Below are 144,179 nucleotides of genomic sequence, written 5' to 3' on the forward strand. Positions count from 1 at the left end.
CCTCTGGGATATACCAGAGTCTTCTCCAAGCCCTCGGCAACAAGAATGGTGGTGGTTGGCCGACAGGGTCGACTCAAGGTCTCTAGCTATGACCAACGAGGCAGAGAAGGTGAAGATTAAATCTGTTATCTATGGCGAGGCGGATCCGATCACGATCGTTGATCGGACATCTCTACAATTCATGTTGCAGACTATTGCCCCTGAGTCTTTCCCTGCTATTCAATTCTCCTATTCTCTTCCTTTTTGGCTCTGATATTTTTCATTTTCTTGAATTTAGATTTCATGTGTTGATTTGGACAGATACAAAATTGATAATGATAGAGATGTTCAAGCTTTTAGATTGATTCCATAAAATATCAAGGGAAAAAATAAAATGGATGGTGTTGGAACTCTTATCAATGGCAATAAGAGGCCATCAAAGAAATGAAATATTGGAAAATACAAGGGCTGGTAGTTAATGGGTATATGTGCGTACTTTTTTTCTTCTTTTTTTTCTTTGTTACCGGTATTTTTTTACAATCAGTTTTTAGAAAATATAAAACTAAAACAAAAAACAGTTTTTAGTTTATTAAAAACTGAAAACAAAATATAGAAAATGATGCCGAACAAGCCCTTAAATTTGGAGATGAATTTTACCGTGGATATATTATGATGTTACTTTTTTCTTCTCAAATTTTAACTTAATCCTCATAATATCTATCAAATGTACTGTCACGTTAATTTAATACAGTAAAATTACTTATTATGTACGGAGTAAGAACCTTTGGCCGTGAGTTTGGTCTTTGTTGGCTATCGTGAAAGACTCGAAGGATAACTTTTTATGGTAATTTTGTTTTAATTGGCTGGAAAATACCAAAAATATCTTTGATGCAACTAGTCAACTACGATAATGCACAATGTAGCATTTCTTACAAAGGTTTTGGACGTATATGTGACTACAATATATGAGTGTGACACTAAGAATCTAAGATAAACATCAATCGTACAAATTCAAGCTAGTGGAGAAAATCCACATATGTAATGTTGGGTAAACATTTGTATATTCAATATAGTGATATACCTAGATAAAATAGACAATACACAAGTTTAACTAAAGCTATATCCTAAATAGACGACCATCAAAAGGTATTATCAAAAATTTACGGATGTCATATTAACTTGATTATGTGAGCTAGATCGATCTTTAGACGGGTTAGTGGGTGTTAGTTGGATGTGATTACCTATAAGTAGACAATGGAAAAAGAGAGTGTTAAGATCTGACCCATGAAACATCACGTGTGAGAGTCTCACATTGATAAAAGAGAAGAGAGTTAAACACTTGCCAAGGGGCTACTCTTCTTATAATTGGCATATGGTTTTAAGGTGGAACCTCATTTGGACTTGTTAAGTGGGCTCTCTCTCTTGATGACGGGTGCGGCCCAGACCCGTATTTAACAGAGAGATAAATTTTGTACCTATTATGAGCAGGGGCGGATCTTCCCTATAGTGGGGGTGGGCCTGATCCTCCCGGCCAAAATATTTCGTACTGTAATTTTTGTTTCGGATCCCTTAAACTTTGAATATAATTATATATATTCTATGTTACATTACTTAAAAAAATTTATGGGTCCTCCTGCAAAAACGATTTAAGATCCACCACTGGTTATAAGGTGATGGGAGGACAAAAGAGTGAAAATTTTAGATTGATAGATCATTGAAAGTACCAACCACTGTTTCCAACCAGCCTATTGAACTCTTGTACAGTTATACACATACATTTGGAATTACCCAAACTTGTGACATGCACCATGATATGAGTTTTTTTTTTTTTTTTTTTTGAGGGGTGTACCATTATAAGAGACAGTGACTATACAAAATACAAACAATCTCAAACCAATTGACAAATTGAATTCTTCTACTATATTTTTGCCACAGTTGAAAAGCCACAACTTAAGTTATTTATATGGGGCACCTCCCTCCTTATTTATCATTCCATTTCCCTAGACACTTGAAATGTGTATAAATACCTGAAAACTTTATTTTGGACCAAAATTATGAATTATTTTCACAAAATTAAAATAGCCGGGTATAATATTTGAACACGCATCAATGTCCGACATTGGTGCTCGAGTCTGAGTAACATAGCGGCCTACATGATTAAGACTCTTAGTGAGACCAATTTTTGCCCACTTGACAAGCCACGAGATATTATTTATATGGGGCACTTCCCTTGATATTTTCCATCCCATTTTAACAACCTTAGCTTAAAAAAGTAAGAAAGATGAGCAAAGGAAAACACTATAACTTTCTCTTATTGCTATCCCTCTATCTTTGCCTTGTTTGTAACATACTAATACTGACTCCAACTAATGCTAGTGATCAAGTAACAAACTTGTACAAATTGCTAAAGTCTAAGAGATCAAAAAACCCTTCTCTTGCTGCCTCTTGGGTGACATTGCCAGCTCAAATTAAGGAAAGTAGAGTTCATATTCAACCTCAAGATGGGCTCATGGAGGCTGATAAGATCACCTCCTTGCCCGGTCAGCCTGACGGGGTGGATTTCGATCATTATTCCGGTTACGTGACCGTTGATCCAGCCGTCGAGAAGGCACTGTTCTATTACTTTGCTGAATCTCCTACCAACTCTTCTTCTAAACCTTTGGTTTTATGGCTTAATGGAGGTACATATTTCTACTATGCTCCAAATTCTTATTTAGTCTAACTATGTGTTCTACAAAGTGGATATTTCTTGTGTCAACTAACCTAAGTGTATTTTGGAACTTCGTTTAAGTCCACATGGGTTTGGACCCACAATTATTACAATTATTTTCATCATCATATAATCCATAAAATTTGTTCATTCTAATCTACGTAGTAACTTATACTATGGATTTTTTGTCGTACCGCTTTGATTAGTCGTCTACCTTTAAAATCTGTTCACCAATTATTTCAAGAAGGGTGTTGTAGTGTCTCTAAGATGATCATTTTTTAGTCTCCTTCGGAATCTGACATATATAGTTTCCAATTTAATATTTAAACGTAGATATCCCTAAATACATATTATAAATAAATATAAAAAAGTTAATATTGTGAAACTCTACATTGAGACAAATAAAATAAAAACTCACATAACTATGTTTTGAAATACTACGTACTTCCTCCGTTTCTGAAAGTTGTTTACGCTTTGGAATATGTGTCCAAATTATGAAACATTTGAACGTAAATTCTCATTATTATATACTACCTCCGTTTCAAAAAGTTCTTTACGCTTAGAAAAATATGTCCAAAGTATAAAAACTTTGACCGTAAATTCTCACCATTATATACATCAAAACGTTACATGTAAGATCTTGTTAGATTGGTCTCGGGATGTATTTTCAGAATATCAAATTTTTATAATTTTTTTACATACGAAATTGGATATATTAGTAGTTAAATATTGCATTGAAGTTCGTGCAAATAGTAACTGTAAAGATTTTTTTGAAACGGAGGTAGTACATCAAAACGTTACATGTAAGATCTTTTTAGATTGGTACGTCTCGGTATGTATTTTTCGAATATCAACTTTTTATAATTTTTCCACGTACGAAATTGGATATATTAGTAGTTAAATATTGCATTAAAATTCGTGCAAATAGTAACTGTAAAAAACTTTCTGAAACGGAGGTAGTATATGTTAATCGACAAAGTATGTGCCATATTTAATTTTTAAAATGTGCAAAGGTTTTAAATGAGACTAATAAAAAATGGAGGGAGGGTTTATTTTAGGTGGTAAATTTCTAATAATCTATGATACACCCGAATATTCATAATTTCATAGGCCTTTAAATTTTATTGGGCAGTGCATAATGTGCGTATACCTCAATGACCATGCACTCATGCATGTTAGAATTAGTCATTCATGCTTAGCCTTACTCGTTTAATAGTTAACTAGTTTCTGGGCCCGGGCGATGCCCCGGATTACTACATTAATGCATTCACATTTACTTATATTTTTTTTTTTGCAATGATAACATGAACCCATGTAATAGCTTAGTGGTAAAGGCTTTGTTGTTTAAACTCAAAGTCAATGGTTCAAACCTTATGCAAATCACTTTCTTTCGACTAAATTGAGATAAAGGGAGTTATCACACCACTAGTAAATAATTATGGGTTTGAAATTAGCACAAAGTGAAATGACAGAGAAAAATGTTATCTTTAGCCCCTCCCAATATATAAAATAAAAGTGTCTTTAATTTGGCTATGCTTTATCATAATTGGATAATAACTTTTATGTTCTCTTGGTCCCTCTAGTAAAAATACTACGTTACACCTTGTAAAGTAATTTGCAAAAAAAATAATTAATTAAACGGACCACCAAATAATCATCATTAAGCTAAGGTATCTTTGTCAATTTCAATCATCATCCCTTTTGTTTAAAACATGCTTCAGTTCTTAATTAATTGCAAATTATAGGGTGATATACCTGAAGAACACGAGCGTTCGGGTAAAAGAACATTACTCGTGTTATAAAAAAACATCATTATATTTTTTACGGTTTTTTCATGAAATACCCTTGGATTTTAAGGAAATTCACCGAATGTTCTCAGGTTTCAAGAATACATAAAAAAATATCCCTATTTTAAACTTAATACACCAAATACCCATATAACGGCATTCTCCCTATAATCAAGCAATTAACATCTAATTAACCCACCTAATCCTTAATTAACTCCCATAATAAACCCACTCATAAACAAACCTAATCTAACCCACCCATTTCTTTTCTCTCTCCCCTCCCTTCTTTCATTGACCCACCACCACCCTGCAACCACTTACAGCCACCACCCTCACCGTCGGCTAACCACCATTAACTTTCCTGCCGCTACCTTGAAAGAAATTTGAGGACGCACACGTAAGTTTTGATGGGCCACAATTATATAACAAAATTGCATTTTTATCATTGATTACATTAATTAGAATTGTGCAACAATATTTGCGAGAGCCCGTGTCTCTCACTTATATCTTTGGTAGAACTCTTGTTTCTACCCCTCACTCATATTTTTTGTGGGAGCTCTCTTGATTGGCTCACATCTCAACTTATGCACATACAACATATTTATAGTGGTTGTATACTAGTGCCTAGATTTTTCTATACTTGTCATTTATCTAGATTCTTCTTAACTAGAAATTCTTAAGTAAATTCTAGACATTATTTTAGCTAGATTTTTCTACACACTTTACTTTCAACAAGTAAGACTAGTTTGTCTTGAATGATCTAGAAATCAATCAACTTTCAAAAGTCCATCAAAATAGAGCTTTAGAATGTTAACTTGTTGATATGGTCTAAGCAATAATGCCAAAGGTTTGTGGAACTCAAATCAAGAGATTGATTTGAACCTAGTAAAATTCTTATTGTTAAAGAGTTGTTTGTTTTAATCAAGCATATTGACTCAACCCGTAAATGTCCATTTCATTCAAATAAATAAACAAACATTGTTTTTGTTTTTCTTGAATGTGAGTCTTTCTGTGTTTGAAAACAGAAATTTAGGTATGTTGATTATGGAACAAAATAGTCATTAAGTTCCAGCCTTTGAAATGACTTAAAACAAACCAGATGACCCTACAACTAATGTAGCATTGCCATGCTTCATTTCCCACTTGTAGGTCATTAGTGTAGCCTAGCTTCCATTGTTTGAGTTATTACCGAAGTAAGAACCTCAAGCGCTATATGATACCAAAGAATTTTGATTGCTAGGTCACTTCTCTTTAAACATAAACTTATAGGTAGAAGCGGAATCGTAAATTCCTTTCACTTGTTCTTTGTTTTCCTATTTCTTGTACCCGTTCTTATAGTCTTAAGAATTGAATTATTTAGTGTTGACTTTTATACTTTGTTAGACATGTCCAATGTCACTCCAACAAAGTTCTTACCATTTTATCTACGTTGAATATTCTGTTTCAACTAGATGATCTTACCAGAAGCTTCTAATTTAAAGTTCTCTAAGCATTGATCTATTCGAATGTCTAGGGACTAGACTCATTCGAGAATCAAATGGACAAAGATATTAGGTTGTTAACCATTGGTAAAGCTGAGTGTTTAAACTCAATGCCTTATGATCTCAAAACTACATTGTATTTTGAATCCACAAGCACCAGTTGGTTTGTCATTCGACTTTGATACTCGAAAACAACCATAAAAGTCGCTAAAAGAAACGTACATTTCAAATTGCTCACTTTCTCTCATTTATGTGAATCGTTCTTGGATTCACTACCAATCGAGGAAATTTACTGTTACCTTTCCAAAAGGATTTACTACAGTGCAAGGTATTTAATTGTAAACAATAGTTAAAACATACATTGAAGCATGCAAAGTCTAAACATTTATCATGAGTAATAACTTGAAAATTAAAGCAATCATGCAATTTAAACAAGTCATTGGCATTTTATTCGAATTTATTGTTCCGACAGGTGTGAATAAAATGAATCCAAGATCCTTAAATCATTGAAGAATTAAGCACATTATGTATTTAGGCTCAATTCTAAAATATTTTAGTTAAGCAAATCCTTTGCTAATAGTCTAGAAACTATTCTTGATTGATAGGTACGTCTAATAACTTGTTAGGTAAACCTATCTCATTTGCCACGACATAAAAGGACTCCTTACTTATATCGTTGAGTTTCACCAAAACTAACATGCACTCACAATTATTTGTGTACCTTACCCCTTTAGGATCAACAAGTAACACCTCGCTATGGCGGAAAACTATTACTTAGATTGATGTAAAGGTTATCCAAGTAAGTGTTATTTTAGCATTGCACCTTTTAACTCAATTTTTAAAGTTTGGAACTTAAGGCTCTTACTATGTTGGTTAGATTTTAAGTGAACTAAAATCCTTAATCATGCAACATAATCAAGCCATAATCTCATGCATAATTAAGACATATTTAAAGCAATAAATAACTTAAAGCATGCACAAGATTTAAATGTGATCTAGTATGGTCCGACTTCATCTTGAAGCTTCAACTTCAAACTCCGTCTTTGAAAATGGATTGGAAACTCCGTCTTGAATTTCACCATGGGAGGCGCCATTTTCTTCAAATAGGATATGCTATAATTAAAACTAATTACAACTATTTGATAGTACGCAGACCATATTTAAAATAAAAACTTTGGTGCATTAGACCAATTTTACATTCAAGTTAATGGTACGCAGACCATATAATTACTATCCTATTTGGGCCATACTAGTCACTTTCCATAACCTGCAAAACAGTACATTTACAATATACCATTCACCCATTCATTTATCAATGAATGGCCCACATAGCAAGTTAGTAGAAAAAATCATGCATCACATAAACATTTGCTGCAACTAATCAAAGGTTCCAACAATCCACAAATTATTCAACCTTATTAGTTCTAATCGAGTTGTTTTAACCTTAAAGGAATGTAGACCTCATCAAGAGTTTAATGACTAAAAGCTCCCACTAAAACCAAGAAATTTACATGCTTTACAAATTTTAAACATAAAAGTGTATTTCCTAGTCCAATTGGAAACTTACAAATTTAATTAAACTTTAAAGCTCATATAAAGTAATATTAAATCCCTTAATTTTATTTCAGTTGATTAAAATTAATTAATTTAAATTTTATCAAGGTTTTAATTTTAGTAAAATAATTAGTATAAAATAATTTATAATAATTAAATTAATCAAAATCAAATTCCGAGAAAAAATTAAATTACGAAATAAAATTGAATTAAAATCGTTTTTAACCGAAACATAAACAAAACGGCCCAACGTGCCAAGGCAAGGCCATAGGCCGAAGCCCATGCCTCGCCCAAGCACCAACGTTGCAGCGCCCATGGGCCGTGTGCACAAGGCAACGCCCAGGGCCTGCACTGTTGTTGGCCAAGTGATGCACCACAACAGCGCACCAGCCTCGTGATGTGCCTGCTGCCTGCTGGTTGCGCGCTGGGCAGGGGCTTGCGCAGCGGCATGCGAGCTCCCTTGCTCGTTTGCTGCTGCCTTGCCTCGTGCCTTGCGCTACGATGCATCGTCGCCCATTTTTGTCGACCACCCGCACAACACACACGACACAGGGCCTAGCCTGCCGCGCATGCCTTGCTTGCTCATTGCTTCGTACCGCATGGGCGACGAGCTCCCTTGCTCATCATCGCATGCCCCCACTATGGAACACCTCTTAAGGGTAAAACTTAGCTTCCATTGCTTCGTGTGTGCACGATTGGTGATCGATTTTATAAAAATTAATAAAATTTTTATATTTTAAATTTAACGACAAATTAATAAATCATATTAATTTCACTCAATTTATGCGAAAAATCGAAAATTTATTATTCAAATTAATTTCCGATTACATTTATTTTTAGGGATTAAAATCTAGGTCATCAAATTTTAAAACTTTACAATTTTAACAAATTTTATGGTGGTTTTTTAATCATAGCTTCCTAATTAAATTGTCAATTAATTATGAAATTCAAAACAAATTCTAAATTATTTGAAATTCAACAAATTAATTACAATTACAAATTAGGTTGTATAATTAACAAGATTAGGCTTTAAAATTGTTAAACATATACAGTAGGTTAATCATAGATTCAAGATTTACATACAAGATTCGCAAATGTTTAATTTAACATCATAAAAGTTGCAAATTTTGCTTTCGAAAAACTAAAACCTCCGAAAAGTCATAGTTAGGCTTCGAATTTGGGAAATCTGGGTTCGGCGTCAAATCTTTGATTTTTGTCAAAATTTTAAAACGTCGTTTACATGCGAAATTCACTATAAAAACATAAGATTCCGACCATTATTGACAAAACTGCCAAAAAATCCTGCGAACATATAATCAAATAATCGCATGAATTTGCAATTAATTACATACACGAAATTAATCACCCCTTTAATTCATTGCAAATTTATAAAATTTAATCCATGTTAACTATAATTGATTATGGAATTAATTAGAGACTCGTGATACCACTGTAGGGTTATGAATAATATAAACAATAATTCATGCGGAAAAACCATAAAGCCAGGAATTCAAATTAATTGCCACATAGTCAATTAGCATGATTAGTATACATACAATGTGATGCGTGCCTTCCCTAGCTGGTCCCGAACCGAACAAGAACAAGTATAGGACTCCAAATGTCGCCCCTCCGTAGATAGTCCACAACACGTTCTGATTCGCCTTAGATATAACCAACTAGAATATTCTCTAAGGTTTTATTATGTGCACTCGGGAAACTCACAATAATATTAGGCAAGTATTAAATTCTCTCTTGAATCTAATATGTTAGAATAGTATATTGAATTGCATTATAAATTGTGATCATGAACCACATATTTATAGGGTGGAAATATAGGAGTTTCAATTCTACTAGAAATCGATTAACTAAATCCATTATGATTCTAATTAATTAATATCATTAGAATTCTAGGTTTAATCAAAGACTAAATATTTCAAATTTACCTAAAACATCTAATTTCAGTAGAATTAGAAAAACACGATTACTTGACTCGCAAGCAACCTAGCCGGGCAAGGCATTGCACGTGTGGCCTTGAGCCCACGTTGCTTGGTCGTACAGCACGCAGCACGCAGCCCGCAGCCCACGAATGGGCGTTGCTACTTTGCTCGGCCCATGCGCGCTGGGCGTTGGCAGCAAGTAGCACGCGGCCCACTCGTTGGGCGCTGCTGCTCGGCCCCTTGCCTCGCTGCTCCGTGCGCGGGCTTGCTTGGCGCAGGGCCTGGCGCTTGCGCTGGGCCTTGCGTCTCGCAAGCTCGTTCGTCGAGCGTTCGCACGTCGCGCTTCCGATTCGTTTTCCGATTCCGGAATTCATTTCCGATTCGAACAAATATTTAGTATTTCCATTCCGGAATTTATTTCCGATTTGAACAAATATTTAATATTTCCGATTCCGGAATTTATTTCCGATTCCGACGATATTTCCGATTCCGGCAATATTTCTATTTCCGATAATATTTTCCGATACGAACCATGTTTCTGTTTTCGGCAACATCTACGACTTGGATAATATTTATATTTCCGGAGCATTCTATATTTTGCCTTTTGACGATTTCAGCTCCCACTGGAACCGAGATCCGTCGTTTTCGAATGTTCATAAATGGAGTATTTAATGAATATATATTCACTTAAATACTTGATCCGTTCACGTACTATTTGTGTGACCCTACGGGTTCAGTCAAGAGTAAGTTGTGGATTAATATTATTAACTCCACTTGAATTGAAGCGGCCTCTAGCTTGGCATTCAGCTCATTTGATCTCACTGAATTATTAACTTGTTTAATTAATACTGAACCGCATTTATTAGACTTAGCATTGAATGCATACTTGGACCAAGTGCATTATTTCCTTCAATTTTCTCCATTGGCTTTTGTTTCTCCAATTTTTTCTTTTGCTGTGGTGCTCATGTCACCACCCATCACTGCTAATGCTCATGTCATTAGCAAACTCCAAAATTCTCTTTGTGAATTTTTTTTTTTCACCAACCTACTTGCTAATGTCCTTGTCATTAGCATCCTTTAAATATTTTTTTCTTCAAAAACATATTTTCATCTTCAATTTTTTTATTCCTTCCTTATTTTTATCACCAACTTTTATTTTTCTCCATTTTCTTCCATAAATTTCTTCTTCTAGTTTAATTTCCCCACCTTTGTTATAGCACTTACTTCTTGTTGTCTTGCTATGTCCCACGCTTTCTTCAAATCTTGTAACTCTTCATGGGTCTCCGGTCTTCAATTTTTTCGTAATCACTTTCTGGCTCTGATACCATGATAGAAATTTGAGGACGCACGCGGAAATTTTGACGGGCCACAATTATATAACAAAATTGCATGTTTAACATTGATTACATTAATAAGAATTGTACAACAATATTTGCAAGAGCACATGTCTCTCACTTATATCTTTGGTAGAACTCTTTTTCTACACACTTTACTACTAGATTTTTGTATAGTACTTTCTAGATTTAGATTTTTCTAGATTAACATTTTAACCCGATGACCTCTCTCCTTGCCTCAATTTATCAGTTGCCCTTTTCTTCACTAGCCTGTTCTTCACAATTGAATAGCAAAATACAAGTGACTCAAAAACAAAAGGGCGTCCAAGTACGAGTGACTCAAATACGAGTGACTAAAAAACTAGCATGCCTTTCTGCAGCTCCACCTTGTACTCCAAAACCTCGAACATCAGAAACAGTGACACCACGAATACCCATCTTGAGCAAAGCCTTCAATTCAGCCAACAACCCCAATCCCAGAAAATAAAGAAGCTAGAATTGAAGCATGTTACACACAAAAATTATCAAATTTTCAAAATCACCATTAATTTATCAAATTTTTGAAATCAAATTAAAAGAGGAGATAGAAAAAGGGTCGATTTATCAAATTAATGTCGGGTCGTCATTAATTTTTTGGGCAAAAATCCCTAGCCCTAATTTGTTTCTCAATTTGAAATTGAAATTGGAATTTAGAAATGTGGATTAGAGGTGAAGAGGGAAGCTCTAAAATAAATTCATGATAAATCAAAACGAAAATCCTGAATTCCTAAAATTGTGATCTCAATTTCTCTTTTTTCCAAAATTAATCGGAAATTCCTTCTTCCATAGAGGAGAGAGAAAATTGATTTTAGCAATTTGAGATTGGAAAGGGGTTTGCATCAATTTCTAGGTAATGAGAAGCTTCCACATATCACCGATATTGTGGAGGAGAAGGAAATAATGATGAAAAGTAATCATGGAAGGATTGAATTGAGGAGCAGTAAAGGGGATGATGTCGAATTCTCCAGAGTTGCACTGCCTTATCCCCTCGCTCCAGAAACTGCCGGTGAGACGGTGGTTGCGGAGGAAAGGTCAGGGAATAAGGTATGGAGAGAGCCGTAGAGGGGAAAGAAAAACTAAAATGAAAAAGTAAAAAAGGGTTAATTAGGAAAAATTGGGTTAATTGGTGGGTTAATTAGATGTTAATTGAATTAATTAGGATTGATGACGTCATGAAGGGTATTTGGTGTATTAAATTTTGGAATAGGGTATTTTAATGTATTATTGAAACTTGAGGACATTTGGTGAAATTCCTTAAAACTCATGGGCATTTCATGAAAAACCCATATTTTTTATGTATAACTTTAATAAGAAATAAGAATAAAAGAATGCATCTCATGCTATTTTACTATTAGTTGGTTACAGCTACTTATTGTACGCCATAGTCCATAGCTCAAGAATCGGAGGACAGAATATTGCATTGCTTGATAAGCGTCAAGATTTGTGTAAGATTTGTTTGATATAGAGTTAAGAATTTGTAACACAAAATACTAATGGAAATTTCAGGACCCGGATGCTCCTCATTTGGCAATGGAGGACTACTAGAATTAGGACCATTCAGGGTCAAGAGCGACGGGAAAACACTTATCAGAAATCCTTACGCTTGGAATAACGGTACAAAAACATGAATCTCTTTGGTGACATAAAAGTTGTCAAAAGTTAAAAACTAAGAAATATAAAAAATGTGTACTATTCATGGCAGTGGCAAATGTGATGTTCTTGGAATCACCAGCTGGAGTGGGATTCTCGTATGGAAATGTAACAATCATTGATAAACAAACAGGGGATATAAGCACAGCTAAAGATGCATATACATTCCTAGCCAATTGGTTTGAGAGGTTCCCTCATTATAAACACCGCGATTTCTACTTAACAGGAGAGAGTTATGCTGGTCATTATGTGCCTCAACTTGCTTACACAATCATGCATAATAACAACAACACAAACCACACTTTTATCAACCTCAAAGGCATAGCGGTACGTACGTATCTCAACTAGCTTATATTAATATATACTTAATAATATATGATAAATTTGGTTGCATATATGCAGATAGGCAATGCTTGGATAGATGATGCTACAAATACACAAGGGTTGTATGATTATTTATGGAACCATGCTACACATTCAGATGAAACACATGCCAAAATCAATAAGTTCTGCAATTTTTCCGAGACAATTCCTTCCAAAGAATGCGATCAGTATTGTAACAAAGCTTGGGAAGAAGCAGGGAACATTGACATTTACAACATCTATGCACCAGTCTGCCTTAAATCTGGAAATTCCAAAGCTCACATCCTTCATTCAGTATGTCCATCTCTTTACTCTTCTACCTTAAATAGTCAAACATCAGAATCCATGACATTATATTTTGTATATATATTTTCAGGTCGAGGTTTTTGATCCTTGTTCTTCTACCTATGTGGATACTTATCTAAATACTAAACAAGTGCAACAAGCTCTCCATGTCAAACCCACAAAATGGATATCCTGCAGGTATATATATATATATATTTTTTTTAATGAAAATGATTTGTACATAGAATCTTACATTAGTAATTCTTTAAAATGAATGAATATTATTTTGCAGTGGATTTGCTTGGCAAGATACTCCATCAACTGTTTTACCAGTTATTCAGAAGCTCATGGAAAGCAACATTAGTGTGTGGCTTTACAGGTAATTACATTAATTAGATGAATTGAATGGACACTCTTCATTATAACTATATAATACGAAGTAATATTTGTTGTATTTAATATTGCAGTGGAGATGTTGATGGACGTGTGCCAGTAACATCAACAAAGTACTCCTTAAACACCCTCAAGCTTCCAATTAAAACCGATTGGCGTCCATGGTACGACACAGACAATCAGGTATGCCGTTAATTAATTAACTCTATATATATCTCTACTAATTAACAAGATTATTAGAGAATGAATTAAGTATTTGGCTGGAATATAATTATAATTAACATAAATTTGTTACGCGTATAGGTTGGAGGGTACGTAGTGGGTTACGAAGGGCTGGTGTTTGTGACAGTAAGAGGGGCTGGGCATCTAGTTCCAAGTTATCAACCTCAAAGAGCTTTAACCATCATCTCATCGTTTCTCCAGGGAACTCTGCCTCCTCCTAAGTCATCTTAGACTTCTTCTTTTTCTGACATTATACCCAAATTTGTACTCTATTATTAACGTGCCAAATTGTATGTCAAGAACATTAAGGAATATGCTCTCATGCAAACGTCCCTTTATAAGATTAATTCCATCTCTTTTTCGCGGTCATCAACAAACTCATTAGGATAGGATGATCTATAAAATTTGAATTATGGGTGTGTTATATTCATCTCATTTTCACTTATCTTATATTCAAACTTATTTAAACATTTTTTAGTTAAATTGCATTTGATCAACCCTCGTTTTTCCTGAAATTATTTTAGCTTAACATGACTTTATGCATATTTTATTATATTCACCCACCTTTTTACGCGCTTTCTCTATTTTGTCTTAATAATTATGCAAATAGTGACCATAAATATAATTTTGAAAGGAATGTTGTAATACTTATCTTGGCCTAGCTAGTCCCTTCCTCAGGTTGAAAAAAGCCAGCAAAAGCTTGTGTCTCCTTCCCTATGTATTTAAGTTACCCTAAAAGATTTGATTGAATGAGTCATCGTTGGTTATTTTGAAACAAATCCAATGTTGAGCCAAGCCTTTGAAGCTGGTAGTAGCCAAAGACGAAGGCAATAGCTTATGAGCCAAACGCCTAAGAGGGACGCTACGGTTGTGTTCACAATTTATCTTTCTATTTTTAGATAATAATGTAGCTAGTAAGTTTTGGGTAGTTGTGAATACAACCACAAAAATAAAATGATTACGTAGTATAGCAATCACTTTATCTTATAATATAGTTTAACATTCAACTGTTAATTTACTTTAAATAGCTTATTTAGAACTAATAAGCTAACAAACTTGATTAAGCATGGGGTTACCTCATCTAATAAATACCTCCTTTCTCTTAACAATTATTCAGCGCCCAACATAATAAACAAAACACCCTTCCCATACTGGTTCTTACCCAAACAAACATGGCTAGTAAAATGGTTTATATAGCCATTTTCTCAATTTTACTAGCCATGGGACCAGAGTCTTGTTTGGGTAAGAGACCAGGACGGGCAGCATTTAATTCCATAGACGGTTGTTGGCGAAGGAACCCTAATTGGTTGAACAACAGGGAAGATATTGCAAAATGCTCAGCAGGCTTTGCAGGTAAGATGACCAACAACATTGGGGAAGACGTGAAGAAATATGTGGTCACTGATCCTACTGATAACCCCACAAGTCCTAAGCTGGGAACTCTTAGATATGGAGTGACCATGATACCTGGGAAAGTATGGATCTCGTTCCAGAAAGACATGTTCATTAAACTTGAAAGGACTCTTCTTGTTGGAAACTATACAACTATTGATGGCCGAGGTGCTGTTGTTCATATTACCAATGGATGCCTATTGCTCTACCAGGTTACTAATGTGATAATCCACGGGTTGCGAATTCACCATTGTCGAACCCAACCAGCAGGCCCAGTTATGGGACCTGGCGCAAAGTTGATGCCAATTAGTCAAATGGACGGGGATGCAATTAGGTTGCTAGGCTCAACAAAGGTGTGGATAGACCATAACACCCTTTACCGGAGTGAGGATGGTCTAATTGATGTAACCCTTGGCTCCACCAACATTACCATCTCCAACAACTGGTTCCGCGACCATGACAAGGTCATGCTCCTAGGCCACGATGATGATTACAATGACGACAAGAACATGAAGGTCACTGTTGTCTACAACCGTTTTGGTCCCAACTGCAACCAACGCATGCCAAGGTCTTTCATATTCTTTTCTTTTCTTTCCTTCTATTAATATCTTGGGATGCAATTTTTAATATAATGTGACTTATTATGGTTTTGCAGAGTTCGTCATGGTTATGCTCATGTGGCTAACAACTTATACCTAGGATGGGAAATTTACGCTATAGGAGGAAGCATGAACCCTAGCGTAAAGAGCCAGTCCAACCTCTTTGTTGCGCCAAAAACTGGATCTAAAGAGGTAATCCCTTTTACTTTTCTTGTTAGGTCATGCTCCAGCCTCCAGTTCTAATTCTTAGAACTAATATACTTATTCACATATAAACCGTATCAAGTATTGTGGTTCTCTTTCTAAAATCAACAAAGTTTTATGCCTAAGCATTCTTTAGCAATTTACACTATCATTTTGTCCCTCATCCTTTTTGTGTCAATGACAGATTATAATGAGCATCATCGACAAGAAAACCGGAAAAGGATTATCGAATTTTAAATCGGTGGGTGATGTCTTGGAAAATGGAGCTTCTTTCAAAGAAACAGGATCAGGTTATGTGAAGCCAAACTATAACAAAGAAGAAAAATTTCCTGTTGAAAGTGGTAACTCTGTAAGGAAGCTCACAAGATCGGCAGGGGCACTACGTTGCAGAGGAAGAGGATCAATATGCTAAAAAGATTCACATAACTCTGTAAAAATTTTGTTATATGATCATGAGGATTATCCAAGTATTAAGAGAGTGTTTGTTTAATCAATATGTGCTATATGGGTGTTCAATCACATGTATGAGATAGAGTATTATTTCAATAAACAAATTAATCCGAAGATCCTGTCTTTTATGATAGAGAAATCACAACGTTGAAGGTTTTGCAGCAAAATATAAAAATCACATTTAAACCAGAGAAAGTGTTTAGAACACTTTTAGATGAAGAAAACATGTCATGATGAAACAATAAATGTTGTTGCTTTTTAAGATAAAAATAGATGAGGTCTAGTTTACATGCCTGTTCATTAACTTAGTGTGAACACGAACAGCCAGGCTCCTTTCCAATACTGGCAGTGGCTGTTCTGTAGCTCTGATCCCATGTATCGACAGGCAGAGCCTGAGCATGCGGCACATGACCAGGGTGTTTCTCTCTCTTGTCTCCTTTTATTTGCTTCAAACCATGTTTGAGCGCAGGCAACAACGCTTCCATGCATTCAGCCACAGCATTTGGATTACCAGGCATGTTGATGATCTGTATCAGTGAAAATTCAGGAAGACATGAAATTGTGAAAACTGTGCAGTGATCATTCAAAGAATCAACAACAGGAAAAATCTAAGCCTACCCCGGTGATGGTTAGATAACCCATCTGATGTGGCAGATATTTATAGGCAAATTTTCATGACAAAAGTAAATATTGGGGCATTCCAATCTTCAAGTCAGCAAAGGAAATTAGTTTTTTAAATGTCTATTTCATATGGATAGGTTACCTATTGCCTAAATGTAGGAATCTCTAACATAATAATTATTGTACTAGACGTTTATGAAACTAGACTGGTTTTACTTTACGCTGATAGACAAGGAACATTGTTACACAAACAGTAAAATATGTGAACAATGGAGAAGGTGGGAGAACAGAGCCTTAGTCAGGAAAAATCATCAGATAATTACTTTAGTCCACTTTGTTACATTGCACGTACTTCTTTCCTTAGGACTGCAAAATTAAGTATTGACATACCAGTGTAGATCCTCTTATTCCTGCGGCTGAACGTGACAGCACAGCAAATGGCGTGACCTGTTTAGAAGAGGAAAACAGGAAAACAGAATAAAGTACCTCTTTAAGACTCAGGAAAAGGACAATAGAAGCACGACAGAAACAAAAACCAAGATACTACCATTCTCTGCCAAAGGTTCTTCGTCTAAATTGTATTGAAGTATCAAAGGTATAACGAATACACTAATAACATACTTCCTCTGTTTCTTATTAGATGACACAATTGGGTTTTTGACACTATTCACACAAGCTCCTTTGACTTACTTTTGTGATTTATACTTAACAAAAATAACATAGTCGTGTGGGGTCTTATTAGATTCGTCTCAATAAATATTTTCTGAATATCAACTTTTTATAACTTTTTCGTATTCATAATTGAAGAAATTAATGTTTGAAATCGTGCATTGGCAAACGTGCATAAATAATTGTGTCATTTAAAAAAGAACGGAGGAAGTAATATTAACATAACATCCAACCAAAAAAAATAAAAAGACAAGACAGCTGATATTTTGAATTTCCTGTCCATTTCCAGTAATTGATACTTTCAATTTTTATGTTGAGCAGGAATTAAAATTGACCTGCGAGTGTAAATAATTTGTTGATAGTACTGGCTAACCATTGTAGACATCCCAAGACATAATTGATACACAAAAAATACCAATGAAAGCCCCAGTACATCATGTAGGTAGATTATAAACATAAATGACAAGGGAAACATTAGTACCTTTAGACTCTCTTGCATCATGACATATAAAAGACCTGGAGTTTCTTTCTCGATTACTTCTTTTGTTGCTTCTGGAGTAACATCTCTTGGAGTGAAACCAGTCCCACCTAGCACCACAATTCAACTCAAGAAATTACCAATTTGCAAATACAAAAAGGTTGGAACAAAAGACACCTAAAGATTTAATTTCTAAGAACAAAATCGTCTATCCCAGAGAGTAAAAATCTTTTCAAAAACATTGTTCCTGACCTGTGTTTTATTTTAGTAGTTAGTTGAAGACAAAATCATTATTCCACTCACCCCTAGTGCAGAACTTCACTAAACTGTAATTGTTAGTTATCATTGGTGGAGCCAGAAAAACAATACATTTTTCATCCCATTCAAGTCAAGAAGCTTAACTCTACTGCACCATTCATATTGGCAAAGGTCTAACATTCATATTGGCAAAGGTAACAGAAATAAAGCTACGTCACGTAGGTCTGCTACAATGCTTATCTGATACCAACTTGTAAGCAGCACAGCCCCTACTTCCCAGCAGCCCCCCAGGTAGACTTTGCATTCGTAAATTTGTTAGAGAAAACAGAGCAAGAGACCTCCATTCGTTTACCTAGTGTGATGATTAGATCCACTTTATCTACATCACTCCATCTGCGTAAAACGTCCTTAATTTTTGGTACATCATCTGGAACGACAGCTGTTGTAACTACCTTAGCTCCTCCTAGCCTCTCTGAAGAAGAATTGATCACGGAAATAGCCCTTGGTCCACTGTAAGTACAAGACAAAAGAACATTAATACTTCGTATAAAAGAACAAGAAACTCAACCATATTTGAAATAAATCAAAAATGATACAACAGCACTACAGGGAGTAATGTATTTCTCCACAACATCACCATTACCCCATTCCCCTAAGAGGCTCTCGTCCAAAACAGGGTTAGGAGGGTTTGGATACAAACAGCCTTGCCCTTAATCCAAAATGTAAGGATGAAATAACCATTTGCTTCTTCATGATAAATAAAATCGCACTTGGTTTCATCAGTCATTTTTATTAGTCCACTATAATTAAAAGTTAAAGTAAAGTGAACATTTGGCTTCAATACATGTGGAAGGAAGGTAAAGCACGTCCCCACTTTTCATCTTCCTCGTACTCAAGTACCTAATCCACAAAGTAACTGAAAAAAAAACTAGCAGTGTAGCAGAGCAGGTGTACTTACATGTCCAACTTAGACAAGGAGCAAATGAACAACCTGTGTTTTGCATGTTTTCTGTAGCATCAATGCTGTGACCTATTTTGAAATGATGATTCAAGAAGGCGTATCCAGATGCAATAGTAACAACTTTATTTATATTCAACTAACACTACCATTCAATGGTTTCTATGAGCTTCAAACATTAAGCAAGGCCTAAAAAAGAAGTCTTTCACTTTTTTCCACAACATCGACAACAACATTACCCCTAATGCCCGTAAGAGGCTCCCACCTAGGCAGGGTAAGAAGAAATTTGATATTACTGGAAACTCTTGGCCTTGCCCATGATCCAAAATTTAGGCGGTTATCCGCTTCCTCATGATAAATAAAAAGCGCACATGGTTTCAACAATCATATAGATTAGTTTATTATAATTTGAAGTTAAATAAAAGTGAGCATTTTGCTTCATTACATGTGGACCAAAGGTAAAACTGTAAAAGTATCCCCACTTTTATCTTTACCATACTAGAATGCCTTGATTAGCCACAGGCACACAATTACAAGAAAAACCTAGCATTGTAGCAAAGCAGGTGTACTACAATGTCCTACTCAGACAAGGAGCAACATCATTTTTGCTTGTTTTCTGTAGCATCAATGACGTGACCTATTTTGAAATGACGATTCAAGATGGCGTATCCAGATGCAACAGCGACAATTATATATATTATAACTGGCAAGGGCTTCAAATGTTAATCAAGACCTGTAAAACAAGTTGTTTCCCTTTTTTTCTTACTTCCATGTTCATTGGCATGGTTTTGTGGGTCATAATCATCGTTCCAAATTCATGAAAATTGTCAAATGATAGTGTTAAACTGTTAATTATATAAATAGTCTTGTAAGATAATTGTGAAAAAAACGGTTTTTTCATGAAATGGGAAAAAAAACGGTTTTTTCATGAAATGACCCTGAGGTTTGCCTTAATGCACTAAATACCCCTAAACTTTCCAAAATGCATCAAATACCCCCGAGGTTTTAAAAAATAACACAAAATTCCCTTAATGAGCATTTTCCGTCCATTCTGTTAAATCTCCGTTAACATTAATTTTTTATTTTTTTTTCTTATTCTTTCTCTTTTCCTTTCTTTTTTCTTTCTCTTTCTTGTTCCTTCGTTCTGTCTCCTTCTCCTTCCCAGGGAGTATGCAAATCAATCTTTTTTCCTTGTTTTTTCCTTGTTTTTTTCTTTCCCTTTCCTTTTCCTTTATTCTTTTATTCTGCTTCCTTCTCTTTCTTTCCTTCTCTCCTCCTCCATGTTTGCGAATTTTCTGCTAATTAGGAGTGTTTTTTGTTGTGAATTATCAGCAAATTAAGGGGTGTTTCTCTTCGGTTTTTGTAGATGATATTTCTGGATTTTGGGTGATTTTTTGGGTTGATTTCTTCTAGGTTGATTTTTTGGGTTTGTGGAAGAAAATAAGAAAAGAAGAGGAAGAGTTCGTTGTGAGCAGTCATGGCGGTCGTACCTTTGGATGAAGCAACCAGAGAGAGAAAGGAACAGGCAGATGGTTGTGAGTTTTGTGACGCTTTGTGCAGTCCAGATCACCCCCCATCACATCGCAGGCTCCACCACCGTCGTCGCCCGTATAGGACTTCTTCTGTTCCTACCATCAACATCCTTTGATTCTCTCTCCTCCAAATTCAATTTGTTTGACGTTGGAGATTTGTAATTTCGCACCACTATAAAATTAAACAAAACCGTTCTAGCTCACCTCTTAAAATCTGAAGAGTTTGTTGGTGGTGGATGAATCTGCCATGTTCATGATTTTTGGTTGGCAGGTGGGCATTGCGTAAAATCACCACAAAATTAAGCACAATAACATTCTTTTTAGAGTTGGTGAAAGAGAGAGATTGTAGAGATGATGATGGTGGAAGAAGAAGAAGATGATGATGATGATGATGATGGTGGATGGCATGAAGTGAAGCGAAGAAGAAGAGCCGTATAAGTGAAAGAAAGCCCAAACAAAAGTTTTGAGTTTTTTTAGATAATTGTTAATTAATCTTTTAGGGGTTTAATTAATTTAATTAAGTGTTAATATTAGAATTAGTAGAGAAAATGGTTGAGTAAGGGCAAAAAAGTAAATTCACGCTAACGGAGACTTAATGGAAAGGACGAAAAAATGCTCATTAAGGGCATTTCGTGTTATTTTTTAGAATCTCAAGGGTATTTGGTGCATTCTGGAAAGTTTAGGGGTATTTGGTGCAATAAGGCAAAGATCAGGGTCATTTCATGAAAAATCCGAAAAAAAATAGTAAGGTAACTGTTGGTGGAAAAAGAAAGGGAAGATAAAATATAGTTCCTCCACAATTTTTCCAAAAGCTAATTCATGAAAATGTTTATCATAAAGATATTTTCCTCAACTCATATAGCAATCCACCTTGGAAACAAAAATGATCATTTCAAGGAAATGAATTATTCCACCCAGGCAAGCAATTTGGTTTTGAGATGGAATTCCATTCTGTTTACATGTGCTCTATACCTCTATCGTAGGGCCAGGATAAATCAGCAGGTTCATCATGGATCGACCGTCACAATTAAGAGTGCACTACTAAGGCATGGATGAGCAAGCCCCACATGGAAGGTTTAGATGAAATTGTGACCTACACTACGGGGCGGCCGGGGGGTGGAGATGCAAAATGTAACCAGGAGACTTCCACGTGGAAGGTTTAGATGACCATGCATGCATATTAACTGTGAACTACGCTACCCAATCCAATTGGTCAAATGAAAGTTTTTGAATGTTTCTTCGATTTGTTGGTTACCCACATATTTTGCTTCTCTTTTCAAGAAATAATCCTCTTGAAACACCTTTGTACATGAAAGTTGAATCAGAGCCTTAATGTTGCTTACCTACGATCAGGCCCAGCCCCTGATGCAACTGTGTCGCTAACTGTCAGAATAGCAACTTGAACTGCATCCTGAAAGTTGCTCACTGCAGTTTCTCTAGGTGAACTCCGCACTAATAAATCCTTTTTCATAGGAGAACTGATTAGATCCGAAATAACAATGGCAGCCACAGACGTCCCAGCAGGAAGCAAGGTACCTCCAACTGGAAGCTCCAACAATGCATTTGCTGACTTCATACTCAATAGACGACTGCTCATCTGCTGACCAGTGCTATCAGCAACAAAACTGAAATTTAAGGAAAAATTAATAACATTTAAGCAATTCTATAAACAGACTTCCATTTACAAGGATCAAAATGGGGACCAGGAGATAACTCAGGGACAAAGGATGAAGGGGGTCGACGAAGGGGGAAAACTTTAAAGAAAAAACAGAAGAAAATTGGAAAGAGGAATCATCTGAAATGGAGAAACCAAATATTACCCAGGATTCCCTGATCCGTCGTTTTCTTTCCAAGTAACAATCGCACGGTGAAATTCAGGTCGTCCAGGATCTGTTTTGATGGGCTTCTCAAGGCGGGCATGAATCCTACACATGAAAACAAAGCATGCAGATGGCTTGAGGTGTATTGGATTCATCCCAGAAAAATATCAACAAGAAAAAAACAGAACAATCAGAATGAAGACAGGCAAGATCAACTTTAGAAGCAAAGAATATTAGTAACCTCAGAACATCAGAGTTTGCCCGTCCAGAAAGAAAACGAATGGTAGGCACCACAAAGAGATGGAAACACACTAAACAGCTCACGGGATTTCCAGGTAAACCAAAGGCCAAAACTTTGTTAACATTTACGTTCTGAGTTGGCTTCATATTGATCTCCGCAAATGTTAAAGGCTTTCCTGGTTTCATAAGAACCTAAAGCATCCAAAGCTATACAGCAAAATTAGTATGAACAAAACAAAAATAGTTAAGAAAAGCTAGCATAATACATGATCTATTCATGGAATAAGTGCAAAAGGATCAAATGCAATAATTCACACAGGTTGTTTTAACATGTAACCATGGGTCTTAAATCACCTTAATAAAATAAGATTCAAAGGCAGCCATAGGTACCTTGCTGAAATGGACTGTTCCTCTCTTCTCAAGTAATGGTTTCACATAATCTCGGTCTCCCATAGAAACACCACCAGACGTTAAAATTATGTCAACTCCAGCAGAAAAGGCCTTGTCCATGATTTTCTCAAGCTCTGTTTCATCATCACGAGCAATGCCAAGGTCCACAACACTGCAACCCTGTTGAACTGCAGCTGCTAGTAGCATAGCGCGGTTGGAGTCCCTGATCTACACATTAATAAACAACAAAGCTCTGAATCAAGAGAGTAAACAGTTGTTTACTATCATGGGAAAATTAGCAACAATATACTACTTTAGTGGCCAAGTCATTAGATCTGGAGACTATGAAAAAAGGATAGCTCTCAGCCTCTCGGAGCCCTTTATGTAACTGAACACATTATACCCCGCCTATTCTTATGCTCAAAACACAATTACCTTTCCTCCAAAACCATCCTAATTTCCTCCCTCCTGTTCCTAGTAAAAAGGAGAACATAAGCTTTTTTTTTTTGACGAAAGAAAAAACACAAGCTTAACTGTATGAGAAAAGACAAGGAAGGGACAAGGAAAACGTGCAAAGAGAGTTATTCTTTACATTCAGTTAATGCGTGAAGATGTCAAGGAGAAACCATCTACCTAGAAAAATTAAGGAATTATTATGATTTACAACTTAGACTTCTTAGGTAAAATTCACATCTTGAATAGGCAGCATTGTCAAATCATGATAATTACCAGTATATTTTTTCAAGCATCTCCTGTAATAAACTGACTTTCCATTTCAGGCCCTCAACTCCAAACCTCCAATAAAGTCTAATGGTTAACGGATACAAAAGAAGTTTAGAAAAAAAGGAAAGAATTATACATTAACCAAGAGGAAGGTGAAGAAAAAAAGAAATAGGTAACTATTACAGACAATAGCAAGCGACTTATGATCAATTGGAACAGTAAAGATTGCAGTACCAAAGTAAACCTAACCATCCTTATGAAGTACCTGACCACACCCTAGATTTCTGGTTGTAGGCTCAACAAGTTCATCTCCAGTAGAGAGCACGCCAACTGTTGGAGTACGATAAACCTGCAAAGAAGAGCACATATTTTTCCTTTTACAACTAAAAAAAAGGTAGCTAATAAAGTAATAAACAATAGGATGTAAACAAGGTGCACTCTATAACATACCTTCACCATTGTCACGCCAACGGTGGCAAGCAATCCGATTTCAGAGGCACCGACAAGATGACCAGATTTCAACACCACGTCATCTTTCTCAATGTCACAGCCCTATAAGGAGAATCATTAGAAGTAGCACTAGAATAAAGCTAAGTTCTTTATAAATTACTAAGCGAAGGAGTATCTGGTAACCCAAGCAATAAACTAATCACAGTCAAGTGAGCGGACCTCTATATAATGCTATTTTAACAGAAGTCAATGAGGGATATATAAAGATGTCTACACAGGAAAGTGTAACCTGGGTGAAGAAAAACTTACCACCGGACGAATATCAAAACCTGGCCTAGTTTGTGCCAATATTCTTACTCGTTTAGGGTGACTAGGATCAGTTTCAATTCTTTCAGTGTCTTCCACCTGAACAACCGCATCAGCTCCATCAGGGACAGGCCCTGAATGAAAATAAATGCTTGACGTCAGAAGAAATAATCAGCAAATATCTGCTAACATTCCAACAATGATTGAGAAACACGATGTTTAATGTTTTTCTTTTACTAAACGAGCAACTAAGAAGTGCAAAATGACCAAAAGAGTGGTCTAACTACTATGTACAATTCGTATAAATTTCCATGGAAGCCTATGCCACGACATGGAATTCCAGTATAACACTACAGTAACACTAAACCATTACCATTACTTTTCTGAATTTACTTAACCTATGCTACGACATGAAATGCAAACAATAAATTGACGACGAACTTTCCTCTCATCCTCTTTCGAACACTGAATACAACTCTAAACAAACAAATTCAATACACTGAAGCACATTCAAGTTACCTCCAGTAGTCACATATGCAACAGTTCCAGAAGTGACAACCACACCAACAGCATCATTTCCAGCCCGAGACTCGGTAATCACCGGATACTCCCCAGGACCATCCGAAGCAACCACTGCATAGCCATCCTGTCGACATTACAATACCAACAAATTTGACACTATCAATTAAATCATCTCAAAAACAATAATAGTTAAATACATCCGGTATAACACTAAAACAACCGGTTTAAACCCTAATTTAAGATTAAATTGATGGATTAACACCAAAATTGCTAAATTAAACTGCTTGTGCCCTAATTTAACTTTTTAGAATGATAAAATAGATTATTCAATCAATATTAAAAAGGTCACTTTAGAAATGAAACTTTGAAAACGGACCTTGATGGAGGCAGGGTAAGGAGGAAGAGGATCGGGAGCTTGAATATCTTGGGCCAAGATTTTTCCGTGAGCTTCGTGAAGTGGAACGGTTACTGGTTCGAGACGCTGAGCAACACTGAGTACGGTTTTCAGAGCTTCTTCAACTGTTATCATCGTGGATTTTGCGACTCAAACTAGTCTTCTCTTCTTGTTTTGTTTCTAACGGGAGACTGAGGTTTTATGGTGGGGATGAACTACTAGTGGACTCGACAAACGGAACGGAGAAATTCCCAGTTAATCTCACTGACTTTCGTAAATAATTTTCTTGAAATTCCGAGTTAACGTTAGGTGTTGACTGTATATTTGTATTATTGACTGCATACTCGGTGTTGATTTGTATATCACTTATCGTTGACTGTATGACTGCTAATGGATTACTAAAATGCAATCACAAATTCTTGTTTACAATGGGTGTACAATAAATATCGTACACTAGAGTAAAAGTTGACCCAAAATGCTTAAAAGTTACATTTATATGTGTAAAAGTTATCTATTTTTTAATGATCAATTATTTCATTTGAATAAATATTATTTCTTCAAAATCACTAATAATGTATAAATTAATCATTTAACCCTTTAAAATGTTTATCTATCAACTTTTTTATTTTATAATATAAAAGTTACAGAAAAATAGGTTAAAGTTACGAAAAACTGCATAAAAGTTATTTTGGTGTACAATAAATTTATTGTACACCTTGTACGCGCAAGACCTTTTGAAATGCAATATTGCTTATTGGTAAGTGATTGACTTTATATTTATAGTGGTGGATTGTTTCCTACCCCTTTAAAAAGCAAGAAGTCCCTTCTTAACTCTCCTTAAGAATAGTGGAATTACCTCCACGTCCTTAAATTCTTTCATTATTTACGCTCCTGCCATTCCTGCACCAGCTGTCAGTTTTTCATTAACAAATGATCCAGGTGTTCCCCCTTCCATGTCTTCGTCCTCCTGCGTCCTTCTACTTCCCCCTCTGCAATGACGTTACTTCATCTTTCTCGATTTTTCCTCTCCATCTTCCATTTGTCTTCGTCAAATTTTATCATTTCCTCTATCTTCTCTCTCCTTCGCCTATTTCCTATCAATACTCTCAATTACAGCAAACCCTAAATCCCTAATTTTGGGATTTCAATGAACCAGAAGAATCATAAGATTCCAAGCAATGCCTTAAGGTGTCCACCCCTCTTTCTTTTGCTTCGTGCGGCTGTTTTCCTTTCCTTGATATGCCGTTTGTGCCTCCACCCTCCTCTTCATCGCGGTGGCCCCTCCGCCATCTTCTCTCCTACCTTTCTTCTTCGATCTGCTGGTAAATGCGAGTATCCAACTTCATTTTAATCCGATCTGTAGCTCTCCATAGCCGTCTCTGGCAAGGTCTTCAAATAACACCTTCGAGGATTCCAATGCAAAGCACAGATTCAGAAAATTAGTTGCCCTTGGAATCTTCCAAGGTGTTATTGGAAATCTTGTTGAAAGATGCAACAATAGCGTTATTTGTTGAGAAATAACAATGGTGTTATTTGTTGAGAAATAGGTAATATTCTAGTTTAATTTGTTGATTGCTACCTTCTAGCTAGGTAAGTTAAGCATCTAATTAAGTAATTTGCTTTGTGGGGTTATTTTGCGAGCAATTTTGATTGTGTTTAATTAATTTATTTTTATTCATTTGAATTCTCTGAAACCTTTCCTCAACCGAAGATGCCATGGCGGAAGCAATGGAGTTGCCAAGTCGGCTCGAAATCCTCGCTTTCAGGAACAAAGTGTTGTTGCCTGGTGCTATTATTCATATTCGCTGCACTTCTCCTAGCATGTTAATTACTATTTTAGTTTTGATTGGCTGCTGAATTGTTCATAGCTTTCTGAAATTTTGCTAATTCTTGATTTTAACTTTGTGTAATAGTTGGTTGTTATCTGCCGTTTAATTGGAGTCAGCAATAATTTTGCTGTGATTTTACAGGAACTTAGTTTAGTTACCGGTGATGTACTTACCAACAATTGTGAATTCGATCATCCGATTGGAATATCATTTCATTATAAAAGCACAATGTTTGGAGTATTGTTGGCATGTAGAATGAAATTATGAATTACTCGAATCTGGAGGATTTTGCTTGGAGATTTTTGTTTGGAGAATGAAATTTGAGACGTCCTGATGGCGTATGATAAATATAGCTGCGTAAAAACTTTAAGATACCACAATAGAGAAATCTTAATTCTTAGTTTAGTTACTGATGATATACTTAGCTAAGGTTGCAGATGCGATCAATCGACTGGAACAAAATTTCATTATGAAAATCGCAATGTTAGAATTTAGAGTTTGTTTGGCATGTAGAATGAACTTATGAGTTACTTGAATCTGGAGGCTCTCGAATGAGCTTTGGAAAATGAAAATCGGATTTATAGGTGGGTTATGATAATTTCTTTATCAACTGAATGAAAGGAAGAGAATCTGATATGAAGTACAAATTTTCGATATCCTGCTAACCTTATTGCTTAAGCGCTTTTATATGCAATACTAAGCTACAAGATGAACTTAAGTGATGGTGCGGAACTGTTGATACAAAGAGATTGTTTAGGGGAAAGGACAGAAAAATGATCCTAAAGTAAACCCTGAAGCTTAGATGAATTGATTTTAAAATTGATTTCATGAATGTGCAGTGTGTACCATGTTGTGTGATCCTCCATGTCAGATTGTATCAGAGTTCTCTCCTTGCTACTGGCTAATTGGGGGAACTTATTGATATACCATTTTCCTTTTATTAGGTGGTAGTTGATATTGGGGTATATTTTAAATATAGTTAGTGAGAAATGTGTCAAATAAAGGGGTGGTGTGGGGTGGGGAGGATTTCGAATTTTTTTAATGCTTTTAAAAAAGTAGGAATAGAAGTGGGTCCATGATTAAGTGAGGGAAATGATATAATATTAGTAAAAGTATGCCATTTACAGAAACGGGGCGAGTATTAAGGGACGACTTTATAAGGAAAGCGGGGCAAGTACAAAGGGACGGAGGGAGTACCTTTGAATGTGAGGTCATAAATTATGATGTTACGTTGTCTGTCTAATATGTACTCGTATCTGTTTGTTTCTTTTCTCTTGTTAAAGTCATATTAATCCTCATATAGTTATTATTTATTTAAACAGTTCGAGGCTTTGAGCTTCTTGTTTACTGTATACAAAGTTTGTTGGTATGATCAGCTAACATCAGCATAAAAAACTTTGTTTTGTCAATGTACATGAAGCATTGAAATCATCTTGATTTGTGAATATAGTATCAATGATTCAATTGTCTTAGTCTTGTTTTTTGTTCCAAGTTTACCAATTAAGTAGTTTCAACATTTGAGAAAATAAGCAAACCTTATATTTTTTTTTTAGTCAATCATGTGTTTTGGTACTTTCGATATTCATGTGTTGCTGTGTAAATGTGAGCTCAAGAGTGGATGTCTTTCATGTCTCAAGTTGCTGGGAATCAACTCATCGTGTCATTCGTGTGAGTATATGGTATGGTTTCAAGCCTCTTTCTAGCTAACCAATTCTTCTTATTTATTGGCTTTGATGAACAATAATTATCTGATGTAATTATCTGGTATTTTCAGATGTTAAACTTCTAAAATATAATCTGTTGTGGGACCTTTTACGGTGCTGGCATGGCACGCGTTCCTCGGAGGTATCAAGTATGACCTGGCACGAACTTCTGGTAACCTGCAAAACAAGAATATTCCCGTAGGAATATTCCCTCCGATGCTTAAATAAGTATAAGCTAGAGAGATAAGTAATTTGTAGAGAGAAGGCAGAGCAAAGATAGTTTTTGGTTGGTGGGAATGAATTGATTACCTTTACCTTGGGATCTGAGCTATTTATAGGGCTAGGGTTTCTTGGGAACTGATCCCTCAACCCTAGCTGTGGGGTGCGTGCCCCTTGGGGATTTAGGACACGTGTCATTTGCCAACAATGATGAGCCTTTTACAAATTGGACCTGGCTTCTCAGAGAAGATGGGCTTTCCAAAATGAGGCTGTGCTCTTATTTCGTTTAGGTACCAAGGTTTGGGCCTACTTCCTAGGCTTGGGCCCAGCTGGCCTGTATTGGTCATTGTAGCTTCTTTGGGCCTTATGGTGGAGATATTCAAGCCCACATCATTTGCCCCTCATGAGGAGTGAAAACAGACGTTAGTTTTCACTACTCTTGGAGTGTTCAATGGGATGACGACGCGTGGCAGGGATAACCATTTCTTACCCCTCTATAAATAAGTGGCCATTTTGAGTGACTTTCCCCCTCATTTCTAGCGATTATTTGAGAGCTATAAGAGGAGGCTATTTCCGGCGCCTTACATCCACCGAAGTTCACTGTAGCGCCGCCACAATCTTCAAAGCCTTGTTCTTGCAGTTCTTCATCAAAGTTCTTCACAAATTCTCTTTGATCTATCAGGTAATGCTTTCTTTTGGGAAAATTTGTTTGTTGATTTTGATCCTTCCCACTTCTCTTTTCTTAACTATGCAAGGGGTACGTCAAACTGAGGGCGTCAACCTGTCCTTTTGACGCCTTCTCTTTTCAAGTAATGCCCCGTGTCTTGAGCCAAGTCTTCAGCCTGTGCAGGATTTCATGGCGCGAATAGAGGACGAAGAGCAATTCGAAGGGGAATCTTCTTCTCCCATGGAGGAGGACGTCCCCGAGCACGCCGATGTCGCGCCGGCGAGCACGTCAGGTGGGGAGGAAGGTCACCTTCACCCCAGCGCAATCTTCCCACTTTAGCCATGGCTGAACTTCCTCACCCTCAAGGGGAAGGACTATGGGAGGTCTCTGAATCTAGGCTCGGAATATAAGTTTCGTATGCCGGCTGGTATGGACTGCACCAGCTTTGGACTGGTGGAAGGGGAATTCGCCGTGTACGGCTCTTTTCTGAAACTTGGTATGAGATTCCCCCCTCACCCCTTTGTGGTGGAATTGCTGGACGACTTCAACATTGGCCTGAACCAAATGTCCCCCAACTCTTGGGCTGGTGTGTTCGGCTATATCGCTCGTTGTGATCTCGAAGGTATCACTCCCTCCTTCCCGGCGTTCATAAGGATCGCCTCCATGTCCCAAGTTTCAAAAGCTGCCGCGAGTTGGCTAATTCTTACGTACAAGGGAGCTTATCGGACGGTGATGGGCAAGGCGTCCAAATGGCATCACTGGAGGAAAAAGTGGGTGGTTATTAAAACCACAAATTTGGAGATGTGCGAGCGGATGAGACGTTGGAACGTCAAGCCCAACTTGGTTGGAAAGGGCAGCTCTTTCCCTCCGGTCTCCGCCGCTCTCTGGGAACGGATCTCGTCTTTGTTCAAGGCCAAGTCGCTCATAGTTAAGGACAAGACGACCTACATACCCGAGGGGTGATTGCCTCATCTGGATCAACTGGGCGATCCCGTTTTCCTCTCGGTTGTGGGCTTGTGTCCGTATATGCCGAGAGGTAATGTATCTATACTTCAAATCTTTCACTATTTCATCAAAACTATACTAATGTCTTTATTTGTTTTTTCAGACGAGGCCATGTATAAGCTAGACGATGCCTCCAAAGGCTAAGTGGATATGCCGTCCTGGCTGGCAAAGGTACTTGACGCCAGCACCTTTAAGGCTTGGCAGCGTCAGCAGGCGGCCGAGCAAGCCGTACCAGAGCAGATGGCTCCCCCTCCTGCTGAGGAGAAGGTATTGATCAGGCCTTCCTATGTAATTCCCTTCATTGTTTGCAACTTATATGTTCTCATTTCTTCAGAAGGCGAGGAAGACGGCCACGGACGCGGCACCTTCTTCTAAGCGCAAGGCTGGCGGCACAGGGAAACCCGTCTTCAAGTCAACGGCTTCGAAGGCTCCTAAGGTGTTTGCCGTCCCCAAGGCTGCATCCGCTTCTCCTAGCTTTCGGAAAGCTGGAGCGGCGGTCGATTCTCTTGCGGGGATTGCTGAAGCCGTCCGCCGGAATATTCCTCTGAAGGCGGCGAAAAGAGCTAGGAATTCTGGGGGTAAGTTTTACTCCAACATCGTAACCACCTGTCGTTCCTCGTCTAGCAGTTCTATAGTCTCTCCCAAGGATTCTAAGGCCGTTGTTTTTCCCATAGAAATTCCTGACCCTCAGAAAGACATTGATGCTGAATTGGATCAGATCCCTTCTTCAGGCGGGTTCAACTCTCATGACCGCAGGAGGATAATGACGTTGATGCGCAATGCCATTCCTCCCAAGTATGACGAGACTCTTCCCGAGGCGGCCGAGAATATGCTTGCCGCTATGCAGTCCTCGGCACTGGATGTGAGTTTCATTATGCCTTTATTATTTACATATTCTTGTTTCTCTTGTGTTTTACTCCTGCTGTTTTTGTGTAGATGTTCATTCTGTTGGACTCGTTGAAGAAGTGGCGCACTGCTTTGGTGCACGAAGAGGCTCGACACCGTCTTCTGGCACTGGTCAGTGTGGCGATCAGCATTTTGCTGAGTTGGAGAAACTTCATTTTGAAAGGCGGGAGGAGATTGACGTTGTGACCAACGCCCTGGCTTCCCAAAATGCTGAGAACGCGGCTCGTCTCTTGCAAATTGATCAGAACTTTTCTCAAATGGAGGAACTTTCTAAGAAAATCAAGGAGAAGGAAGCTGAGTTTTCTCGTCTTGAGACTCATTTTAAGGAGTTGGAGGTCCAGCTAGAGGCGGCTCGCAAGGAGGTTGCTTCGTCAAAGAGTGTTCTCGACCAGTCGGCCATGATAGGTGAGAAATCAACCCGAAGAGGCATGGAGCTTGCATGGAATGCCGAATTTGGCAGTGAACGTCCCTTCAGCTGGTTCGAGAAGTTCCTCACCTATCAGATTGAGGTGGAGAAGGCTCAGAAGGAAGGACGCACTCCTCTTGAGTTTGTTCCCAGCTAGGATGAGGAATGAGAGCTCCTAGGCGTCTTGTATTTATTTTTGTGCTTGTTTTCGTGACGCCTTGCTTAGTGGCACTTATGTGCATAATTTTTGTAATTATGACTAATTTTTTGGAATAACATGGCGTCTTTTGAACGTTCTATTGCTTTTTAGCTTTTGTCATCTGTTTGTGATTGATTCTACGATTATATCTGACGCTTCTGAATTGAGACGTCAGATGCCTGCCCTGGTCTTGTTGCCGAGGTCTTTAGCTACTTTTGTTGAGTAATATAGTGTTTTGATGATTATGAACAAATGATGATTATCTAACTAATGTGTGTATTGTTTAGATGTGCATGAACAAGTAATGACGGTTAATACAGATCATTTAGTTGGAAGATTATGAAGATATATACAAGAAGAAGTGAAGTTCCTGAAAGGAACTCAAGAAGTGAAGGGAACTTCAGAAGAGAAGTCTAATTATATAAGTATACCATTAGACTTAGAGTTTGTGTCCTTAACTACTGCATACTTGTTTATTAGTTTAGTTTTCTTCATCTTGCTTGTATTGGTTGTCATCACTGACTTTATGGTTTTGATGACAACTAGCAAACGACTAACCTATGTTTGAGTTCCAATATGTATACGAAACAAATATAGGTTTGATGAAGAAACAAACATGAAGAGTTCAAGTCAATAAATCAAGTATCCAAGCTGCAACAAAGTTCTTCAAAGGAACACAAACAGATCAGTTCCTCAGCAGATCCTACGAGGAACAACGAGTATAAAGTTCCTGAGTAGGAACAAGCATGGAGAAGTTCCAGAGGCGGAACTATCAACATGAGGCTCTTGAGTTGGAGCATCATGAAGCATGAAGAAGAAAATAAGAGTTTATTTTCTATGATTCATGTAAGTATGTAGAAACTTGAATAATTGAGGAACACGGTGCCAAAAGGAACTTGTCGGAACTTATGAGAAATAACGTCAGTTTATCTTCCTAGAATACTCCTAGTTTTAAGGTAATTTTAAGTGTCAATAACGTGGCTTTTAACACTCCTAGTTGTTAGGGATTTACCTTTGACTTTGAGTATTTATCTCCTAGTAAAACTCTATTTATTTATGTTTTTAAAATAAAAGATAATTTTTATAAAATCTTATTTTAATTAGGATTCTGATTTTTATATCATATATTTATTTATTTATTATTTAAAATTCGTTTTTAATAATGTCCTATTCATTCTAGGATTTGTTTTGAATATCTTTTGTAGTTTAATGTGTTTAAAATTTTATTTTTAATAAATAAAAAATAATTAATCTTTTTGTAAAATAAAATCTGATTGTTAGTTATTTTATTTTAATAAAATTTATTTTTCTATTTTATTAAAATCAGATTTAAAAGGTTTTGTTTTAGAAAATTAAAATCATTGTTTTACGTTGTTTTGGAAAAACTACATTAGTGGAGAAATAATAGGAGATCATGGAAAACCTGATTATGCTTAGCCCTAACTCCATGATTTTCTCTACTGACTAAAGTCATGGGATCATGCCTAAATTGAAGGGCTTAGTGGTTGTTAGTGGAGAAGATTATGGAGAAAGTGGTTGAGGTTTCTTCCTCTATAAAAGGAGAGCTTTCTCATTCATTCAAGTGTGTCTGACTTCTCGGTCATTCCACAGAGTCTGGTTTACGTGGAAGGTAATTAAAGAAGATATATTTGTTCCACGTTTTTTAGTCAGTTCCTGCAGTTCCGAGTTCTTGTCAGTTCCGAGTTCCTTTACAGTTATTCACTCTCTACATATTAGAGTTTAATCAATTATCAAATGTCAATATTTTAAGAGTTGTTCAAGGGTTGAGTGAGCTCTTGTAATGGGTAATTTGTCAAGGGTTTGAGTGAATTCTTGTATAAGTTTTGGGCAGGAACTTGAGTGAGTTCCTGATGTGTATGGGGTAGGAACTTGAGTGAGTTCCTGCTGTATTTGGGGAGGCTTTGAGTGAAGTCTATGAGAGAGAAGCTGATAGGCTTTGAGTGAAGCAAAAGAGTCAAGAGAGACTTCTAGGGAAGTCAGTGAGAGCGTAGTTGTTTGAGGAACAACTATTGGGAACTTGAGTTCGTAGAGGAACTCAAGTAATGCCCGAGTTCCTTATAGGTTTGTAACTGAGTTGTTGCCCTATAGTGAAAAGAGTTTAAGTTGAAATCCCTAGTGGGTCGAGGTTTTCTTTCTAGTTGGGCGTAGAAAGTTTCCTCGTAAAATCTCTCTTGCATTGTTTCTCTACTTGCTTAAAGTTTCTTTATAATTCCGCAAAATTGGCTAGAAAGTTCCATACTACAATTCACCCCCCCTCTTGTAGTGTTCCATCCGAATAACAATTGGTATCAGAGCCGGAACTCGCTGATAAGCAGGCAACCCTGCTGAGTTAAGTTCCTGGAAGGAGGAACAATTACAAGAAACTTGATGAAAGGAACTCGATCCTACCCATTCAAAGGAACAAGGCAGATCTGACTTTTATTGTTGAATAAAAGTCAGCCAAAGTGTAACAGGCTATCTTCTAAGGTAAATATCTATTCCTTTAGACCTTCTTTGTGTGCATACATTAATTTATTGCGTGTTCCTTGCATTGTTTCTAATGGAACTTCTGTTTTGTTTTGATTTAAAATTAAATTTGAAAAATCTAAAATCTATATTTAATAAATGATTCTTCAATTTATTTTTTTTCAAACTTCAGTACATTAAAATTATGTCAAGGAAACGTATTTTGAAAAATGCATATCTGTGGAACTCGGAGTTTTTATTTTTTAGGCAACAAAATATCCTACTTATTTTTTCTCTGCCTAAAAACTATTATTTTATATGCTTCATGAATATATTGAATATCATTTATATGAAGGCATATTGTATCTTGGTAGTAGTTGTTGTGTTGATTATTTTCTTAACAGTTACTACTAACAAGAAGGGACCCAAATCTGTTGGGTTCCCTCGACAAAGAAATTGGTACAGGAACAAACAAAGGTGCACATTAATATGTCAGAGTTCCTGTGAATTTAAGTTCTACATTGAGGAACTCGCTGGATCATTGTTGACCCACGAGTTATACTTAGGAACTCACGAAGGTGCGACATTATAAAAATACATTACATCAGCTCCCCACATCGGAACAAGGATCAAAATCCGAAGAGGAACTTTCGAATAAAGGAACTCATTTAAGCACCATTCCAAGGAACAGATAAAGGCTGCAACGAAAAGATCCTTAATGATACAGTTAAGGTAAACATTAAATTTTTGAGATCTTTATATGCATACGCTATTTATTTAAATCAAGTTCCTAACAACGTTTTATGAAAATTGTTCAAATATATTTTAAAATTTGTTTAATCGATTTTGGATTGTCTCAAACATGTTTTTGTGAGACAAATTTCAGATTCTAAAACTGATTTTGCATTCATGCATTATTTGAATGGTTCAAGGAACAAGACAAAGGAACAATGCATATAGCCACTCTTGGAACTTGGTTTCCCTGCAAAGAGAACTTTATTCTTTGGGCTGCATAATTTAATGTTATATCATTTATTGTCCAAAGAACGATTTTTCCATGTATTATGAGTATATTGAATATTTATTATATGTATGCATGTTAAATCTTAGATCTAGCAGTTTAAAATAATCATTTTCTAAGATGCTACTACTAAAAAGAAAGGAACTGAAATTAAGTCAGGTTCCCAAGACCATGAATTGTTTACAGGTCTGTTAGTATACAATTTTTGTATACTTTAATCTTCTAAATTATGCTACCTAAATATATTTATTACTAATGCATGATTTTGGAAAGTAGTAGAAGAGAAATGATTTTTACAGGTTTATAACTCATGATTGAGTGTGTGTATGAAGTAAAGGAACAACATCAGAATTACACCAAGGAAAAATGAGTTGGAAATCCATTAGATTCGTTGGAATAGTGAAGAGGAACTCAGGCTCGGAACTTGGAACTTCAGATGTAAACTAGTTCCAGTTCCACCAGCATGTAAGTTCCTTCCAAATATGATGGGTCATATCAACGAATCAACTCACATGCACTATATAATTGGAAGTCACTTTGAACATCTCAAAGGAACTCAATCATGTGAAATGCTAGTAAGGTTGTTCCCTCATTTTACTTGTGTTAATTAATGTTGAATATTTTTTTGATAACCTGTTTCCCTTAAATTGTTGTGCAAACTAACCTTATTTGTGTCATAGGTTTTATTTTGAAATTTAATATTTATAAAATGCATAATAATAAGTTCCATTGATCAAAGGAACTCTTCCTAAGATCTGGTGGAACAATCAACGAACTCAAGGTTACAGTAACTTGATAAATGGTACATAAACTATTTGACATTAAATTTATGGTGTCAAAGTTTTTCATGTACAAGTTCTTGATTCTTGTTAACCTAAGTTCCATGGAACAAAATATATGTTTCATGTTTCTTTCGTGAAGTAAATTTTCCAGGAACATTATATGTTGTTATTATGTTTGAGTATATATTTATTTAGACTAACTTGCTAATCATAAATTTGCACAAAAGTATTACACTTGAGTTTTATTTTTTTTCCAAATTACTCATATTAAAATAGCTCAAGATGGACAATTTTCATGAATACCATAGGAACATGTTCTAGCTTACTTGAAACATGAAAAATGAGGTGGCTCCAACTAAGGGGGAACACCTCGTTATATCTCGACAACGATTGTTCTATGAGAGAAAATTCACTATATTGTTTGGTTCTACCTACAATGGTTGTAACTTTGGACAACTAAAAAGATCAACTCGATCAATCAATATCATGCAACAAGTTCCACTACTTCTCTAGTAGTAGAGAAATTGCCAATTTCAGTCATCGAGTTCCTATGTGCACTACAACTTTCATTTAATCAATTTATCAATGACATCGGCAAAGGAACTCGGAGAAGGTTGGTTCTTGAAAGGAACAACCAGTAAAAAAAGGTATTGATTTTTAGGAGACTCTCACTCCATTAGCTTGCTTATAAGGTAATTATGTATAATTTTATGTTGTTGCACATATGGGACGTAGGTTGTTCCAAACAGAAGATGACTTCTTTTTTTTCTTATAAAGAACAATGTCAAGTCCCTTCTTGAAAACTGATTTTAAAATTAACATATTTTGTTTTCAAGAGAAACTGATTTATTAGTGATATATATACATAAATGTTGAACCTAACGAATTGTTTTATAAGGTTTCATTATCATAAGTGTTTATATGAACATGATGAAAGAACACAACAACCACTCTCTTAATTTCTATAAAAATTAAATAGAGAGTGATATTTGAGATGATCAAATGACAAAAGCATGTCAAGGAACTTCTGAAGAATGATTGACAATATTCGATTACACATGAATGTTTCCATAAGATGTGAGGGCATCAAGATGATGGAACTAGCACTCAAGGAACTCGAACATAAATTCATCAAAATTAGTCCAGCACCTCAAAGTAATCATACACATGGTGAAAAATTATATAAGGTACATTTTTTTTGTTATATTGTTTACTTATTAATTTAATTGTACACGTCTTGAAATGCATTATGTGATTATGCTTTCCTTATGATTTCATCTATTCATGGACTGTTTAAAGGATCAATACTTAATGAAGCAATGGCATGAGCATAACATAGTCTTTTCCATGAGTTTTGTTGATTTGGAACTCCTACACATATTTAGATAAGGCAATTATGTATGCTTAAAGTAAATGTGTCACACTTATATTTTGTGCTGTAAAAGGCATACTCACTTGCCCAAAGAGTATTAGATGTCTCATAATAGAACTATATGGATGCTATCAAACAAGAAAATCCTAAGTTGCCAAAGAAACAATGGAAGAAACATTGATGGAACTAGACAAGTAGATTCCCATAAAAATATTTCTTTATCTTGCTTAATATTGTCAGAGGGAACAAACCTATATTTTAACCAACTTCCACTTATCCACACCATATGTATTTGAAGAACAACATCTTTCCACAAGACTGGTTTGTGTGTTCGTGATTGGGTTGAGCATTATACTACATTCGCAAAGAGTGTTCTATTGTGCCGAGCCATTAGCATTATTCTACAACCTTTGGGTTGTGTGTCCGTGCTAAGTACAATCATACTCTACAATCCAGTATTGTATCTCTACGTTGTATTCTTTATTCCTATCATTAACATTTCATAACTTCGAAGATCCTTATTTCCAAAATTATCATTCCACTCATATCCCGACACTTCAAATATACTACTTCCCACGAGCTCTAAGTTAATATTCATCGATTTGTATGGTTTGATGATACATAAAGAGTTATAAATGGATGGATACATTTTGAGGGGGAAGTTTGTGGAAGAAGTGAGAAGCAAGTTTATTATACTTTATCAATTGATATTTCGAGGGAAATCATTAGATGGAGCTACACTTACAAGCTCCAAAATGAAGAGAGGAATGGTAAGGAACTCTGGGGGAATAAGGAAGGAACAAATGTAAATGATTCATATTTGGTGGTGGAACTCAAGTATGTATGAATATATTTTCTCTTTACTGTTGTACTTAAAAACTCTAGGAAAGTGCCACAACGTGTAATGACACCCTTGTTTTTAAAAAAAAAAAAAAAAAAAAATGTATGATGAAAAAAAAAAAAAAAAATGAAAAAAAAAAAAAAAATGAAAAAAATAAAAATAAACAAGGGTGATCAAATCTTTATTATTTCCTAGATGACATATGATTCTGAAGACGTTTACTCATGGAATCAGTTGAAAGGGGAACATAAGCAAAAATTGAAAGAACTTGATGAAATATGTTCAAGTTCCTTTTATCAGTGTGTTTCTCAAGGAAAGTTGGTGGTTGAAGAGAAGTGAACTTGATTGGTACATATCATGGTTATGTTTAGAAGAAATTTCAAGATTGTGAGGTAAAGTGATAAACTCTAATGATTGTTGAGAACCTCACTTTGAAAACCTAACTATAGAGCACACTATCTATTTCAAAGTTCCCTCTATTCAAATTGCTCCATAAATTTCTTTCATACTTCTTTGAGCCCGATATTACAATATCATACTCTCTTAATCCATTTTTGACTTTCAAATTTGATCTATGCTTGACTTTAATTTATTATTTGTCAAGTTCCTTCAGTAATTTTAAAGTTGGATCTTTGGATTGTGAATTGGAAATTCGTGTAGCATATGCATCCTAAGTTTGAAAATTGAGCATCTTGAGACTTTTAGGACTAACAAGTGTTTAACCTTTATGGTGGTAATTGTGGCATATAGCAATATGTATATATGATTTACCTAAAGCAAATATGTGTAAAATTGTCCTTTTCGATAATGACAAAAGGGGGAAGATTATGTATAATGCTTATTGTCTAATATAGTCAAGTCTAAATCCTCTTATGCATGACTTGTTCAATAGTTTCCAGTCTGTATTATTAAGGGGGAATTAATGTACATCTTTAATGTTTAATTTGCGATAAGCATCATTTGTTTGTCATCATCAAAAAGGGGGAATATTGTTGAGTAATATAGTGTTTTGATGATTATGAACAAATGATGATTATCTAACTAATGTGTGTATTGTTTAGATGTGCATGAACAAGTAATGACGGTTAATACAGATCATTTAGTTGGAAGATTATGAAGATATATACAAGAAGAAGTGAAGTTCCTGAAAGGAACTCAAGAAGTGAAGGGAACTTCAGAAGAGAAGTCTAATTATATAAGTATACCATTAGACTTAGAGTTTGTGTCCTTAACTACTGCATACTTGTTTATTAGTTTAGTTTTCTTCATCTTGCTTGTATTGGTTGTCATCACTGACTTTATGGTTTTGATGACAACTAGCAAACGACTAACCTATGTTTGAGTTCCAATATGTATACGAAACAAATATAGGTTTGATGAAGAAACAAACATGAAGAGTTCAAGTCAATAAATCAAGTATCCAAGCTGCAACAAAGTTCTTCAAAGGAACACAAACAGATCAGTTCCTCAGCAGATCCTACGAGGAACAACGAGTATAAAGTTCCTGAGTAGGAACAAGCATGGAGAAGTTCCAGAGGCGGAACTATCAACATGAGGCTCTTGAGTTGGAGCATCATGAAGCATGAAGAAGAAAATAAGAGTTTATTTTCTATGATTCATGTAAGTATGTAGAAACTTGAATAATTGAGGAACACGGTGCCAAAAGGAACTTGTCGGAACTTATGAGAAATAACGTCAGTTTATCTTCCTAGAATACTCCTAGTTTTAAGGTAATTTTAAGTGTCAATAACGTGGCTTTTAACACTCCTAGTTGTTAGGGATTTACCTTTGACTTTGAGTATTTATCTCCTAGTAAAACTCTATTTATTTATGTTTTTAAAATAAAAGATAATTTTTATAAAATCTTATTTTAATTAGGATTCTGATTTTTATATCATATATTTATTTATTTATTATTTAAAATTCGTTTTTAATAATGTCCTATTCATTCTAGGATTTGTTTTGAATATCTTTTGTAGTTTAATGTGTTTAAAATTTTATTTTTAATAAATAAAAAATAATTAATCTTTTTGTAAAATAAAATCTGATTGTTAGTTATTTTATTTTAATAAAATTTATTTTTCTATTTTATTAAAATCAGATTTAAAAGGTTTTGTTTTAGAAAATTAAAATCATTGTTTTACGTTGTTTTGGAAAAACTACATTAGTGGAGAAATAATAGGAGATCATGGAAAACCTGATTATGCTTAGCCCTAACTCCATGATTTTCTCTACTGACTAAAGTCATGGGATCATGCCTAAATTGAAGGGCTTAGTGGTTGTTAGTGGAGAAGATTATGGAGAAAGTGGTTGAGGTTTCTTCCTCTATAAAAGGAGAGCTTTCTCATTCATTCAAGTGTGTCTGACTTCTCGGTCATTCCACAGAGTCTGGTTTACGTGGAAGGTAATTAAAGAAGATATATTTGTTCCACGTTTTTTAGTCAGTTCCTGCAGTTCCGAGTTCTTGTCAGTTCCGAGTTCCTTTACAGTTATTCACTCTCTACATATTAGAGTTTAATCAATTATCAAATGTCAATATTTTAAGAGTTGTTCAAGGGTTGAGTGAGCTCTTGTAATGGGTAATTTGTCAAGGGTTTGAGTGAATTCTTGTATAAGTTTTGGGCAGGAACTTGAGTGAGTTCCTGATGTGTATGGGGTAGGAACTTGAGTGAGTTCCTGCTGTATTTGGGGAGGCTTTGAGTGAAGTCTATGAGAGAGAAGCTGATAGGCTTTGAGTGAAGCAAAAGAGTCAAGAGAGACTTCTAGGGAAGTCAGTGAGAGCGTAGTTGTTTGAGGAACAACTATTGGGAACTTGAGTTCGTAGAGGAACTCAAGTAATGCCCGAGTTCCTTATAGGTTTGTAACTGAGTTGTTGCCCTATAGTGAAAAGAGTTTAAGTTGAAATCCCTAGTGGGTCGAGGTTTTCTTTCTAGTTGGGCGTAGAAAGTTTCCTCGTAAAATCTCTCTTGCATTGTTTCTCTACTTGCTTAAAGTTTCTTTATAATTCCGCAAAATTGGCTAGAAAGTTCCATACTACAATTCACCCCCCCTCTTGTAGTGTTCCATCCGAATAACAACTTTATATAGCTATTTTAGAGATGTGTGACCCCTGTGTTCTAGGTGATCAGCCTAGTGAGGGTGCTAATCTGGGCCACTTCTTAGGCATTTAAACGACTAGTCTTTATTTCTTGGGAGAACGTTAGTTTGCATTTCTCCAAGGAATTTGGTAACAGATTTGTCATAAAGATTTCCTAGCAAGGCCGGCTTGCGGGGAATTTTTCATTTAATGTTTAAAGCATGCTACATGGTGCGTCCAGGTTCTGGACGTCTTTACAAAACATATAATCAAGATAACATAAGTGTTAATCTAGAAAAAGTACTTCTTGAGGTTATCCGCATTCCATGTACGCAAGATCGGACGTCCCTGCATGTCTTGGATCCGGTATGTTCCGTCTCGAACCTCCTCGTAAATCTCATATGGACCTTCCCAAGTAGGAGTGAGTTTCCCTTGTTCATTGGCGCGTCCGACGGCTTCCATTTTCCTAAGCACAAAATCTCCGACTTTTAGTATTCTTCTAGAAACCCTTTTGTTGTACTCCCTCGTCATTCGGAGTTTGTATAGCTGCTGTCGTAGAGCCGCGTTTCCTCTTGTTTCTAGTAAGAAATCCAAGGCCGCCTTCATCATTTCCCAATTGGCATCTTCATTAAACAACATGACGCGCAGAGTTGGCTCACACATTTCAATGGGTAGGACGGCTTCAGCCCCATAAGCTAACAAGAATGGTGTTTCTCCTGTGGAATTTTTTGCCGTGGTCCGTATAGACCATAAAACATTGGGTAACTCGTCGGCCCATAAGCCTTTTGCCTCATCAAGCTTCTTTTTCATTCCTTCAGAGATGATTTTGTTGAATGCTTCTACTTGTCCGTTAGCTTGGGGGCGTCCTATTGATGCAAAACATGCTGTGATACCATGGTCAATCAACTAATCTTCCAATTTGGGCGTCTTAAATTGTGGCCCGTTGTCGAAGACAATAGACTGAGGCACGCCAAATCTTGTGATGATGTTTTTCCAGATGAATGCTCTCACATCTTGTGCCTTAGTGTTTTTTAAAGCTTCAGCTTCTACCCATTTAGTGAAATAGTCGACGGCAACTATTACATAACGCAATCCTCCTGGTGTCGTCGTATAGGGACCTAATAAGTCCATCCCCCATTTGGCAAATGGTATAGGGCTGGTGATTGGCGTCAGTTTCTGCGCCTGCCGTCGAATTAGGTGAGCAAATCGTTGGCATTTATCACACCGCTTGACCAAGTTGAGAGCGTCTTCTTTGAGAGTGGGCCAATAGTATCCGGTTCTTAGGGCTTTTTCTTCCAGGGCCCTCCCTCCTATGTGAGAGCTGCATAATCCCTGATGAAGATCTTCCAGTACTTCATGCCCCTTCTCGGGGGTTACCCAGCGAAGAAGAGGCCGTGAGAAGGCTTTCTTGTATAGAGTCCCGTTCCATATCTCGAACCAGGTGCATTTCTTTTGTAATCTTTCTGCCTGCTTGGGATCATCAGGGAGTACTCCATTCATTTTGAAGTTGACAATATCATCCATCCAGGTGGATGTTCGGTCTAAGATGTCTGTTCTCGAGGCGTCAATGCTTTTGAACTGTTTTACCTCCCAGAATACATGACGTGGCGTGCCGCAGGATGCAGAGCTTGCCAGCTTGGATAAAGCGTATGCCTTGTTGTTTTCAGACCGGGGTATATGTTGTATTTCAAAGTTAGACAACTGCTGAACTTCTTGACGGACCTTTTCCAGATATTTTATCATGGCGTCATCCTTGGCCTCATATTCTCCTTTTACTTGACTGACGATTAACTGTGAGTCAGATAAAACCAGGACGTCTGCCGCCCCTGCTGCTTTGCTCATCTGAATTCCACATATCAGGGCTTCGTATTCAGCTTCGTTGTTTTATGCCTGAAAGTTAAAACGCATTGCATATTCATAGATATCCCCTTCTGGTGATTCGCAGATAATGCCGGCTCCCGGCCCATTTTGGGTGGCAGAGTCGTCCACATGAACTACCCACTGGGTTTTCTCATTCCTCAAATAGGGTGGCCTGGTTAGTTCCGCAATGAAATCAGCAAATGCCTGTCCCTTTATTGCCTTTCACGGCTCATACGAAATATCAAATGCGTTAAGCTCAATTGCCCAGTTGAGCATTCTTCCGGACGCTTCTAGATTGGTGAACGGCCGTTTTAGCAGTTGATCCGTGTAGACTATCAGTCGATGAGCCAGGAAATATGGACGAAGCTTCTTACTAGCCAAGAACATAGCGAAGCCAAACTTTTCAACTGTTGGATATTTGAGTTCGGCATTCTGCATCATGTGGCTGACAAAGTAGACAGGTAGTTGCGTCCCATCCTATTCTGTAAGCAAGACGGCACTTAGTGCGTACTCTGAGATGGCAAGGTACAGATACAAGACTTCTCCTGAGAGAGGGCTGACCAGTCGTGGCAAAGTATGCAGGTGTTCTTTTAGACGAAGGAAGGCGGCCTCTGCCTGCGACGTCCACTCAAACTGGGTGCCCTTTTTTATGGTACTGAAAAAGTAATGACACTTATCTCCAGCTCTAGATAAAAATTGCCCCAAGGCGGCAAGACATCCAGTTAGGCGTTGCACATCTTTGACCGTCCTTGGCGACGTCATATTGATGACCGCCTGCACTTTGTCCGGATTTGCTTCAATCCCCTTTCGTCAATCAAGAAGCCAAGGAACTTGCCAGAGGATACCCCGAATATGCACTTCTTGGGATTGAGCCTCATTTGGTATGTCCTGAGGGTCTCAAAGGTTTCTCGCAAATCGTCGAGGTGATCCATCTGTTGTTTGCTTTTTACAATCATATCGTCGATATAGGCTTCTATATTCCTTCCCAACTGCTTCGCGAAAACCGTGTTCACCAATCGTTGGAAGGTGGCTAGAGCATTTTTTAAACCGAACGGCATTACTTTGTAGCAGTACAATCCTTGTTCCGTGACAAATGACGTCTTCTCTTGATCTTCGGGCCACAATGGGATCTGGTGAAATCCGGAGTAAGCGTCCATGAAGCTCATCATGGCATGTCCGGTCGTTGAGTCGACGAGTCGGTCTATCTTTGGCAGTGGGAAACTGTCCTTGGGGCAAGCTTTGTTGAGATCGGTGTAATCAACACACATCCTCCATGCCCCATTGGGCTTGGGTACCAGTACTACATTAGCCACCCAGTCGGGGTACTGACACGGACGTATGAAGCCTGCATCCATTAGTTTTTTAACCTCAGCAGCAGCGGCCAAATTTCTTGCTTCTCCATGATTCCTCTTCTTCTGGCGTACTGGCTTCATAGCGCTATCTACATTTAGCTTATCACTACAACAAAAACATACAAATTTAGACGGAATAACATCGACGGTTCATGAAAGGGTCGCAGCAATTATTTGGGCACGGATATTAGTTTGCAAATATCGACAAACTAAATCGTCGAAACATATTAGGACGTTGTTGTGAGTCGCTATGTGCAAATAAAATACACGTGTCCCCCACGTATCAGCTAATCCCGCTAAACTAAAACTTTTTGCTTAAAATTTTAACCAACTCCCCACTAATCCCGCTTAATTCTCCCATACCTGCTCCCAAAAGACTTTTGAAATATTTTCAAAGCCGCTTAATTTTCTCACTCATGAAACCCTCAACTCATCTCTCTCATCTCAACTGACTCACCCCCGCGCCTTCACCACTTTCAACAAAATCCCAGATTGGTCTCAACAGATCGATCTACTCCACCCAATTAAGTATGTGTTTCGCAAATTAATGTGATTGTAATTTTTGCAGATTTATTTGATTTTCGTAATTGCAATACCTTCATTTCTCTCGCCTTTTTCTTCATATTGTCTAGGGTTACCTTGGTTGAGCTCGAAAGTTCAACTTCAATGGGTAGAGGAAAGAGACGATGGCATGATGTTGGAACTGTACACTCTATTGGCAGATTCAAGAAGAAAAGGTTTGTTCTTATTTTTATCTTTCTTTTTAAACTCAGTATATTTGCTGAATATTTTGTCTAATTTTTTTTGCTTGGGTCTGAACTTAGAGGCAAGAATTAATTTTGTTTGCAGTAGATCTTCCTTTTTTTCCCTTTTTTTTGTTTTCTTGCAAATTAGGGTTTATCGAAATGATTAGGATTTTAATCTCAAAATTTGCGATTTCAATGTTAATCCGATTCTCCGTACGAAATTACGATTTTATTACTCCCTCCGTCCCTTAATACTCGCACCGGTTTGACCGGTGCGGAGTTTAAGACACTTGAATTGACTTATTAAATTAATGGGTGTTAGTTGATAGTGGGGTATTTTTTTAATATAGTTAGTGGAAATGTGCAAGAGGTGGGGAATGGTGAGTGAGGAGTGTGAATTTTAAAATGATTTTTTGTAGGGAGTAGGGGTGTAGGTGGGGTAGTAAGTAAGTGTGAGAAATATTATAATATTGGTAAAAATTTCCATTTATAGAAGCGGTGCAAGTATTAAGGAACGTCCCGAAAAGAAAAGTGGTGCGAGTATTAAGGGACGGAGGGAGTACTTTTTATGTGTTAACTGCAATCTTTCTCTTAATCATGCTACTGAAAAGCTGGTTTTGTCTCTAAGACTCTGATAAGAAAAATATTCAGAGTAAACAAAAAAGACCTGTAGAATTGTGCTTGATGCTTGCTGCTGTCTCTTCTCTTGCTGAGTAGATTCGTTGTTTCTTAACATGTTTTTTAGATCCTTAGTCAACCATCTCAATTGTTACAGTCTTTCTTTAGATAGGACATAGAAATGGTGGTTTCACCAAGAGTGATCTCCTTAAAACTTTTCTTTCTGTCAGAGGAGCTGCTTTGCTGGTGGAAGCTGCTAAAATAGGATATTTATTCGTATTATTCTATCTGATTTAATTGTATGCTATACCAGGGTGCTAAGGAGAATTTTGAGTTGGCTTTAGAAGTTGACAATTCAAATACCAATGCACGCTACTGGTTGTCCAAGCTACACCTTAAATACCATGTCCCGGGGGCATGCAAAGCAATGTGAGTTACATTCTAGACGTGATTACTTTTTATGTGTTAACTGCAATATTTCTCTTAATCATGCTACTGAAAAGCTGGTTTTATCTCTAGGACTCTGATAAGAAAAATATTGAGAGTAAACAAAAAAGACCTGTAGAATTGTGCTTGATGCTTGCTGCTGTCTCTTCTCTTGCTGAGTAGATTCATTGTTTCTTAACATGTTTTTAAGATCCTTAGTCAGCCATCTCAATTGTTACAGTCTTTCTTTAAATAGGACATAGAAATGGTGGTTTCACCAAGTTCACTATTTTTCGGTTGAGCTTTGAGTTTCTTTAGTATGACATGTGAAGCCTTGAAGGGGTTCAAATTTGTTAGTTTTTTTTTATTTTTTTTTTTATTTGTGATGAATTGAATTATTATTGCTTATAAGTTCGTGTGAAATCTTCAAAATGTTTTTCTATAATAGACTATACGAAGTATTTGTTTAAAATTTGACTTTAATCATTCTTGTTCTTAATGCCTTGCCAATAGTTTTATGATGTATGAAATCGAGAACGCTTTTATTCTTTGTGTAAAATCAGCTAGGTGTTTCGTCAGCCTTCAATGTGCTAATTAATTTGGGTGGATTTGGTTAAATGACACTGCTTTCTATTGTACTGAGGTAATTGGTTTTCGATCACAAAGTTGATGACTTGATTGGGTTTGCATATCGTAGACAGGTAGGCCGGACTCTGGAACACTATCTTGTTCTTGTGACACCTTTTTTTTGTCTTCCAAGTGTTTCCAATCATTTGCGTGGTTTCTTCTTGCGTTGGGTTGGGGTGATGGAATGATTTTTTTTTCAGTTAAGCTAGAGCAAATTCTGCCATGGGTTGGCAGTGGAAGAAAGTTTAACTACTTTGGAATTACAAACATGAAAGATGCATTTGTAATAGTTACCATTAATCTTATACGGAGTAATTTTCTTTACTTACTCTAATATTTGAATTCTCATGTATTACGTGCCCTTGAGATATATACAACTTCTATTATCCCTAATAATGTCATCTGTTAAAAGGTTGGAGTTGTTTCTTGTGAGTTTAATGTGGGTAACATATAATGTTTTATAAACGTGTCTTGCTTATTTTCTTGCATAGAGCCTATAGGTTATTGGTTTATCTTTGTTATTTATTGATCTGACCAGTGTATACAGTAGTCACTTGATTGGGAGTTAGCAGTTTAATTTTCAGTCACACAACATGGAAAATTAGGATATTTCCATTTTGTTGTTTTGCCTGCATTTTATGAGTAGTGACTCTAGTGAGTGCTTAAGCTTTTCTTTGTCACTCTCTATATCAGGAGGCACTTGGACACACATTATTTACTTGTTATCAAGCAGAATTGTAGATTCTTGTGCATTTTTCCTACTTAATCTGAATACTAGTGTGGTGTTTTATAGTTGTGAGTTTTGGTTTCCCAATATAACATTGAAGATACTGAAATAAAGATGGGAGATTTTGGAGCATGAAATTAGATGGTTAGTTCATTTAAATCTATGGAATTTTGTGTGATAATGGCAGGCATGTTCGGAAACTAATTGAACTTCAATCAAAGCTTCTAAAAGTATTATAAGCAAAAATTGACACAATTGCACCCTGATACCCTGATACTTGGAGAATAAATTGTGTTATTTTTTAAGCAAATTCTTTAAAATCAGGGTCATTTGTGAACCTAATATGTTTAACAAGTTTGTTTCTTTACTTTGACAGGTTATTAAGAAGGATTTAACAAATGGTACTGAGTCTCTACTGTAACAAGTAAGATTGACTACTTTGTAACATTTTTATGATAATTGGTGTATCCATGAAAAATTTAGAAGTTTGACTGTGTAGCATAAGTATGGAATACGGAGGTCTCCATTTGAGCACGGTCATAGAAAACATTGTTATACCAGTGATATTTTTTTTTTCATATAGGTTCTGTAACCTGGAGAAAGAATTGATGGGGATATTTGGACGTGGGGAGGCCAAAGGGGGTATAGATGGGATGATGGAGTCTATTCAGGTGTAAGGTAAGTAGTGATCTCTTCTAATTCAGGTGGAGTCCATTGCATCCAGTTTGAGTACGATAACAATGGCCATGCTATTTTGTCTGACAAGCATGGTGGCAACTCTGGTACCAGGACTTCTGTCAAATCTACTATAGAGTTTTTCACCTTGCAAGAGTACCTTGTGGTTATTTTGACATAATTGCAAGCTGCTTAATGAGTTAGTTTTTGCTTGGATAAACTCTTATCCTGTGGCTGAAACATGTTGATTTCGCCACTTATGACTACCTTAAGACTAGGCACAATAATACCTTCTTTCGGAATATACCTGTCTGTTGAAGAAAGGGGAATATAGATGTGTAAGATACTAACATGGGTGAATATTTACACAATTTTTGTCTGCAGGAGTATCAATTTATGTATTCCTGCTTAATTTCTAGCTTAGAATGTTAAAATAGAGAGTTAGGCCGATGGTAATCAACTTCATGGAATCCATATCTCTAGCTGTGATACCTAGACTTTTTTATTCTATGTTTCATTTTCTACGGAGATACCTGGGCCTTTTTTTAATAATGTTCATGTATGATTGAATTTGTTGAACTATAAGTTATCTCATCATTCAAAGATCGCATATTGAATAAGTGTTTGCTTGATCTACCTTGAAAAATATAATTTGAGTTATTCAAATGATATTGTTAATTTTCCTTTGATTTTAAAATGTGTTCATCATGCTTTGTATATATATATTTGACGTATTAAATTTTCTTTGCAGATTATTGATGATTCAAGTGGTAATGGTATATGTAGATCAAGATCAACAAGTTATCTTGAAGCTAAGCTAGCATAGCAATAGGTTTACTTGGTGATTAGTTTGTACGTAGTCAAGAAGTAGTTTTTATTTAGTTTTGGACTATCTTGTAGACAAAATGATGTTAGGAAGTTGTTTTTGTTTTAACTTATTCCTTTTATTTCGGTTAACTAGACTCTGGAAATTAATTTAATGTATGGATGATTTATATTGTTATATATCACTTTTTCTAAATTAATCAAAACACGACGTTACAATGTTTTATGATAACGTAGTAGAGTATTCGATTACTATCATCTAAGGTCAATATATATTTTTATAAATAATTTGTGATTTTAGATTAATTGATATATATATATATATATATATATATATATATATATATATATATATATATATATATATATATATATATATATATATATATATATATATATATATATATATATATATATATATATATAATATGATGCAAATTGTGACGCTCCAAAGGGTCTAAATTATTTTGGAGGGAATGAGAACTCGCACGAAAGTAAACATATAGGGACTCTAATAAGAGTCTATATATTTCGGGTGTCTAAAGCGTCTCTATATGGTTTATAGTGGCGGAGAAATGTGTCTATAAGCGTGCAAATAGTGACGCTTTTTGCAGTCTAAATATTGCGACTATCTATAGAGTCCCTATATCCCAAATAGCGGCGGCGAAATACATCAATATTTTGCAAATTGTGACGCTCTAAAGCGTCGGTAAATAGCGGCAATGAAAATAGCGACCCTCTCCCAAAGCGTCGCTATGTGAAATAGCGACACTCTTTAGCGTCGCAATTTGTCTCAAAAAGCGTCACAATGTGCCGCGTTTTTTTGTAGTGTATGTACGGCTACCGCCGGATCAATGCCTGACATCTCCTCTACCGTGAAGGCAAATATTTCCTTGTATTCTCGGAGTAGTTGCACTAATGCTGCTGACATGGGATCGTCAGGGTGAATCCCAATTGGAACCGTTCGAGACGGGTCTGCTAGGTCCAGGATTATAGCATAGTGTGCTCCCACTGGTTCAGGTCGTCTTTCTGCATTGTGCTCTGTTGGTGTCTCCCGGGGTTTACGACGGGTTGCCAGAGGTTTAGCTTGCTCTTTTCCCTTTGAAGAGGCTCCTCAGGCCGTTGGCTCCAATGTCGATAAGTAACAATCCCTGGCCAACTGTTGATTTCCATAGAGAGACCCAACGCGTCCGTTACTTCCAACAAATTTGACCAGTAGTAAATGAGGAACGATCACAGCTCTTAGGTCGTTGAGTGTTGGACGGCCGAGTATGATGTTGAATGTGGTGAGGTTTGCTACAATTATAAACTGGATGACACCTTCTTTGGTCACTGGGGGAATTCCAATAGAGGTCGGGAGTAAGATGGAGTCAATTGGACGAACGATGCTCCCTCCGAATCCTACCAAGGGCCCGTACACTTTTTATATGGCTTCAGGATTGTGTTTTAATTTCCGCAGACATTGCAGACTGATTATGTCGGACGAGCTCCCCGTGTCCACCAGTACTCTCTTCACCTTGAGGTTAGCCACCTTAATCTCTATAACCAGAGGGTCATCATCATATGGTGCTGCCGTCCTTCTGTAATCGTCTTTGGAAATTTCTACAGAGGGTAGATTCATCTGTGCTGGGCGAAGATAAGATGGGCCTTTTTGCCGTCCTTCCTTACATGGTTCTCCTGCAGCTATTCCCCCTGATATTACCATAACTCTTTCGTCTGAATACTTCTTAAAGGTGGGGCTCATTTCTTTGTCCGCGTCCTTTAAATGGATGTACTGGCGGAGGTGTCCTTCAGCCGCGTGGTCACTTAATATCTTCCTCAACATCCGACAATTTTGGGTGTCATGTCCTTCGTTGTTGTGGAAAGCACAGAAAGGGGCCTGTTGGCTGGAGGTGGTCAGTCGTCGGGGGGACGGTTCTATTCCCAGACTTGGTCCCTCAGCACAGGGCCGGCTCGGGCCATTTGGTGGCCCTGTGCTAAGTTTATAAATGAAGTTCATACGAGGCCCCCCAAAAAAATTCAGAGCACAGCCGCAATTATTTTCTACTCCTTATACACATTACTATTATATATACGAAGTAGAATTTTAACATAAAATATCAAGACAATATTACATAATACATAGTATAATTTTTGTTTCCGAGTTTTAAAAATCAAAATTAAAGATAATTACAATATCCCAACATTTGAAAAATCAAACAATAATTAATTACATAAAAGTACAGCAATAAAATCAGTAAGACTAAGAAAGATACAACCTAGATCTTGATTGAACGCTCCTCAAACGAAAAAACAGAACTTGAGACCTTCGGTGCTTCCAATAACAATTTTCTTACAGCACAACTGAAGCACTCAGTCTATCGACCTATCAATTTAGATCTGACCGATAGACTGAGTGCCGCAGACTCAAATGCTTCACCGTTCGGATCTACAGCACAACTGCATAGATACAACCTACAATTGAAGTGCCGCATACTGAGTGCTTCCAATAATAATTCCCCCCTCTTTAAGTTGAAACGGTTCAAAATTGTGGATACATGAGAGATTATCTGTTGAACACCTTAATTTTAGGTAGATTTTTTGAGAAATGAATTGAATGGATTGATAGATAGATGGATAGGAAAATAAAAGTTGAATTGTATTTTTTTTCATAATTGCAGAAAAGGTAGGAGAACGATTCAATAAATTAAGGGAATTAAAATCATTAATGACTTTGGGAATCAAATAATGGGAAGGAGAGAGAATTTGAAGAGTTTGAATGTTTCATTGTTTGCAGACTTCCAAAAGTCACGCGTTAGAAGGGAAGAACTTAATAAATGGTGTTTTTTTTGATTTTTTTTTTATCCAGCAGTTTTTAAAACAAATTGGGCCCCCAAAATTTGGGGCCCTGTGCTGTAGATCCGACCGGACCTCCTAATAGCCGGGCCTGCCTCAGCAAGGAGGATGTTTTCAAGAGCCGTGTTGAATATAAAGGAGCCCCTAGAGGACGACCTCCTTCGCCTTCTTTTCTCCTCAGTGCCGCGACCATTCTTTCTCAGGATGACGCTCTCATGCTGTCTTCTAGGAGTCTTTAGAGAGTGATGGCCCTGGGCCTCATTATTCTTCTGTGAAGTTCGTCTCGTCCATCTTCCTGGACGTTCATCTTTTACATGCCGACTCTCTTTCTCCAGGGTGCGTCCTTTAATAGGTGAGTCGGGATCTTCTGACAAAGACTCTACCATCCTGCCATTATCGTGCTTAGGATTGACTTCGTGAGCGCCATTCCACAAGTGCTGCACAGAACTCGCTGCAGCAGGCCGGCTAGCTGTCGCGTCACAATGAGTGTTGGACCCATCTTTAGACACCCCTCCTCTGACTGGGAGTCCCGTTTTGTCCTCGGATTTTCCGCACGCAGATTGAAGTTCAGCCATGACACTGTACCTCCCCACAGACGGCGCCAAATGTTGTGGGATCTTTTACGGTGCTGATGTGGCACGCGTTCCTCGGAGGTATCAAGTATGACCTGGCACGAACTTCTGGTAACCTGCAAAACAAGAATATTCCCGTAGGAATATTCCCTCCGATGCTTAAGTAAGTATAAGTTAGAGAGATAAGTAATTTGTAGAGAGAAGGCAGAGCAAAGATAGTTTTTGGTTGGTGGGAATGAATTGATTACCTTTACCTTGGGATCTGAGCTATTTATAGGGCTAGGGTTTCTTGGGAACTGATCCCTCAACCCTAGCTGTGGGGTGCGTGCCCCTTGGGGATTTAGGACACGTGTCATTTGGCCAACAATGATGAGCCTTTTACAAATTGGACCTGGCTTCTCAGAGAAGATGGGCTTTCCAAAATGAGGTTGTGCTCTTATTTCGTTTAGGTACCAAGGTTTGGGCCTACTTCCTAGGCTTGGGCCCAGCTGGCCTGTATTGGTCATTGTAGCTTCTTTGGGCCTTATGGTGGAGATATTCAAGCACACATCATAATCCTTCGTATGAAACATTATATAGTGCTTATCAACGTAAGATAGGTCACCCCAACTATCATTTCACCTCAATACCTTGTCCCGTTGGACTCATAATGACCTAATGAAATACATATGTTTTGTTAACTATATTTCTTTTACCTACATATTGTACATTTATCATTAAACTTGTGATGACTTATGCAAGTTGCGTACTCATAGCATGGTTGGAAAACAAGCTTACCAAAACTTTGTTTTGAGAGCACAAAAAATGGCCATGTCGCATGGATAGGAGATTATTTACTGGTAGTTTGTTTGCCTTTTTGCAACATAATCATGCATTCCTATTTGACTCATAAGTCCATCACTCAAAATCTTAAAGTAGATTACCTTTTTTAGCATGTAAAAACTTTAAAAGGGAGGAAACATTTAACAATTTTGGTGATGAACTGGACCAAAGGACTGTGATCCATAATTGGTAAGTTTCTAAGACCTTTCCATACACATCTTGTCTACATAAAAGTGACTATTTTCTCTCAAACAACAATTTTTAGCCCCTTCTTTTTTATGTTGTCGTAGGTTGATCAACACTCGAGCTGCTTACCTTTCTTTTTTTTTACTCTGACTCCCTCATTCTCTGTGATTTTTTGCTCATTGTTATAGGCTAGGGGGTGGTGTCGCTAAAAAGGTGACTGCAGCTGGGTTAAGGTGCATCGTAAGCATCCAGAAAAGTTGGTATTTGGACCATGTAGACACCACATGGGATCGGCTCTCTATGAATGAACCTTTAACTAATATCACAAGCAGCAAAGATTAGTCATTGGAGGTGAAGTTTACATTTGGGGTGAGCACATTGATGCATCTGACATTGAACAAACCATATAGCCTTGTGCTGCTGCTTATGCTGCTGTTGCAGGTAATCGTAATTGAACTACTAGCACCGTAGTATGTCATACTGGGATTTCATATTCTGATATCTTACCTTACCTTTTCAAATAATATAGTAACCAATAGTTTTGCGCTCACTGTGATTTCATTTTCTGATATCTTACCTTTACCTTTTCAAATAATATAGTAACCAACAGTTTTGCGCTCACTGCACTGTGTTGTGCCTTAAGCTTACATGCGCTTTGTTCTTTTCACCTAAATTCCCTTTTTGAACTTATACCAACTTGTTATATGAACTTATTTTAGTTGTAGATTGAACTTGTATAGCCCTTATCTAAACTTATTTTCCCTTCAAAACTTTTGGTTAAGATGAAAAGAAAGAAGACAAAGTCACCCCAAACCCAAATTGTACGCTTAGAAATATATGAAAATGTCATGTATCAGATTATTGATTTAACTTTGAACCATTCAGAAAAAAGAGGCTGTGAAGAGATAAACATTACTGGACTACATGTGAACTGTTTGATTTGTCTTTCGTTCTCATTCTTTTCTTCTTGTACTTTCTATCCCCCCCGTACAACAGTTATGGACGTTGTATGACAATCTAGCTAGGAATCCAAGATAAGTAGCTAGAAGGCTAGCCTATTTCAGGTGTGTACTTTATCAAAAAGTAGTTGCAGGCTTGCAGCTGCTCCATTGGTTGCTCCATTGGTTGGCCCTGGTGGATTGCTCCCGAGGATCAATGATAAAACTAACAACACATTGTCAAAGTATTGTAAAAGTACACAAAAATAAATCAGTTTAGTTTTCTTGTGCATAATTTATCTATCAAAATATACATTTTTGTTATATTTTGGTTCATCAAGTTGAGTCTGTGAACTGTGAAGGTATGGAATGTTGCAGATGAAGAGGCAATGCATGTGATCGTACATTGTAAACATATTCACGATTTCACTGCATATTGTCCATGACATGAAAATTACACATTAGCATCTTCCATCAATTTATAAATGTTCGTCTTTTACTTAACATTTTTACAAAATCAATTTGTATAACTTGGGGGACCGTGCGCGCTAGCGCACGGTCCAACAACTAGTATTAGTAAAATCTTATTGTATATTGCGAGTTGTTGACTGTATAACACAACTATTTCCCAATACAACAGAGACAAAGAGCTGCAGCTTTCTATTCTGATCATGGGGTTGAGAAAACCATCTACTCCTTCCCTGCACAATATTTCCATTGTCACAAACTCAAGCAAGTCAAGGATAATACACAATATCAAGCCAAGCATTGCAGGATCTTGCAATGGCTAGAAGATTGGAAAGAAGACCATGAGGTAAGATATTATTGATATTAAAGTATTCATTACATTAGTGCAGATCATTACATTACTTACCTACCTACTTAAATTAAAATAAACCAAATAAATAAAAACAGAACCACTAGGATTACAACCCACACTTCACATTTCACACTAGTAGGTCTTTTCATCTTGCTCATCACATAATATGACTCCCTCTTCCTTGCATATTTGTTACCTTCACTATGTATAATCCTAAAACTATCTCTTTTTTTTTTTACATAAGCTAACTAAACAAAATTACGGAAAATTAGAAAAACAAATTAAATCTCGTGAAGCTTCAGTTGCAAGATCATGAGCTCGATCCACCCTCTCTAGCTCCACCTTGAGAATGCTGCACCAAGAGAAAACCTTACCAAGGGTCTTGATTTCTGCTAGGGTCCAACGAATCTGCATGTCATGAGAATCCTCCTCCACAAGCATTTGCACCAACTGCTGGGAATTCGTAAATATTGTAACATTCTCCATATTTGCCTGTCGAGCCAATTTCATACCATAGAGGCAGACCAAAGCTTCAGCTTGTAAAGAAGTGTATGTAATTTATGAGGAAGCTCCACCCGTTACTAAACCATCAGTCCTTAGGCTATTCTCCCAAACCCAACCCATACCTGCATTGTGGTTGTTCTTATGTCAAGAACCATCCACCTGAATCTTCTTTGTTGAACCCTCGATGCCAGTAGGGTTAAAAATAGCTCTAAAGAAACCCGGTGGAATTTGTGGCTCATTTTCTGGTGGATGAAGAAACTGCCGTGAAGTATCGCAGTTGCTAATAAATACCTCATGCTTGTCCAGACCGTCCTTGATCAAAGAAAACATAGAATCCTAAAACTATCAAATTCAGCAGCAAGGCTTGTTTATCTTGCATTAACCATAACATGGCATTTGTTTGCGAAGTTGTGGGTTCTTGTTCATCAATCCATTTAAAAAAATATGCAACCCCTTCTGTTTAGTTCAACATAATAATCCGGACAAGCAATAAACCTCCTTCCCTTGAATGGACACTGTCAATCCACAGTAGCACCTCTTAGGGTGTGAATTATCACCACTGGCGAACAAAGACATAGCCCTGTTCATCATACTGTAAATAAATTACTGTTTTAATTATTTATCCCTAAATATGTTTAAGTATTGTTAAACTAAGCTAACTAAAGATTTACAAAAAATGACAGAAAATACCTTTTTTTCTTGAGAAGAGTCAGCTATGGTGAAGCAACAGAGATGAACACAGAGATTATGATGGAGAAGAAGGATTTTTTTTGAAGTGTTTAATTGTTGTTGTGTACATGAAATGTTAAATACTCTTTTTTTTGAGAGCTCCAACGGCTAGTTTTTAGAAGAAAGCTAACTTAAATGGGTTTCCCTTTATTTAAGGGAGTTTTTTGGAGAGCAATGAGAGCGTCCACCTAGGATTTCCATGTCACAAAATTAAATGATAAAATAAAAATAATTTCAGATAAGTGTTAAAAGTTTCTGTAAAAAAATATTGGATAAAATATATTCACATTAAATTTAAGATAAAATTTAAAATATATGTGAAAAAAGATAAATACTGTAACATTTTTATATAATTGTAAGCTAATTTCATAGGTTAAAGATTTTATTTACGCTCATGAATCTACCTAACAACCCCAAATCCTACCCCCTTCCCCTAACGTTTACTGCCTTGCTTCCCTCATTGGCTTATTGTAGTTGTATTATTTGAGTTGATGTAAATTAGCTTATGTTTGTGTGATGAGGATCGAAATTTTTTTACGTTGACATGGTAGTTTATACTGATAAGATTAAGAAAGAATTTCCTTTGTAATTAAGCAGCATCCTTTAAGTGAGTTGGGGGGCACTAATTGATGTGTGGCTTTTGAAGGTTTCAATTGGTGATTTTGATCAAATGTGCAGAGAAAGCTCGAACTTTAGTTACTAAGCTTCCAGGTATTACATTATGTTGTATTCTAAGATGAATAAACAACATGAATCCAGGAACATTATGTCACAAATAAGGTTTGTTTTCTTTTGAAGCCATTCTTCCTTTATGAATGAAGCCATTCTTCCTTTATGAATAAAAAAGAACAAAAAATTTTACTTTTTTAGTTTATACCCACTCTCCTTCTATTGATAGCATTGTTTTCAATGCATGATTCACAACAATGAACCATAATAAAGGTTAGAGGGCTGAAAGGAGTCCCCAATCTTAATGGTGGGACTATGAAATCATTTTGCTGTATCACTAATATGTACTTCCTCCGTTTTTTAATACTCGCAACGTTTGGACTTTTGCCACTATTCATATAATCTACTTTGACTATTCGTAGTGTTTTTTATATAAGATAAAACATAGTCATGTGGGATCTTGTTAGATTCGTCTCAATGTGTATTTTCAAAATATTAACTTTTTATAATTTTTGCATAAAGAGAATTTAAGATATAAATGATCAAAGTTGTGCACTGGCATGCGTGAAACTAACAAACGTTGCGAGTATTAAAAAACAAAGGAAATATATTTTAAGAATAATATTTATAAATGTTCTAAAAATAAAATGAACCGGATAGGCTAACATATATTAGATTAACCAGCTTAAACACTGGCTGGCATCGTAATAATTAGGGATGTACGTAATAGTTGAGATATGATATGAGGTTAGCCAGTTTAAGTTCTGGTTGATCAACATGATATTTAGGGATGTAGTTGATATATGATTTTGTAACTGTTCAAAAGTTCCAAGTTTAAGGTTTTCAACTGTTAATTGTGTGTAGTGTGTTAACAAGCAATTTTGTATGATTTTGATTGTGTTTGATTCCATATAGGGATGGTGGAGGCTCTGACTGCAAAAGAAAAACTCGAAATGTGGAGGAAGAAAGAGGTCTCGAGTTCCTATATGATTGGTGTAAGTATATATAGCTATGTAGAGGAGTCTTAATTGTATTAAATATCGACCAATTATGTTGGTTTAAGCGACATAGTCGATATTGAACAAGTGAACAACTACTGAGTAAAATATGTTTATTATGTGTAATCTTTCAATTTTATTATATCGATGTATTGAACATAATCGATAATGAACAAGTGAACAACTACTGAGTAAAACTCCAAAAAAGATTAATTGCCGCATGAGTAAGAAATAAAGTTTGGTAGAACGCTCGCTAATATGCACGGTTTTACCCCATAAAGTAACAAATTATTAATTTCCTCTTTTACTATATAGTTTCCCTTTAATTCTAATGCTTTTAAACGAACGTTAGTAATAGAAGACAAAAAACAACAGATTCCATCCAAACGCAGGGACTAAACTGCTCATTTTTCAACTAAAAGGATTAACTGCGTTTTTTTACAAAGTTGAGGGACCTCTCCTTTTGCAACTAAAAGGATTAACTGCGTTTTTTTTTTTTACAAAGTTGAGGGACCTTCAATCATATTAGCTCAATTATAATTATTAATAATTTAAACATGCAATAGAAAGTTTGAAGTTTAGAAAAACCGATGTTGAACATTAATGGTAAAGAGCAAGATAGGTGTAAAAATCAAGCGTTCTGAAAGAGCACGTGATTTTTTTTTTTTAAATGGATACTACTTTATCAAATCTTTACTGCTATACTTCATTATTTGTACTGTTGAAAACATTAACGTTTTGTTTTTATTTATTTATCGCAAAAATATCAATGTTAATCTTCATTACCATAAAGTTAGGACTACACAGTCGTCATCAACGTCAAAAAGACTCCCCCCATTTCCCAGAAAAAAATCATCAATTCATCGACTATTCGTCTCCCATTTATCCCCAAACTAAACCCTAATCTCATTTTCTCTCTCCTAAAAAATCCCCCCCAATTTCTCCATGAATTCCACGAATTAACTCCCAAATTCCCCTTCTAAAATCCCAATTCTACAACCATGTCGGAACCTTCGACGGCGGTGATTTCTCCGACGAGCTCGCGAGTGGTGACGGAAACCGTAAATGGGTCCCACAAGTTCGTGATCCAAGGGTATTCGCTGGCGAAAGGGATGGGAGTAGGAAAGCACATTGCCAGCGATAATTTCAGCGTGGGAGGGTATCAATGGGCGATTTACTTCTATCCAGACGGCAAAAATCCCGAAGATAATTCAGCTTATGTCTCCGTCTTCATTGCCTTAGCGAGCGAGGGTACCGATGTTAGGGCTTTGTTTGAGCTTACTCTTGTTGATCAAGGTGATCAGCCGAAGCATAAGGTTCATAGCCATTTTGATCGTTCCTTAGAGAGCGGGCCCTATACTTTGAAATATAGGGGCAGTATGTGGTATGTTTTATGGATTTAATTTGTATTCATCATGTTCGTTTTTAGTGGCGTTTTATTCATTGATTAATTCTGCGTTGGTAAATTTTGGTAACCGGGGAAGAAGGTGGATTGGTTGCTGGGTTTATGGTTGCTATTAGAATTTACAAACTTGTACTAATGCCATTTTATAGCCAAATTCTTCACATGTGTGATTAAACGATTCTATACTTTGAATTTGAAGAAGAATTAGTGGATAGTTACTAATTAGGAAAGTTAGGGAGGTAGATTGCTGGACAATGAAGCTGCTAGTTGTACTTTCTGGTGCATGTTTTGTAATATTTGCGATAAGCCGATAACATACATGCATAATACTTATTTATATGGGTGCAAGTTTATTTTATTTGTATGTGCTTTCATTTGGTTTTGTTGGTTGGCCAGACAACACTTATTGGATCACTTAAGGCTGAAGAGTTTAATATGAAAATCGAAAGGGATGTTGATTCTTTTTTATTTTTTCAGAGAACACTTTGAGTTTGTAGCTGCGCGGAAAGATTATATATGGTTTTAGAATTTTCTTATTCAGTTGTAGTTTTGGGGCTTTTCTTTCCTGTAGCGTGGTTGTGATGTTATTATGCTTATATGGTTTTGATTTGAGCTGTTTAGTGTGGTGTCATTGAATTGAGATTTGGAGTCATTTCGTGCTGGATGCCTGGATTGTGCAGTTATCTAGTTGGACCCCTTGAAGGGCTAGAGAACATATATATGAATGGACTCGACTTGAATTAGGTAAGGTGTTAGAAAAAAGCAACACCATTTGCAAGAGAAAAAGACAAACATCATATGGTATTACTCGGGAAATAAGCAGATAACATCTGAGAGTTTCTGAAGTTTTACAGGCTTCCAAGGGTAGATAAATGAGAAAATGCAGGTGCTGCAGATATGAGAATTGACATTTTTCTCGGTATTTTTACCTTAGTAAAAATATTTTCGTTTTTTTCCTGAATCAACTTGATAAGATACACGTGATATCTGTTATGGTGGTTTTGAGAAAGTTATACAAAGATTACATTTTTCTCTTTCATAGTGCGCACCTATTATTTTGTACTCATTTATTATATAGGAAGACTTTTGGTGCTCCGAGGTATTGACAACATAATTTATTTGGCACTTGGGAGTCTGGACAATCATCCCAAGTTGCATACTCAATATGACATCCAAATTGAGGTGAATCTTACTTAGTCTTCATTAAAAATACCATGTTCCAAACATTGAAGGCAATAAAAGAGCTATCTGGATTGCACCGGTAATTCGTCTTTAAGAAAATTCGATCAAAATAAACTTATTCTACACTTTAGTAAGAAAAGACAAGCTTACATCCAAATTGTCAGACAATACATTCAGGGGTCCTTTTTCCTTAAGAAGGAAAGGGAAGGAACAGAAACAAAGAAAAGGTTACAAGGGGAAAAGAAAGAAAATACCCCAAATCTTTGGTGATGTTTGTTTGAATATAAGAAAGAGAAAAGGAAAGAAATCATCACCACCCATCTTCTAGTTTATTATGTGTCTCTCAGATCTGGTTTTGTGGGTGGCAGGTAGTGTATAAAAAAGCGCAAAGCGCACTAAAGCGATATGAGTTCTAGAGCCTAAGCGCAAGGCCCAAGCTTCATCGAAGTGAAAGCGCACTTTTTAAGAATTAAAGTTTTTTTTTTTACTATTATGCATGTACGAAGTATATCTTACTAAAATAACCACAAAAGTATATAAGCATCAGATTTGCTTACAAAATATAGTACTCTTCGTTTTAACAAAAATAAACCATATAGCATAATGTTTATCAGAAGCTAGGACTGACTGGTGTGACTGTTGTCTTCTTCTTTTCTTCTTTTTCCTTTTCTTTTGGACTCTTGGCCCACTTTCTATTATTAAGGATTAATAGGGTATGGTCTAAAACACAATAACAACATATAGAAAAAGCTGTAAATAAAAAAATGAAAAAAAGAATTTCATTGAAGCTCCAAGCTTCGCGCTTAAGCACTCTTTAAGCGCGCTTTTTTAAACACTGGTGGCAGTGGCAGGGTGGTGGATTCACTTTGGCGGTTTTTGGTGTGGGTGGGGTGGTTATCCAGGGTGGTTGGCTGGGTTTTTCAGGGCTAGTGGGGTAGCCTTTCGGAGGTTTATGTGGGGCAGCAGGGTATTTCGGTGGGTTGGTGCTGGTGAGTTGGCAGTGTGGTGTAATGGGATGATCAATGTTGGTTAAGGTGGTGGTCAAAGTTCGTAGGTGTAGAGGAGTTTGGGGTTAGTAATTTAGGATAATTCTAATTCCCTTTGGGGAATCGTGGACCTCGTGGTCGAGCAACGTAGGGAAAACCTAAGGGTAAAGGGAATAATTAAAAAGATCTAGCAAACAGCAAAAAAGGGAATCAGGGATGTTGATTACCTTTCCCTCTCTCGAACTCCGAAAACCAATGCCCTTATAGTCTTGGTGAGATGATTATGTTGAGTGAAGCACATGAACTAGATAAACTATCCTTAAAATAAGAAAGCTTAAAAAGCAATACTCCCTTAGTTGGATGATCCCAATAATGGATGGAGGGATCTGATTCATATTTTCGTGCTGATTAAGTGAACTATGGCAGCAATAGTTGGTTGATACTTTGATTCATATTTATTTTTTATTTTTATTTTTTATGGCTTAGTCAGTCAGTTTGGAGCAGCTATGATGACGGGCAGCAAAGGCTTCGCTGCGCAAGAAGAATTAGATCTTGTCCTCTCTTTTTTCTTGTTGTATACCCCTGTTTCGAATCATACTATTGTTATTCTGTGTGCTTCTTACAGCCTACGCCGTACAATATTCATTAATAGCTACAGACTTAATGAAGTTAGAAAGATTTTTGACATCAACCCCCTAGAGTCAGCTTTCCCTTACGAGCCTTTATCAAGCGAGTACAATAGCAGCACATCCATAAACTTAATGCAGCAGCAATTCTAATGATCATTTACATTTTCTTCTCAGATGCCCCTGTTCTAATTCAACCCTGCTGCTTCCTCCCTTTCCATTATATCATGAAAACAAAAAAAATTATCATTTTTTTTGGAATTTTTTGTTAAAAAGGTCACAGTATTTTGTGGATTTCCTGAAAATTAGTAGGCAATCTACCTCAAATATTAGTTGGAACTTAGAAGGCTGACAATCAAGGCATTCCAACAGAATGACAGACTTAGACCTAGTAACTGATATATACACCCCTAGCTTGACCAGGTCACTCTATGTCGCTCGTAGTTGATTCATTAGCTTAATCAAGAGGTAGATAGCCAGGATAGGAAGATTTGTGTGTGTATGGGGGGGGGGGGGGGGGGTTAGAAGTTAGGCTAAGGAAACTTTGGAAACTTGTAGAATAGATATGCTGCAGACACCAACTACTCACTTGTCCCGCTGAAAATCTATCATGGACTTTTTTAGTTCGTTTTTGCACTTCTCCTGGAGTACACTAGTATAGCACTGAAAATTAAATTCTAATACTTCCTGTGCTGTGGTTATGGAAGGGCTAGGAACCTCGTCAGCAGTGTATGAAAAAGTGCGCTTAATTTGTCCTAGGCAAAGCGTTTTGGAAGAAGCGCATTTTAAAGCGCTCTTTTCTGCACTTCATCGAAATTCTTTTTTTTCTGTTTTAATTTTTATTTTATGCAGGAATCTTTTTTTTATTTTTTTTATTTTTTATGTTGTTACTGTGTTCTGAGCTACTCCCTAATGCCCTATTAATCCTTAACAATAGAAAGTGGGCCAAGAATCCTAAAGAAAAGGAAAAAGAAGAAGACAGCAGCCGGAGATGTTTATAGTATATTTGTTCCTAGTGGATAGTGCATGATAAACACTATATTATATGCTTTCTTTTTGTTAAAAGAAAGAGTAATAGAGAAGCAAATCTGATGTTCATATATTTTTGTGGTTTAAATACTTTATTTTAGTCAGATATATATACATATAGTAAAGAAACCTTTTTTTTTTTTAAAAGAAAAAGTGCGCTTCACTTCGATGAGGCTTGCGCCTTGCGCTTAGGCTTTAGGGTTCTTATCGCTTTAGTGCTCTTTTACACTGCGGCCTGTCGCTAAAATTCAGCTGTTGGGTGATTGAGTCTTTAAGTATGGATGTTTCTATTTAACCAGGTTTACAATCATTAAAATCTCTTGTTGGTTCTTCTGCTATGCTGTTATAGCATGTCTAGTTTCTTTTCTTCTTTCTTTATGCACTGTAATTGGTGCGTTGTATTTCTGTGGTAACATTACAGTCTCTGTGGCTGTCTTGAATTTTGAGATTTCTGATTTGTCTCTCTTTTTTCGGAAAGTATTTGATTTGGCGCTTTGGTAACTACTCCGTATATAATAATTGTTGGTTATCCGTTTTAATTGCTGAGAAACCCAATATATGTGACAAGGGCAGTGCTTCTGTTAAGTGTTCCTTATGGTTGTCCGTTTATACATGCAGGGGATACAAGCGCTTCTTCAAGAGGAGTATGCTTGAACAATCTACTTATCTTAAGGATGACTGTCTGAAAATTAATTGTACTGTCGGTGTTGTAGTGTCATCGGTAGAATGTCCTAGATTGCACCCGATCCGGGTCCCTGAGTCTGACATGGGAATGCATTTTGGCATGTTGTTAGAAAACACAGAAGGTTCAGATATTGTTTTTGATGTGGCTGGAGAGAAGTTCCCAGCACATAGATTGGTCTTGGCTGCTCGGTCACCTATATTTCGATCTGAATTTTTGGACAAGTTAGAGGAAGGAAAAGAAGATATTGTCGTGACTGACGTGGAGCCTAAAGTATTCAAGGTGACATGCTTATTCTATTACAGTTTTCTTATGGTTCCAGACCTTTAGTCTGTCATCTAGTTTTGTAAATGATATATTATCTGTTCCCATGATGCAGACAGATTATATTTGACTGGTGGACTATTCTTTTTTTAAGTTGTTCTTCTTGCTCCTTCTCTATCCCTGTGTTTCACTTGCAGTAAGGATACCAGGGAAAATGGATTTGATTGCTATATCTTGAACGTTTTGCATGCTTTTCAGGCTATGTTGCACTTTATATACAAAGACGCTCTTGTAGAAGAGGCGGACCTTGCTTCATTAAGTTCCTCTTGTGAGTCCCATATAGCTGACTTGTTAATAGGTAAGCTATTGGCAGCAGCTGACAAATATGGACTTGGAAGGCTCAGGCAGTTGTGTGAAACTTCTTTGTGCAAGGGTATATCTGTCAGTACTGTCGGCGAGATTCTAGCATTGGCTGATTGCCACAACGCCACTGAACTGAAGGCTGTCTGTTTAAGATTTGCGGCTGAAAATCTTGCAGGTTACATTTTTTGTTTTTTTCTGCTTCTCCTACATGTTCTCTTGATTTGTTCCCTTTCTTCATCGTTATGCATGCCACTATGCCAGTGTGTGTCTTGGGGTAGGTTGTTGGACACTTGGACAGCCTATCTTATGAGATACGGAGTAAAATGGAACTGTAAAAGTTGGAATTTTTTTTTATAGAAAATATAATGTTTCCATTTGTAGTTGAGAGTTTGGTTACTTTTCGATCTGATGGTTACAACGATGGCCCTTTTCTGTAACTCAGTAAATGTAATACCTCGGTTGGTTTATTTGCAACCTCTGTTAAGACACTGTGCTATTTGTTTGGACAATTTCTGATATTTTGTTTTTTCATTGGTATGTAGCTGTTATGCGCTCTGATGGCTTTGAGTATCTTAAAGAGCACTGCCCTTCATTGCAGTCAGAGCTCTTGAAAACAGTTGCTGGTTGTGAGGATGATTGCAGTAGCGCAGGTGGAAAGTCACGTAGTGTGTGGGCCCAACTCTCTGATGGTGGTGATACTAATGAAAGAAGGGTTAGGCCAAGGACTTGATACTATTACTTATTGTATTGTACCAGTACTTCCTGCAATGAAGTACATATCAGAAGAAAGGGCGGTCAGGCAATAGAGAGAGGACAGTAACTTAACACCGCCATTGTTGTGCTGGTGTAATTGTTGTGAAGTGTGTTAACCTATGTACAAGTGGTTTAGCCTTCAAGTTGTTCAATTAACGCTTAGGGTGTTTTTGGCACCCAAGTTTGTTGATCAGTATGAAGTGCAAAATGTTCATGCAGAATGTCCATGTAAATCACTTCATTTTTCCTTAAAATTGCAATATTTGTCCAAGGGCTCCCTCTCACAAACACCCCCATATGAAGGGAATAAAAAATTATCATTAGTAAATCTCCTTACTGACATTAGTAAGGATTATTATTATTAACCCTACATAACATATTCTAATCTACATCTCTAATTCAGACAGTCCTCTTAAGTGTCTCCTCACATGTTATGAAATGTTTAAAGCTTGTTGATTGTACATAAAGTTGATTATCTTTTTGGTAGGTTTTGGTGGGCTAATTCTGGTGAAAGGGGTATCCATTGGGTAAAGAAGGATACTATCAATTGTCGAAAGTCATTGGGGAGGCTACACCCTCGTTTGGTTCATCTTCTCAATGATGCTCTTTTATTCAAATAGGCTATGCGGCTTCATCATAAGCATGATATTTGGGTTTCTAAATTCATCTTTAGTCCTCATGAGTCATGGCTTTTGTATTTGTAAGAATATGGGTAGAAACATTGCTATCAAGTTTCAAAGGTTTTGCTTGGAAGATTGAAAAAGGGACGAACATTCTGGCTACTAGTATGGCGTGGGTTAATGGAAATATTCCAGAGGTCAAGTCTAACCAAATTTTAGCAGACTCTGGAGGGTCATAAGTTAAAGATTTGATCGAGACCAATGGTATTCACTGCAACTTAGATATAACTAGTATTGATGCCCGTGCTATGCACGAATTTGTCAATTTCCGTACATCTTTGTCTTATTATGTCATCGTATATAAGTAGGTGTTTTATAAATTATACGTATAATAGAAAATTAAATAGGTCCCTTTTCAAGTTGGAATATAAATGTGTTCTTAATATTTAAAATGTTTATGCATAAGGCACCATAGACTTTGCATATACATATACTTTGTATAAGTATAGACTCCCTTTGTTCTTATTTTTTTTCTATTCTATTTAGTCCATCCTTTAAAGATTGCTTCATTTTCGTATATTTTTTATTAAATTTACCCAATTGACCCATTTACTTTGCTTTCAGTTTCCTTTAATATAAAAGGAACTATTAATGTAATAATTAATTAATTCTATTCATTACAACTAAAATACATTTTCTCTCTCCATCTATTTCTCTCTTGTTGGGTTCTCTTTGTAAAAGTTTGACATGGTATACTACGAAGTATATATCAATTTGACTATTCTATCATTTTTTTTGTTTGACTATTTTATGCACTCCCTATGGTATTATGGTATTTTGTATTTGAGAAAATTCACTATGTGTAATTCTATCTTATTATTTTAAAGGGGATAATTGTATCTTAAATTTATCTGTTATTATCCCTGGTCGAGTACTTATTAAATTTATCTTTTTTTATTTTAAATATCTGAAATATATTATTTACATATTTGATGACGTGAAAATATATTAGTTAATCGTACTATTAGAAATTAATAAATTAAGTATTACTCCGTAGTAGTAAATAACACGAAAGTATCTTTCATAAATGACCCTCAATTTACCTACTTTTGTTGCCCTAATAAAGGTAAATTAAGTTCCCTATTTATTTGATCTTCAATATAAATTTTTAACTATAATTAAAAATAATATTTGTAAAACTATAGGGTAATATTTAATTATTTATTGAAAAAAGTCTAATAAAATAAATAAAATTAAAATTACCAATTTGGAAAACAAAAAATAACTTGAAGAAGGACGAATGTCTGGCTAAGTAACGGCATCCTTGACGATGATGTTACAATTACAAAAAAAAAAAAAAAAAAGTGAAACCAATTACTAATTCATCGTTATTATCAATTGCTTAATTTCTCCATCTTACTTTGATTCATGTCTTTGATTACATTGCCGCGGGATGATCTATCCTCCATCTCAGAATGTTGGCTATTTTTATTATGAAATGTCGATTGTATTATGTTTTATCTTGTAATATTTTTTTTATCATATTGTTCAATTTTACTGTTTTAATAGTATGCTTTAACACAAATTCTTATTTACAATGGTTGTACAATAAATATTGTACACCAAAGTAAAAGTTAACTCAAAATGTCTAAAAGTTAAACTTATATATGTAAAAGTTATCCAATTTTTATTGATAAATTTTTTCATTTTAATAAAAATTGTTTCTTCAAAATCACTAATAATTTATAAAATTAATCATTTAACTCTTTAAAATGTTTATCTATCTACATTTTTTTACTAATATAAAAGTTAATCAAAACTAGGTTAAAGTTACAAAAAAATAGGTAAAAGTTATCTTGGTGTACAATAAATTTATTGTACACCTAGTGCGCGCAAGACCTTTTGATGCTTTAATTATTGTTGGTTTCAGAGAATGTTGGATGGATTATTGAGAAAATTGTTTGGCAATCTGGGCAGAATTGAGTTATTTTTTGTGGGTTAGGTTTTCAATATTGCATCGTTGACTTGACAATCTGAAATTAGGGCTTTTACATACATAGCACCCTTTAGATGATGTGCATGTTAGAGTTGTTTCTGATTTAGCTCGATGCATGTGTCGATTATGGCCTGTTGCATGGGTGGGTTTCAGAGGGCAAGCTTTATCTTAGAGATTTCACAGAAATTGGAGGTTTATGAATAAGATAAAATAAATTGAGGCGAACCATGGGAGCATAGCACTTGAATTCATACTTAATTGTCAGTTCCCGTCAAAAAAAAAAAATTTGTCAGTTATTAAGAGCACTTGTAACCTTAAAGTCCTTACCATTTATTTTGAAGTAGGAAAACCATTTGAATTCAAGAACAAATTCCTCTTTTACTTTAGTCAAACACTTTCTCATGCTTTCTTTTCCTTTAATAGCTGATTTTGGAACATGTTTCAGGGGCATGTGGTTGGCAACTATAAGCTGGAAATCAATTCGATTCCCAATCCTATAATGTGTTATTATGTACTCCCTCCGTCCCTTAATATTCGCACCGGTTTGACCGGTGCGGAGTTTAAGACATTTGAATTAACTTATTAATTTAATGGGTGTTAGTTGATAGTGGGGTATTTTTTAATATAGTTATGGAAAATGTGTAAGAGGTGGGGAGTGGTGAGTGGGGGTGTGAATTTTTAAATGATTTTTTGTAGGGAATAGGGGTGTAGGTGGGGTTAGTAAGTAAGTGTGAGAAATAAAATAATATTAATATAATTTCCATTTATAGAAACGGTGCAAGTATTAAGGGACGACCCGAAAAGGAAAGCGGTGCAAGTATTAAGGGACGGAGGGAGTATGTGTTATTATGTATGTTGGGATTTTTGTGCGTGAGTTTTTGTGTATTCCATCAAAAGCTTATATACGAAGTATATAAAAAAAAAGTAGAAGAGAAGTAGGATAAATTTTAGTTGGAATCTATCTTTATCATATCTCCAATGAATATTTAATCATGGCAAGACTCTAATATTATTTATTTAATTAATTAGTAAGTTCACTATAAGTGATGACGTGGAAATCCTACGTGGCGCTCCGAAAATTCTTGAAAAAACTCCCCTTTATATATATATATATTATATTCGACAAGGATTTGAGTGTAAGGATGCTAATGAGATCTCACAAATCTCTATTACATAAGTGAAGAGGGGAGGAGCATTTCGGTAATCACACGTCTGGTGTCCCTCTTGAAATAGTCCATTATACCCTTGGTAAATGAAAAACAATTTTTTAGGGTAAAATTGCTAAAAGGGACCTTTTATAGTCCAAATTTTGCGAAAAATGACCTTAATTTTTTATTTTATTTTTGTAAAAACACACCTAAATGAAAAAATTATTTGCGAAAGACAAAAAAAAAGAATATTCAGGCATTGACTCTCCAAAACCTGCGTTGACTCTCACGTGCTCCCTGTTTTCTCTAAATGCACCCCTTTTTCCCTCCAAAAGTGTGAGTATATAACCCACTTTCAAAACCTAAAAAAAAAAAAATCTGGCAAAACCCTTCACCTCCTGCAGCGCCATCAATGAAGCTTCCATCAATGAAGCGTCATCAATGAAGGACGAAAAAATAGACCAATAAGCACAGTAAGTCATCATCAATGGTCCAACTACTTATATTCAATGTTTTTTTTTTCTCATTTTTGGCAAAAAATTATGACTCTTTTTTCCCTTTTTGGCGAAATATTATGTACCTTCTGCTAATCTTTGCTCCTGCTGTACTTCTATGGCTAATAATGAAAAGGGAAAGGCGTCATCATCAAGGAAAAGGAAGAGGAAGGAGACAAGAGTCAACAACTACCTAAATTACAGAGTAATACACAAAGATAGGTAAATTACCATTTTTAAACCTTGATTTTACTGTAAAAATTAGGGCTTAGTTTACTAATTAATTGGGATTAGTGAAACACGTGTATTTGTTAAATTCTGGCAATATTACTTAGTGTTCCTAAAAAATCGATTATAATACTGATTAGGGTTTATTGTTGATAATTGAATAAATTGATGCTTTATGTGGTTGTTTATGTGTGGTTATTACGGATGATTAATTACGAATAGATATGTAATGGTGGGAAATTTGGTCTTAATTAATATGGTTGCTTAATTTGGATATTTTGACACATTTTGCCAAATTGTTGAATTTGTAATGTTGAATTATTTGTTGTTGGCATATCTGTGATGAAATTGAAAATTGAATGTAGTGTGTCGTTGTATGTGCATCAAGTTTAACGGTAGGATTAACGTAGAACAAAGTTGGTATAAATTGATGGAGCCCGTCACTATTAGGTTGTTCCATGGGGGTCAGTTTATATCTAGAAATAACAAAACTACGTATGAGAGGGGGGAAATCCTAAGGTTGGTATGTCACTCAAAACAAATGTGGAGGAAATTTGCTACTTTGAATTTGTAGATTGGATTAGGAGGGAATTGAGATACGAAGAAGTAGGTCAGATATGGTTTAAGAAGCGAGGGTGTAGTTTACATGGGAATGGAAGGAAAGCGATCAAGAGTGATGTTGAGATTCCCGAGTTTTTGAGTGCACCCGAGAAGGATGGGTCGTACCAATTGTATGTGACACATGTTGAGAAGGAGTATGATGATCGTAGTCGTTTTCCCACATATGTGAAGTGGTATAGTGATAGTGGAACCCAATCAAGTGGTGGAGGGAGAAATTATGTGAGTGGTGACACATCAAGGGGGGGCCCACACATTAATCTAGTCAGCAGTACAGTCAGCAGCTCAAGTCAAAACCCTAATTCTGGTCAACACTCTACACATAGCCACACTATAAATAACTTTCCTCCACACACAAATCAGTCCAAAATACTCCCACCTTTCATTCTGCCCCCCCCCCCCCACTGTCCTGCTTCCATCCACACTACTCAAATTTCCCCCACTGTTAGAGAAAGCAGTGAGACAAAAAATCCGAACAGTGTCCCTTTTTAAGAGAACACTTACTGAAAAGGAGGCATTGCTGAAACACAAATCAGCTGGGGGTGAGGGAAGAGCTGCTGTGGGTGAGGAAAGAGTTGCTGAGGGTGATCAGATTTCAACTAGGGGTGAGGGAGCCAAGGAGATATCTATTGATAATGAGCTGATAGCTGAAACAGGTGAGCAGAGATCCAGAACAGCTGAGTGTGAGGGGAGAGCCGCAGGAACTGAGGGGAGAGCTGCTGAGGGTGAAACATGTGAAGAGAATTATTGAGGGTGAATCTGAAAATGACAGTGATGTCTTGCTGAGTGAGGGTGATCGACTATGAAGATGAGAGTGATGATGATTTGTTCCATAGATATGTGGACCATGAGATAACTGAGGGGGTTGAAAGGAGTTTAGTAGGTCTGCATCAAGCATCATCAGGTGAAGATAGGGAAGAAAAGGAAGGAAGGGAAGAAGATGAAGATTGTATTGAGGGTGAGTTAGACATTGGGGATGATGATGAACTTAATGACACTGATAATGAGGTTGTTAGTATAGTAGGATCAGATGACGAAGGACCTGATTACCCTTGTTTCAATCCCAGTGTTGATTTCAAAAGTCCAATTGAGTTGTTTAAGGGGTTGAAGTTTCCATCAAACACTGTTTTGAGGAAGGCAATTAGGCACAATGCCATCCAGAAAGGCTATAACTACTATTATTTGCACAACAAGAAGAATAGAGTGTCTGTGTATTGTGCAAACAGATGTGGGTGTCCTGTGAAGGGAGGTAGGTCAGTGGAGTGTGTGTGTAAAAAGAAGAGGAAGTGCATATTTGAAATACATAGCAGAAAACTAAAGGGAGAGGAAAGTTGGCAAATAAAGAGTATTAGGCCAACACATATTTGTGGGTGGCAGTTTGACAACCCAAAGGTTACCTCAAAGTACCTAGCCGAGAGATACTTAGAGGATTGGAGGGATGAACCTAACACAAAAATAAAGGCATTCATAAGACGAGCAAGGGGGGAAGTGAAATATGAAATTGGGTATTACAAAGCTTACTATAGCAGATCTTTAGCTATGAAAATGATCTTTGGGGATGCTAGTTTAGAGTACAAAAGGGTATGGGACTATGCAACATCTATTAGGAAGTACAACCCGCGAAGTACAGTTGTGGTAAAGGTACAAGGCATAGAAAACCCACCTCCACTATTTCAGAGGTTGTATGTGTGTTTGCAGGCTTGCAAAGAGGGGTTTATGGCTGGCTGCAGGCCATTAATAGGGGTTGATGGGGCACATTTGAGGGGAGCATACCCAGGTATATTGCTAACTGCAGTTGGGAAGGATGGTTACAACAACATCTTCCCTGTGGCATGGGCTGTAGTGGAGACTGAAAATGCTGAAACATGGAGCTGATTCTTGGAGCTTTTGAGAGCTGACATCATCTCTGTGGCTGACTCTGTTACTTGGGTTCATGAGAAGGAAGATGTGACCTACATGTCTGACTGACAGAAGGTACTATCCTCCCCCTAAGCTTTCCATTACTTATTGTTTCAAATTGTTTTATGTTATGTTATTGTGTAGTTATTTGGACATATTTGTTATTTTTTTAACTTGATCGTGTCCGATCTCAAACCCGAGTATATAATTCTCAAAATTGGACATATTTGTCATTTTTTAACTTGATCGTGTCCGATATCAAACCCGAGTATATAATTCTCAAAATTGGACCTATTTGTTATTTTTTAACTTGATCGTGTCCGATCTCAAGCCCGAGTATATAATTCTCAAACATGGACATATTTGTCATTTTTTAACTTGATCATGTCCGATCTCAAACCCGAGTATATAATTCTCAAATTTGGACCTATTTGTTATTTTTTAACTTGATCGTGTCCGATCTCAAACCCGAGTATATAATTTTCAAACATGGACATCTTTGTAATTTTTTAACTTGATCTTTGTGATCTCCGTATCTGACTATCCAATGCATTCATGGTTGTCTGGTGTGCAGGGTTTGCTTGATGCTTTCAGAGCAGTCATGCCAAATGCAGAGACCAGATACTGTTGTAGGCATATCTGGACTAACTTCAAAGGCAAGTTTCCTGGTGTAGTGTACAAAGAACATTTCTGAAAGGCAGCTAGAGCTTCCACAAAGGTATTCTTACTCTATACTTGCTTTCCTGATGTAATGTGGTCTGTCTGTCTGTATACAGCTTGATCTAACACATACATATATTGTTGCCAGCATCATTTCAACACTCACATGGCAGCTACAAAAGAATTGAATGTTGATGCATTTAAGTACTTGGCTGACATCAACACAACTCACTGGTCTAGACATGGGTGTAGCACTGCTTCTAAGTCAGGAATGCTATTAAACAATTGTTGTGAGAGTTTTAATAATGTGTTGAGGGAGGCAAGGGAAAAACCAATACTACAACTGATGGAGTGGGTTAGGAGGTATGTCATGGAGAGATTCAATTCAAAAAGGGAGGGACTGAAGGGATTTAAGGGTGTTATTATGCCGTCTGTTGTTAAGATGGTTCAATAGGGTCTTAAGCAAGTGCATAACATGAGAATCCGACAAGCTGACTTACATGAGTTCTAGGTGGACCATGACCAGGACACATTTGTTGTCAACTTAGAAACTAAAGTATGTGGATGCTACAGATGGAGTCTAATGGGAATTCCTTGCTGGCATGCATTGGCATGTATTCAAACAAAGAGGCTCAACTACGAAGACTTCATCTACCCTGCCTATCATGTTCAAACTTATGCCAAGTCTTATGCCCCACCATTCAAATGTATGCCTGGTCAGAACCAATGGGATCAAACACCTTACCCAGGTCCATTGCCTCCACCTTACAGAAAAATGCCAGGCAGGCCAAGCAAACACAAGAGGCATAAGGCAACTGGAGAGGATGAAGACAAGCAGCCTGTTAAGAGAGCAAAGAGGCAAAAAAAGTGCAGCAGGTGTGGTGGACTTGGACACTACAAACCTAAGTGTCATATGCCTGCACCACCTGGTGAAACAGTGGCAGCTTCAACCCCTGCTGGTCATACTGTTGGTGGTCAGACTGCAGCTCAAGAAGCTTCTGTGGTTCAATCCTCCCAAGGTGCTTCTCAACTTAACCCAAGTCAACAAAAAGAATAGATTAGGTTGTTAGTCAGTTGGAATACTGGTTTTTGATAGTTTGTAAGTTAAATGAATACAATTGCTGCTTGCTTGTCTCTTGCTCTTATTTTGGTCATGAAACTGAAGTCAACTTTGATATGCTAAAGTCAACATTAGTCATTTTGACTACTTTTGTAAAATTATGTCAATTTCACCTCTTATATAAGTGTGTTTCTCTCCAATTTGTCATCTTAGATAAGTCCGTTTCATTTTGGTCACGAAACAAAGTACCTTAAACACGACACAATATATTCAAATCGACGGCTGCCAAAATAAACATCACCTTAACTAAAGCATCAACAAAATACGGGAAGATTCATACCAACAAAACAAATTAGTTTTAAATTTTTACGAGTCCGATTAATTTTGGCAAAATAAACGAGGCAAACTTTCCATTCATTCTTAACCACAATGGTTTGATTACAACAACAAATGCGTTAAACCTAAAGGCATTACAATGAAGAATTAAACCAAGCCTAGATTCTTAATTGCCTAACATATCGATAATAAGTTCATCCTACCATCTACCCAAATAGCTTGATTACAGTAAAACTAAAAATCACAGACACAATTACACACACACAAATCATCCCCATTAGCTTATTCAATTCTGACCCAAGACAGGCTTGTCAGACCCCAAAACACCCATCATCATGCCCTTGTTCTTCTTCAATCTGTCAACCTCTTCGACTAGCCTAATCTTCTCTTGTTCAATGCAAGCAAACCGGTTCCTCAAAATTGCAAGATCAGTGGACAACCTATGTTTTTCAGCAACTAGCACATTAGTAACATCCCTTTGCCATTCAACAATATCTTCATCAAGCCAATCAAATTTGTTGCACCCCCTTTTCCCAGTTTCAGGATTGTAGAATTTGCAAGCAATGAACTTTCTCCCGGGGTTTTCATGAGTCCAAGCAGTCCTCTTTGCTACAGGAAACCCACACCCACATTTCACTTCCTTCCATCCAGCCATAATTACTGCAACAAGTAATCAACAACATCTGATTCAGTTGATTTACAAAATTTGGGAAAAAACCCTAAATTTTCGATAATTCAAATTCCACAAAATTAGAAGGAATTCTTACCAGATAATTCGTGCCCAGACTCGAATTTTGATGGAGATGCTTGCAATGATTCGTTATTCAACTTAATTTGAAGAGAGGTTGGAATTTTTTTCGAGTGTGGGGTGGGGGGGATGAAGAAGAACAGAGGAGGGAGATATGATGAACGAATATTTTTTTTAGGTTGAGTGGTATATAGGTTGATTTTTTGGAGGGAAAAAGGGGTGCATTTAGAGAAAACAGGGAGCACGTGAGAGTCAACGCCGGATTTGAAGACTCAATGCCAGAATATTATTTTTTTTTTGTCTTTTGCAAATAATTTTTTCATTTAGGTGTGTTTTTACAATTTTTTTTTAAAAGGTCCTTTCCCTTTTAGCAATTTTGCCTAATAAAAGTACTCATTTTCCTATTTCTTTAATGTTTTCTCTCTCCTTACTTTATTCTTTAAATATATTTACTCTTACACACAATCATTACTCAAATCCCAATACAAACCAAGATTCTATTTTTCTTAAAACCATCATATTTCCCAAAAGTAACCAACATTAAGGAACAGAGAAAGTATTGTGTTTCTCCATTAGGGACTGATAGTACAATAGCCAGTTAATTATACATTACAACGAGCCATGAATAAACAAGCAACACAATTGACATAAAAAAAATTAGAACCGTGAGCTATTGACCTATTTTGACTTTTTGAGCTTTGTTTGTCATCAATCGTAGGTATACTTAGGGGTGAGCACAACAGGGTACCCTGTTGAAATTCCAGGAATCGGAACCGGAACCTGTTGGTACCCTGTAATTTTGAAAATTTAAGTAAAATATTTATATTTTATTGAAAAACTATCTACTTTATGGTTTGGGCTTTGATTGTTTTATAGTTTGGGCTTAAGTTGCAATTCTATATTTATATTTTCTAAAAATTAGCTTGGATTGTTTTATATTTTGGGCACATAAAGCATTTTCATATGGCCCAGTTCCTTATTTTGGGTACTCCACGTTAAAATTAGTGTGTACAGGGTACCCAACAGGGTACCCGTTCTAAAAATTTGTTACCCGGAACCGGAACCTGTTGCAACAGGTTCCCAAATTTGTTACCCGGAACCAAACATGCACAACAGATTTCGGTTCCGGAACCGCAGGTTTCTAACCGATTCCGATTCCGATTCAGAGTACCCTGATTTTTTGCTCACCCCTAGTCCGTATACTCATCATGTCCCCTCTTTAATTTGTTTTGAATATATGGAGTAGAACATTATATTCTCATAACCGTACATCGCACATGATAAAATACTACGAAGTATACGGGCTAAAAACAACTTCTAGTTTTTTCGATTCATTTCTAGCCCGTATACTTCGTAGTATTTTATCATGTGTGATGTACGGTTATGAGAATATAATGTTCTACTCCACATATTCAAAGCTTGTGCGATGTACGGTTATGAGAATATAATGTTCTACTCCATATATTCAAAGCAAATTAAAGAGGGGACATGATGAGTATACGAACTAGGGGTGAGCAAAAAATCAGGGTACTCTGAATCGGAATCGGAATCTGTTAGGAACCTGCGGTTCCGGAACCGGAATCTGTTGTGCAGGTTTCGGTTCCGAGTACCAAATTTGGGAACCTGCTGCAACAGGTTCCGGTTCCGGGTAACAAATTTTTAGAACGGGTACCCTGTTGGGTTTTTTGAGGTTTTTCGACCTTGGTCGGCTACTTGCACTATTTCAATGGATTATAGATTATCTAACTTTGGCCATGATCATTTGTGGATTCTTGACTGCCATTATGTAAAGTTCTGGTGTTGGCACTCGTCTAAGGATTTTTTATCCTTATCAGAATCAGATATATACCTTCATTTCTTACCTTCCACACTCCTGCTTCGACATCAACATACATGGTAAATGCAAGAATAGAAGTTGCTCTTTACCTCAATATTTTAAATATTTATGTAATTTGATTTGCTTTCCTTGTTGGCTATGTAATCAACTGGACTGGACCTTGTCACGATACAAGAATTTTATTCTTTTTTGGAACCGGGTCTTAAGATCCGCATTGAAACTGTCTAAGGACTTATGTCCTTCTTGGAATCGGATTTTTATATCCGCATATGAATTGCCTAAGGATTTCATTCCTTATCAGAATCGGAATTTTAAATCCGAATTGTGCATATATCTTTTTATCACAGTTTCCATATGAAAGTCTGCTCGTGGAATATTCAAGGTGGTAAACGTGACCAAGCTATAGCTGAACTTGTAAATTTAAAGCTTCAATTTAAACCAGACATTTGCTTCATTCTAGAAACTATGACCAGCAATACAAATAGTAAAACAATTGTAAAAGCACTCAATTTCCAAAAGCATCTTATAATCGATCCTTCCAATCATTGTGGTGGAATGTGGATCCTTTGGAATGAAGATAATATTAAGATAACTAGCAACACGCTTACTGATAGATGTGCGCATCTAACGGTCTTTCACAAACCAACTAGAAACACTTTCTTAGTCACGGGCACCTATTGTCTAGCAAAAGAAATAGATAAAGATGTTTTTTGGGATGTACTTAAAGTTTTTTACGACAATATGCCACTCCCTTGGCTTTTAATAGGGGACTTTAATGAACTCCTCTCACCCGAGGATAAATTCGGTGGAAATCCAATTTCCTCACAACAATGTCATCGACTTCCTATCTTCCTGTCCAACCACAATGCATGTGATGTACCATGTCTACAAAGAGCATACTCTTGGAAATCCAACAGAGATGAATATCTCCTAGAACGTGTAGATAGAGAAATCATTGACCACCAGTTTTCAAGCTTATTTCCTGATAGTTTTGTCACATATGGCATCTTTTCAATATCAGACCACGCCCCAGTTTTCTTCGACACCAAAACTCCCTCCAACCATCAAAATCGGCTTTATAGATTCCTGAATCTATGGACCCTTGATAGTGATTCTCATGCAATCGTTAAGAAATTTTGGAATACTAGAAGAACCGGCTCTCGCTTCTTTAGAATTAAAGAAAAGCTTTCCATTATTAAAACAAAACTCCGTGAATGGGCTCGAATGGAAACAACTTTCTTAAATTACAGAATAATATGACTTCAGACAAAACTTCTCAATCAACCTTATAACCCAATTCTTCGTGACCATTTACTCCGTATGGTGAAACAAAGAGAAAAATTACTTTTATTTGGTCAAAGTACTTGGAAGAAATTCTACAAAAAACAATGGCTCACCCAAGGAGATAGAAATACACATTTTTTCCACCAAAGAGTCAAAAATCAATGTGCGAGAAACACAATCTATAGGCTTCAAAATGACTTAGGTCAATGGGACACTAATCCAACTACATTGTCTAATTCATTACTCGACGCTTTCAAAAATCAATTCACTTCTTCGTCACCCCAGGGAGGATTTTTTTATTTGTCTTTCCTCCCTACCTTCGTGTCTCAACAAGATCAAGAAAATTTACTCCTTCCCTTCACTGACGAAGAAATTAAAGACGCCTTCTTTGATATGAACCCACTCAAATCCCCAGGTTCTAATGGGTTCGGACCCAAAATTTTCCAAGCCTATTGGCCCATAGTTGGTCAAGAAGTTACCACAGCAGTTAAAAGTTTCTTCTACCATGGAAAACTTCCGCATGCTCTTAACCACACTATCATTGCTTTAATTCCGAAAAATGATAATCCGGAAAATCCAAACCATTTCAGACCAATTAGTCTTTGGAACACCCTTTATAAGGCCATATCCAAACTCTTGGTTAATAGATTACGCCCTATTCTCCAAGAACATATTAGCCCCTTTCAAAATGCTTTCACTCCCGAACGTTCCATACACGACAATCTACTAATAGTACAAGAAATTCTAAATACCTTCCAAAAATCCAAATCTAAAATTGGTTGGTGTGCCCTTAAATTAGACATGGAAAAGGCTTATGGTAGGATAGAATGAGATTTTTTGTGGTCAACCCTTACCGCCTTTGGTTTTCCAAACCAATGGATCCAGTGGGTAAAGGCATGTGTCACTACAGTCTCCTACTCGCTCAAAATAAACGGATCAACTACAGAACATTTTACCCCTTCACTAGTAGAAAAAACCCTTGTTGCAGCGGGCTTTTAGACCCCTGTTGCAGCGTACATTGTATGCTGCAACTGGGGGGCCTGCAACAAGTATTGACTTGTTGCAGCGTACAATGTACGCTGCGAAAAGTACTTTTTTGCAGCGTACATTTGCATGTACGCTGCAACAAGTGTGTAAAATTAGGCAAAAATCAAGACTTGTTGCAGCGTACAAAATGATGTACGCTGCAACAGACTGGTTTGTTGCAGCGGGCTTTTATTTGTACGCTGCAACAAACCAGTCTGTTGCAGCGTACAAATAAAAGCCCGCTGCAACAAACCAGTCTGTTGCAGCGTACAAATAAAAGCCCGCTGCAACAAACCAGTCTGTTGCAGCGTACATCATTTTGTACGCTGCAACAAGTCTTGATTTTTGCCTAATTTTACACACTTGTTGCAGCGAACAAGTATATGCCCCCTGCAACAAAGCTGTGCTTTTGGCGGGAAAATTTTAGTTTTATTTATCTATACCTAGGGTGTCTTACACCAAATATAGGAACCTGTCAACAACAATAAATAAAATATCGCAACCTGTAGATCAACAAATATAAAAAATAATAACTGGTGTTTTGTATACATATATATATATCCCAAAACCAAAGTGCACGTACTACATTCAAATATACGTTCCAATTTCAATGTACGCATACATTTTAATGTAAACGATTGTTCTATAACAACTAAACCACCTCGATCAAGCGCGCTCAAGCCAATAGTAAATACTTGCGGGTAAAACACTTATCCCGTTGCTCACGAACCACATCAATTTCCTCACTAGTATAGGCGCATTCCTCGGAGTGTAGACCTTTACAAAAACAGAAATTTCAACTAAGCATTAGATTAAATTCAAATTAAATATCACACTTTAACATTCAAGCAACTAATAACAATGTCCTAATAGCTATTACAAATAGTGCTTTGAAGTGGTATAGTTAAGAAGAAAAACCTTTATTTAGCAGTGCGTCATTTCAGAAACATAGATGATTTGTTCAACTCCGAAATAAAGCAGTACTTGAGCAGCATCACAAACAAGCTTCTCCTTGCCCCTCTTAAAATCATCAAAACATCAGTTCTTCTCCAGGCACAGGAAAAGTGCTAGGCACAGAAACGAATGCTTGCCTTCCATGCTGCATAGAAGTTAATACATTTGGTGATCTACATACATGGAGCGAATATGTTATTCAAACAACCATTAAGAGGGTGATCCCTCTCTTCCTGTCACTTCTTAGGTATAAGGGATATTCATATATGTGGATCTCAACAGCTTCACAAAACATTTGATAGCAAACCTGTTTATAAGATTGAAATTTGGGTCCTATTTTCTGAACAAAATAAGTTACAGACTTACAGGTTGTTATAACTCTTTATAAATACTTAATTCTTGAATTGTCATGTTCCCACAACTCCACCCTAACTAGTGATAAATCCAAACTAATGAGCCACAGAAAACATATACAGATACCTATCACCTATACCCAAGCTAGTTAACATTGTTAAAAACTACTATAAAGTACACAATGTCTATCGAAGCTTCTAATCCTCGCAACGATCACTTGTCAACTAATGATGCAATGTTGGGAAATCAAAAGCTTTGTGGAAGAAGTGACTCAAATAAAGCAAATAGAAGTGGTTCGAGTAAGAATTGGATGATGAGTTGGACCAAATCTACATGTGTGTGTGTGTGTGTGGGAGTGGGGGGGGTGGGGTGGGCGGGGAGGGGGGGGGGGGTGAGACCCTGATGGCATTATGACTGGGGTGTAGTTTTCTGGGTCAGTTTTCCCTGCCCAGCAAGAGCATACAAGTTTAGTTTACTGATACAAAACCCTTTCTTCAAACAAAATAAACATACAATGGAATACCTTTACGAAAAGTGCTTGCCTACCATACCTCTATAAAACAATTGCCTAGCTCCTAGTATTTAAAAGTGAATCCAAAAGCACAAAATAACCAAGGCCTGAAGTAAACTCAACCAAGTCCAAACCTTTCAGTAGTATCCAATTTGGATCTTAAATCAGCTATTTCAGCCTCAGCAACAGAGAGACGCCGTTGGCAAGCCGCCTCAGCTTCATTAGCAGCTTTTATCCTCAGCTTCAACTAGTTTAGTGATTTGATTCTAGAAGAGGTAGACTGTGGACAGATACAAGAAGATAGAATAGATCACATAGTAAGTAGAGGCACGGGAAGATATGTCAGACTACATTTACACAAACAAAGAGTTGGAGAAGTGAATTTATCACAACAGAACTAGAGTACAGAGGAATATCAAATCAACAGTTGTCTGATTTTTTTTAACTTTAACAGGAAAAAAAACAGTGGAACGGTTTTATCCATGAAATTCCTTTTAACATAAAAGTTTGTGGCATGAGCCTTAGATGTGCGTAAATAGATTGAAATTAGTATGTCCACCCTCCTCTCATCTCAAACAAAACCCATAAAGGCAAGAGTCCGCAAGACAAATTCTGGGCTTGGCTTGTAACTGAGTCCCTGGCCATCACTCTGGTTCTTCTCTAACTTACACTGAACACCAATTATACTTTTTCCAAAAAAGACTTGCTCCATCATCTGCATCTCTTACATAGTCAAGCGCATTTTTCAATCTCAAAACTGGACTCATTTCAGCTTTTAGTTACAGGGGATGAGGGTCTAAAACTCAAGTCTCTCAAAGGAAAAAACCCGTCAATTTATCAGAGAATATAGGAGACAGCAGCACAAGTATCTAAACCAAAAAGAAAGTGATTGCTAGATACCAGGAAACGTTGTATTCATCTGGGTCTCTACGGTACGCACAATACCAAGCTGCTCAACGTAGTTTCCTAGGACTATCAATGCTCTAGTGGAAGCAATTATAATTTTATAATTCCGGTCACCAATACACCATTGTAACATACTACTAGAAAGACCTATCCTAGAGGTAGCTTCTCGGCATATATTGCATAAGTACTACATAGGAGAGTTGGAAGTGTGGAACCACTGATCAGAGAGTGATTTGAACCCCTCTCGAACATGAAACTGCAGTTCATCTAATACAGTATATAAATAATCAATATCCAGTTTGCAGTGAATCAGTGATCACTACAAGACCTTGAAAAACTGAAAATAATAATACTAGCCAGACTATGGGACTAGTATTATGAAAGCTGAAACTTTGGAAAGGCATAAATACGACAATACCTCAAACGCTAAATCAAAGTGCAGCTAGCTGAAAGGTGGTTCAGATGTTTATGCTAAGACATGTGTTTGGGACGGATAAAAATTAGGAATTGAAAAGACTTTTCGCTCAATCAACAACCCTCGATGTTGTCAGTTACGCTTAAGTTAGGAATGCATATTCACTCAAAGTTAAGAATAAAAGTTGCGTTGGATTGCTTGGCCACTATTTTCAAGCTTCGGTCTACCCCTTAACAACAATATGCTAACATCCACATCTATAACCCACTGCACGAAATCATTTGTATTCATATAATTACTTGAAAGTGGAATAGAACTATTAGATGACCATAAAGAATTCTGCAAGGAATAAAAAATGACAGATAATAGTAAGCCTGGCCTAGCTGAAACATATCAATTTTTGTTTTAACGTATCAAAGTATGGCTGATTTCAAAATATAAACTTGATCAATTGAATTCCCCCGAAGTAAAGCAGAATCCTAACATTTACCCTTATCCTTATATCAGTCAGTCCATGAACAATAACATATACTAGTATTAAAGAACACTTCAATGTGCAGGACCAAGAAGAAAATAAATGCAAACTAAAGATAACAAAGTTTTATCAAAAACTACCTTAAATTTGGCAGGTTCAACTAGTTGAAAAACAACAGTATCTCCTTCCAATTTCAGAACTATGGCAAACCTTTTCCACCCACCACTGAGTCCACGATATTGAGGCAGATAATTGTCTTCGTATTGTTCTCCAGTATCTGTCTCGAGTATTATAACAGTACGGTTTTTTACTGGTATATGCGCCCTTCAAAAGGGTGGAGGAAGTCTCTGTGACTCCACCAAATGAACCAAGTAAGAAAACACCTCAAAATAAGCATATTAATTTCATCAGAATAATATATAGTTTGTCACATTTGGCTAATGAAAAGGCCTAAAACATGAAACATGAAATTACTTAAATTGGATTGCTTTAGATTCAAAAAAGGACTGACATTCAAGAATGGAGGGAGTAGTTTTTCACATTTGCCTAATGAAAGAGCCTAAAACATGATTTGAGGTACTAACCAAGATGAAACCACCAGAAACATTCGATTTTACATCACTTTTACGGTAGTCGGATGTTCAACATTTATCTTTGAGTGAATTTTTCTAGCATGAACAGAATTATATTTCCTTAATCAGGGATTATTACAATATTTTTCTCATCAAGAAAATCAAATTAATTGATATATCTCTGTTTAAATTACATACGAAGATCAAGATTCAAGAATTTGCAAAATTTCATCATTTAAAACAAAAGAAATCATAACCCACCCGAGATAAACGTATGTATTTTCTCCTAATCTTGTCAGCCAACAATTTCTTTGGCTTTCTCTGCAAAAATGAAAAATGAACAAACCCTAATTTTGAAAACGAAAATAAAAAGGGACAGGGGAGAAAGTTACTTGCCGCAGCGAGGATTGACGGAGAACAGGGTTCGCGAACCGGCCGAGCAAAGAAGCTTAGTTTTCCGAGCAGGGAATCACTTCGCCGGTTGTTTTTTCGAGCAGGGAATACCTTTTGCGGGGGTTTTTCGAGCAGGGAACCACCGGTGAGAGGTGAGGAAATTAAATAGACTCTTGCTAGAGTACCACCGGCGACGGGCGAGACCACGCGGCGACGACCACTGGTGAGAACCACCGGCGAGACGCAGGGTAAGCCGAGAGAAGAAGAAGGGAGTAATGAGAGTGGGATATTCGCTGCGAAATTGGTCATGAGGTTTGAGGTAGAAATGTTTGGTCTGAGTTAAAGTTGCAGCGAAAAAAATTACAAATATGTTATTGCAGGGGGCTTTTACCATGTACGCTGCAAAATAAAAGGTCTATTGCAGGGGGCTTTTACTGTGTACGCTGCAAAAATCTCTTTTGCAGGGGGCAATTAATTTGTACGCTGCAACAACCCTTTAAAGGGTTTGACCCGCGTTGACCGACTGGTTGTTGAAGCGTATTAATACTTGTACGCTGCAACAAGGGGGTTGCAACAGGGGTTTTTTCTACTAGTGCTTCCAGAGGTATTCGTCAAGGAGATCCGTTATCTCCCTACCTATTCATTTTATGCATGGAAGTTTTTATAATCATGTTAACTAATAATAGTACAAACCCAAAGAAAGGTATAGGCATCTGCTTAGCCCCCCACGCTCAAAAAGTTATGTGTCTACTTTTTGCAGATGATAGCTTAATATTCGTTAAAGCTACATCCTCTTCCTGTAACCTACTCAAAACAATTATCAACGAATTTTGCTCATCTCAGGGCAATTAGTCAATTTTCATAAATCCGCAATTGTTTTCTCCAAACAGATTCAAACCCATAGAAGAGATAGTATAGCTAGCTCTTTTGCTATGACCAAATCTATGTCTCTAGGTAGATATTTAGGTGCATACTTCTCTTGGTATAAACCAACAAAAGCTGATTACAACAACATAATGCTTAAGAATGAAACTAGAATTAACTCATGGCATGCAAATTACCTCTCCAAAGCAGGAAGAGCCATCCTCATCCAAAGTAATCTCGAGGCTTTACCAGCATATGTATGTTCTTCCTTTCTCCTCCCACAAAAAAATATGTACTCAACTTGATGCGGTTCATAGACATTTCTTTTGGAAATTAACAAACAGCAAATTCTTCTTACACACCTGCCTGGAATAAAATTTGTCAACCCAAAAGTCAAGGGGGTTTGGGCCTGCGTAGAACCAGGCCTCTAAACCGTTCTTTTCTTGCTAAACTAGGTTGGAAAATCCTTCGAAAATAGCCTTTGGGTCTCTATTATTAAAAAAAATATCTTCAGAACACTTCCTTCTTTCTTTATAAGCCTAAGCAAAAAGACTCGCTAATTTGGCATAGTATTTTAAATCAAAGAGAAATCTTGAGAAAAGGGATTCGTTGGAAAATTGGCAACAGTAAGTCTATTAATTTCTGGCTTGACAATTGGGCCATTCAGGATAATCTCATGAATTATTGTGATCGTACCATAGAAACTATTGATTGCAATCTACTAGTCTCAGATTTCATTCTCCCATCCAGTGAATGGAATTTGCCTAAACTATCAACCACCTTACCTCCAAAGATGGTTCTAAAAATTCAAGGTCTTCCAATACCCTTAAATGATATGGAGGACACCCCGATATGGGGTGCTACTTCTTCAGGAAACTTCTCAGTCAAATCAGCAACTTGGATTGCCCATGATATCCAAGAAAACTCTCAGAAATGGGAATTTCATTTGATTTGGAAACTTGATATCCCTCCAAAGCTTGCAATATTTTCGTAGCAAATTTGTCACAAAAGCATCCCGGTTAGAGATATTTTACATAAGAGAAATATTCTTCCTTTTAACGTTTGCCCACTTAGTGAAACTTACATAGAAACAGTTAACCATCTTTTCCTTCAATGCCCATCTTCTAAGAAAATTTGGGATCTCAATCTCACTAAAAGTTGGTTGAATTTTGCCATCACTCAACACGTTTTCTTTGATACTATTCAGTATCTAAGAAAATTTTGGTCTCTGGAAGGAAAGAAATGATTGCATTTTCAATAGTGCAATTTTCAATTATTACCGAGTGTTTTTTAAGGCTAACTCGACTTTTCATGAATGGCAATTTAGATTGCAAATTGATCATCAGCTACTCAAGGGTACCCCTCTCACTTCACACACTCACACAACTACACTTCCTCCTCCTCCGGTGATGGTTCATTGGTATCCCCCTCCATTGGATACCTTCAAACTTAACTTTGATGGTTCTTGTAAATCTTCTTCAGCAGCAGCAGGAATCATTATCAGAGACAACATTGGTCAAACTATTATGGCCAATACCTACAATCTTGGTCATTTTCAAGCCTTTATGGCCTTAGCTAGTGCTCTTCACAAAGGTATCCAAGAAGCCAAGCGACTCAATATCAGAAGACTATACATTGAAGGTGACAACCTTTTCATCATCAACTCAGTTAAAGGAATATGGTCAACTCCATGGAAGCTTCACAACATCATGACATAAAAAGTCTCCTCCTCACTTTCGACATATGGGAAATCAAGCATATTTTCAGAGAAGCAAATAGATCAGCCGACTGAATTGCAAATGTTGGACATCTTATTAGTGACAAAATATTTATAGACTCTTGTAATAGCCCGCAATTACTTTATATTATTAGCAGTGATTACTATTCTTACCTTTTAATTTTTTTTTTTTTTTTTTTTTTTTATGATACTCCGTACTTCATGGATAATGCCATTGATTGCTCTTTCACTTACAATTGCTCTTTCTACTTGCCCAAACAAAATAAAAAAAATCAGCAGTAAGTAAGAGCATCAAGCATCTCTATTCCAAAAATACCACACAAAAGAATCAAATTTATGGCACACAGTGGTGCAAATAAATCCTTTTTCAATCTCACTCCTCCAAAATGGTTTCCAAATAAGGGTTTTTGAGATGCAGCATGCAAAAATTATGATCCATAAAAGCTTCTATGAACAAGACGCCAGTCAATCGACATGAAATTCAGTTCAAATGATCTGCAGGTAAACCTCTGATATATAACCTACTCGAACCACATAAACCCTTTTTAGGGTTCATGTTCATGTGATTAACCTGCAATTTCCTGCTTTTACACAGGGATTTTTTTTTTTGTCCTTTCAACCAAGATCTGCCCATTTTTCTGAGGTAATTTCATCTGATCATCACCTCTTCATCTAATTCTTTTTTGTAGATATGAATTTCATACCAATTGCAATTCAATCTGTAAAAACTTGAATGATTCCGACCTCATATTTGGGATAGGCTCAAAATATTATCCAAACTAGAAATTCATGCTATTAATTCCCAGAAAACATGAAAAACAACATAATTAAAGCAGAGATTGTGTGTTTATGTTGCCCAGACTGCGATAATTGTTTGTGTTTCTTTTTCGTCGGAGGTTTATGAATCTCGAGGACATAAACTTGAAAAGAGCTCTTAATCATATAAACGCAGGCATCTTGTTGTATTTGGTAGTTTAAGAGCTTGGAGCTTCTTCCTTTTTAATGATTGCTCAGATAGCAGCGGTGGTGCTGGTCTCACCCTTATGAACCATTGCTTCCTTAGATTCACCTACAAGTTTGAGAAAATTTTAGTTTTAATAAGATGTTGTAGGTTAAAGTAAACACAACTTCACAAAGAGAATCACATTGTGAAAAGGAACATTTTCTGAAAGAACTTGAACAATCTAAGGCTCCGCCCCTCCATTGTGGTTTGACGGAAAACATTTTCCACCGAAATGGCTTTCTGTGATGTATTAAAATTAATTTTCCTTTGTTTGGTTCCTTGATAAAATAGTTATTGAGAAAAAGAAATGGGGTAATGGAAGGGAGGAGGGAGTTTGTGTGTGTGTTGGATGGTAGGAATAGAGAGGAAAATGTGGCATTTGACTCCTGAAATCACTGTTTTCCATTATTTTACAAACCAAACTAAGTTATTTTAACTAAACACACTCTTAATATTTCAACTCAAAGGATTGTTGGAACTAATGAGACATTTTTTTTAAAAAAAGTGATCATTTTGCCAAATTGATTGAGTGAGAGCAAACAAAATGGCAAGTTATTAGAAATTTAATAATGGGGGAAATTGTTAACTTTTTTTTCTTCTTCTCGAAGTCGGATACCCATGTCAAGCAAGGGTATGTGAGAAAGTCTCAGAAGTTACCTATTTAATGAGAGGATTCCTTATTTTGGTCCTAAACAAAGGTGAGTATTTACACTCATGCTTGTTGTCGAGGACCTAACAAGGTTATTTTAAGTGAAATGAAGAGTTCAAGCGACATAGACTGGCAGTGTTTGATATTTACAGAGGTATTTTGGTGAAAGAATTAAATGATAATTCATCTTTAAAATATTGCCAGGCTGTACACGTGAATTATGAGCGTATTTTGCAAAAGTTACTAGATATGATACAAGATCATGTTTTCCTATCCGAAGCATATTATGACACAAGGGTGAACTAGCATTTCTTTGAGTAGAAAATAACATGATCCTCATCTACATGTGGCCTATGGCTACGTGACAATCCAATTGCCCATAAACAGCGGGAGTTGCTGCTCTTCACAAATTCTAGCGGTTGATTTCTTATAGAAAACACATAATTGTAAGCAATGTTAGCTACTGATGTATAGTTACAATGGTAGGACTGAAAACATTTTCAACTGAAACCATGGAAAATGCATGGAAGATTAATCTTCCTTTGTTTGGTTCCTTAATAGAGAAGAGGAAAAATGGGAATGGAAGGGAGGAGATAAAAGGGAGGAGAGACTAGAGAGAGTTAAGGTAAGGAATAGAGACGAAAATATGGCATTCCACTGTTTTACAAACCAAATGAAACCATTTTGTTAGACAAGATTTCCTCCATACCGAACACACTCTAAATATATGGGTTCACAACTAAAAGGGTATGGAACGAGACAATTATCATCAATTCATCATGCCAAACCCATTGATTGAGATCAAGCAGAATGCTTTTTTAGAAATTTAACAACGGGGAATATTGTTAACCGTTTTGTTACTCATGTGCCAAGTTAGGGTCTGTGTGCAAGTATAAAAAATTACTTGTTTTATGAAAAAATCCTTATTGTGATCCAAAACAGCAATGAAGTATTTATACCCATGCTAGCATAGCATGTCGAGGATCTATTGTGGTTATTTGAAGTGAAACGAAGAGTTCTAGTAGCATAGACTGGCAATGTGAGATTCTCTATTAAAGGTATCTTTGCGAAAGGATTAAATTATGCTTCATCTTTATTTTATCGTTGGAGTCAATTGTTTTTTAGAAGACGTTACGTGAATTACAAGCATATTTTGCAAAAGGTCTTAGATATGATACAAGATCATGTTTTCCTATTTGTAGTATTGAAGTTAAATTAATGGTGAACTAACATTTCCCTCAGCAGATAAAAATCTCTGCACTCCTCTTTACTTACAAGTGAAATATGCAAATTATTTACGTAGACCAACGTATTGGTCTGTTTTCCTGTATGCACTACTGACGTAGAATGATGGACAAAAGGTTTTCTCAATAGCCAGAAGACAAGTGTTTCTATACTTTAACTTAGGCATGCAAGCGACATGGGTTATGCATAAAAGTCTGGGTAATAAATGGTAACAAGAGAAATCAAGTACGAAGTATTTTGGAAGCCGTTCCATGTAAATTCCAGAGCAGACTTACCGATGTCTTTCCTCCTTTTTGCTGGACGTTCATCTGTGTTTTCGTTTATTTGTTCATCTTTCTCTTCTTGCTCACTGTTTTGTTCATCGTTCTTTGCCATCCTTGGAGAATCCCCGCCATCTGCAAAAATATGTTTTTTCACCACATTATACATATACTCGACATAGATGGGAAGATAGAAACTCTCTTTGTTCCTTAATAAATCTTACATCTTCCGATTTTAGATCCAGACCACTCACCCACCCACTTTTCCTGATCTCCTTAAATTTCTGGGTAAAAAGGATATGTTAACTTTGTTTTGGGGCGGAGGTCAAATGATGAAATAAACATTTAAGTATATAACATATAACACTTATTTTCTCAATTTCTCTTTTCTTTTTTTTCCGTTCTAGTTTTCATTTTCATCTCAGTAAACAGTGAGTTGTTGCTCTGATGTGCACAAAATAAAAAAACTGAATCATATAGCATATGCCTAAACATCACTTAATCTGTACTACGTCTATGCTCTTCCGGACTAAACATATCAATTATAATGTAGAAAATGTACAGTTTTAAGAGATGTATGGATTCTTCTATGGATGTTATAAAAATCAAATGTTAATAATCTTTTCAGTTGTCTAAATTTAAAGTTTGGACTAAAATCTAGTGAGAGAGAACCATCTCCAGTTAGATAGATCTAATTAAGCATACCTAACAGAACTTCAGGTGTAACAATGAAGTGTAGTTTTTGATTCATCCATCCAAATCTCATCTCCTGACCTTCCCTGAGTTCCCTTGTCTGACGGACATGACCCCAACTAATGATTGAATAGCGATGGTCACGATCAACCATTGTCAGAAAATGCTCCAAGCAGTTTTCATCATCGACAACCCATATGTGTGCTCTCCCGTCTCCTTCTCTCAGCCTTTGTTTCAAGTTTTCTGGCATGTTCGGAACAATAAATTGCTGTGTCGCGTGCCTTGGCAAAACTAGTTGGGATGTGCTCATATCCGACTTTGTGAGAACTTTGATAACTGGATAGTGATCGAGCGGTGCACAATTCAAATCAAAAGCATTTGGCATGGTGAGCAGGCTTGGAAAAGCAGGAAGAGAGATTTATGAACGATTAATTTACGGTTTTATATTTGGCTATTCAACTAGACAGAAAACATTTACCATACAGCTGCATTATTGTTGTGCCTTGGTATTTATTAAAACTTTCAATATTTTCCATATCTCATTGTTTGGCATGAAATGTGCTCTTGATTTGGTCTAATTTGTTACCTTTTTGGAATATTTACCTCACCAACAATCATCTTTGTGTTAAAAAAAACATTTTTCTATTCCGTGCAAAATTAAGTTTTTCTTGGTGTGGAGCGTCAAAAAGTAGTGAATGTTTGACATGTATCATGTTAATAATTTCAGTTTTTAAGTTTCTTGAAAAATATTCCAGTGCATTCTAATATTTTTTGCTTTTCACTTGAGTGTACCGAGAAAAAAAACTTAACTCGAAAATAAGTAGGAGAACTGCTTCTAGATCTCATGAAGTAATGAAAATCATAAGAGTTGGACTGTCTCAAGTCTTTTATCCGTGCTCTAGTGGCCAAAGTTTATGTACTAACGGTAACATTAGTTCTTTTGAAAATGGGGGTACTGTGAGTCAAGCGGACTTCTATGGTCAATCTTTACGTAGAGGGGTAACTTTCTAAGGAATATTTGGGATGACCATATGATAAATGAGGTAACTTTGAGTCGTTAACTGTTTTACTGTGTAACTGTCTTCCCTAGCATTCACAGTTTTCTAAATATAACTTGATACAGAGTATTTATGAATATATGTTAGAACTCAAACGGATGAAGTGTTATTTTGATGATTGAATGATTGAAACAAAGTAATAATTGTGAACTGCAGGGCTATAATATCTAGTGAAGGTACGGTGCATGGAAGTTGTTTTTCGCTGCAGAAGACATGAGAAGGCTCATCTTATGCTGACTAATGTTTGTAAGAATTCTCAGCTGATCGGATTCAGTTGGCACGTATCAAACTCCTATAAGTTAAAACTAGCTGTTGCGTACTAAAAGCATATGATATACTTGTACCAGGCTATGATAATGTACCATCTACTTTGCTCCTGTCTCTAGGATTACTACATCTGAAACTTCTGATATTCTGCAATCTCAGACTTCAGGGAGAAAGTTCTTATCCCTTCTTTTTCCCTCAATCTTTGCTACTTTGATTTATAAGTTGTAATGTTCATGTATTGTACTCCCTAGCTTTTATCTTTACATAATAAATTGTGAAGATTATGTTAATTTATTACAGGGAATAGAGTTCTTGACAGTGCTGGAGACTTGGATAAATCAGAGTTAGCTAAGTGCACTCGATTTGTTGTATCTTCCATTATTAAGCAGTTGTAATAGGGAAACCGAGGGACACAAGTGTTCTTTTGTAGTGACAAAAGTGTACCACGAATTATATGTACGTTGTCGTTCAGTTTACTTAAATTCTTGAATATGTTTCAGGGTCTGGTAATTTGATAAAATAGATTTTGGTTTCAGACTCGGTTGTAAAGAAGTAAAAACAGGTGCATTTTGTTTGACTGTGGTAATTTTTTTTGGGATGACAAGGTTCTATCCAAAGAGTGTTCTGAGCTTGTGACTCAGCACTCCTCCAGATCAGAAAGATATTCAGAATCTGTTTTCCTATTTTGTGTGATTGTGTTTCCTTAATTGTTAATCCTATAGAATTTTTGGTTCTGAAATGTGAAAATGAACTAAATCTGTTTGATCTTATTATCCATCCGATATCTTACCGTGGGAAAGAGTTGAAGGAAATTTTGTTGAAAAACATAATAATTTTTAAATGGAACTGGTCCACACTAAATTTATGCCAATTCACACGACGCATTATTATTAACTGGAGGGACAAATTAGAAAGTGTTAATCTATTGAAAGATTTGGTTAGTTGATTGCACTTCAGTGAACATCAAAGATTGACTTATTATTAGACATCAACTTCATTTAACGTCAGCCAATTTACTAATTAATGTTTTTGAGTCGGATTTTTAAAATATTCAAGGTTGAAATCATAAATTCTCACAGCGAGTTGGGGATGGTTATGCTCAGCAAGTCAGCCGTTAGCGTTACTTCTGTTTTATAGTTTTAGTACAAATACAAGTAATATAAGAGGTTTCTGATTTATCATCAGGCCCCTATAGCTCAGTGGTAGAGCGTCAGTCTTGTAAACTGAAGGTCTGTAGTTCGATCCTGCATGGGGGCATTTTTCCAACCTATTTTTGGTGTAATGTACCTAAAGTTCCTAATTTTTTTTTTTTTGGTATTAGCACCCGGTTTTCCTTAGGGCTAATCCGAATTCGGGTCGAGTTTTGGGTGGATATGTTCCAGTCCCTTCCCAATTGTTGTTACGGGGGATCAAATACGGGTCATCCCTACTAAGTTCAGCCTCAATCACCACTGAACCAACAACCAATTGATAAGTTCCTAATCTTTTATCATTTACCAAACTTCCTTCCTTCATCGTTTCATGTCTTTCGAAAGAAAGATGGAAATTTTCGGTCTTAATAGTCACTCAATAACATACTTCCCCCGTTCCACAATAGATGCATCATTTCTCATTTGCGGACTATTTATCAATAAACTTTGAAACCTTTCTTTCACTGTTGTGTAAGAAAAAACATAGGCATGTGAGATCTTTTTAAATTCGTATTAATGCAAGGATTCCAAATATCAATTTTTTATAATTTTTACTTATACGCATTTAGAGATATTAATGTTCAAATAAGCGCGTTGTATACGTGCAATGAGAAATGATGCATCTATTGTGGATCAGAGGAAGTAATACATTACCACGTAATACGGAGTATTCTACTACTCTACTACGCACTTCAATCTAGGAACCAATACAAAATAACTATGGAGTAGTTATTGTTAAATACTCTCTGAGTCCCTTCGTCTCTTTTTGTTCTTTACGCTTTTCTTTTTGGGTATCCCAAAATATTTTTTATATTTCCATTTATATTATTACATAAATGCCTTAATATTCTATCAAAATTTGTGTCACACTGTCACGTGATTATTTTAACCAATTAAATTCATCGGGTCATTTAATATCTCACACTTTTACATTGGGACATTAAATCTTTCTCAATTTTTCAATATCAGAATTTTGATAAAAGTGAAAACATTATAAATAATCGTAATTTGTCTTGTTTAAATAAAAGGAATCTCAATGCACATTAACTAGTTGTTAAAATGCGTGCATAATACCAAACGTAAAGAACCAAAAGAGACGAAGGGAGTATCATTTACAATCTAATATACATATATAAAGGAGGCATATTTGCTGAAAGATTAGAGCGCCACCTAGGATTACTAATGGTTTCGGCCAATAAAAAATAAGATTTCTAATTTCTTTTTGAATTTAAAAAATCAAGTGCCACCGTAGATAATTAATTAGGTGCCACGTAGATATTTTAATTAATTAATTATTAATATATACAACTCCATCGAAAATCAAACACTCTAATAATTAAAAAATAATCGTTTTCCACGTAGATAATTAATTAGGTGCCACATGATATTTTAATTACTTAATTAATTACTAATATATACAACTCCATCTAAAATCAAACACTCTAATAATTAAAAAATAAATCTAAAATAAAATTCATCCAAAATCAAACAATAATCTAAAATAAAATAAATAAAATTCAATTTAAAATCAAACATTAATCCAATATTAGAGCGCCACGTATAAAAATCTAATGGCTTTGGCCAATGGAGAAATATTAGAGCGCCACCTAGGATTACTAATGGTTTCGGCCAATGAAAAATAATATTTTCTAATTTCTTTTTGAATTTAAAAAATCAAGTGACACGTAGATAATTAATTAGGTGCCACGTAGATATTTTAATTAATTAATTACTAATATATACAACTCCATCGAAAATCAAACACTCTAATAATTAAAAAATAATCTATTTCCACGTAGATAATTAATTAGGTGCCACGTAGATATTTTAATTAATTAATTACTAATATATACAAATCTGTCTAAAATCAAACACTCTAATAATTAAAAAATAAATCTAAAATAAAATTCATCCAAAATCAAACAATAATCTAAAATAAAATAAATAAAATTTAATTTAAAATCAAACATTAATCCAATATTAGAGCCCACATAGAAAAATCTAATGGTTTCGGCCAATGAAAAATAAGATTTCAAAATTAATTTTGAATTAAAAAAGTCGAGTGCCACGTAAAGAAATGATTAACTTTCACATAGATATTTTTTATTAATTATTTATTAATATTATGCATATACAATTTTATCCAAAAACAAACACTTTCATAATAAAAAAAAATCTAAAATGAAATTCAATGCAAAATCAAAAACTAATCTAATCCAATATATATATATATATATATATATATATATATATATATATATATATATATATATATATATATAAAAGAGGCATATTTGCTGAAACATTAGAGCGCCACCTAAGATTACTAATGGTTTCGACCAATGAAAAATAAGATTTCTAATTTATTTTTGAATTAAAAAAATCGAGTGCCACATAGATAATTAATTAGGTGCCACGTACTCCGTAGATATTTAAATTAATTAATTAATTACTAATATGTACAATTCCATCCAAAATCAAACGCTCTAATAATTAAAATATAAATCTAAAATAAAATTCATCCAAAATAAAATACTAATCTAAAATAAAATTCAATCGAAAATCAAACATTAATCCAATATTAGAGCGCCACGTAGGAAATCTAATGGTTTAAGCCAAAGAAAATTAAGACTTCAAAATTATTTTTGAATTAAAAAGTCGAATGCCACGTAGATAAATAATTAGGTGCCACGTAAATATTTTTATTAACGAATTATTAATATTTCTTATATACAATTTCATCCAAAATCAAACACTATAGTAATTAAAAAATAAATCTAAAATGAAATTAATTCCAAAATAAAAAATACAAATATAATCTAATCTAATACATATATAAAGGAGGCATATTTGCTGAACTATTAGAGCGCCACCTAGGATTACTAATGGTTTCGGCCAATGAAAAATAAGATTTCTAATTTATTTTTGAATTAAAAAAATCGAGTGCCACGTAGATAATTAATTAGGTGCCACGTAGATATTTAAATTAATTAATTAATTACTAATATACTCCATACAATTCCATTCAAAATCAAACGCTCTAATAATTAAAAATAAATCTAAAACAAAATTCAATCCGAAATCAAACATTAATCCAATATTAGAGCGTCACGTAGGAAATCTAACGGTTTCAGCCAATGAAAAATAAGACTTCAAAATTAGTTTTGAATTAAAAAGTTGAATGCCACGTAGATAAATAATTAGGTACCGCATAAATATTTTTAATAAATAATTATTAATATTTCTTATATACAATTTCATCCAAAATCAAACACTAGAATAATTAAAAAATAAATTTAAATTGAAATTCAATCCAAAATAAAAAAAATCAATTTAATCTAATATATAAAATATAACAGTTGATATATGTAGGAGTTTTATTTTAACGTAACAATTTAATAGAAATCGTGCATCGCACGGGCTAAAATCTAGTATATAAAATATAGCAGTTGATATATTTAGGAGTTTTATTTTAACGTAACAATTTAATAAAAATCGTGCATTGTACGAGCTAAAATCTAGTAATTAATAAAAAAAACCAAGTCTAAAATGAGAACGGATTATTAGTTTGGGCCCTTCCGTAATCAAAATTGGATGGTCAAGATGATTCCGTGTTATTAATAGAATTTTCATAAATCAAATAGCTAAAGTAAATGAAAATTATTTAGAAGTAAAGAGCACGAAACCAATTTAATAATTTGCATAGTTAAAAAATGGCATTAATGACGCGGAAATGATGTAGGCCATCCGATTTTGATATCTAAGATTCTAAGAGTCCATTTTAATTCTCAGTTCTCATTTTAGATTATGGTTCTTCCCTGATCATGAATTCATGCTTAACATATAAACGTATGAAATTATTATATCGGCAACTTTTGTGTAATACCGTCTTATCGGAAAGACCACTTTGATTGCTTAACTAATTGGTTTCATTGTGTAACTAATTAATTTTAGTGCTTAAATAATCATTTTCAGTGCTTAACTAATTAGTTTGGGTGCTTAACTAATTAGTGTCAGTGCTTAACTAATTGATATCATTGCTTAATTTATATGACACCAAGGCGGTCTTTCATGTAAGACCGCCTTATATAAAAGTTTGTATTATTATATACTTCCTTCGTTCATTTTTACTCGGAATGTTTGTCACTTTCACGGATGCCAATGCACAACTTTGATCAATAATATTCTTTAATTCTCTTTGCAAAAATTATAAAAAGTTAATATTTTGAAAATACATACTAAGACGAATCTAACAAGATCTCACGTGACTATGTTTTAACTTACGTATAAATCACCAAAAATAGTCAAAGTATAATATGTGAATAGTGTAGAAATCACAAACGTTACGAGTATTAAAATTCGGAGGAAGTACATACTATATACGTACACCACTTAATATGTCCATCTAGCTAGATCATGATCTTGTTTTACATATTACGGAGTAAATAATTTAACAATAAAATTAAATTAAATAACATACTCCGTACTACATGTCCATTTTCGATGGAGCCAAAGGTTCACGTATTTTTTTGGCTGTGGGATGTAATGGACTAAATCAAAATGACTCTTAAACCTCTTCGCTTCCTTTTCATGAAATATAAGATGGTCGTACCGTTATCGCTTTTGGATCAATTGGAAGCAACCTCTTTGCAACTGCAGGTGTAAGGTTGCGTACACCCGACCCCTCCTTACCTCGCTTGTTGGGGGAGCCTATTTGAGGCAATGGGGGTAATGATAATGAATGAATGTACTCTGTATTACATAAGACAAACAAAATACTCCCTCTGTCCCTTAATACTTGCACCGGTTTGACCGGTGCGGAGTTTAAGACATTTGAATTGACTTATTAATTTAATGGGTGTTAGTTGATAGCGGAGTATTTTTTTAATATAGTTAGTGGAGAATGTGTAAGGGGTGGGGAGTGGTAAGAGGGGGTTGGATTTTTAAATGAGTTTTTGTAGGGAGTAGGGGTGTAGGTGGGGGTAGTAGCTAAGTGTGAGAAATAATATAATATTGGTAAATATTTCCATTTATATAAGCGGTGCAAGTATTAAGGGACGACCCGAAAAGGAAAGCGGTACGAGTATTAAGGGACGGAGGGAGTAATACTAATGTTATCATCACACATGCCTTCTTTTTTTAGCCACGACTCCACCAGGGCAATGCAAATTGTAAAGGGAAAGGGGGATTCGAATACGCGACCTGTTATATACAGACCCTCAATATTAACCGCTAAGTCTAACACCTCATATGTACCACCTATGACGATTAATTAGTTGTACGGAGTATTACTTAACCTATTGTTGTTGGTAGTAGCTACTTAAATTTCTGATAAAATCCTAACCTTTGAACCAAATCCAACCATTTGCAATGAGCAAAAAGATTTTGTTATCCATATCACTATCACACAAGCAAAAAGCAGCAATAAATGGTTGCCACTTGCCACAAGCAAAAAGCTCCCTATCCAAATATGTTAGCCACATAAGATAAAAGAAAATAAAATGAATTGATAGAAAAGAATACTCCGAAAATAATAATGGAAGCAATTGTTGGTAAATCTCTCTGTTATGCAAAGATTTGTAAGCCCGAAAGAAGTTGTTGTTCTCCTTCAAGTTCAATATCACCAACAATTTTACAATGTAAAGTTTCAATGTTTGGTTATGAATCTGGTCGAAAAGTGGAATGTATGAGAATGATAAAGCCATTAATATTATTCCCAGATCATGAAAGGAATAACAAGGTTGGAGTTGTATATGCTTCTTCTGAAGGTGAAGCTTCCCCTGCTAGTAATGTTGTTCAAGGCTGGCTTCTTGAACCTGTTGGTCAGTACTTTTTTATTCTTTATACTCACTTCGGTCTGGAATAAGTTGTCGCATTGTCTTAACTCCGAACCTCTCATTCTTTAATTACTCCCTCTATCCCTTAATACTCGCACCGTTTTGACTTTTTGCACTATTCACATAATTCATTTTGACCCTAATTTATGTCTAATATATGAAAATAAATGTTAGTACATAATATATTGTTGGCTTAATCTTAATATATATTTTCAAAATATTAATATTTTATAAGTTTTTACAATATGTAGTTAAAGATATTACTGGTTAAAGTTGTGCATTGGCAAGCGTGTCCAGTCAAAACGATGCAAATATTAAGGGACGGAGGGAAGTACTTACTTACTCCATACGTATGTGTATGTGTATGTGTATGTGTATGTGTATGTGTATGTGTAATTGTGTATGTTTTCATTGTTTTGTAGGAGATGGAGACTGGAAGCACATAGGTTTTAAGGTTGCAATGCCAGGTGCATATGAAATTTTATCTGTAAGTTGATTACTTTTTGGTTTTCTTAATCTATGAAATTGATGTTTATATACTTGGCACCCCAAGTCCTAAAAAAGCAAACATTAAAAAAAAGGTTTATATATAGTTCCGGAAATATCGCACCATTTGTTTTTTACATTGTTCATACTACGACTTTGACAATTTTTTGTGATTTGTACGTAACGAAATTTTTGTCATGTGGGGTTATTTTAGATTCATATCGATGTATATTTTCTAAATATTAATTTTTTATAATTTTTAATTGCACACAATTTGAGATATTAAGAGTCAAAGTAATGTTTAAATAAGTAAAAGTCAACCATGGTGCGATATTTCCGGAACAGATGAAGTATATATTTATGGGTGTGAATTGAGCAGAGTGATGAAATGGTTATCGGGAGACAAGCTGGGAAAGCAGATATAGTCATCCCTGTTGCCACAGGTACGTATAAGATAATAGATATAAGTCTCCCATTAATTAATTAATAAGAATATTTTATTTTTGGTAAATTTGGTTGTGATATGGAATGAAGAAATAAAAAGATAGTAATGGAAAATAATAAAATTGGTTGTGCAGTTTCAGGGATGCATGCTAGAATTCAGAACAAACAAGGGAGTTTATTAATCAGTGACTTAGATAGCACAAATGGGACTTACATCAATGAAACAAGAGTAGTACCCGGTACCAAGGCCGTTGTACCCCCCGGAAGCTTACTCACATTTGGTAATCCAATATAATCTTATAATCTTATATCCATCTATTTCAATGTCCCTAGTTAATATCAACTAATTAATGTAACTTACAATCAAAATCAACTATTGTTAAAACATTTTTGGCAGGGGACAACCATCTTGCAATATTTCGGGTTTCGAAGATTGAGAAAACTGTAAGCAATGAACCAGAAGAATCTCAAGAGAAAACAGAAATTGAAACCACAGAGGTGGCTCCTCAACCTTAAAACTGCATAACAAATGATTCCCTGCTACTCCACTTTGCATTTCGGAATTTTGTTATCAAATTTCTTACATGTACCCGCATAATAAGCTCACCCGTAATGGCTGCTATATCTCTTCTACATTTTTTTATATAATAAAATACGGTATTGACAAACTTTTATGTAGGGCGGTCTTACACGAAAGACTACCTTGGTGTCATATAAGTTAAAGAATAAAATCAATTAGTTAAGCACTGCAACTAATTAGTTAAGCACTAAAACCAATTAGTTAAACAATGAAACTAATAAGTTAACAACTAAAACTAATTAGTTAAGAAATTAAACCAATTAGTTAAGCACTCAAAATGATCTTTCCGGTAAGGCGGTCTTACACAAAAATTACCGGTATTTTTTTAAAAAATTCTCATACCTCTATCAAATTGTTAAAGAATACTCATAGTAATTATTAATATCATCCTAAGGTAAAATATTCCAATGCAAAATTCAAAGTTAAGCCTCCCATCAATAACTTTCCCAAGTCAAATGTCAAATTTAATTACTTGTATTATGTACAGAGTACTTTGTAATACTTATTTCTTTATATTTGAATCTTTATTATCCAGCATAGTCAATCTTTGAACTCCACCGTCAAAAAAAAAAGCAAAAAAAATCTTTGAACTTATCAAGGGGTACTATATACGTCAAAAACATAGGAGGCGTGCCAAAAAATGTTGGTATTCATCCAAATCTATGATACATGAGTGTATTTAAAAGTTAGACCGTCAATGTGTTACAAATTTATAAAAATGTTGTCCGAATTTATAAAAAGATTATTCGAAATGTAGGTTCGATCAGACTATTTAGTCCGGGCTTCATGTCAAAAATAAAGCCCATAAAATCCATGTTCTTTGGGCTTGATTTGAAATTCCGCAAATTTTTGGCTATACCCGGGTACAGCCAAAGCTGGCTGTACCCCCATCCAAAACGATGTCGTTTTGTGTTGTTTAAAATGAACATTAATATACTGGTACAAAAATGAACATTTACTATTTCGAAAATGAACATTTATTTATTTATTTGGAATGAACATTTACTATTTTGGAAATGAACATTTATTTATTTATTTGGAAATAAACTACAAAAATGAGCATTTACTATTTCGGAAATGAACATTTATTTATTTATTTGGAATGAACATTTACTATTTTGGATATGAACATTTATGTATTTATTTGGAAATAAACAATATAGGCGCTTGTAAAAACATAAAAGACCAATGAAGTGAACAATTTCATTATGAACATTAACCATATATTTATTGTGAACAAACAAATAAACAAGAAAGAACAAATAATTCAACAAAAAAGAACAAACAATATAAAAAAGAACATAAAATTCCAGAAAAAAGAACAACTAAAACAACAATTATGAACAATTTTATGATGAATTTTAAAACCAACATGAAAGAACAAACAATAAAACAAGAAAGAACAAATACCGGTACAAAAATGAACATTTACTATTTCGAAAATGAACGTTTATTTATTTATTTGGAATGAACATTTACTATTTTGGAAATGAACATTTATTTATTTATTTGGAAATACACTACAAAAATGAGCATTTACTATTTCGGAAATGAACATTTACTATTTCGGAAAAGAATATTTATTTATTTATTTGTAATGAACATTTACTATTTTGGAAATGAACATTTATTTATTTATTTAGAAATAAACAATATAGGCGCTTGTAAAAACATAAAAGACCAATGAAGTGAACAATTTCATTATGAACATTAACCATATATTTATTGTGAACAAACAAATAATTCAACAAAAAAGAACAAACAATATAAAAAAGAACATAAAATTTCAGAAAAAAGAACAAACAATACAACAATTATGAACAATTTTATGATGAATTTTAAAGCCAACATGAAAGAACAAACAATACAACAAGAAAGAACAAACAATAAAGCAAATAATTATTATGAACAAACAAATAAACAAGAAAGAACAAATAATTCAACAAAAAGAACAAACAATATAAAAAAGAACATAAAATTCCAGAAAAAAGAACAAACAATACAACAATTATGAACAATTTTATGATGAATTTTAAAGCCAGCATGAAAGAACAAACAATACAACAATAAGTTTGATGAATGAATTTAAAAAACAACAAGAAATAGCAAACAGTACAACAAGAAAGAACAAACAATACAAAAAGAAAGAATAAAAGATTAATGAAGAATTTAATTATGAACATTAACCATATGATTATTATAAACAAACAAATAAACAAGAAAGAACAAACAATATAAAAAAGAACATAAAATTCCAGAAGAAATAACAAAAAATACAACAATTATGAAAATTTGATGATAAATTTAAAAAACAACATGAAAGAACAAACAATACAACAAGAAAGAACAATCAGTACAATAAGAATGAACAAATAGTACAATAAAAAAGAACAAACAGTCGACAAGAATGAACAAACAATATGAGCGCGTCGTTTTTGGGGGGTATAGCCAGAGCTGGCTGTACCCGGGTACAGCAGTCAGCAATTATTGAAATTCATACCAAGATGAATTGGATACATTGGCCCAAAATTGTGCCAAGCCTCACCAAACTTTTTTTTTACTAACTCTTGAATAGTCATATCCTACTATGATTATCCTAATACTTAAGTGTTTGGATTTTCCTAAAAGACTAAGAATTTAGGATAAACTTAAATCATAAATCTAAGGGTTTTAGTAATCCTAATTCTAGTAGGATATGACTATTATATTCTCCTATAAATATGTGATACATGATCATAAATTTGCACACAACTTGAATTCAACAAATTCAATATTATTGCCTATCACTTATAGTGAGTTCCCGAGTGCATACACATGTGATGTGGACTATCTATGAAAAAGGGCGACATTTGGAGCTCCATACTTGTTCTTGTTCGGTTCAGAAAGCAGCTAGGAAAGGCACGCATCACATACTATGTATACTAAATTATGCTAATTGATTATGTGACAATTAATTTGGATTCTGGCTATTTATGGTTTTTCCGCATGTCAATTAGATTGTTCATAACATAATAGTGGTATCACGAGCCTCTAATTAATTTCTTAACCAATTACGTTAACATGGATTAAATTTTATAAATTTGCAAAGAATTGAAGGGGTGAATTAATTTGGTGTAATTAATGGCAAATTCATGCGATTATTTAATTATATGTTCACATGATTTCGGCAATTTTGTCAATATTGATCGAAATCTTATGTTTTTATATTATATTCCGCATGTAAAAGGCGTTTTAAAATGCTCAAATTCGAAGCCTAACTATGAATTTTTTGAGGTTTTAGTTTTTTGGGATGCAAAATTTGTAATTTTTATGATGTACCTAGTTTTTGTTTAAATATGGTCCGCGTACCATCAATTTGTTGTAATTAGTTTATTTATTGCAAGTCCTATTTGATGAAAATGGTGCTTCCCATGGTGAAATTCAAGAACAGAGTTTCCAATCCATTTTCAAGACGGAGTTTGAAGTTGAAGCTTCAAGATGAAGTCGGGTCATACTAGATCAGTGATCACAATTAATCTTATGCATGTTTTAAGATATTTATTGTTTTAAATACGTCTTGATATTATGCATGAGATTGTGGCTCAATTATGTTCCATGACTAAGGATTTTTGTTCACTTGAATCTAACCAACATAGTAAAAGCCTTATGTTCCAAAGTGCAAAATTGAGTTAAAAGGTGTCATTCCAAATAACTGAAGGAAATATGTGCTTCACCCAAGGTGCATTAAGTCTAAGGAAATATGTTCAGATTAATTGCGAACAATTAATTCAGTGAGATCAAGTGATCGGAACAACTAGCTGGAGCAATGCTTCCGATCAGTGAGTTCTAATGGAAATTAAACTCACAGCTTACTCTTGACTGAACCTACAAGGTCACACCAATGACACTTAACAGATCACCGGATTAAATGAATCGGAAATTCATTTAATAGCTTTTCGGGAATTAGTTGGAAAACGTATTATACGATACGACCTTGCATCGGAATCGTATATCGTATCGCGAATATTCGTAAGCTAGGCGAAACGAATAATATGCATGACTATGGTATTTTTTGTTCTTTATGTTTAATATTTTGCACGCGATTTAATTACTAATTAATGTGTATTGAGATTTCTCAATTTTTTGTGTGTTTAAACATGGCAAATTACATTTTTTTTAATGTTTTTACTTTTATAAAAAAATCCAACATTAGGAAAATGAAAAAGATTTAATGCCCCAATGGAAAATTGTGAGAGATTAAATGCTATAATGAATTTAATTGATTAAAATAATCCTAAGACATAAATTTTAATAGAATATTAAAGTATTTATGTGATAATATATAAAAAAAATTCTCAATGTAAAAAGTTAAATAGGAGACCCAATAAGTAAAGAAAAAAAAGGGAAGTAGGGACTAGGGAATACCTTTGAGTAAATGTCGTAATCTATGGAAAACCAAGCCCAAAATTAGCACTTTCAAAGCTACCTAAATGTATCAGTGTATCTGTGTATGTCCTTTATTTTTTTCGACGGAGTAATGTATTAGCCCTAACTTTTGAAACAGCACAAGCGTGTACCAAAAACTAGGAGTAACATGTATTGTAGATTTGTAATTGTAGGCTATCTAGTAACATGTAACGTGTCATATTTGATGAAAATGGTGCGTCCCATGGTGAAATTCAAGAACGGAGTTTCCAATTCATTTTCAAGACGGATTTTAAAGTTGAAGCTTCAAGATGAAGTCGGGCCATACTAGATCACAATTAATCTTATGCATGTTTTAAGATATTTATTGCTTTGAATACGTCTTGATATTATGCATGAGATTGTGGCTCAATTATGTTGCATGACTAAGGATTTTTGTTCACTTAAATCTAACCAACATAGTAAAAGCCTTATGTTCCAAAGTGCAAAATTGAGTTAAAAGGTGTCATTCCAAATAACACTTATTCTCACCTTTAAATCAACTAGTACTCCGTAATAGTTTTCCGCCATAGCGAGGTGTTACTTTTTGATTTCAAAGGGGTAAGGTACTCATTAGTTATGAGTACTTGTTGATTTTGGTTGAGCTCAACGATATAAGTAAGGAGTCCTTTTATGTTGGGCAAATGTGATAGGTTTTCCTAATAAAGTTCTTAGATGTACCTATCAATCAAGAGTAGTTTATAGACTATTAGCAACATATTTGCTTACCTAAATTACTTTAGAATTAAGTCAAATACATAATGTGCTTAATTCTTTAATGATTTTGAGGATCTTGGATTCATTTTATTCACACCTGACGAAACACATAAACTTGAATAAAATGCTTAATAAATTTTGAGTTATGCATGTTTGCTAGAATTTAAATTTATCAAGAGCATGTATGATTGGTTATTATTTGTTTATTCTTTTAAATTGTAGTTTTAATTATGACAAACAACAATTTATTGAACATTCGATCAATTCTCGATAAGGAGAAGTTGAACGGGAAAAACTTCCTTGACTGGCAAAGGAACTTGTAAATAGTTCTTATACAGGAAGGAAAGGAGTATGTCCTAAATGAGGCGATGTCCGAAGCCGCTAACGACGGGGTCACTAAGACTGCCCTCAATCGTTGGATTGAAGCCAACAAGGATGTGAAATGTCTAATGCTTGCTACTATGGGTGCAGATCTACATAAAACGTTCATCAACTCAGGTGCTTTCACAATCATCAGTGAGTTGAAGAACATGTTCCAAGATCTGGCTAGAGTCGAAAGATTCGAGACCCATAGGGAAATTCTTGACACCAAACTCAAGAAGGGCGATCCCGTAAGTCCACATGTTCTCAAGATGATTTAATTAATTGAGAACATGAGTAGGCTGGATCAACAATTCTCTCAAGAAATGGCTGGAGACACCATCCTCCATTCTCTTCATAGCGGGTATGATCAGTTCAAACTGAACTACAACATGAATAGTCTGGACAATTAAAACGCTCACGAGCTTCACAGTATGCTTAAAACCGCTGAATAGACGATCAGAAGTGATAAGCAAGATATGCTTATGGTGCGTGGGGGAAAGTTCAAGAAATTTGGTAAGAAGAGGAATGCTAAGAAAGGTGGCAAGAAAGTCAGCCCATCTAAGCAAAGTGGCAGCACCAATTCTGAAAAGAAGAAAGCTAGCCAACCCACATCTGAATCTGAATACTTCTACTGTAAGAAGAAGGAGCATTGGAAGAGGGATTGCTTGAAGCATAAGGAAGATCAGAAGAACGGATCTGTCGTTCCATCTTCAGGTATTTTCATTATAGACTGTAAACTTTCTTTTTCAACTTCTTGGGTATTAGATACAGGTTGTGACTCACACTTATTCTCCAACCACATGGACTAAGAAGAAGTAGAAAGCTAAGAAAGGGAGAAGTCGACCTACGAGTGGAAAATAGAGCAAGGATTGCTGCCTTAGCTGTAGGCACTTATTATTTTACGTCGCCCTCCGGGCTAGTTTTGGAACTGGAAGAATGTTTTCATGCTCCAAGTATTACTAAAAACATCATTTTTGTTTCTTGCTAGGATGTTAAGGGATTTAATTTTGAAATAAAAGACAATAGTTGCTCGTTTTTTTTAAAGAGATGTTTTATGGATCTGCTACATTAGTCAATGGACTTATGTGCTAGATCACGACAAACAAGTTTATAACACAAATAATAAAAAGGCCAAAAAAAATGATTCATATCTCACTTATCTGTGGCATTGTCGATTAGACCGTATTAACATGAAACACATGGAAAAGCTTCAGAAAGAAGTAAATATTATTAATAATTCTTAATTAATAATTAATAATTAATAACTAAATAATAAATAACTAAATGATTAATAATTAATAATTCGTAATTAATTACTAAATGTTATAAATATATTGTATTGTGGATGCCCATTATACCCTTGACATCCTTATCCTATATAATGTACGTATGTGTACATATTATGTTAATGAGAATAAGATCATAACCGTCAGAATCTCTCTTCCCCTCTCTCCCTTTTCTCCCTAATTTCATAACACGTTATCAGCACCAACCCTAACCAACTGAGTAATTGAGAAATATTGGCAACCCGAAAATCGTTATTAAGGTATGTGTTTAATTGAATTTTGTTGCCGACAATCGTTATTAAGGTATGTGTTTAATTGAATTTGGGTATGAAATTCTTGAAATACTTTGCCATGTTTGGACACATGTTATTTTAATATGCTCCAATTTTATTTTATGTCATGTTTTATGTGACGGTTTGATTTTCCTTTTAATTTTATCTGTTTGATCAATCGTCGGTTTCTCCCCAAGATTATATCAGTGTTATTTTAATTGGTAATCAATGTTTTTCATGGTAAAAGAATATTTCAATGATGATATACATTGTATAATGGTTTCTCATGTTGGGTCTGTTATTTCTCACTCCGTACAAGGTAATTATTTTGTCAAAGATATGTTCATGATAATAGGACTAATATAATGTTATAGGCCCTGTTCGGCAAAACTAGCGGTAGCGGGTAGCTTTTAGCGGTTAAGTAGCGGGTAGCGATCAGAGTAGCGGGTAGCGGTCAACGAGTAGCGGGTAGAGGTTAGCTGTCAAGGTAGCGGTTGATAGTATGAGTGTTTGGCAAAAGTAGCGGTTGAAGTTACAAAAAATAATAAAAATAATATATTTACTTCAAAAATGAAAAAAATTCTATTCATTAACGTGATTAGTTTTAGGTAACCATGCTCAAATATCAAAGTAATGTAAGAAAGACTTCATACACATAAAAGTAAAATACTTACATTGTTTCTCTTAATAAATAAATAACGTCAAATCGATCTTGTTAAATATAGTTTAAAATAATTAAAAGTTTCTTTTAGCTTTTCATAAATCATCAGCAATACGGTCACGGATAACCTTCATTTTAGTACAACTCTCTCCATTTTTCCCACTTGAAACGACATGAACATCAGGAAGCTCGAATGAGGGTATAAAATTTGGATAATCCTCTAACACTCGAAAAAGGGGATCATTTGGAGAATTTATTCTAATGTAGTTATGTAGTGCAAATGTAGCAACCATAATTTGTATTTGCGTCTCAATACTAAATTGTGGCATTTTAGTAAGTATCTTCCACCTCTGCTTCAAAACTTCGAAAGATCTCTCGATGCAACTTCGAAGAGACGAGTGCCATCTATTAAAAGTTTCTCGGTCATTTTTTGGAGGCACATACTCAAATTGTGACTTGTGATACCTTATTTTTGGATATGGTAGTAGATAACCTTTTCGATCTGGATACCTTTTATCAGCCAAGTAATACTGTAGACACCTACTTTTGTCCCCATTCCCGAAAGGGAAGGTTCAATGATGAAAATATAAATCTCCACTTGACAACGCATCTCCTATAAAATAACGAATCTCAATTCCCCTTTTCATTTCACCCGAAACCTGCTATTTATAGAAACCTGCTATTTATAACTATTTATGGAAACCTGCTAAAAATAGCAACTGCTGTAATCGGTAATTGTTAAAAGTGGCAAGTCATAAAAGATAGAAACCTGTCTGAATTAGGTGTTGCACTCCAACATAAATCCTAAATGAGATAGAAATTGCGAATGAATCCTATTCCTAATATGATTCGAAAGTAAGAGTCACGTATTAATTAAAATCCTAACGAGCCTAGAGTTCGTAACGGGCCCAGACGCATCCCGTCACAAGGTTAATACGCACTAAAAGACTCAATTAAATCTCAAATACTCCGGATTCTAGGAATCCGAATCTGACTAAGAAAAAAGGCCCAGATCCTATTTTCAACGCCTGGTTCTGGGCGCCGAAATCTTCGGCGCCCAGGCCTGGGCGCTGAAAATACCTGGTACGTGTTTTTTCCTAATTCCTCGTGGATTAGAGTTCTACAATTCTATCTTTCCACGAACTCTTTTCTATAAATAGGGCCTTAAGTTCGACGTGAAAAGGACACACAACACACAATTATTATTCTGAGTATTGACTCTAAACCCCTAAGCCTAAGCCTCACGCTGCAAAACTGATCACGCGTTCTATCGCAATCGATCCATAAATCGAACAGAACGTATCCTGTCCCATAATTTGAGATTCGTTAAATAAAAGGAGAAATAGCAAAGTCAAAGTGGTTAGTTTTCTGAGAAACGTGACGCACCTCTCAAGGGTGCGTCGTAATGTGTCCCTTTTCCATGGTTTAATTGCTTTCCTCGCCCTTTTATGAACTGTTAAACTAACTAAAATCTGATTGTTCGATCACGCTTAATAAATATGATATTTTTGGGAAAATGGATTATCATGCTAGGTCCCTTAAAACAATCTAAATCAGATAATCGCGCTCAATCTAGTACTATATGTTGCATATTATTAAAATCAAATCAGATTAGTTTAATAGTTAACGCATGTCCCTTCAATTATTTATGCTGAGCTAGTAAGGATATCCTGCCTCTGGAGTTATCGAAGAGAGAGTACTCCTCTCGGTAGTTACAGTCCCCCGAACCCTCAATCTCTACCCTGCGGGTGTACGTTGAGCGATCCCCACCACCAGGGATCACAAGGGAACCTACGGCCGTCGTGGTCAAACATAATTGCACTCCCTTTATGTCACGATAACCGGGTTTTGTCAGTTTTTCTCATTGTCGTTAAAAACTGAATGGCGACTCTTATATTACTAGTCAATTGGGTGTAAACTCACAGGAAATCCAATTACACTTGATTTGACAAAAAGAAGCGTCACACCCACGAGGGGCGAGGTCACGCATTAGCCTCGTGCTTTTTCGACCCCCTCACAGTGGCGACTCCACTGGGGATAGTGAAGGAGATACTCGTGCTTGTAGGTAATCAAAATAGCCGAAGGGTGAAACGATCCTACCCCGCGTTTATTTCCCCATCAAGTTGGGACGACCTGAAAATCAGCATATTAATGTGAACGGACAGAACTGCATAACGAATCTTGGCTCCCTTGGTGTTTCATCTCGGGAGTCGGGACTAAGGATACCCATCGCCAACCGGGGGGTGCATACGCTTCGAATGTTGTCCACTCGGCACTTTCGCTAGTAGTACACCCGTGCCAAACCCAATCGTTCGCTCATTAGGTCCCTCTCGCCTGCATGCCCCCTTGGCTTGCACTTGCGGGTTGGCCTCTTGAGCAAAATTCGTCTGTTGAAGACACTACCTCGACCGGGGCATGTGTTGGATCTACGATAGAAGCGGTACCAAGCCAGGCGCAAATAACTACCCATTGAAGCCTATCATAAACTACATGACATATTATTATTGCCTCATGATGGAATGTTAGTTATGTGTAGCGAAATATATGATTGTGTGTGACAAACTATCCTAGAAAAACCAACGACCTTAAAAAACTGCCCAAACATTCATAAACCAATTTGCCAAAGAGTTATACCGAAATACGTGTTCCGCAAACCCGAACGATCGCCACAAAAATAAGCGACGCTCGGGATGGCCTGAAAAGAATCCCACAAACGCTGCACGACGCGTAAAGGACGTTATTAGGAAAGCACGCAAAATCGAAGTCGCATAAACAAAAGTAGACGCGAACAGAAAACGAGAATCAGCCAGGGACGTATTTTCAACGCCCCTGGCTGGGCGCCAGAATTTCTCACGCCCTACGCTGGGCGCTGATGTTGCTGCTTGGCCTTATGGTCAGGCGCAGCAGCCTCGGTGCCCGCGCAAAAGGAAAATACGTAGCAAAAAAACCGTTCGTAAAAAGAATTGCTACGAGGGCGTAAGAAAAGCACTCGATTCTAAAAAGCGACTCATAAAAAATAAATAACTCTTTGTGTCGTTGTTAGGCCTCCTACGACGACAATGCTCGGCACCAAAACCGAACATGCTAATAATTATGAATGCCACACGGGCAAGTGTTTCGAAAATCCAAAGAATGACCAAAGAAAGAACTAAAAGTGTACCAACAAAAGAAAGAGTGAAAAACCAATAGAGAGAGTCGAAGTCTAGACTAAGTAATACTTGTAACTTTGGGACCTAAACTTTAGCTTATCTTATGCATAGGACTGGTCCTGCCACTTGGTGCCGATCAGGAAATCAACGGTTAGTGCGCCTCAAAGATACATCGCCAACACCAGGTTTAGTGACTCCAAGCTCCGTGCGTCATCCCTCATTTCAAGGATCTCCGCTTCCCCAATTAACCTCGATTCGCACCCTCAAACATGTCCATCGAAGAATTGCAAGAGCAGATGGCTCAAATGACCCGACTCATGGGCCAACTGAAAATGGAAAACGAAGCCTTAGCGGCTGCACAAGCCAAAAACGACCTCGATAAAGAGAAGAGGATTGAAAAAATGGTCCTACAGCAAACCATGGGGAGCAAGTACTTCTCCCTCGATCCTGAACCTTTTCCTGGCAAACTACCAGAAAAGTTTAGTTCATCTGACTTACCAAAGTTTAAAGCCACGGACAATCCCCGTGATCATCTATTGAGCTTTGTGAATTCCATGAACTTGAAAGGCGTGGACAAGTCCATGTATTTACCTGCCTTTCCTTTGTCCTTGGAACCTGTGCCGCTCAAATGGTACTATCACCAGGACCCTAAGCTCTTCCCCACTTGGGAAGACTTTGTCAATGTCTTCATCAAGCAATACTCGTCGAACATGGATTTTCAAGTCACCATGCGCGAGCTGGAAGTTCTCTTCCAAAAGAAAAATGAGGGTTTCACAACCTACTTTGCTAGATGGAGGGATCAGGCGGCCCAGCTAATCAATAGGCCTCCCGAAACAGAATTGGTCCAAAAATTCATTGACAGCCTGGACCCGGCCTACAGACAGCACCTTAGGTACCTGGGACTTGACACTTTCAAAAGAGTTTATGATGTGGGAATAAAGATCGAGGATGATCTCGCAAAAACAATACAAAGTAAACCCGCATACAAAAGCAATACCTACAACAGGAGCAACACATCCCAAGCCCAAGAAGTCCATGCCGTAGAGGAGAATCCCGCCTGAAGAAGCCCTGGAAGATGGGTCCGAGACCGAAAGTTTGCCCACTCGGGTCGACTTTGGTACAAGCCTTTGAAAGACTAACCAATCAAGGAAAGTTGAGACCTATAGGCCCCACCCGTGACCCTCCTGTCAAGGGCAAATATTGGGTTGAAGGTACTTACTGCAAATTCCATCAAGGAAATGGGCATGACACTGAGCTGGAATCTAAAACATACGATCCAGGACATGATAGAGGATGACGTGATACCTCTCCCTAACGTTGGAAAACCCAACAACAACAAGAGCCCACTCGGCTCTTGTCACATCTCTCTCGACCAACCAGAGAACTTCGACCCCACGGTGTATATTACACCTCAAGGTGCACCACTCATTGTGGTCCCTATGGATCGAATCGAGAGGGAAGTGTGCGGTGTGTGGGATGATGATGCTGAAGATATTTACCTATCTCAAGTGTCGGGCGAGGACCTCTTTACTGAAACTTGGCCCGGGCATGCTCTCATTGACACCACCCCTCAGGAGCCCGAGGTCGACAACCTCACCCGATCTGGAAGAATATACCAACTGGATATTCGCCCACCTCCTACGGACGATATCCCAGTTAGGCAAACTCCTGAGAATGGACGGCACACCACCGTCGCAGAAGTCATTGAAAATCCTCTCTTGAAACAACTAAAAAGAACCAAGGTCGAGATTACCATCTGGGATCTCATGTGTACTTCAAAGGAACATTGCGAAAAGCTTATTCGCTCACTCGACCTCATCTCAGTACCTACAGATATCACACCTGACTCACTGGTTATCCATGTCACGAGACATGCCGGAGAAAAGGCCATAGTTTTCACTGACAAAGACTTGCCCAAAGAGGGGGGGTGCTCACAACAAAGCCCTTTATCTAGTGGTTGGATGCAAAGGACAAAACATCCCCCTAGCGCTCGTAGATAACGGTTCGGCGGTCAATGTTTGCCCATTGCGAACCGCCCATTGCTTGGGGCTAGGAAACGATGACTTCCAAACCTCCACGCAAGGGGTACGAGCTTATGATAACTCCCGAAGGCCTGTGTTGGGAAAAATCAACCTTACCATACAAACCGGGCCTGTGGCACGCACCACGGAGTTTCAAATAATTGACATCAAGCCCACTTTCAACCTCCTCTTGGGGCGACCTTGGCTCCATGACTTAGGAGGTGTGGCTTCTACCTTGCACCAAATGGTTAAATTAACCATAACGGGGTAATACTAGAAATCCGCGCCCCTCCTCTCGACGTCAGTTGTACTATGGTTGGAACGGCCGGAACTGCAGACGACCTTTACGGGTTTCAAATGGAAGAAACAATCCAGTTCATCGAAGATTACGATCCAGCATTCCTAGACCCGCATGCATCCCGAGTCATCCCTAGAATGCTGTTAGCTCAAGGTTATTTCCCTGGAACCCCATTGGGCATAAGGAAGAAGGAATGCGCATTCCATCCTTTACCCAAAAAATCTACTCACTTTGGCTTAGGCTATGAACAAACGGAGGAAGATATTGCTGACCGCCTGTCTAGGCTACGCCTTAACAAGGCCAAACAAACCACCCTCCTTCCCCCATATCAAAGAACCCTTAACGGGATGTTCGTTCGGGAAGGAGAAGGACACCCATGCTGTGATTTCCCTGAACCCTTCGTTCAGGATGGCTTGCTAAAACCAGGATTTGAAATCTTCTATGACTGCCACACCTTGGATGAGGCACCCCACCTCACCAAGACTAAAACAGCTGAAATATTGGACGACCAGGCTCTATGGACATTGTTTAACGAATCGAGGCCTATGGAGGACGAGACTGTGACGACTACCCTAGCTTTACAAGATGAAGGTTTCGATCCAACCCGGTTAATCGCTCCTGCATCAACACTAGAAGAGATCGAGAACGGATGGGTGAAGACATATCAGTGGGTCAATGCAAAAGGAATAGAATTCAAGATGAGTACCGGTGAAGGACCAAAGTTTTACGAGACTAAACCCAAGGCTTGAGCCACATAGAGCACCGTAGTAAAAAGCGCCTAGTAGTTCTTTAGATTGGTAGAAAAATAATAAAGACTTTAGATGGTCCTAAGACCCCTTAGAATATAGGTCAAGTTTGTTTCAGTGTGTTTTCCTTACTTTCCAAATTAATAAAGGCGTAATATTTCCCCTAAAAATTTATTCTAACACTAAGCAAACACTAAATGTACTTGCAAAAATACAAAAATAAAGAGGCGGCCCACTCTAGGCCCAACAAACGAGGCCCATTCGGTCTTGAAATAATGCCATGGGAACCAGTTCCCGAAAACCCACAAAATAAACCGCACCATCCCGTTCATATCCCCAAAACCTAAAAAGTCAACCAGTGTCATCATAAAAGTCAATCCATGCAACCCAAAGAAATCAAAGGAAATCAAAATCCAAAACAATGCAAATGTTACCAAAAAAAAAAACAGATTCATAAAACATAATTCCATCATACCCTGAACCCACCCAAAAGCCTACACAAAGATTTTCATATCTTCCTTACCCTAACTCCATTTTTAAAGCCGTTTCGAGTCACGGATAGAAAAAAATAATCCGGACAAAAATGCATCTCACGCTAACACTCAAAAAAGCCTCCGAAATAGCGTCAAAATCAATTTTTATACAAAAAAAGGGCATAACACTAAAACGAAAAAAAGAAATAAATGCAAGAACACGTGAAGAAAAACGTCAAAAATGACCGCCAGAAATCATTTTCAGCGCCCAGGGCTGGGCGCCGAAATCTTTGACGCCCCAGCCTGGGCGTTGAAACTCTCTGCCTGCCTAAATTTTTTAGAAGTGCTCGTCATTTTATCCACACATAACGGAAAAATAACGAACACTTGGGGGGTACAACACGTATCCAAATAGGCTCACCAAAAAATATAGCCATACAAGAAGTAGTCGAATTTCATTTTTTACGCGACTTACGGCAAACAAAAAACGGCAGACGAAAATAATGATAATACTTCACTCATTTGACCGGTTAAGTAATATGCTACCACCTCAGGGCATATCTATTAAATTCTGGCATCCTAGAACTTATTCTAGCTAGAACTACGCGCGACCTGATTCTGACAAGATACGTAGGCAATCCTTACCAAGGATTCGGTCCAATAAAAAAAACAAACATACATAAATTGTGCAAAAAGTGTTAGACATATAAAAATATAAAAAAAAAGGAGGAGAAACAAAAAATGAAAATGAAAAATAAAATACGCCTTTATTGAAAAATAATAAGAAGGAAAACAAAGTGCTAAGAAATGAAAAAAAACAAACACAACTGAAATAAATGAAGGGCGCCTACACCCTAGCAAGAACTACACTACTCTAGTTCTTCCGGATCATCAAATAAAGTCTTGTAGAGGGCAATGTTCGCAGGATCCACCCCCACAGTCTTTTGCGCTGCCCCAATATCAATCTCCATAAGAACCGGCTCCTGGACACTAACTTCCAAAGATGCCAAGGCTTCAGAAACATTCTCAGTTATAGCCCGCTCAGCCTCAAGGGCACAGACAATGGTGGGAGAAGGATTATTATCATCAACTAGACTAGTCACTGTTTCTACAAGCGGCTGAGCCTTCCTAACCCATACATTGTTCCGGCGACGATCTCCGCGAGAGCTTGCATTTCTTTTAACAACAGCAGGCCCCTTCATTTTAGGCATCTTTTTAGGCCTGAAACTAGAACGGGGAGGAACTTCCTTTCGCTTTCGATCAGGACGAGCTTTCACAGTCTTAATACCATGAGTACGAGGTTTGGCAGAATCAGGACCCTCATACTTAACACGAATACGAGGTATCAAAAGCTCAGCCGACTCCCCATTTCGAGCCTCGGTCCTCACAGCTTTATCATCGGAGCTCATCCACAACTTGTAGTTTTCAGAAAGACCCACAAAGCCATTTGTAGCTACGGCCCAACGCGGGAGACCATCATAATACTTAGCCCATGCTAGAACTCGTGCTTGTGAAAAGGCCGCTACCTTAGGTGGTACCGTATCAGAAAAGGGGATAGTCTGCCTTAAACCGTATTGACGCATGACTCGGTAAGGGAAAATATAAATGGGCCGAGATAGCCCCAACAAAGAAACATAAACCGATACATCAGATGCCCCCGTCATAGTAGTCAAACCCCACCATGGTACCACCCACTTAATAGAACAAATGCCATAAGTAAAAAAGGAGGCCCATTCGGCCTCGTCCTGGCCTTGGTGCAAGTATTTTCGTACCCAAGGCTATAGGGCGATAATGTTTAGGATCGGCAGGAGCTTCCAAGAGTCTAAGCCGTTCCACGAGCCAAATCTGCAAAAAACGGGTACGATCAAAAAATAATAATAAAAAGAAAACGGTTCATGGGGCGCAGTTTCAACGCCCAGGACCAGGCGCCGAAAATTCCAGCGCCCATCCCTGGGCGCTGAAACTCAGCCCCAAGACAGGACGAATAAAAAATGTGTATGCAAAAAAATTTGTACGTGCGCAAGAAAAAAATCGATTACCTGCAGTAATAGGGGCTTCCCTTAAAATATTCAGATTTGGCATCCTTCTTCAGCTCATCCGCACTCAGCAAAGTCTCGGCAACAACCAACGGCATAATAGAATAGCAACTTTCCATCTGACTAATCAAGGGGATCAACCTTATGTCACCGAACTCACCATTGTTATTCGACAGCAAATAATGATTCAACAAGCAAAATACAAGGGCTCGAATATTCAATTTCTGTTCGGTCATATTCTTACTAGGCCTAAAGTGGTGTTTCACAAGTTTTGCCAAATTAACCTCATCACCTACAACAACTTCAGCAAGCATGTTAGCATCTAGTCCTAGAAAAGCCCCTATGGTTGTTTTACTCTCTTCAATAGTGCCAGGAGTGGCAGGGGTAGCATTAGTAGGATAACCAAGGATCGCAGCAAATTCATCTGGCAAAGGACATATTTCGTTGCCCCGAAAGACAAAAACATGATGATCGGAATCCCAAAAGCTTAGGGCTGCGTGCAGAAAATTATAGTCAATGTTAATTTGTTGTAAGCCTAAAAGTGCCTCTAAGTGGTATTCTTTCAACAAAGCCTTTTCTGTAGGATTAAGGGCCCGTAGCCAACGCCTGACAGCCCGTTGGAGTGAGAAAGTGGGAATCGACATGACAAAATCAAGGAGTAATTAAAACACAGCAAAGAAAGAAGGAAATTGAGAGTGATGGAAAATAGGGACGTATCTAGCCTCTATATATAGTTGAACGCATCAAGTGACATCCTGATCCCATTCGGAAACGCGTTAAGAAATCCGAAAGTCAAAATTCGCCAGGAAAGGACTTTCAGCGCCCAAAGCTGGGCGCCGAAATATTTAACGCCCAGCCTTGGGCGCCGAAAATGCAGCCCAAGGCCCAGATTTCACAAAACGCGGAGCAGGAAAAGACTAAAAACCGTGTTGCTAGACACGAGGCCCTATGTACAATTAAGATCAAGCCCAAAAGCACCTTTAAGCTCCCAATTAGCAAAAATGAATGGTAAAACTTGGTCGAAACTTAGACTTGTCTCACGAAACATATATGTACACTTTTCAAAACAAATATAAAAAATATCAAGGTCATTCTTCGAAACACCAAAAAATGTTGTTAAGTCGTTGGTTTCTCAAATAAAAAATGTTTGTCTGTCAAAGGATTAAATCGGGCCAAGCTAAACCGAATGATATTAAACTTTGTCACCCGAAGACTGAAGTCGCACCCCATGACTTCGCCAAAGTAGCACATCACTATGAAAGGTCGCTCGCACATACGAGCTCGACCCCAAACATGATTAAAAGACGTTATGAAGTATGCGAAAAATGACCACCAAAGCCCGAGTGCTTGGGGGCTCGCGAAAAGTATACTCCAACAGAGAGCGCGCAATCCAAATCACATTCCCGGGCTGCGCTATACGCCGTCCCATGTTTGGATGATCTCAAAAGAACAGGTTCGACCTCAGAAAAGGGTCGTCATTGACATTTGTACATGGTCCTCTGATCAAAGACCAAGTAGTGGCAAAAATCGAGCCATAAAGACTAGCTCAAAACCACGAAAGCAGACGGTCACAAGACAAAGGTCCGTCTGAACACGTTGTCAGCCCACGTTCAGGTTACAACTAAATTCGAGCATCCCTCGGAAGAATTCGCTCTTGCAAGAATGAACAAAAGAAATTCTCAAAAAAAGGAAATCACAATGAACAAAAAATAGAGACTTGCCCACCTCAATCAGGCAAAGATCGCGCCGCGAACCACACAAGTTCCAAATCAAGGAAAAAACGAATTCAGGGATGTCCACCCTTAGCGGACGGGGCTCGCCCACCTTCAGCGGGCGGGTTCTGCGTCACTAGCCGGGCAGGTCCTCAGTTTTCAAAAAATGAAATTTTCAAAGTTCAAATAAAACAGGCTCGCCATCTTCAGCCGGCGGGGTCTACGTCACAAGCCGCGTAGGTCCTTATTTTCAAATTTCGAAAACAAGATTCGTCCACTTTTTCGGACGGGGTGTCCACCCTTAGCGGACAGCTTCGCCATCTTTAGCCGGCGGGGTCTACGTCACAAGTCGCGTAGGTCCTTATTTTCAAATTTCAAAAACAAGATACGTCCACTTTTTCGGACGGGGCGTCCACCCTTAGCGGACAGTCTCGCCATCTTTAGCCGGCGGGGTCTACGTCACAAGCCGCGTAGGTCCTTAGTCGCTGCTCAGTCAAAGTGGGGGCTAACTGTAGACACCTACTTTTGTCCCCATTCCCGAAAGGGAAGGTTCGATGATGAAAACATAAATCTCCACTTGACAACGCATCTCCTATAAAATAACGAATCTCAATTCCCCTTTTCATTTCACTCGACACCTGCTATTTATAGAAACCTGCTATTTATGGAAACCTGCTAAAAATAGTGACTGTCGTAATCGGTAATTGTTAAAAGTGGCAAGTCATAAAAGATAGAAACCTGTCAGAATTAGGTGTTGCACTCCAACATAAATCCTAAATGAGATAGAAATCGAACGAATCCTATTCCTAATATGATTCGAAAGTAAGAGTCACGTATTAATTAAAATCCTAACGAGCCTAGAGTTCGTAACGGGCCCAGACGCATCCCGTCACAAGGTTAATACGCACTAAAAGACTCAATTAAATCTCAAATACTCCGGATTCTAGGAATCCGAATCTGACTAAGAAAAACGTCCCAAATCCTATTTTCAACGCCTGGTTCTGGGCGCCGAAATCTTCGGCGCCCAGGCCCGGGCGCTGAAAATACCTGGTACGTGTTTTTTCCTAATTCCTCGTGGATTAGAGTTCTACAATTCTATCTTTCTACGAACTCTTTTCTATAAATAGGGCCTTAAGTTCGACATGAAAAGGACACACAACACACAATTATTATTCTGAGTATTGACTCTAAACCCCTAAGCCTAAGCCTCACGCTGCAAAACTGATCACGCGTTCTGTCGCAATCGATCCATAAATCGAACATAACGTATCCCGTCCCATAATTTGAGATTCGTTAAATAAAAGGAGAAATAGCAAAGTCAAAGTGATTAGTTTTCTGAGAACCGTGACGCACCTCTCAAGGGTGCGTCGTAATGTGTCCCTTTTCCATGGTTTAATTGCTTTCCTCGCCCTTTTATGAACTGTTAAACTAACTAAAATCTGATTGTTCGATCACGCTTAATAAATATGATATTTTTGGGAAAATGGATTATCATGCTAGGTCCCTTAAAACAATCTAAATTAGATAATCGCGCTCGATCTAGTACTATATGTTGCATATTATTAAAATCAACTCAGATTAGTTTAATAGTTAACGCATGTCCCTTCAATTATTTATGCTGAGCTAGTAAGGATATCCTGCCTCTGGAGTTATCGAAGAGCGAGTACTCCTCTCGGTAGTTACAGTCCCCCGAACCCTCAATCTCTACCCTGCGGGTGTACGTTGAGCGATCCCCACCACCAGGGATCACAAGGGAACCTACGGCCGTCGTGGTCAAACATAATTGCACTCCCTTTATGTCACGATAACCGGGTTTTGTCAGTTTTTCTCATTGTCGTTAAAAACTGAATGGCGACTCCTATATTACTAGTCAATTGGGTGTAAACTCACAGGAAATCCAATTACACTTGATTTGACAAAAAGAAGCGTCACACCCACGAGGGGCGAGGTCACGCATTAGCCTCGTGTTTTTTCGACCCCCTCACAAATACTTACCTATCAAATATCAAATTAGATTATATCAAAAAAAATTAATCATATATACAAAAAATAAAATGCCTTAAATAAATCATTCTAATTCTACTTTACTGAAGGAATAAAAGTGGTGTACATACCTTCGGGTGGTTTAGGAAAATTCAATTCTAGAGATCCGATTGCATGATGAAATACACGAGTATCATGTGCTGAACCTTCCCAACCCGCTGCTACAAACGTGAAACACATATCAAAATCACAGGCAGCCAAAACATTAAACGTAGGCAGTCCTTTTCTTCCTCTATAAGGCATTTGTAGGGGCTCGGGTATGCATGCTGCTACATGTGTACCATCAATACATCCAACACAGTCCTGAAACACATTATAATTTTTTAAGGTATAAATAAAGTTATTCACATTACAATAATATTAGTAATACAATATTACCTTGAAAAAAGGCATATATCTTGTATCTGTGGATATTTTAGCTGGGACACCTGTGAAATTGGGATCATATGGCCTTATAATATCATGTGCAAGACCCTTGACCTTTCAAGAAGAAATCGAACTGAGAACTTCATGAATTGCCCTACTAATAGTATCACCAAAACGTTGAAAACGCTCACCAAGAACCCTATTTGAGACGCCTTGGGCAAGTGCATATAAAAGTATGGCAACTTTCTCGTGTATAGACATCTTACCACTAGCTTTTAATCCATATTTCGATGATAAGTCCTTACATAATTAATCTCAAAAATAACGGTGGCTCCATTCTAAATGGATTGACACATCGAATAGGATGACCAGTCAACACTTCTTGTACCCACATTTCTCCCGCTAGAATCGAAGTCATGCATGGTTCCTTGTAAATGTATTTATAATAATATATAGACATCAAAGACATTGTATATGCGATTGCAATCAAAATTTTACGTTGGCTTTCGTCATCAACATCCATATTATATTATAACTAAAATTGTTATAAGTGACATATAAAAGAGACGCCCTTTAAAAAATAAAATGGAGAAACAAAATTAAAGTATTTCATAATAACAATCAATTTGTACTAATATCCATTCAAACAAATAAAACATTGATCCAATAATTACTCTACTTATCTTTATTGCCATGCAAGTACTCTAACCACTTAGCTCTACTTTCATCGCTCTCCATACTAAAATAAACCTCCCTTTTAGTTGTATCTTCAATGATAGTAGTAGCATAAAACCACAACTCACTATGTTTCTCCAAGCAATGATTATCCACCATTCGACTAATGATCTGCATCGCTGCAGAAATTGTGGACATGGATGAAGGCATGTTAGCATTAGGTGTACTACCTTGACTCATTTGCTTAATACATTCTGTCATTTCACTAATTCCTTTAGACAACATTGCAGATTCACCTGATTGTCTTCTTGAACGCTTCATTTGGACACTATTTTGCTTTGTTGGAAGTTGCTTTTGTATCTTTTTAGAAGCACACATGTCATTTGCGGCCTCACGAGTCACGCGTGCTTGTGAACTACCTCCCAAAGTAGAATTACTTGCTTGTTCCACAAAACTCTCATAAAATATCTCTTCATTCAACAAAGCAGCAGTAAATTGGTTACTTGGAAAATAGGTTTCACCTCCATGATTTTCTGTATTCTCTTCCTCCGTATTTCCATTGTCTATAGTAAGGTCTTCAAGGTGATCCATTGATGGTACATAAACATTTTCTCCTGTGGCATAAGAATCTCCAAACAAGTTTTCCCATTTCTCTTCAAGTTCCATGTTGATATCCTTTAGTCGGAACTTTTTATACTCTGGATTCTCCTACAATATTATAAAAATATTTAAAACATAAAGATTTAAGATACTTCTTAAGTAATTATTTTCTACATTTATTAAATTAATTTTATAACTAAAATATATTATTCAAAAGTAAAAATTACACACCTTAATTTTTCTTTGCCACCACTCATTTGAAGCATCAATTTTTCCTGAATATGGATCCCATCCTAAACCAGTTTCTGATAACTTTAAAGATTTCCAATTACGCCAATCTTTCCTCATTGCATCATATTTGTTCTTGCAACAATTCGGGTTACTAAGCTCACGACCAACCTTTTTTTGGACATCCATTTGAATGTCCTTCCACTTGAAAAATTGTGCCTTGCCATTATCCTTAATAAATGCAAGACAAACTTCACATAAGATGATTGTATCCTCGTCACTCCACTTAAAGACCTCTCTGTTTCCCTCTTTGTTACTCGAAGCCATCTAACACAACCACAAGCATACCACAACTAGTTTCTACTTGTTTGACTAAATTATGCAAGCTTGATAGCATATTAGAGAATGGGAAGCTCAACAAAATACCAAAATAAATTCACAGAACCGACTGAAGCACATGAACAATGGAACTAGTTGGGACGATCAATAAATTATCGTGTTTCCATCCAAGTATAAAGAACTAATTAACATATATGATGAATTGGGTTAACATCGATATTAGCTTACTTATATTATAATAACAACATTTAACCAATGTCTTACAACAATGTAACTCATCAGGAATCAGTTATTAATATATGCTATTTTCTTAATACATAGCTTGCGATTCAAGACTGAATTTTGTAATAATATACATTGCTTATTGATATAGCCGTAGTGAGATTTGGATGATACAATAATATAGGTTTCTTATTGCTCTAGCCGTAGTGAAATTTGGATGATATGATTGCTAGAGTCAACCAGTGGCTTAAAGTTAATTAATTGGGTAGCAAATAAGGCCGGTTGAAACACAAATTAAAGACATACGAAGTTTTTATCATGTTTCAATACACTCAATACACGACAAGATCAACAACAACCATAAAAATATTCAATGCCTTAAAATTGTACGTTAATCATGATTACTGTCAAATATTATTCAAATGTGTGATTCTTATTATTGATAAACAAAGTATTTATAGTACATGAATCTAAGAAACCAATTCCTACTCAAACTATAATTAGTAACAATTCTAATCCTAACGTAATACTAGTCCTTTGTCAGTTTGTCCAACAGCAAAAATTCTATGTATTGTATTCTAATTCTATATTGTAACAAATACACGGAAAATCTACAACAATCATAAGACCATTCAACGAATCAATCAGCAAAAAGAAGTAAACATGAATGTAGTATATCTTAAAACCCTAGAAAAAACCCTAAAATTTTCAACATATATCGCAACGGCTAGAAAATTAATACGTACAATAGACAATATAATCAAATTAATTTATATGGACGAAGAGAAAAGAGAGGAGAGAAGACATACCTGAAGAGGAGATCGGAGAGATTGATGATAGAAGAATTTTAATGGAGATGGGGAGTTGTAGAGGAGAAGGAGGATTTCGGAGGAGATGAAGCGGCGTGATGTACGTGGGTAGGATGACAATAATTATAACTCTACTAATTAGAATGAAACGTTAATATTTCTAACGTTTGACAAAAGCTACTCAAACTCTACCTCTACCTCTAACCTCTACCAAAAACACTACCTTGCCAAACACTCACATTTTTTTCAAATAGTGTTTTGACCTAGTCTAAACACTACCCGCTACTCCAAAAGTTGTTGCCGAACAGGGCCATAGGCTTATAGCGTTAATTATTTACGCAAACGGTTTTGGCCGCAATTGCGATCAGTTAGTTACTCTGTATCAGATTCATAGCAAGTTACTAATTGTTATTGAATTTACAATTCATAGAATTTGACGGTTACTGTTGAGATTTGTCATGGTTTGGATTTTTTTTCCTTTCACCCTTTTTGGTTAATTAATTATAATCCCAAATGTGTTAATGTTTGTTGAGGACTATACGTTTCCTAAATGTTTATATGCAATTAGAACTCATTTTTTGTCATAGTGGATTTCTAAATAATTTAAGAACTAGTCTAAGAAATAGGATTTTGGTCGTATGCAATTAGAAGTATTTAATTATTATTATTTTCAATCGGTGAGGCTGTAAATGATCAAGCCTTGATTTATAATATTATTATCTTGTTTAACGACTTATTCGGATCTTACAAGTTTGAATTTACGGCCTTTGGTGAAGAATTTTTTATTTATTTATCATGGTTGTTAGATGTTGAAAAATACCTACATGTAAAATATAGGAAAATTTGGTAATATTAATCCAACTTTTGGCCAATTTTCTTTTATTAAGCCCACCTACGACATATTTTTTAATAATCCCACCTTTACTACCCAACGACTTTTATTGGGCCCAATACGTCATAAACCTATTGTAGGCGGTAATATGTCCCTACGTGGCAGTACTCTCTCTCGTAATATTCAGTCATCATCATCAATTCATCACCATCTCGATGACTTTTTCACCGATTACTGGTCACTTAAGCCTAATAAAAGTCGTTTGGTAGTAAAGGTGGGATTATTAAAAAATATGTCGTAGGTGGGATTAATAAAAGAAAACCGGCCAAAGGTTGGATTAATATTACCAAATTATCCTAAAATATATTGGTGAAACAAAAGTGAATTGGAAATTAAGAAACGTGTCAATATAAGGACACAACCATGTCTTTTTTTTATATATATGACGGTTAAAGACCTACAAGTTATTTGGAGTAATCTAAAGGAAAGATACGTATGGCCACCACAAAATTGTGATAAAGAGTATTATTACCAAAAGCTCGTTATGAGTGGTTTCATTATAATTACATGCTTTTAGTTTATGAGTGAATATACTCAATTACATTCAGAATTATTTCTCGATTGAAATTAATGTGGAGAGAAAATTACTGATGCAGATATGTTAGAAAAAACATACTCCACTTTTCATGCAAAAAATGTTGTCCTGCAGACACAATATTGAGAAAAAGGTTTTAAGAAATATTCTGAATAGATATCTTATTTTCTTGTGACTGAGCAAAATAACGAGTTGTTGATAACAATTCATGAAGCACGCCCTACGGCTCAACTCCATTCCCTGAAGCGAATGTGATGTCCCATAATGGGAAGGAATCAAAGAATAAAAACCATGCCAGCAGCAATGGTCGTGGCAAAGGCGTGGCCTTGGGCGTGGGCGTGGTTTTTGGTGGATATGGTAGAGGTCGTGGAGGTTATTACAAAAACTAACATTCCCACCAGAAGTGGGATCGCAAAGATGGTAAAAGTGAGAAAGATAAAAGTAACATTGTGACTAGTGTATGTTATAGTTGAGGAAAAGTTCATTGGTCACGTGTATGTCGCGCACCAAAATATCTTGTTGACCTTTATCAACAATCATTGAAAAAGAAATGAAATAATGTTGAAACCAATCATGTATTTGAAGATGGCGAAGGTGATTTTAATTCTGGTAATGCAACTCACTTAGAAGTTGCAGATTTCTTTACTTCCCCTGAAGGGAATAATTAAGCTTTTAATAAAATGTGTTGTATTTGATATAATATTGTAGTAGTCTAACTATGACATTATGTGTTAATATTACGAACTTTGTGATCGTACGATGACTTTGTGTTTTGTATGCTTTATAGATATTGTATTATTTTGGGCGCTTTTATAATCCAGGTACTTTATAATAAATAATGAAGAATTATATCTTGCTGATAGTGCAACTACTCATACTATACTTAATAATAAGAAATAATGTTCTCAATTGATGATGAGAAGACTAGTGTTAGTACTATATCGGGTAGTACAAATATTATAGAAGGCTCCAGAAGAGAAAATATATTGTTGCCTATGGGAACTAAATTTGAGAATACATCATGAAGATATATGTTTAGTGGGTAGGTACAACTGCTCACACAATAGTTAAGAATACAATATATGCAAGGATCATGGAAGATAGCTTTTAAGTTTACAAAATAGTGGTATATGGATTAAAATGATACATTGATGTTAAATGTGGTACAGGTTTTTGTTCATAAATCATTGACTCTTTTTATGAACACGAGTATGAATGATCTTGATATCATCCTGGAGATGAAGAAAGATAAATATGTTTTTGAAATTGATATGTACCACAATTACATTGAATACTCCTGAAGAGTATAAGCTATCTTTCCATAAGTTTTGTTAAATTGTCTTGCTATTACAAATGGGACACTAGTTTGTGTAGTTATATCACAACACAATATGTTCAAACTATAGTATTCTATAATTACAGTTATCACTTTAAGAAGATAACCAGCAGTTATCGAATGAAATATTTTATATGATATTATATATGTATGATGTGATAATTTAGGCCATCCGGGTTTATGAACACCCGTCATGAGAGTTTATTGTTAAATAAAAGTTTATGTGCTGACACTCCCTCACATGTTGTATATATATTAAAAGGCAAGACATATTGATGAGGTTGAGTTGTATTTCAATCGAATGTCGATTGAGAAAATAAATACATGAGATATTAATGACTTTGAAAACTTGTATAATGATATGATAGGTGACTTGAAGTTCACCATGATAGTAAGTGACCCGAAGTTCACCAAAAATGATAGTAAGTGACTTGAAGATCACCAAGAAGTTTACAAGTGTTTTGTGATTGATTTAAGAATAATAAATCTCTTGATTGGGGCAATCATACGTCAGCACGAAATGAGAAAATATGAAGAAAAAAAATACAACTGCACAATGCATCTACTCCCCATGATTAATGTTGATCTCCAGAAGAGAATGAAAATATGAAAAAATTTATTAAAATACACGTTGAATAGTGTATTATTAGTTGGTGAAGGATTTTATGCCCCATAATATATTAAAAAAAATTCCCAACTTAGGGGGAGACGAGCAAGAATAAGTTGGCAAAATTAAAATATAATAAATTGATCCCCATATGAGTAAGTGTACATGCCAACTTTATGTCTTCAAAATATGTTTGGACATAAATATATATGACTTAATTATGTTAGTTTTACATGTCTAGAGACCTAAAGGTATATGATAGTCATAGTGCTCGATGTTACATATAGTAAGTGTTGAGAAGTATATCTTGCCAATATTTATTTAAATCTCTACACCTGAAGTGTAGATTATATATATGGTTCCAACATAGTGATTAGTTACAAAATTATTTATATGAAAAGGGCAAGATAATGCAGTTGATGATATTATTGAAAATAAAGAAAACACTAATATATAGTGTATGAAATACCCTTGAAGTGGTATAGATATCTGAACTATAATAGATGGCCCGTGTGAAAAGATGAATGGTACCTATTGAATAATTATTCAGATATCATTGATGAATAGCATGCAAAGTATATGTTGAAGAATTTTGATGATACCGGTATATGATGGAACCGAAATATAATGCATATGCGAGAAATAATGGATTGAATAGGGGATTGTAAACTAATGTCTATTTCGATGTAGACATCATTATAATGATCAAATGAGCTCATGGACCTGAAGTCCAACAAGATATGGATTTGAAATATCCACATTGCACAATGTTTTGCATTTTGAGTCTTACATTCATATACATGTGTAGTTAATATGTAAATGCATCATTCATCATACATTTAGTTTGTTTTGTGTTTTATCATGATTGATTTTCATTTATCTAGTTATATATGTTTCAAAACTATTATGATGTCGTATATGAATACGCATCCAAAGAATGGTAAGACAGTTTTGCAACTTTATGAATATTATAAGAGGAGTTTCTTACTCCAATGGGCGAATAATTACGATAGAAGTATATATATAATGTTGATTTAATAACATGTTATGAATCATGCAAATAAGAAAAGTTCCTGAAGAACTTATACATGATGTTCTTAAACATCTAGCCCTTTAAGTTTTACATATGAATGTCATAACATTGATCAAATATTATCTAAACTCTTGAAGATTATTTTTGAACTGTCGTCTCAACCAGTAGTTTGAGTACTTGAGAATTATGAAATATACATATTAGTTTATTCACTGAAGAATTCTTGTACAAATATGAGTTGATTCATAACATAAGATAAGAGTATGTAATTTCCTTACAACGAGTTTTATTTCATAGTGCAGGAGAACCATAAATAACAGTATTAGTTATATCATACCTACTAGTTGGATGATGATATTGTTAACTATAATGTATTGCCATAAAAGTATGACTAAAGAAATTTTGGTCAAGATTCTTGATTACTACTACTTATGACCTCCAGGAGAAGGTTTATATATGTCCAATATGAAAGGATGTAGACACCTACTTTTGTCCCCATTCCCGAAAGGGAAGGTTCGATGATGAGAACATAAATCTCCACTTGACAACGCATCTCCTATAAAATAACGAATCTCAATCACCATTTTCATTTCACCCGAAACCTGCTATTCATGGAAACCTGCTAAAAATAGTAACTGCCGTAATGGGTAGTTGTTAAAAGTGGCAAGTCATAAAAGATAGAAACCTGTCAGAATTAGGTGTTGCACTCCAACATAAATCCTAAATGAGATAGAAGTTGCGAGAGAATCCTATTCCTAATACGATTCGAAAACAAGAGTTACGTATTAAATTAAAATCCTAACGAGCCTAGAGTTTGTAACGGGCCCAGACGCATCCCGTCATAAAATTAATATGCCACTAAAAGACTCGATTAAGTCTCATACACTCCGGATTCTAAGAGTCCGAATCTAACAAAGAAACGGCCCAGACCCTATTTTCAACGCCTGGCTCTGGGCGCCGAAATCTTCGGCGCCCAGCCCTGGGCGCTGAAATTACCTGGGACGTGTTCTTTCCTAATTCCTCGTGGATTAGAGTTCTACAATTCCATCTTTCCACGAACTCTTTTTCTATAAATATAGCCCCAAGTTCTACGTGAAAAGGACACACACAGACACAATTCATATTCTGAGTATTGACTCCAACCCCCAAGCCTAAGCCTCACGCTGCGAAATTGATCACGCGTTCTGTCGCAATCGATCCAAAAATCGAACAGAACGTATCCTGTCCCGTAACTTGAGATTCGTTAAATAAAAGGAGAAATATCAAAGTCAAAGTGGTTAGTTTTCTGAGAACCGTGACGCACCTCTCAAGGGTACGTCGTAATGTGCCCCCTTCGCATGATTTAATTGCTTTCCTCGCCCTATTATGAACTGTTAAACTAATCAAATCTGATTGTTCTATCACGCATAATAAAATAATATGTTGGGAAATTGGATTATCATGCTAGGTCCCTTAAAACAATCTAAATCAGATAATCGCGATCGATCTAGTATTACATGTTGCATATTGTTAAAATCAACTCAGATTAGTTTAATAGTTAACGCATGCCCCTTCAATTATTTATGCTGAGCTAGTAAGGATATCCTGCCTCTGGAGTTATCGAAGAGCGAGTACTCATCTCGGTAGTTACAGTCCCCCGAACCCTCAATATCTACCTTGCGGGTGTATGTTGAGAGATCCCCACACCAGGGATCACAAGGGAACCTACGGCCGTCGTGGTCAAACATAATTGCACTCCCTTTATGTCACGATAACCGGGTTTTGTCAGTTTTTCTCATTGTCGTTAAAAACTGAATGGCGACTCCTATATTACTAGTCAATTGGGTGTAAACTCACAGGAAATCCAATTACACTTGATTTGACAAAAAGAAACGTCACACCCACGAGGGACAAGGTCACGCATTACCCTCGTGCTTTTTCGACCCCCTCACAGTGGCGACTCCACTGGGGATAGTGAAGGAAATACTCGTGCTCGTAGGTAATCAAAATAGCCGAAGGGTGAAACGATCCTACCCCGCGTTTATTTCCCCATCAAGTTGGGACGACCTGAAAATCAACATATTAATGTGAACGGACAGAACCGCATAACGAATCTTGGCTCCCTTGGATGTTTCATCTCGGGAGTTGGGACTAAGGATACCCATCGCCAACCGGGGGGTGCATACGCTTCGAATGTTGTCCACTCGGCACTTTCTCTAGTAGTACACCCGTCCCAAACCCAATCGCTCGCCCATTAGGTCCCTCTCATCGGTGCATGCCCCCTTGGCTTACATCGTGATTGGCCTCTTGGGCGAAATTCGTCTGTTGAAGGCACTACCTCGACCGGGGCATGTGTTGGATCTGCGATAGAAGCGGTACCAAGACAGGCGCAAATGCTACCCATAGAAGCCTATCATAAAACTACATGACATATTATTATTGCCTCATGATGTAACGTTAGTTATGTGTAGCGAAATATGTGATTGTGTGTGACAAATAATGCTAGAAAACCAACGACCTTAAAAATTGCCCAAACATTCATAAACCAATTGGCCAAAGAGTTATAGCAAGATACGTGTTCCGCAAACCCGAACGATCGCCACAAAAATAAGCGACGCTCGGGATGGCCCGTAACGAATCCCACAAATGTTGCACAACGCGTAAAGGACGTTATTAGGCAAGCACGCAAAATCAAAGTCGCATAAACAAAAAATATACGTAAACAGAAAACGAAAACCAGCCAGGGACGCATTTTCAACGCCCCTGGCTGGGCGCCATTATTTCTAACGCCCTTCCCTGGGCGCTGAAGTTGCTGCCTGACCGAAAAGCCTCGGTGCCCGCGCATAAAAATTATGTAGCAAAAAAAAAACTTTTCGTAAAAAAAAAAATTGCTGCGAGGGCGTATGAAAAGGCACTCGATCCTAAAAGCGACTTGTAAAAAATAAAATAACTCTTTGTGTCGTTGTTAGGCCTCCTATGACAATGTTCGGCTCCAAAACCGAGCAAGCTAATTGAAATAACCTTGAATGTCACATGGGCAAAGTATTCAAAAAATGATGTTCGAATAAAGTCTTCAAGAAAAAAAAATGTTCGAATAAAAAATAAATAAATCCGAGTCTAGACTAGGCTATGCCAAAGTACAACCTAAATCCTAAGTCTTAGTTGTCTTATACATAGAATCGGTCCTAATGCTTGGTGTCGTTCTGCAAGTTAAAAGGTTAAACCATATTGAGTCTCCCTTCCTAACATTTAAATCAATAAGCACCCATATGTAATTGTCATCCCTTGCTAAGAATCTACGGCCTCAATACTCTCTCTCACCAATAAAAAGAATATATTATAGTATTTGCAAAATGGAAACAGTCACATTCTGAAAATCATTCCCCCGTAGTCGCACAACCCCCAAAGTGAACCTAAGGTGTCAATATTGTTATCAAAAAATTTAATGGCCTCAAGGCTTATGATCACATTGGGTCACGACTATCATAGTCCTCTCGAGCCACTCGCTCCTTGAAATACTCCTAAGTACGGACTAAAAGATTTTCCATGAATGCAACATGACGAACCATGAAAATACCCAAATCGGCATGCCATAAGGCTACCATCGGGGTAAAGCAATACACACTAAGAGGGAGTCGCACTAATGATTCTAGCCTTGCAAAAATGAAAATTCGATCTCCCCGACTAACTACCTTGCCAACATTAAGCAAAATGGCGCATGACAAATGAACACCCAAGGGTTAAAATCTAAAGTGTCAACCAACGAAAGTTATGGTCCAATTAGCCTAAGTCTGAGAGTCGCTTGGTCAAGTGTTATAGGCTTACGCCACGTCATTATTTTGAGTCTAGGCCACCTCCTTGTATTCATACACGGGTTATAATCAGAAAGATTAATGAAAGTTCGAGTCTAAATCACAACTTCCAATTAAATCCCGGAAACCGGAATCTGAAAAGAAGCAAAAAATTATTTTCGATGTAATTCTTTCGTTAAATTTCAATAAGGTGAAAACAAGATTTCGAATCTACGCTATTTGCACATTTTAAAGAACGACTAAATACGCTTGCAAAGTAAGACAATTTAAAGGTCCACCCTAGGCCTATTAAAGTTAAAGGTCCACCCTAGGCCTACTAAAGTTAAAGGTCCACTATAGGCCTACCAAACGAGGCTCACTCAGTCTCGCCTCGTGACTCAAAGACCACAACCATCTACCTTTTAGCCCAAATAAAAAAAATTTGAAGGATTTATGTTGGGGAGAAATCCCAAGCCAAAAAGAAAAAATAGAAAGAGAAAAGGGAGAGCGAAAAGAGCGAACCATGAAATACTTAGCCCGTACCTCCCAAAAGTGCGATATTTACCCAAGTAAACAAAGGGAAAGAATTGAGTCAACTAATCCAAATCATGCCACAAAAACTACATAAAGTTCTACGATGTCTACCCTTTCCAATCCTTATGTTCTTAGACGCCTCCGCTCTGGGGCCCCTATTCAGCTCATTTAACCCATCCATGTTCTCATTACAATAACCCGAGAAACCATTACCTCGACTCTTGTTCTTGGACTTGTTATCAACTGCAAACCACGTACGGCCATTGACACGTGCGTCATACCCAATATTTCCAAAGCCCAAACCTGCTCTTACACCACCATTAGCATAATGACCATATAACTTGTTTGGATACGTCCTGTTGATATACCCTTGAGTCGTCCCTATGCTACTCATTGGCCTTGATTGATGTAAACTCGTGACACTAGCTTGAGGCCGTAAATTGTGAGTCCTAGCAGATATAATCCTCATGCTTGACCAATACCTATACAAACTATCCTATCTCATTCAACCCATCTTTCAAACCGTCTTGAGTCACGAGTAAAAAAAAAAAAAGACAAATGAAAAGTACAAAACAATAATGAATAATAAAAAAGCAAACTTTGCAAAGCGCGTTTAAAAGTTCGTCTAAAAAGAAAAAGAAGCATTTAGCGCACCAAAAAAGATCCGCCCAGAAAACATTTCCAGCGCCCACACCTGGGCGCCGAAAACTTTGACGCCTCAGCCTGGGCGTTGAAACTCTCTGCCTGCCAAGTTTTGTTCAGAAGTGCTCGTCATTTTTATCCGCACATACACGGAAAAATAACGAACACTTGGAGGGGTACAACACGTATTCAGATATACGTACCAAAAAATACATGTACTCAAAAATTATGTACTCAAAATATATATATAAAACAAATTTACGGCTTACGGCAAAGCAGCAGATTAAAATAAATTTCACCCTATTTCAAACATTACGATTCCACTTGAACGTACTTGTTTAAAATCGGCATTCTAAGAAACCATTTTCTAGGCTAAGAACTACGCAAGACCTGATTCCAAATTAAATCTATTTAAGGCGGATACGTAGGCAATCCATGATTCGGTCCAACCAATTTGCAAAAATGTTAGAGCCTATAGAATAACAAGAATAAGAAATAGAGTCCCTTATTGAAATTTAATTACTTGCAATCCAAGTCGAAAGAAAAACTTAAGTCAAAAGAAGAATCCAAGTCATCAAGATGCCAAAACGAGCACACATCGAAAAATAATAAGGGAACGTACCCTTGCCAGAAGGAGCACTCACACTCCTAGGCACTTAGCCAAGACTCAAAAAATCGCTTTGCCTCAATTGAATGGGGGCTAGTGCAAGCGTCCATGACCTCTAAAGTACTCGACCTGACCCTCCCTAAAGCAAACTAACTCACTTAAAGACCTTCTTTCACCACCAGACATAGTCGTTCGCTTAAAGACCTTCTTTCACCACTAGACACAGTCACACTCGCCAACAAGTAGTAAAGGCAGTAAGCTTGCAATAAAGAGGATTGTTCTACGGCATCGCCCCATCGTTCCTTCGAACTCAGGGCACCCGTTCATGGTAATTCAAATGCTTGTGAATCCCCTTTGAAAAAATCAGACATTGTCAATAAGACTTGGGACTTAACCAAGGCTCACCCTACTCAGACATATGACACGGGCATCTAAAATCGAAATCTGAAAGCATCATTAATGGGAAGACATAATAGCAACTGGGGGCTAAAAAATTGAAATGAAAGAGATAGGGAAAGAACTAAGTATACCTTGACCTTTTATACAGACATACACCAAGTAAATCTAAGTCAATTTGAAAACGGTTTATATTCCCGCAATTCTGGAAAGATAGCCCTAAAAGCCCAACGCATGTGCCACACGGGCACAAGTAATATCTTGACGCCTGCACCCTGGCTTCCAGTAAATCCTTAGACAGCATTCCAAAAATCGTAACAGTATTTTGATTCACTCATGTAATCCTGTACGAACCCTTCTATAAGTCAAACTTACTTAGAACACCTCGGATTGTACACAGTAGGATTCGGATTTCAAATAACTTTCAAAGACTTCTTCGAACATAATAAAGTGTCGTTGGTTTAAACTAAGTATGTGTTTATCTCGATGTTGCAAGTGAGTCAAAGAGGTTTCTAAATATGATTATGGGTAAAGAAAGGCACCTAGCTTTTGGTCGAGGCACACTTCAACATGTGACTACCTTAACCATGGAAATGTCGCACAATACGACATCTACAAGAGAAGTAGCAAATCACTACTCGAACGTACCCCGCACTAAACAAGTCTGGTTCAAACTATTCATGATCCATGTCACCATGAATGCATAAAAACGTATGCCAAGCATTATAGAACCAAGCCAATCCCGTAGCTATAATTGGGGGCTTGAGAAAAACACTCTAAAAATGCTCGAAATGACGATTTTACCACAAATTCTCGACGCTAATGCTATACATACGTCATAGGGGCACAATCCTAAGGTTTGATCGTGTAAAACGAACCTTAGAATGGCTATAACCCCTCCCAAATTCTAAGCGCTACTTAGAATATATAAAGTCACCCCACTAACAAGGGTAACTGAAAATCGCGAGTCACCAAAACTCCGATCAAACTACTGCACATAACGCTCTCCCTACAAGCGCCCGTTACACAGTCTACGTCGTTCCAAAGCAAAGGCGAAAGAAAAATCAAGGATAAAAAAGGAAAGAAACATCTATGAATCCTCGCATCGAACGAAGTAATAAGCCGTGCACACCCACGCAAAAGGTGCTACACTTGTTCGAACACCTGAACGAGGCGTGATGAAGTACTCCAACGCAAGAAAATAATAATGATATCCCAACACCTGGAGGAATGTTCTAAGACACGATGCTGGGAAACACAAGCCTACGTCGCACCATAAGTTCAAACATCCCACTGTACAAGTCTAAAAAAAAAGAGTAAGGCATATTGCACTAATGCGGGCACGACCAAGAGTAAGAGGCAAAGACTACTTATCGCCCAAATACAAAATGCAAGGCCCACGACTCCTACATTAAGGATTGAAGGTAGCGAAATATTACCTACCACGGAAGGGATAGCTCGCACCTACACGAGCGGAACACCAAGGCATCTTTCTCGAAAGAACCTACAAAAATCGTACGCCAAAAGGAAGCATCCCAACATGCATACTTGGGGGCTCCAAGCTACGAAACAACCATAGCAAAATAAAAAATCTCGAAGCAAATGTTTGAACAATCGAAAGGGCACGATGTTTGAGCCCACTTCGTGAATGGGCCTGAACCCTATCAAGCTTCTAAGCAAACTATTCAAAATCAGTCATTGCTCAAAAAAAAAATGATTCAAGCAAACTGATTAATGGACCGCACACAACGGCCATTCTATGAACGCTCGTTCGCACATACATATCATCATTCTAAGTATCGATCATTCACGAACGCGTTCAAAAGAAAAAAATATATACAAGAGCGATCAAAATCTTACAACTCAAGGTATGTTCCTCGGGCCATATAGACTCGCCCAACTATTGCAATAACTGCACGCCTTAAGAGTAACAGTCCCTTTAAATAATCGCCCAAAAACAACAAACACCGTAGTCCACCAATCGGCTACGGTTTCTCGAGAAATAATTGTTATTCACCAATCAACGGTGATCTCAAATGAACGATTCGTTCCAAAAATAGAATCTCTAGAAGAAAAGAAAAAAGAAAACGAACGAACAAGAGGCCAACTGTGTCATCAAGAAACCTCGCCAGAAATCATTTTCAGCGCCCAGTGCTGGGCGCCGAAATCTTTAACGCCCAGGCATGGGCGCCGAAAATGATCCCAGACCCAAAAAAAGGGCCCCTGACTTCTATAGGGCCCTGCTGTATCCGTTCGACTCGAAAATTACCGATTTCTGAAAGTTGCACCTCACGACTTTGTCAAGAGTAGCACACCACTACAAAGATCGCTCGCACTTACTAGCACGATCCCAAACACAATCAAGGACATTACAAAATGCGTATCCCCAAAGAACCTCTTTGACAAGAACTGACCGTCAAGCACGAGTGCTTGGTGGCTCGAAAGAAAAAAAATATATCTTAAAAGAAAATATGCAAAGTTAAAACAATATTCCCAGACTACGCTGTACGAAGTCCCGTGTTTGGATAATTTCAAAAAAATAAAGCCGGATTACGACCTCGAGACAAAGGTCGCCGTTGATACTTATACATAGTCCCCTAATCAAGGACCCAGGTAGTGGAAAAATTGAGCAGTAAAGACTAGCTCAAAACCATGAAAGATGATGACCACAAGACAATGGTCCGTCTAAACACGTTGTCAACCCACATTCAGGTTGTAACTAAGTCCGAGCATCCCTCGAAAGAATTCGCTCTTGCAAGAATGAATAAAGAAATTCTCAAAAGAAATCACGATGAAAAAAATATAGGAACTTGCCCATCTCAGTTGGCAAGATCGCGTCACGAACCACGCGAGTTCCAAATCGAAAAAACGAATTCAGGGACGTCCACCCTTAGCGGACATGGCTCGCCCACCCTTAGCGGGCGGATTCTGCGTCACTAGCCGCGCAGGTCCTCAGTTTTCGAAAAATAGAATCTTCAAAAACAAAATGAAACAGGCTCGCCATCTTCAGCCGGCGGGGTCTACGTCACAAACCACGTAGGTCCTTATTTTCAAAAAGCACAAATAAATTTCAAAATAGATTCGTCCACTTATATCGGACGGGGTGTCCACCCTTAGCGGACAGGTTCGCCATCTTTAGCCGGCGGGGTCTACGTCACAAACCGCGTATGTCCTTATTTTCAAATTTCAAAAAAAGATTCGTCCACTTCTATCGGACGGGGTGTCCACCCTTAGCGGACAGGCTCGCCATCTTTAGCCGGCGGGGTCTGCGTCACTAACCGCGCAGGTCCTTAGTCGCTGCAGCGATAACTTTTTCTGGTTTTCCGTTTTTCCAAAAAAGAACGATGTGAGTAGTTTTCCTTTTTTCCAAAAATTAAAAGGATTGGTTTTCCGTTTTTCCAAAAAAGAACGATGTGCTGGATTTTCCTTCGTTTTACGTCCTATAAAAACAAGGGGATTTTCTCGTTTAGCTAACCCTGAAAATGAGAATCTTTAAAAACATTTTTACCTCGTGATTGGGCTTGGCCAGGCCCAATTACACTTTATAGCTTTGATTTCGAAAACATCTGTAGCTACTCCCAATGACAAAGTGAGGGAGTTTCTACGCCTCTTTAGATACTTCCAATGACAAAGTGAGGGAGTTTCTATACTATCCGTTGACAAATCCCAATGACACGTGAGGGATATGTCGACACTTCAAGTGATGACCCTTAAGTCAAATGTTATCACTCGGGGGCTCGTGAGACCCTCGCAAAAATAGGTCACCATGACTTGTGTAACGCACTCCGTCTAATACTTTGACCATCGTCTTGCTCCAAGACTCAGTCAAAGTGGGGGCTAACTGTAGACACCTACTTTTGTCCCCATTCCCGAAAGGGAAGGTTCGATGATGAGAACATAAATCTCCACTTGACAACGCATCTCCTATAAAATAACGAATCTCAATCACCCTTTTCATTTCACCCGAAACCTGCTATTCATGGAAACCTGTTAAAAATAGTAACTGCCGTAATGGGTAGTTGTTAAAAGTGGCAAGTCATAAAAGATAGAAACCTGTCAGAATTAGGTGTTGCACTCCAACATAAATCCTAAATGAGATAGAAGTTGCGAGAGAATCCTATTCCTAATACGATTCGAAAACAAGAGTTACGTATTAAATTAAAATCCTAACGACCCTAGAGTTTGTAACGGGCCCAGACGCATCCCGTCATAAAATTAATACGCCACTAAAAGACTCGATTAAGTCTCATACACTCCGGATTCTAAGAGTCCGAATCTGACAAAGAAACGGCCCAGACCCTATTTTCAACGCCTGGCTCTGGGCGCCGAAATCTTCGGCGCCCAGCCCTGGGTGCTGAAATTACCTGGGACGTGTTCTTTCCTAATTCCTCGTGGATTAGAGTTCTACAATTCTATCTTTCCACGAACTCTTTTTCTATAAATATAGCCCCAAGTTCGACGTGAAAAGGACACACACAGACACAATTCATATTCTGAGTATTGACTCCAACCCCCAAGCCTAAGCCTCACGCTGCGAAATGATCACGCGTTCTGTCGCAATCGATCCAAAAATCGAACAGAACGTATCCTGTCCCGTAACTTGAGATTCGTTAAATAAAAGGAGAAATATCAAAGTCAAAGTGGTTAGTTTTCTGAGAACCGTGACGCACCTCTAAAGGGTACGTCGTAATGTGCCCCCTTCGCATGATTTAATTGCTTTCCTCGCCCTATTATGAACTGTTAAACTAATCAAATCTGATTGTTCTATCACGCATAATAAAATAATATGTTGGGAAATTGGATTATCATGTTAGGTCCCTTAAAACAATCTAAATCAGATAATCGCGATCGATCTAGTATTACATGTTGCATATTGTTAAAATCAACTCAGATTAGTTTAATAGTTAACGCATGCCCCTTCAATTATTTATGCTGAGCTAGTAAGGATATCCTGCCTCTAGAGTTATCGAAGAGCGAGTACTCATCTCGGTAGTTACAGTCCCCCAAACCCTCAATCTCTACCTTGCGGGTGTATGTTGAGAGATCCCCACACCAGGGATCACAAGGGAACCTACGGCCGTCGTGGTCAAACATAATTGCACTCCCTTTATGTCACGATAACCGGGTTTTGTCAGTTTTTCTCATTGTCGTTAAAAACTGAATGGCGACTCCTATATTACTAGTCAATTGGGTGTAAACTCACAGGAAATCCAATTACACTTGATTTGACAAAAAGAAACGTCACACCCACGAGGGACAAGGTCACGCATTACCCTCGTGCTTTTTCGACCCCCTCACAAAGGATACGTTTTGTAATATTATGTACAAGTATATATATTTATTTCAGGTATTATTTTCAAAAGCTTGGTGATATAAATACTCACCTAGTGCATACAAGTGAAGATTTGAAAATCAAGTCAAAATGTGGAGAATCAACTTTGAAGGAGCTTCATATTGCTACATTTGAAAAGTTATCAACACTTTAGATTCATTAAACTAGAAGATCTCAAGTGATGTATTTATCAGGGGGAGAAAATACGCGTTGCACTCTTTTTCCCTTAACCATGGTTTTGTCCCATTGGGTTTTCATGGTAAGGTTTTTAACGAGGCAACATACCAAGCGTATTATGATGAGTGTTGTACTCTTTTCCTTCACTAGGTTTTTTTATCCCACAGGGTTTTCCTAGAATAGGTTTTTAATGAGGCATCATCTCATGTATATTACAAGGTCATTATATTATTTTAGATAATGGACATCCAAGGGGGAGTGTTATAAATATATTGTATTGTGGATGCTCATTATACCCTTGACATCCTTATCCTATATAATGTACGTATGTGTACATATTATGTTAATGAGAATAAGATCATAACCGTCGGAATCTCTCTTCCCCTCTCTCCCTTTTCTCCCTAATTTCATAACACTAAATAAATAATAAATGATAAATAATAAATTATAGTAATTAATAATAAATAATTATTTATATATAATAATAATATAAATATAAATAATAAGTAATATAATAATATAAATATTATTATTATTATTATTATTATTATTTATTAATAATAAACAAATTACATAAAGTTGGATGGGAGTCTAGAAACAAGTTGCGTTCCCACCCCTTTTAAATACAAAAACTCAATCTATGAAATATAAATGCACCTCTCTTAACATTGTTAGAATGACTAATAGAAAAAAGACTTGATACGTGAAAGTGCATCCAAAGCCTCCTTATCTAATTCACCGAACGTAGAGAAAGCAAATGGGATGTATTTGTATTCGTTGTCCTCACATTTGGACGCATACTTCTTCTTTTTCTTCTCCACAACATTGTGTAAGGCCACCCCAAGAGCCCAAGAACTCACGCCCAGACTAACAAAGGGTGAGATGTCGGTCACGTCTAACCTCAAGTCTTATATGTGACCAACCACACCATCAACTTGATGGTGCAGCATGTTCACACTTATAAATAAGCCCAACGCATTTAAAGCCCGGCCAATAAAGTAACATCAGCACAGAAAATAAAGTAACGTCGGCGTAGAAAATAAAGTAACATCAGTATATACAAAGAACCTCTAACATGAAATTGAAAAAAAAAATGCAACAAACAAGAAAAATAACAGCGAATACAATGTATAAGTAACATCAGCATAGAAAGTCAAGTAACACCAATCTATACAAGAAACCTTTAACATGAAATTGAAAAAACTGCAATAACTAAAAGTAACACCAGCATAAAAAGTCAAGTAACAACAGTCTATATAAGGAACCTCGAACATGAAATTCAAGAAATTGTAGTAAAATAAGAAAATAACAGCGAATACGACGTATAAGTAACATCATCATAGAAAGTCAAGTAACATCGGTTCGCTAGTTTTTCCTAGTTTTCGTGGAGCTAGAAAAAACCAGGAACCTATAACATGAAGCTGCAATCAAACAAGAAAAGTAACAACGAATACAATGTATAAGTAACACCAACATAGAAAATCAAGTAACACCTGTCAATAACTTTCTCCTTATTAGATGCGCGTCACACCATCAAGTTGATGGTGTGGCTAGTCACACAGCAGACGTGTTGCTTATCCAAACATGCATCTTTACCATGGAACCAATTAAATAGTAAAAGGTTTGCAGGTCTTAGATCCTTCCTAGCCTCTGAGAGGAAAACCGTTGGAGCCTCCTTACGCACCACGATCCCAACTTTGGAGCAAATATCAACAAGAATATCACACACCATCATTATTATTATTAATTGAATTGAACTGAAATGAACTGAACTGAAATGAATGCTCCTGAAGTTAATTGCACTGAACTAAAACTAAAATTAAGCCAAAAAGGACAGGGCCTTAGTCACGGACGTTACAGCACGAGACAACCGTAACATGAACCTACACAACCCGACACATAAACCTACATGTCCCGACACGTGACCACCTCCAACGCGTGGATGGTGCAGGGGTCTGCACGTAGATCTACGTGCACCTGCACCAAAACGCAAAAACATTAAAAGAAAGCGCAAAAAACAAAAAAATGAAAAAGAACATAAAAAACTAAACAGAAAGAACTAGAGTAAACAAAAAGAACATTAACTAAACCTGAAAAGAACACTAATGTCAAAAAACTAAAGAAAATATACAAAAATGAAAATAACATATTATCTCTCCTGATAAGTGATAACTATAAAAAGAACAACTATTTTTCAAAAAGAACATCGTGTGAAAAATGCAACAGAAAAACAAAAAAAAACATATTATCGATAATATTATTAAATATTAAAAAACTGTAAAAAAGTTAAAGAACACAAAATAATTAAAAAAAGAACAACAACTTTTTTACAAAACACAAAGACCAGAATCAAAAGAAAAATAAAATAACAAAAACTAAAAAAAAACGACAACAAAAAAAGAAAAAAGGAACAGAACACATGAAAAAGAACAACATTTTCTTTTTCCTTATCAAACAAAAGAACATAATGAAAGAGACGAAAAGAACAACAACTCTATGTTCTTTTATTAGTTGTATTTGTTCTTTTCAAACCAATTAATGTTCTAATTAAAAAGACGAAAACGACGATATTTTGATGCACTTAAAACTAGATCTATATTTTTATTTAAATGTATTTTTGTTTTTATCCCACACATCAGATCTATGTTCTTTTATTAAGTGTTATTTGTTCTATTCAAACGATTTTATGTTCTAATTAAAAAGACAAAACGACGATTTTTTGATGCAATTAAAACTAAATCTATATTTTTTTCAAAAGTATTTTTGTTCTTTTACCACGAATCAGACTATGTTCTTTTTTAAGTGGTATTTGTTCTTTTCAAACCATTATATGTTCTTTTTTAACAATCTATGTACGTTGATATAAAAGAAAAAACTATGTTGATTTAAAAGAACAAACTATGTTGATGACACAGTAAAAGTAAAGTTGTGAAAAAGAACATAACAATCTGAAAAGAACATTAGAGAAAAAAACAAGGAAACGTACCTTAAACACTTGATCAACATTTATCAGGAGATCAACATTAAACTAGTATTTTTCTTAATTCACTCATTTTCAACAAACAAGAAACATTCAGAAGGAATTTTAGAGAGAGAATAAGGAGAAAATGTATTTTTTACTCTTTCATTCACCATCTCACTCTTTCTCTCTCAAAAAATCTCTCTTATGTTGAGAGAATATAAATCCTCTCTTCTCTCTCTCTCTCTCTAAAATGTATTTCTAAAATGACTAATGGTTATGACTCATAAGTACAATTATTATATATACAGTTGCTGAAAAATAGAAAATGAACAAATAGGAAGTAGAATCAAAGAATTGAAGAACAGAGAAGGAGAAAAGAAAAATTGTTAAAGAGTGCATAATGAGAACCGTGCACGTGTTTTTATTTTGTTCTTTTAACAGCTTATTATAAAAAGAACAAATGAAAAGTTTTAAAGAACAAATATAGAGACCAAAAGAACAAGGCAAGTACTTTGTCCCACAATAACATATGATTCGGAATCATCATTTTCATCATCCTGTTATGAATTATCAAGCACATTATTCATAATATCTGAAA

At 36.5% G+C, this 144,179-nt stretch overlaps 6 protein-coding genes, 2 long non-coding RNA genes and 1 other non-coding gene across 11 annotated transcripts; 6 read left to right on the forward strand and 3 right to left on the reverse strand.

Moving 5' to 3' along the window:
• The first annotated feature begins 2,217 nt into the window (after positions 1–2,217).
• On the forward strand, positions 2,218–14,164 carry LOC110798601 (serine carboxypeptidase 1). Its single transcript, XM_022003790.2, has 8 exons — positions 2,218–2,660; positions 12,328–12,435; positions 12,524–12,798; positions 12,874–13,128; positions 13,211–13,317; positions 13,412–13,498; positions 13,587–13,695; positions 13,816–14,164. Exons 1-8 carry the CDS (start codon positions 2,261–2,263, stop codon positions 13,963–13,965), a joined length of 1,491 nt encoding a protein of 496 aa, XP_021859482.2. The 5' UTR covers positions 2,218–2,260; the 3' UTR covers positions 13,966–14,164.
• LOC110798600 (molybdopterin biosynthesis protein CNX1) lies at positions 12,399–25,969 on the reverse strand. Of its 2 annotated transcripts, XM_056829256.1 has the most exons (14): positions 25,723–25,969; positions 25,344–25,470; positions 24,828–24,958; positions 24,519–24,620; positions 24,334–24,417; positions 23,346–23,573; positions 22,957–23,147; positions 22,716–22,820; positions 22,239–22,520; positions 18,758–18,915; positions 18,151–18,257; positions 17,391–17,447; positions 16,672–16,906; positions 12,399–12,743 (listed from the first exon to the last, which is right to left on the reverse strand). In XM_056829256.1, exons 1-13 carry the CDS (start codon positions 25,873–25,875, stop codon positions 16,685–16,687), a joined length of 1,947 nt encoding a protein of 648 aa, XP_056685234.1. In that variant the 5' UTR covers positions 25,876–25,969; the 3' UTR covers positions 12,399–12,743; positions 16,672–16,684. The 2 variants fall into 2 exon arrangements, with proteins under 2 accessions (XP_056685234.1, XP_021859480.1); XM_022003788.2 differs by lacking the exon at positions 12,399–12,743 and having other exon boundaries at positions 16,484–16,906.
• LOC110798602 (probable pectate lyase 4) lies at positions 14,319–16,480 on the forward strand. The gene is made up of 3 exons (XM_022003791.2): positions 14,319–15,694; positions 15,782–15,917; positions 16,114–16,480. Exons 1-3 carry the CDS (start codon positions 14,907–14,909, stop codon positions 16,339–16,341), a joined length of 1,152 nt encoding a protein of 383 aa, XP_021859483.1. The 5' UTR covers positions 14,319–14,906; the 3' UTR covers positions 16,342–16,480.
• A 33,971-nt stretch (positions 25,970–59,940) lies between the features above and the next one.
• LOC110798608 (BTB/POZ and MATH domain-containing protein 4) lies at positions 59,941–66,722 on the forward strand. The gene is made up of 4 exons (XM_022003798.2): positions 59,941–60,545; positions 65,008–65,353; positions 65,594–65,873; positions 66,241–66,722. Exons 1-4 carry the CDS (start codon positions 60,163–60,165, stop codon positions 66,426–66,428), a joined length of 1,197 nt encoding a protein of 398 aa, XP_021859490.1. The 5' UTR covers positions 59,941–60,162; the 3' UTR covers positions 66,429–66,722.
• Positions 66,723–81,119: 14,397 nt separating this feature from the next.
• LOC130462021 (uncharacterized) lies at positions 81,120–85,413 on the reverse strand. The gene is made up of 4 exons (XR_008922130.1): positions 84,161–85,413; positions 82,359–82,504; positions 81,324–81,504; positions 81,120–81,182 (listed from the first exon to the last, which is right to left on the reverse strand). It is a non-coding gene; the product is annotated as an uncharacterized lncRNA (long non-coding RNA).
• A 2,384-nt stretch (positions 85,414–87,797) lies between these two features.
• Positions 87,798–93,339, forward strand: LOC110798616 (uncharacterized). Of its 2 annotated transcripts, XR_002536127.2 has the most exons (4): positions 87,798–88,088; positions 88,183–88,230; positions 92,652–92,741; positions 92,843–93,339. It is a non-coding gene; the product is annotated as an uncharacterized lncRNA (long non-coding RNA). The 2 variants fall into 2 exon arrangements; XR_002536126.2 differs by having other exon boundaries at positions 92,652–93,339.
• Positions 93,340–93,947: 608 nt separating this feature from the next.
• Positions 93,948–94,019, forward strand: TRNAT-UGU (transfer RNA threonine (anticodon UGU)). Its single transcript has one exon. It is a non-coding gene; the product is annotated as a tRNA-Thr (tRNA).
• Positions 94,020–99,413: 5,394 nt separating this feature from the next.
• LOC110798614 (uncharacterized) lies at positions 99,414–101,387 on the forward strand. Its single transcript, XM_022003806.2, has 5 exons — positions 99,414–99,774; positions 100,212–100,276; positions 100,655–100,718; positions 100,854–101,000; positions 101,117–101,387. Exons 1-5 carry the CDS (start codon positions 99,489–99,491, stop codon positions 101,233–101,235), a joined length of 681 nt encoding a protein of 226 aa, XP_021859498.1. The 5' UTR covers positions 99,414–99,488; the 3' UTR covers positions 101,236–101,387.
• A 21,173-nt stretch (positions 101,388–122,560) lies between these two features.
• On the reverse strand, positions 122,561–123,715 carry LOC110798598 (L10-interacting MYB domain-containing protein-like). Its single transcript, XM_022003786.2, has 2 exons — positions 123,392–123,715; positions 122,561–123,268 (listed from the first exon to the last, which is right to left on the reverse strand). Exons 1-2 carry the CDS (start codon positions 123,713–123,715, stop codon positions 122,561–122,563), a joined length of 1,032 nt encoding a protein of 343 aa, XP_021859478.2.
• Positions 123,716–144,179: the final 20,464 nt, after the last annotated feature.

This window comes from Spinacia oleracea, chromosome 5 (assembly GCF_020520425.1).
Source record: "Spinacia oleracea cultivar Varoflay chromosome 5, BTI_SOV_V1, whole genome shotgun sequence".
Classification (NCBI taxonomy): Eukaryota; Viridiplantae; Streptophyta; class Magnoliopsida; order Caryophyllales; family Amaranthaceae; genus Spinacia; species Spinacia oleracea.

Coding starts and splice junctions, on each gene's coding strand:
- LOC110798601 (XM_022003790.2), top strand. CDS start 2,261: ATGAGCAAAGGAAAACACTATAACTTTCTCTTATTGCTATCCCTCTAT. Junction 13,318..13,411: donor ACAAAATGGATATCCTGCAG/GTATATATATAT, acceptor ATTATTTTGCAG/TGGATTTGCTTGGCAAGATA. Junction 13,499..13,586: donor ATTAGTGTGTGGCTTTACAG/GTAATTACATTA, acceptor TTAATATTGCAG/TGGAGATGTTGATGGACGTG.
- LOC110798602 (XM_022003791.2), top strand. CDS start 14,907: ATGGCTAGTAAAATGGTTTATATAGCCATTTTCTCAATTTTACTAGCC. Junction 15,695..15,781: donor TGCAACCAACGCATGCCAAG/GTCTTTCATATT, acceptor ATGGTTTTGCAG/AGTTCGTCATGGTTATGCTC. Junction 15,918..16,113: donor CAAAAACTGGATCTAAAGAG/GTAATCCCTTTT, acceptor TGTCAATGACAG/ATTATAATGAGCATCATCGA.
- LOC110798600 (XM_056829256.1), bottom strand. CDS start 25,875: ATGATAACAGTTGAAGAAGCTCTGAAAACCGTACTCAGTGTTGCTCAG. Junction 24,418..24,518: donor TTGGCGTGACAATGGTGAAG/GTATGTTATAGA, acceptor TCTTCTTTGCAG/GTTTATCGTACTCCAACAGT. Junction 23,148..23,345: donor GAACAGTCCATTTCAGCAAG/GTACCTATGGCT, acceptor TGGATGCTTTAG/GTTCTTATGAAACCAGGAAA.
- LOC110798608 (XM_022003798.2), top strand. CDS start 60,163: ATGTCGGAACCTTCGACGGCGGTGATTTCTCCGACGAGCTCGCGAGTG. Junction 60,546..65,007: donor AAATATAGGGGCAGTATGTG/GTATGTTTTATG, acceptor TTATACATGCAG/GGGATACAAGCGCTTCTTCA. Junction 65,354..65,593: donor TGGAGCCTAAAGTATTCAAG/GTGACATGCTTA, acceptor CATGCTTTTCAG/GCTATGTTGCACTTTATATA.
- LOC110798614 (XM_022003806.2), top strand. CDS start 99,489: ATGGAAGCAATTGTTGGTAAATCTCTCTGTTATGCAAAGATTTGTAAG. Junction 99,775..100,211: donor CTGGCTTCTTGAACCTGTTG/GTCAGTACTTTT, acceptor ATTGTTTTGTAG/GAGATGGAGACTGGAAGCAC. Junction 100,719..100,853: donor AGTCATCCCTGTTGCCACAG/GTACGTATAAGA, acceptor TTGGTTGTGCAG/TTTCAGGGATGCATGCTAGA.
- LOC110798598 (XM_022003786.2), bottom strand. CDS start 123,715: ATGGCTTCGAGTAACAAAGAGGGAAACAGAGAGGTCTTTAAGTGGAGT. Junction 123,269..123,391: donor GGTGGCAAAGAAAAATTAAG/GTGTGTAATTTT, acceptor ATAATATTGTAG/GAGAATCCAGAGTATAAAAA.